General features: G+C 42.3%; 1 protein-coding gene across 1 annotated transcript; it reads left to right on the top strand.

The window, feature by feature from the left end:
• Positions 1–28,019: 28,019 nt before the first annotated feature.
• LOC120024492 (disks large-associated protein 2-like) lies at positions 28,020–116,357 on the top strand. The gene is made up of 10 exons (XM_038968750.1): positions 28,020–29,222; positions 73,327–73,553; positions 80,172–80,349; positions 81,488–81,707; positions 107,253–107,626; positions 110,257–110,342; positions 112,213–112,631; positions 113,986–114,077; positions 115,592–115,756; positions 116,142–116,357. The coding sequence occupies exons 1-10, from the start codon at positions 28,089–28,091 to the stop codon at positions 116,355–116,357; spliced, it is 3,111 nt and encodes a 1,036-aa protein (XP_038824678.1). The 5' UTR covers positions 28,020–28,088.
• The last annotated feature ends 27,822 nt before the right edge of the window (positions 116,358–144,179 follow it).

The following is a 144,179-nucleotide window of genomic DNA, read 5'->3' as shown; positions in this document are numbered from 1 at the left end:
TTCTGAGAATAATATTGACGTATTCACTGAGACGCTGACTTAGTTTATCAGGAAGTGTATAGGAGATGTTGTACCCACTGTGACTATTAAAACCTACCCTAACCATAAGCTGTGGATAGATGGCAGCATTCGTGCAAAACTGAAAGCACGAACGATCACATTTAATCATGGCAAGCTGACTGGGAATATGGCAGAATACAAACAGAGAAGTCATTCCCTCCGCAAGGCAATCAAACAGGCAAAACGTCAGTATAGAGACAAAGCGGAGTCACAATTCAACAGCTCAGACACTAGTTGTATGTGGCAGGGTCTACAGACAATCACAGACTACAAAAGGAAAATCAGCCATGTCGCGGACATCGATGTCTTGCTTCCCAGAAGTGCTTTGCGAGACTAGTCAAGGATAATATCACCTCCACCTTACCTGTCACCCTAGAACCACTTCAATTTGCTTACCACCCCAATAGGTCCATAGACGATGCAATCGCCGTCACACTGCCCACTGCCCTATCACATCTGGACAATGCTGTTCATTGATTATAGTTCAGCATTCAACACCATAGTACCCTCCAAGCTCATCATCACTCAAGACCCTGGGTCTGAACTCCGCCCTGTGCGATTGGTTCCTGGACTTCCTGATGGGCCGCCCCAAGGTGGTGAAGGTAGGAAGCAACAACTCCACTTCGCTGATCCTCAACACTAGGACCCCACAATGGTGCGTGCTCAGCCCCCTCCTGTACTCCCTGTTCACCCATGACTGCGTGGCCAAGCACGCCTCCAACTCAATCATCACGTTTGCAGAAAACACAACAGTAATAGGCTTGATTACCAACAACGACGACAGCCTACAGGGAGGAGGTGAAGGCTCTGGGAATGTGGTGCCAGGAAAATAACCTCTCACTCAACGTCAACAAAACGAAGGAGATGATCGTGGACTTCAAGAAACAGCAGAGGCAGCACCCCCCTATCAACATCGATGGGACAGCAGTGGAGAAGGTGGAAAGTTTTAAGTTCCTCGGCGTACACATCACGGACAAACTGAAATGGTCCACCCACACAGACAGTGTGGTGAAGAAGGAGCAACACAGCCTTATTCTAAAATGGATTCAATCGTTTTTTCCCCTCATCAATCTTCACACAATACCCAATAATGTCAAAGCAAAAACTGTTTTTTGTCTAGGCTCAGGAGAAGACTCTGTCTTCTCGACAGTTTCGAAGTGACAAAAGTGTATTACGAAAACTGGGGCAGGCAAACGACAGGTCAAGGGCAAGCAGAGGTCAGTAATCCAGAGCAGAGTCCGAAAGGTACAGAACGGGAGGCAGGCTCAGGGTCAGGGCAAGCAGAGGTCTGTAATCCAGGGTGGTGTGACAAGGTACAGAACGGCAGGCAGGCTCAGTCTCAGGGCAGGCAGAATGGTCAAAACCGGGAAAACTAGAAAACAGGAACTAGAGAAAGACAGGAGCACGGGAAAAACGCTGGTAGGCTTGACGAAACAAAACGAACTGGCAACAGACAAACAGAGAAGACAGGTTTAAATACACTGGGGATAATGGGGAAGATGGGCGACACCTGGAGGGGGGTGGAGACAATCACAAAGACAGGTGAAACAGATCAGGGTGTGACAGTTCTTAGAAACAGGATGCACTTGAGCTCAATTTCGAGTCTCATAGCAAAGGGTCCGAATAGTTATGCATAACAGTATCTGTTTTTTTATTTTCATAAATGTGCAAAATATTCTACAAACCTGTTTTCACTTTGTCATTATGGGGTATTGTGTGTAGATGAATTAAATATCATTTTTTCTAATCTATTTTAGAATAAGGCTGTAACCTAGCAAATTGTGGATAAAGGGGTCTGAATACTTTCCGAATGCACCGTATATTGTAAACACTATGTTTAACTCAACATTTCTGGCACGACTTCGAAATGTTAAATGACCCTTTTTGCCACATTATTCCCAGTGTTTGTTGCCATTGGTTTTTAATGTTTGTCTTGAGGACGTCGATTACGGAGTTATCAAAACAGCCTGAGATTTGAGGCAATCAGGACCATGGGGTGGCTATTGGTGGAAACTGCTAATCTCCTAGATAATGATGTCATTAGGATTTAAACTGACTTCAACCAACGACTGAACAGATTTCATGGCCCTGAAACTAGATAATGCAGATGCAATGTACAGTATGGTATATAAGATGAACAAAGGCTAGTGGTATTTTTACTGCAATTTTGCAATCAGGGGTTTTAGATAAGCAGACATTTTAGAATTGATCAGAAGATCTCAATCTCTATATTGTATTATTATTTCATGTTTTCCTGGCTTATCAAAACTCATGGATCTTTCCAATATCCACCACCATCCAAGGAGGGAGGCACTAATGGTATGGTGGTAATGGTGTTGCTGAGTGGTTCAGGGTGGCCGAGGCCATCTACTGTAGGTTGGGTTAGAGACCCTGCGTCTCTCGTACCATTTATCCAACCAGAGAAACTCTGTTTGTTTGTGTGTGTGTGTGTGTGTGTGTGTGTGTGTGTGTGTGTGTGTGTGTGTGTGTGTGTGTGTGTGTGTGTGTGTGTGTGTGTGTGTGTGTGTGTGTGTGTGTGTGTGTGTGTGTGTGTGTGTGTGTGTGTGCATGGTGGCCATTCTTCGCTCAGTTGCTGCTGATGCAGTACTGGGATACAAACACACATACATTGTTTGTGTAGCCTACTCATTTCCATTTAATTTAGTTGAGGTTTTGAATATGAACCGGTGTGAATTGGAAGCACATAACATATTGAGGTGAGATCAAGGTTTGATGAAAACTATTTCACTCTGACACCCTTGGGGAAGGAGTAGGCTCTACATATTACAGTTTCATGGTCAGACATCTCTACTGTGTTACTTACATGTAAAGTTCCCTGATTAAAGTCAGAGCCATCTCATGTGAAATATAATGATTAGTGGAAGAGAGACTTGCCTGTTCAGGATCTAGGCTAAAATATGATTTTAATTGAATTTTTAAAAAAACTTCACATTGGTATTGTAACATGTCCAACCAGATTCACTGGGATTCCCATTCAGATTTCAAAGAGGCCTACAGTAAGTGAATAGATAGAATGGACAGGTGCACGTGCACACACACGCACAAACTGTTCTCTCCGCTACCATCTGGCAGGCGGTACTGGAACATCAAGTCTCGGACGAACAGGTTCCAAAACAACTTCTATCTCTAAGCAATAAGACTGGGGGACAGCTAGTCAATGGCGGACCACCTTCACCCACGGACTATCTGCACTGACTATGCACACTCACAGGTCTCTCTACACACGCACGCGCGTACACACGCACACACATTCACTACATCACGCTGCTGCTACTAGTACTATTATTATTATTTTGGTTTTTTATTTATTTAAATAAATATATACAGTAACAGTCAAAAGTTTGGACATACCTACTTATTCAAGGATTTTTCTTTATTTTTACTATTTTCTACATCGTAGACATCAAAACTATGAAATAACACATGGAATCATGTAGTTAAACAAATCAAAATATATTTGATATTTTAGATTCTTCAAAGTAGCCACCCTTTGCCTTGATGACAGCTTGGCACACTCTTGGCATTCTCTCAACCAGCTTCATGAGGTAGTCACCTGGAATGGATTTCAATTAACAGGTCTGCCTTATTAAAAGTTAATTTGTGGAATTTCTTTCCTTAATGCATTTGAGCCAATCAGTTGTGTTGTGACAAGATAGGGGTGGTAAACAGAAGATAGCCCTATTTGGTAAAAGACCAAGTCCATATTGCAAGATTGCAAGATCCTGTGGTGGTCCTCATGAGAGCCAGATTCATCATAGCACTTGATGGTTATTTGCGACTGCACTTGAAAAAATAGAAATAGAAATTTTCCGTATTGACTGACCTTCATGTCTTGAAGTAATGATGGACTGTTGTTTCTCTTTGCTTATTTGAACTGTTCTTGCCAGTTCAGTTCAAATAAGCAAAGAGAAACAACAGTCCATCATTACTTCAAGACATGAAGGTCAGTCAATACGGAACATTTCTATTTTTATCAAGTGCAGTAGCAAATAACCATCAAGTGCTATGATGAATCTGGCTCTCATGAGGACCACCACAGGAAAGGAAGACCCAGAGTTACAACTGCTGCAGAGGATACGTTTAATAGATAAGTTCATAAATGCACCTCAGATAGCAGCTCAAATAAATGCTTCACAGAGTTCAAGTAGCAGACAGCTCAACTGTTCAGAGGAGACTGGGTGAATTTTTTATTTTTATTTTACTAGGCAAGTCAGTTAAGAACAAGTTCTTATTTTCAATGACGGCCTAGGAACAGTGGGTTAACTGCCTTGTTCAGGTGCAGAACGATAGATTTGTACCTTGTCAGCTCGGGGATTCGATCTTGCAACCTTTCGGTTACTAGTCCAATGCTCTAACCACTAGACTACGCTGCCGCCCATGAATCAGGCCATGGTCGAATTGCTGCAAATAAACTACTACTAAAGGACACCAATAAGAAGAAGAGACTTGCTTTGGCCAAGAAACACATTAGACAAGTGGAAATCTGTAATTTGGTCCAAATTTTAGATTTTTTTCCCAACCGCCGTGTCTTTGTGAGACGTACGGCTCCCACCGTGAAGCATGGAGGAGGAGGTCTGATGGTGTAGGGGTGCTTTGCTGGTGACACTGTCTGTGATTTATTTAGAATTCAAGGCACACTTAACCAGCATGGCTACCACAACATTTGGGACTATTATTTGTTTTTCAACAGGACAATGACCCAAAACACACCTCCAGGCTGTTTAAGGCTTATTTGACCAAGGAGAGTGATGGAGTGCTGCAGCAGATGACCTGGCCTCCACAATCACCCGACCTCAACCCAATTGAGATGGTTTGGGATGATTTGGACCATGGAGTGTAGGAATAGCAGCCAATAAGTGCTCAACATATGTGGGAACTCCTTCAAGACTGTTGGAAAAGCATTCCTCATGAAGTTGGTTGAGAGAATACCAAGAGTGTGCAAAGCTGTCATCAAGGCAAAGGGTGACTACTTTGAATAATCCAAAATATCAAATATATTTTGATATGTTTAACACGTTTGATATGTTTAACACGTTTGATTCCATATGTGTTATTTCATAGTTTTGATGTCTTCACTATTATTCTACAATGTAATAGCCAATCAATCAATAATTTAAGAATAGTCTTAACGAAACACTTTATCTGTAATTTACAATCTGTAGAAATTATGAAGATATTAAGGATCAGGATATTTGTGAAACATTACAGCACAGTTGAAAAATATATGGCTAATAGAAATCAAACATGGATGCTGTTCAGAGATAGATGGGACCATCGTTATGTTTGGAGGAAAAAGGGGGACGCTTACAAGCCGAAGAACACCATCTCAACCGTGAAGCACGGGGGTGGCAGCATCATGTTGTGGGGGTGCTTTGCTGCAGGAGGGACTGGTGCACTTAACAAAATAGATGGCATCATGAGGATGAAAATTATGTTGATATATTTAAGCAACATCTCAAGACATCAGTCAGGAAGTTAAATCTTGGTCGCAAATGGGTCTTCCAAATGGACAATGACCCCAAGCATACTTCCAAAGATCTGGCAAAATGGCTTAAGGACAACAAAGTCAAGGTATTGGAGTGGCCATCACAAAGCCCTGACCTCAATCCTATAGAAAATTTGTGGGCAGAACTGAAAAAGCGTGTGCGAGCAAGGAGGCCAACAAACCTGACTCGGTTACACCAGCTCTGTCAGGAGGAAGGGGCCAAAATTCAACCAACTTGTGGGAAGCTTGTGGAAGGCTACCCGAAACGTTTGACCCAAGTTAAACAATTTAAAGGCAATGCTACCAAATACTAATTGAGTGTATGTAAACTTCTGACCCACTGGGAATGTGATGAAAGAAATAAAAGCTTAAATAAATCATTCTCTCTACTATTATTCTGACATTTCACATTCTTAAAATAAAGTGGTGATCCGAACTGACCTAGACAGGGAATATTTACTAGGATTTTAAATGTCAGGAATTGTGAAAAACTGAGTATAAATGTATTAGGCTAAGGTGTATGTAAACTTCAAACTTCAACTGTACATATAAAGTAGGCAGTACCAAAACAAGTGATCAAATTATTCTGGCTCTTCGCAGCAAAATCTGCAGAGCTGGGATGGTTGTATGCCCCACATATATAATATAACATTGTATTGGTTACCATCATTTTATTTCATAATTTCAATTGAAAACGTTTTGAATACGCCACTGTTTTGTGTATCAGTCCATAAACCATGGGCAGTGGAATCAGTACATCAACAATCTCCTCCCAACATTTTTGTAACTTGTTTGGCAGAGCTGTCAATTCTTTGGTCCTTAAATTATACTGGTATACCTTTTTATTTATCACAATTTTCTTTACCCTATTTTGTTATTTAATGCAGAGCCGACAAACAAGTTCCTTACCTTCCCCCTTCCACTTGCCTCTTCCATTTTTGCAGAAATGCTGCAGTTAATTGGTTAACCTCTACGGGATCGGTGTCCCTATACTGGGATGGTTGTTTCTAACATGCGCTAATGTGACTAGAATGACGGTGTAAGTAACAGCAACATTTCCAGGACATAGACATGTCTTATATGGACAGAAATCTTACATTCTTGTCAATCTAGCTGCACTGTCCAATTTACAGTAGCTATTACAGTGAAAAAATACCATGCTATTGTTTGAGGAGAGTGCACAACGACAACAAAAAACGTTTATCACGTTAACTGGTTTGATACATTCACCTCTGAAGGTAAATAATGTACTTACATTCAGTATTCTTGCTCTGATTTGTCATCCTGAGGGTCCCAGAGATACAATGTAGCATAGTTTTGTTTGATAAAATCCATTTTCATATTCAAATGTAGGAACTGGGTTCTACAGTTTGAACCCCTGCAGTTTGAACCCCTGCTGTCTCTGTCTCTTTCCACAAATTTCAAAGTGTTTCCTTTCAAATGGTACCAATAATATGCATATCCTTGCTTCAGGTCCTGAGCTACAGGCAGTTAGATTTGGGTATGTCATTTTAGGCGAAAATTGAAAAAAAGTGTCCGATCCTTTAAACTGAAATGGCAACCAAGTTTCTATATCTTGTTTTAAAAATACCGATATTTTGGAGATTATTTAATTTTCAAATAACCGAAAGTCAGAGGTTGTAATCTGAATAAAGGGAAAAAAGCCATTCTTGAACACGGGGTGAATCATTCTTACTAATATGCTAGAGCAGTGGTTCCCAAACTTTTTATAGTCCCGTACCCCTTCAAACATTCAACCTCCATCTCCGTACCCCCTCTAGCACCAGGGTCAGCGCACTCTCAAATGTTGTATTTTGCCATCATTGTAACTATACACTATACGATACATTTATTAAACATAAGAATGAGTGTGGGTTTTTGTCACAACCTGGCTCGTGGGAAGTGACAAGGAGCTCTTATAGGACCAGGGCACAATATTAATAATAATCAATAGTTTTGCTCTTTATTTAACCATCTTACATATAAAACCTTATTTGTTCATTGAAAATTGTGAATAACTCAGCACAGGTTAATGAGAAGGTTACACATAACTCTGCAATGTTGGGTTGTATTGAAGAGTATCAGTCTTATATCATTTTCCAAACACAGTCTGTGCCTGTATTTAGTTTTCATGCAAGTGAGGGCCGAGAATTCACTCTCACATAGGTACGTGGTTACAAAGGCCATCAGTGTCAGCGCAATTTTCCAAGGCGGGATACTCTGAGTGCAGCCAATCCAGAAATCTGGCAGTGGCTTCTCATTAAATTCCCTTTTCACAGAACCGCTTGTTGCAATTCTTATGAGGCTCTCTTGTTCAGATATCGTTAAGTGGACTGGAGGCAGGGCATAACGAATCCAGTTGTTTGTGTCATCCGTTTCGGGAAAGTACCTGCGTAATTGCGCACCCAACTCAGGTGCTTCGCTATATCACATTTGACATAGTCCGTAAGCTTGATTTCATTTGCACACAGAAAATCATACAATGACGGAAAGACCTGTGTGCTGTCCTTGATAATGCAGACAGAGAAGAGCTCCAAGTTCTTAATCATAGCCTCAATTTTTTCCTGCACATTGAATATAGTTGCGGAGAGTCCCTGTAATCCTAGATTTAGATCAATAAAGCGAGAAAAAACATCACCCAGATAGGCCAGTCATGTGAGAAACTCGTCATCATGCAAGCGGTCAGATAAGTGAAAAGTATGGTCAGTAAAGAAAACTAAGCTCGTCTTTCAATTAAAAAAAAAAACGTGTCAATACTTTGCCCCTTGATAACCAGCCCGCTTCTGAATGTTGTAAAAGCGTTGCATGGTTGCTGCCCATATCATTGCATAGTGCAGAAAATACACAAGAGTTCAGGGGCCTTGCTTTTACAAAGTTAACCATTTTCACTGTAGTGTCCAAAACGTATTTCTAGCTGTCAGGCATTCCCTTGGCAGCAAGAGCCTCTGGGTGGATGCAGCAGTGTACCCAAGTGGCGTTGGGAGCAACTGCTTGCACACGCATTACCACTTCCATGTGTCTCCCTGTCATGGCTTTTGCGCCATCAGTACAGATACCAACATGAGCAGCAGCTACATTTGTCTACTTACAGATCGTTAGTGGAATTCCCACCAGAGAGTAACGGTTAATGTGTTTGGATGTTAACTATTTGACTAAGCTACCTGTATTTGACATTGTGTTGTTATTTCGCTAGATGTTGACATATTTTTTGGTAGTGTAACGAGGCTACTCAGGCGAGAGAAAAAAACTCACCCAAATGTATAGACCCGTTGGAAAATATATATATATTTTTTTATGTGAGTCACATTTTTATTTGGCGTACCCCCGACACCATTGCGTGTACCCCAGTTTGGGCATATCTGTCCTAGAGAACCATTTCAGATGTAAGTATAGTATTTGTATGACTGAAGCCTTTTGTAAGAGGTCTAATGCAATAATATTTAAGAATTTCTGCTTACTGAATTCATATTCATTATATACAGTGCCTTCCAAAAGTATTCATCCCCCTTAGCATTTTTCATATTTTGTTGCATTACAACCTGCAATTTAAATGTATTTTTATTTGGATTTCATGTAATTGGACATACACAAAATAGTCCAAATTGGTGAAGTGAAATTAAAAAAATTACTTGATTCAAAAACATTTGAAAAAATAAGTAAAATGGAAAAGTGTTGCGTGCATATGTATTCACCTCCTTTGCTATGAAGCCCCTAAATAAGATCTGGTGCAACCAAATACCTTCAGAAATCACATAATTAGTTAAATGTGTGTGTGCAATCTAAGTGTCACATGATCTGTCACATGATCTCAGTATATATACACCTGTTCTGAATTGCCCCAGAGTCTGCAACACCATTAAGCAAGGGGAACCACCAAGCAAGTGGCACCATGAAGACCAGGGAGCTCTCCAAACAGGTCAGGGACAAAGTTGTGCAGAAGTACAGATCAGGGTTGGGTTATAAAAAAATATACAAAACTTTGAACATCGCATGGAGCACCATTAAATACATTATTCAAAAGTGGAAAGAACAACAAACCTGCCAATTGAGGGCTGCCACCAAAATTAATGGACCAGGCAAGGAGGACATTAATCAGAGAGGCAACAAAGAGGCCAAAGATAACCCTGAAGAAGCTGCAAAGCTCCACAGCGGAGATTGGAGTATCTGTCCATAGGACCACTTTAAGCCGTACACTCCACAGAGCTGGTCTTTACGGAAGAGTGGCCAGAAAAAAATAAGCGAATACGTTTGGTGTTCGCCAAAAGGCATGTGGGAGATTCCCCAAACATAAGGAGAAGGAAGGTACTCTGGTCAGATGAGACTAAAATTGAGCTTTTTGGCCATCAAGGAAAACGTTATGTCTGGCGCAAACCCAACACTTCTCATCACCTCTCATCACCCCAAGAACAACATCCTGTGGGGATGTTTTTCATCGGCAGGGACTTGGAAACTGGTCAGAATTGAAGGAATGACGGATGGCGCTAAATACAGGGAAATTCTTGAAGGAAACCTGTTTCAGTCTTCCAGAGATTTGAGACTGGAACGGAGGTTCACCTTCCAGCAGGACAATGACCCTAAGGATACTGCTAAAGCAACACTTGAGGGGTTTAAGGGGAAAAATGTAAATGTCTTGGAATGGCCTAGTCAAATCCATTTGAGAATCTGTGGTATGACTTAAAGTTTGCTGTACACCAGCAGAACCCATCCAACTTGTAGGTGCTGGAGTAATTTTGCCTTGAAGAATGGGCAAAAATCCCAGTTGCTAGATGTGCCAAGCTTATAGAGACATACCCAAGAAAAAATATTTAGCATTTTCAAAGTGGTAGGCATGTTGTGTAAATCAAATTATACAAACCCTCCCAAAAATCTATTTTAATTCCAGGTTGTAAGGCAACAAAATAGGAAAAATGCCAAGGGGGTGAATACTTTCGCAAGCCACTGTAAATAGGCCAGTTTAATTTTGTCTTGCTTGCCATTCCAAATTAAATGGAATAATTTTTGCTCATATAATTTAAAAAACAAGTTGTTAGGTGTAGGAAGGGTCATGAGCAAATAGGTAAACTGGGATATGATTAAAGAGTTAATCAGGGTGATTTTTCCACAAATAGACATGTATTTTCCTTTCCATGGTAGCAAGATCTTATCTATTTTGCTAACTTTATATTAAAAGGTATTTTAGTGAGATAATTTCTTTATTTCAGGATATAAATACCTGTCACGCCCTGACCTTAAAGATTCCTATTATTCTCTATGTTTGGTTAGGTCAGGGTGTGACTCGGGTGGGAAAGTCTATGTTTTCTATTTCTTTGTTTTGGCCGAGTGTGGTTCCCAGTCAGAGGCAGCTGTCTATCGTTGTCTCTGATTGGGGATCATATATAAGTTGTCATTTTCCGTTTGGGTTTTGTGGGATCTTGTTTTCTGTTTAGTTTTTCTGCCTGACAGAACTGTGCACTTTCGTTTTCACGTTTGTTAATTTGTTTGAGTGTTTTTTTGAAATAAAAGAATCATGAACACTTTCCACTCTGCGCTTTGGTCCACTCTTCCTACCACCAACGAGAGCTGTAACAATACCTAGTATGTCCACTTCACCGTCAGACCATTTTATTGGTAAACTACACAGTGATTAAAAAGTTTAATTTTTTTGTGATCCAATACGTAATATAGCAGTACACTTATCATCATTCGATTGTAATCCAGAGAGGTAAAAAAATGATGTACACCCTCTGTGAGGCTCTGAAGGCGTCCAAATTGTGGATTTAAAAAAAAACATGAATCATCAGCGTACAATGACACCTTTGTTTTTAAGCCCTGTATTTCTAGCCCCTTGATATTACTGTTGGATCTGATTTTAATAGCTATGGCCTTAATAATACATATGCCGATAGTGGACAACCTTGTTTTACTCCACTTCACAGTTTAATACTGAGAAGTAGCCATTACTTACTATTTTACACCTATGATTATTATACATAACTTTAACCCATTGTATAGGAGATTATCCAACATTTTTATATTCGAGGAATTTATATTCCGAGACAGCTTCTATCCCCAAGCAATAAGTCTGCTGAACAGCTAATCATTAGCTGTGGGCAGCCCACAGCTAATGGGCTGCCCACCCTCACCCACAGACACTCTGCTCTGACTCTATGCACACTCACAAGTCTCCATCCTGACACACACACACTGTAACACAAACACACACACATTCAACACATATAGTGCATTTGGAAAGAAATCAGACCCCTTGACTTTTTCTACATTTTGTTACGTTACAGCCTATTCTAAAATGTATATAAAAAATATTCTCCCCCTCAATCTAAACACAATACCCCATAATGCCAAAGCAAAAACAGGTTTTTAGACATTTTTGCAAATGTTTTAAAAATAAAAAACTTAAATATCACATTTACATAAGTATTCAGACCCTTTACTCAGTACTTTGTTGAAGCACCTTTGGCAGCGATTACAGCCTCGAGTCTTCTTGGGTACGACGCTACAAGCTTGGAACACCTGTATATTTGGGGAGTTTCTCCCATTCTTCTCTGCAGATCCTCTCAAGTTCTGTCAGGTTAGGTGGGGAGCGTCGCTGCACAGCTATGTTCAGGTCTCTCCAGATATGTTCGATTGGGTTCAAGTCCGGGCTTTGGCTGGGCCACTCAAGGACATTGAGACTTGTCCCGAAGCCAGTCCTGCGTTGTCTTGGCTGTGTGCTTAGGGTCGTTATCCTGTTGGAAGGTGACTCTTTGCCCCAGTCTGAGGTCCTGAGGGCTCCTGAGCAGGTTTTCATCAAGGATCTCTCTGTACTTTGCTCCTTTCATCCTTCCCTCGATCCTGACTAGTCTCCCAGTCCCTGCCGTTGAAAAACATCTCCACAGCATGATGCTGCCACCACCGTGCTTCACCGTAGGGATGGTGCAATATTTCCTCCAGACGTGACGATTGGTATTCAGGCCAAAGAGTTCAATCTTGGTTTCATCAGACCAGTGAATCTTGTTTTTCATGGTCTGAGAGTCCTTTAGGTGCTTTTTGGCAAACTCCAAGTGGGCTGTCATGTGCCTTTTACTGAGGAGTGGCTTCTGTCTAGCCACTACCATAAAGGCCATATTTGGTGGAGTGCTGCAGAGATGGTTGTCCTTCTTGAAGGTTCTCCCATCTCCACAGAGGAACTCTAGAGCTCTTTCAGAGTGACCATTGGGTTCTTGGTCACCTCCCTGACTAAGGCCCTTCTCCCCCAATTATTCAGTTTGGCCGGGCGGCCAGCTCTAGGAAGAGTCTTGGTGGTTCCAAACTTCTTCCATTTAAGAATGGTGGAGGCCACTGTGTTCTTGGGGACTTTCAATGCTGCAGAAATTGCTTGGTACCCTTCCCCAGATCTGTGCCTCGACACAATCCTGTCTCGGAGGTCTACAGACAATTCCTTCGACCTCATTGTTTGGTTTTTGCTCTGACATGCACTGTCAACAGTGGGACCTTATATAGACAGGTGTGTGCCTTTCCAAATCATGTCCAATTAATTGAATTTACCACAGATGGACTCCAATCAAGTTGTTGAAACATCTCAAGGATGATCAATGAAAACAGGATACACCTGAGCTCAATTTCGAGTCTCATAGCAAAGGGTCTGAATACTTATGTAAGTAATGAATTTCTGTTTTTACATTTTTTATTCATTTCCAAAGATTTCTAAAAATCTGTTTTCATTTTGCCCAATCACTACTACTCTTGCTTACATAACAACTATCGCCGTGTCCCTGCACATTGATACTGCACTGGTACTGATCTTGTATACAGCATACATTCTCCTGTGTCTTTATTTTACCTGACCTAGTATTGAACATCTACTCTTTTTAAGATTCCTTCCTGGATTTCCTATGTATTTACCTTTGATATTGAATACTGCATTGTTGTGGAAGAGCTTGCAAGTAAGCATTTCAATGTATTGTTTATACCTGTTGTATCGGGTGCATGTGACAAATAAACTTCGATTTGATATCCAGAGAATGCAGAGAGTTTCCTGGAGAAAAAAACCATGATGTACGACTCAGGCCCTTATGTGTGGGTGGTGTATCTCATTCTCATTCCAGCCTGCAGAGCAGAAAGTGTTTCGATTACACTAGTTAATGACCCCTTGGTCCCTGCTCATGTGGAAATACTGTATACTAGACCTCTGTGGGTTAATTTTCTGTTGACATTCAATTGTGTTTGTGTTTGTCAATCTGAGTGTGCACGTGCATGTTTGCATGCGTTTGTGTGCGTGTCTGCGTGCTCGTGTGTCTGTGCATGTCTGTGTGTACCGTAAGTGTACACGTTGTACTGTATACGTGCAATGTGTGCAGCGCTCTGTACATGTATGACTACTGCTTGCTTGCCTCATTTTGACACATGTAGTTGCCTTGGCAACCACACAGTCCATCTCATCTGCTTTGCTGTGTGCTGCATTGTAGAGAGAGGGAGAGGGAGAGTGAACGAGGGAGAGAGAACGAGAGTGAGATGGCTACGGTTTTAATTGTTATACTGCCTCCTGATTCTCCCTCATATGTACAGAGAGCACAAGATGACCTGTCATATCGTCTGCATGTTAGGGGTTAGCGACTCGCTAGGGCTGATTTATTGCGCTGCCAAGCCTGTCTGATGAGTTTCACTGGGCTATTCCCTGCCTCTACTCTACTGAGCCAGTCGTTTTCTCGCTCTTCATTGATAACTATGGGGCTGTTGTAACATTATTCTGCTTTGGCAGGGGACTGGGACAGGACAGAAAGGGGCAGATCCAGGCGCCAGCAGGTGACAGGTGGAGGTGTCAGTAGGTTGGTCACATGTAGAGAAGTCACAGGGAAGCAGGTCTCCGGGTAGGGAAAGGTCAGAGACTGGACCGGGTGGTCAGAGAATGGACAGGCTGGGATCAAGCCAGGCAGGTAAGGGTCAGGCATGATTGCTATGATGGTCTGTCAGAGGACCTGTTGAGTTCTACAGGTGTGTGTGCGTGTGCCTGCATGTGTGTGTGAAGTTAGAAGAAGTCTATCCCTGTCACGATCGTTGTTAGGTGAAAGAGAGGACCAAGGCGCAGCGTGATAATGATACATCTTCTCTTTATAATGAAGACGAAACAAACACTTTTACAAACTAACAAAACAACAAACGACCGTGAAGCTATATAAACAAATAATGCTGACACTAAACACTACACATAGACAATTACCCACCACCTACCTAATGCCTATGGCTGCCTAAATATGGCTCTCAATCAGAGACAACTAATGACAGCTGTCTCTAATTGAGAACCAATCCAGGCAACCATAGACATACATAAACACCTACACTGAACACAACCCCATGAAATCTACAAAAAAAACCTATACAATACAAACACCCTATACGAGACAAAAACACACAAACATCCCCCATGTCACACCCTGACCTAAAATAATAAAGAAAACAAAGATAACTAAGGCCAGGGCGTGACAGTACCCCCCCCCCCCCAAAGGTGCGGACTCCGGCCGCAAAACCTGACACAGAAGGGGAGGGTCCGGGTGGGCCTTCTTACGGTGGTGGCTCGGGTGCGGGACGTGGCCCCCACTTCACCATAGTCATTACCCGCTTTGGTGGCGCCTCTGGAGCGGTGACCCTTTCAGCGAGTCCCGGACTGAAGACCATCCTAGAGGGCGCCACTGGACGGAGGGGCAGCTCCGGACTGAGGGGCAGCTCCGGACTGAGGGGCAGCTCCGGACTGAGGGGCAGCTCCGGACTGAAGGGCAGCTCATGACTGGCGGACGGCTCTGGCAGATCCTGGCTGACTGACGGCTCTGGCAGATCCTGGCTGACTGACGGCTCTGGCAGATCCTGGCTGACTGACGGCTCTGGCCGATCCTGGCTGACTGACGGCTCTGGCAGATCCTGGCTGGCGGGCGGCTCTGGCAGATCCTGGCTGGCGGGCGGCTCTGGCAGATCCTGGCTGGCGGGCGGCTCTGGCAGATCCTGGCTGGCGGGCGGCTCTGGCAGATCCTGACTGGCGGGCGGCTCTGGCTGCTCCTGACTGGCGGGCGGCTCTGGCTGCTCCTGACTGGCGGGCGGCTCTGGCTGCTCCTGACTGGCGGGCGGCTCTGGCTGCTCCTGACTGGCGGGCGGCTCTGGCTGCTCCTGACTGGCGGGCGGCTCTGGCTGCTCCTGACTGGCGGGCGGCTCTGGCTGCTCCTGACTGGCGGGCGGCTCTGGCTGCTCCTGACTGGCGGGCGTCTCTGGCTGCTCCTGACTGGCGGGCGTCTCTGGCTGCTCCTGACTGGCGGGCGTCTCTGGCTGCTCCTGACTGGCGGGCGGCTTTAGCGGCTCCTGACTGACGGACGGCTCTGAAGGCCCAGGACAGACGGGCGGCTCTGAAGGCTCAGGACAGACGGGCGGCTTTGAAGGCTCAGGACAGACGGGCAGCTCAGATGGTGCTGGGCAGACGGGCAGCGCAGGCGGCGCTTGGCAGACGGACAGCTCAGACGGCGTTGGGCAGACGGGCAGTGCAGGCGACGCTGGGCAGACGGGCAGCGCAGGCGGCGCTGGGCAGACGGCAGACTCTGGCCGGCTGAGGCGCACAGTAGGCCTGGTGCGTGGTGCCCGAACTGGTGGTACCGGGCTAAGGACACGCACCTCAAGGCTAGTGCGGGGAGCAGCAACAGGGCGCACAGGACTCTGGAGACGCACAGGAGGCTTGGTGCGTGGTGCCGGAACTGGTGGTACTGGGCTGGAGACACGCACCACAGGGCGAGTGCGTGGAGGAGGAACAGGGCTCTGGAGACACACTGGAAGCCTGGTGCGTGGTGTTGGCACTGGTGGTACTGGGCTGGGGCGGGGAGGTGGCGCTGGATATACCGGACCGTGCAGGCGTACTGGCTCCCTTGAGCACCGAGCCTGCCCAACCTTACCTGGTTGAATGCTCCCCATAGCCCGACCAGTGCGGGGAGGTGGAATAACCCGCACTGGGCTGTGTTGGCGAACCGGGGACACCATGCGTAAGGCTGGTGCCATGTATGCCGGCCCGAGGAGACGTACTGGAGACCAGACGCGTTGAGCCGGCTTCATGGCACCTGGCTCAATGCCCAATCTAGCCCGGCCGATACGAGGAGCTGGAATGTACCGCACCGGGCTATGCACACGTACAGGAGACACCGTGCGCTCTACCGCATAACACGGTGTCTGCCCGTACTCTCGCTTCCCACGGTAAGCACGGGGAGTTGGCGCAGGTCTCCTACCTGACTTTGCCACACTCCCTTGTAGCCCCCCCCCCCCCCCCCCCCCCCAAGAAATTTTTGGGTTTGACTCTCAGGCTTCCAGCCTGGCTTCCGTGCTGCCTCCTCATATCGCCTCCTCTCGGCTTTAGCTGCCTCCAGCTCTTCACGAGGGAGGCGATATTCTCCCTGTTGTGCCCAAGGTCCCTTACCGTCCAGTATTTCTTCCCAAGTCCATGAATCCTGTGTTCGCTGCTCCTGCTGCTGCTTATCACGCTGCTTGGTCCTTTTGTGGTGGGTAATTCTGTCACGATCGTTGTTAGGTGAAAGAGAGGACCAAGGCGCAGCGTGATAATGATACATCTTCTCTTTATAATGAAGACGAAACAAACACTTTTACAAACTAACAAAACAACAAACGACCGTGAAGCTATATAAACAAATAATGCTGACACTAAACACTACACATAGACATTTACCCACCACCTACCTAATGCCTATGGCTGCCTAAATATGGCTCTCAATCAGAGACAACTAATGACAGCTGTCTCTAATTGAGAACCAATCCAGGCAACCATAGACATACATAAACACCTACACTGAACACAACCCCATGAAATCTACAAAAAAATAACTATACAATACAAACACCCTATACGAGACAAAAACACACAAACATCCCCCATGTCACACCCTGACCTAAAATAATAAAGAAAACAAAGATAACTAAGGCCAGGGCGTGCCAATCCCTTAAGCCATGGGTTTTCAAATGTTTCTGTATGGGACCCAGGCAAACCTGCGACCCAGGGACCCCCATCATATGTTAGCAAAAAAAAAGTGTAAATTGTGTGTCTATTAGCTAGAAAGGTCTATTAGCTAGAAAGGTCTATTAGCTAGAAAGGTCTATTAGCTAGAAAGGTCTATTAGCTAGAAAGGTCTATTAGCTAGAAAGGTATCATGGCAGCGTAGAGAAAATTTTGCAATTTTGAAGCTCATTTCCAGCAGTTCTACAGTTTGGCATGGAGCTGAGAGTAAATTGTGCAGTGTTAAAGCAATTCTATGCAGTTTAACATGGCTAATGCTGTATTCCTCTGCTCAAACATAATACAATCAATGGACATGTGCCCTGAATGCCCAGTCTTTGGAATGTTCTATTCTCCCTGACTGCAGTGTTAAAATAGAAAGACTCAAATACACCATGATAGTGTAAAGAAACCATGACAAGTAGTGCATCTAACCTGAGATCTGGTGTTTGGAGGGTGTTTGAATGTATACCAAATGTAAGTGTTTTGATACACGGAAAGTGCTTTAAAAAAAATATAAATGTGCTCTGAAACACCCAAAGAGGTTCTTCAATCTGAATATTGGTGTTTTGAAAACTCTTTTGGGGGTTTCAGTGCATGTAAAAGGCTCTTATATGTCTCTTATATAATCAATTGGTTAAGAAATGCAAATGGTTTGTTGCCTAAATATTGATTGATGATAAGGGCCTATGAAGAATATGTTTTGTGGAATTCCACGTTAATTGTTTAATTGCTTTATTTAGACCAATTAGAAACAGGAAGAGACAGAGAAGGGGTGGATGTGGGACAGGTGGAAGTGGGAATTGGACCCCTGACTTCTGGGGAAGTAAGATGGTACATTTCATTGGAATTTTACACACTCGACCACACAAAAAAAATTGGATTCTCAGGTGAATTGCAATTGACTCAAAAAACAACCAACAAGGGCCACCCGAGTGGTGCAGTGGTCTAAGACACCACAACGCAGTGCTTGAGGCGACACTACAGACCCGGGTTTGATCCCGTGAGACCCATGAGGCGGTGCACAATTGGTCCGGGTGTTTGGCCAGCCGGGATGTCCTTGTCCATCGCACTCTCAAGACTCCTTGTGGCAGGCCAGGCGCCTGCAAGCTGACTCTGGTCGCCAGTTGTACAGTGTATCCTCTGACACAGAAGTGCGGCTGGCTTCCGGGTTAAGCGAGCAGTGTGTCAAAAAGCAACTGTGGTTTGGCACGGTCGTGTTTCAAAGGACACATGTTTCTCAACCTTCCCCTCTCCCTGGTCCATACCGGAGTTGCAGCGATGGGACAAGACTGTAACTACCAATTGGGGAGAAAAAGTGGTAAAAGTTTTTTTTAAACATGTACTTGATAAAAATGTAAGTCGTTTGAATGATTTGTTAATTTCATTTAAATAAATCCAATTTAAAATGTTTCTGAAAATGTTGGCCTAAGTATATTTTATAAGAGGATAAACAACGATAGAGACATTTCGAAATTTAACTAATTAGAAGTCTGGTTTTAATCACCTTGGACTTCCTATCTTTCCACTTGGCTCTATTTTTAGAGGATTGTGGGTAATTAAATTTTTGTCGACTTTATGATTATTTTACACAATGTTGTATTGCATGTTTGAAGAAAAAAGTATACTTCTATATTTGTATTAAGCAGCTTGTTGTGCCATGAGGTGTTGGCCTAATGGATCATGAAGAACGGTTATCAAAACTATCAGGCAAAATGGCGTTCAATGATAAGAAGACCCATTCCCATTTCCAACTTTAATGGTAGAGGGAGATATAGGATCCTGCTATGCTTGCTGTAAAACCTCTAGTTACTGTTGGTGGATTGAGCACTGATCAACAATGCCTGCCAATGATCAGATACATAAACCAATGAAAATACTCCAGAAGTGATTTAATTCTGCACTAAACAGACTTGAAACACCAAAATAGTGTTTTCAACCTCTTCCGGTAGTGTTCCCAGTCCCTGGCGAGGTGTTGCACAACGCTTGATTAAGTGATGTTACAACACATGATGTAATGTTTCATAACATCTCAGGATGATGTGTTTCAATACTCCAAAGTTAGAGTTTCATCTCCTACAAGTTGCTGGCAGTAAAGGTGCCACTGGTTTTGAGTTCGTTTAAGTTGAAGCTGTTTTCCCATCCTGAAAATTACCCCTTAGATGACCCACCTAAGAATTTTCTATACAGAAAAAAACCTGTAATTAGCTCCAATGACTGTAATTTCCTTCATATTAAAATCATAGTTTGAGATTTTGCAAATTAAGCCATTTATCTACTTCCCCAGACTCGGATGAACAGGAACAGCTAGCATGCTAACTGTCCATGTAGACTTACAGTCATTGCGCTAACGCTAGTTAGTCATTGCAGTCATTGCGCTAAAGCTAAAGCTCCTTTATACTGGACGTAGAGAAATACAAATGTTATCCACAGTGGTATTTTGTTTCAGCCTGCGAAATTAATTTAAAAAAATATTAAAAATAATAATTGTGGACCCCCTGCAATACTTCCACGAATCTTTGCAACATGCTGTACACATCCCTGACAATTCTGTATAAGTACATACACACTACCGTTGAAAGGTTTGGGGTCACTTAGTTAGGAGTTTTTGAAAGAAAAGCCTCCCACTCCTCTTTCTATTCTGGTTAGAGACAGTTTGCGCTGTTCTGTGAAGGGAGTAGTACACAGCGTTGTGCGAGATCTTCAGTTTCTTGGCAATTTCACGCATGGAATAGCCTTCCTTTCTCAGAACAAGAATAGACTAACGAGTTTCAGAAGAAAGGTCTTTGTTTCTGGCCATTTTGAGCCTGTAATCGAACCCACGAATGCTGATGCTCCAGATACTCAACTAGTCTAAAGAAGGCCAGTTTTATTGCTTCTTTAATCAGAACAACACTTTTCAGCTGTGCTAACATAATTGCAAAAGGCTTTTCTAATGATCAATTAGCCTTTTAAAATTATAAACTTGGATAAGCTAACACAACGTGCCATTGGAACACAGGAGTGATGGTTGCTGATAATGGGCCTCTGTACGCCTATGTAGATATTCCATAAACAAATCTGCCGTTTCCAGCTACAATAGTAATTTACAACATTACATGTTTACGCTGCATTTCTAATCAATTTGATGTTATTTTAATGGACCAATTATTTTTTTGCATTTCTTTCAAAAACAAGGTCATTTCTAAGTGACCCCAAACTTTTGAACGGTAGTGTACATGTATCACATTGCACAATTTTCTTTTAAGATAGGGTCCTCCTGAACAGATGTGAAAATCCTATTATGTTTTTCAGTTTTCAGCAGTGGTTGCCATGACAACTGTGCATTTTATTTCAGGCTCTTTTGATGCAGTGTGGAGGGATCAGAGTCCCTAAACAGTATGTAAGATTGTGGATGTATTAATGACAGGGGTTTCCTGCAGCAGGAGAAGGATTAATTAACAAGTTAATTCCGATGCTCCTAATCATCTGGTTTGGGGTTCTTGTTCAATATTGTGTGTAATTTTGCTCAACTGACATTCCAGAATGATCCTTGGTAATCTTTTTGTGCAACCATCTTGGCAATTTCCCAGCCAGTTTAACAATATTTGGTTAATGAAAATTCCCAAATATTTTTTGGGGGTGTGTGATAAGGGATTGTTGCAAACTGTTTGTATCAAAATGCAATGTTGCAAGTACTTACTCATGTTAGTGTATTGCTAGTGCAACTGCTTTTCACCTGTCAGAATGGAAGATGTCTTTAGTCCTAAGCTCCTAGGTATAGTACCAGAAGTGGAACAGGAACTGATGTAGAGTACAATGGTTTTGTTTATGGAGGACTCTTAAGGAGGCTTATGGAAGGGAGAGGAGATGAGAGGAGAAATAGAAGAGATAAAACATTCCTGTGGGCCTCTCCAGATCCCGAAAAGCCTAGAGAATGATTAGCCTGAGCCTGTCAGCCGGGCACAACCAGTCTTCACGGCGCTGTGCTGCACTGGTGGCAGAGACGGAACAGCCTGTCATCTGTTTTAAATAGACCTGACACAGGAGGGAGGGGCACTGCAGGTTCCTATACAGCTTCAATTACTTCTTGTCAGCCTCAGATATGAGTGGAACTATTGTCAATTTGATAGGTCATAACTTGCACTCACCATGTTCTCCTCATGAGATTTTAGACCAGGGGTGTCAAACTCATTCCATGGAGGGCAGGGTGTCTGCAGGTTTGAGTTTTTTCCTTTCAATTAAGCCCTAGACAACCAGGTGTGGGCAGTTCCTTACTAATTAGTGACCTTAATTCATCAATCAAGTACAAGGGAGGAGCGAAAACCCGCAGACACTCGGCCCTTCGTGGAATGAGTTTGACACCTGTTTAGACCCTCCTTCAGCGCACCGTGATTTAATGTGTGCTGCTGGATGTGGATTGTGGAAACATGTAGTGGAGAGTGCACGTTTGGTGAATATGTTCAGTAAAATAATGCATGCACGCACACAGGTACGCAATGTTAGGGGGATCCCTTAGATCAGAGGTTTTCAAACCTGTCCTCGGGGTCCCCCAACCACTCCATGTATTTGATACATTCCAGAGCTACCACACCTGATTAAAAACAAATGTTATTCATCACATGCTTTGTAAGCAACAGTTGTGGACTAACAGCGAAATGCTTACTGACGGCCCTTAGCAACAATGCAGAGAGAAAGAACATTTAGAAAAATTAGAAGTGTTAAACACGTAATAATAAAAGTAATAATAAATACACAATGAGTATTGATAACTATATATACAAGGGGTACCAGTATCGAGTTGATGTGCAGGGGTACGAGGTAATTGAGGTACAGTTGATGTCGGATGTTTACACTACATACACTCATTAAAACTTGTTTTCAACCACTCCACAAATTTCTTGTTAATAAACTATAGATTTGGAAAGTCGGTTAGGACATCTACTTTATGCATGACACAAGTAATTTTTCCAACAATTGTTGACAGACAGATTATTTCACTTATAATTCACTGTATCACAATTCCAGTGGGTCAGACGTTTACATACACTAAGTTGACTGTGTCTTTAAACAGCTTGAAAAATTCCAGAAAATGGTGTCATGGCTTTAGAAGCTTCTGAAAGGCTAATTGACATCAATTGAGTCAATTTCAGGTGTAACTGTGGATCTATTTCAAGGCCTACCTTCAAACTCAGTGCCTCTTCGCTTGACATCATGGGAAATCTACAGAAATCAGCCAAGACCTCAGAAAAAAAATTGTGGGCCTCCACAAGTCTTGTTCATTCATGGGAGCAATATCCAAATGGCTGAAGGTACCACGTTCATCTGTACAAACAATAGTACGCAAGTATAAACACCATGGGACCACGCAGCCGTCATACTGCTCAGGAAGGAGACGCGTTCTGTCTCCTAGAGATGAAAGTACTTTGGTGCAAATAGTGCAAATCAATCCCAGAACAACAGCAAAGGACCTTGTGAAGATGCTGGAGGAAACAGGTACAAAAGTATCTATATCCACAGTAAAACGAGTCCTATATCAACATAACCTGAAAGGCCGCTCAGCAAGGAAGAAGCCACTGCTCCAAAACCACCATAAAAAAGCCAGACTACAGGTTGTAACTGCACATGGGGCAAAGATCGTCCTTTTTGGATAAATGTCCTTTGGTCTGATGAAACAAAAATAGAACTGTTTGGCCATAATGACCATCATTATGTTTGGAGGAAAAAGGGAGACGCTTGCAAGCCGAAGAACACCATCCCAACCGTGAAGCACGGGGGTGGCAGAATCATGTTGTGGGGGTGCTTTGCTGCAGGAGGGACTGGTGCACTTCAAAAAAATAGATGGCATCAAGAGGCAGGAAAATTATGTGGATATATTGAAGCAACATCTCAAGACATCAGTCAGGAAGTTAAAGCTTTGGTCGCAAATGGGTCTTCCAAATGGACAATGACCCGAAGCATACTTCCAAAGTTGTGGCAAAATGGCTTAAGGACATCAAAGTCAAGGTATTGGAGTGGCCATCACAGAGCCCTGACCTCAATCCTATAGAAAATGTGTGGGCAGAACTGAAAAAGTGTGTGCGAGCAAGGAGGCCTACAAACCTGACGCAGTTACACCAGTTCTGTCAGGAGGAATGGGCCAAAATTCACCCAACTTATTGTGGGAAGCTTTTGGAAGGCTACCCGAAACGTTTGACCCAAGTTAAACAATTTAAAGGCAATGCTAACAAATACTAATTGAGTGTATGTAAACTTCTGACCCACTGGGAATGTGATGAACGAAATAAAATCTGAAGTAAATAATTCTCTCTACTATTATTCTGACATTTCACATTCTTAAAGTAGTGATCCTAACTGACCTGACACAGGGAATTTTTACTCGGATTAAATGTCAGGAATTGTGAAAAACTGATTTTAAATGTATTTGGCTAAGGTGTATGTAAACTTTCGACTTCAACTGTAGATACTATATGTACATATAACTAGGAATAATGTGACAGATAGTAAACAGTCAAAGTTTGTGCAAAATTGGTCAATGGTCAGATGGTCAAATCAAATCAACGTTTATTTGTCACATGCGCCGAATACAACAGTCTGAGTAGCCATTTGATTACCTGTTCAGGAGTCTTATGGCTTGCGGGTAAAAACTGTTGAGAATCCTTTTTGTCCTAGATTTGGCACTCCGGTACCGCTTGCCATGCGGTAGTAGAGAGAACAGTCTATGACTGGGGTGGATGGGGTCTTTGACAATTTTTAGGGCCTTCCTCTGACACCGCCTGGTGTAGAGGTCCTGGATGGCAGACAGCTTAGCCCCAGTGATGTACTGGGCCGTACGCACTACCCTCTGTAGTGCCTTGTGGTCAGAGGCCGACCAATTGCCGTACCAGGCAGTGATGCAACCAGTCAGGATGCTCTCAATGTTGCAGCTGTAGAACCTTTTGAGATTTTCAGGACCCATGCCAAATCTTTTTTTTTTTCCTGAGGGGGAATAGGCTTTGTCGTGCCCATTTCACGACTGTCTTGGTGTGTTTGGACCATTCTAGTTTGTTGTTGATGTGGACACCAAGGAACTTGAAGCTCTCAACCTGCTCCACTACAGCCCCGTCGATGAGAATGGGGGCGTGCTTGGTCCTCCCTTTCCTGTAGTCCACAATCATCTCCTTAGTCTTGGTTAAGTTGAGGGATAGGTTGTTATTCTGGCACCACACGGCCAGGTCTTTGACCTCCTCCCTATAGGCTGTCTCGTTGTTGTCGGTGATCAGGCCTACCACTGTTGTGTCGTCTGCAAACTTAATGATGGTGTTGGAGTCGTGCCTGGCCATGCAGTCGTGGGTGAACAGGGAGTACAGGAGGGGACTGAGCACGTACCCCTGTGGAGCTCCAGTGTTAAGGATCAGTGTGGCAGATGTGTTACTACCTACCCTCACCACCTGGGGGCGGCCCGTCAGGAAGTCCAGGAGCCAGTTGCAGAGGGAGGTGTTTAGTCCCAGGATCCTTAGCTTAGTGATGAGCTTTGAGGGTACTATGGTGTTGAACGCTGAGCTGTAGTCAATGAATAGCATTCTCACATAAGTGTTCCCTTTGTCCAGGTGGGAAAGGGCAGTGTGTTAAATGCAATAGAGATTGCATCATCTGTGGATCTGTTTGGGCGGTATGCAAATTGGAGTGGGTCTAGGGTTTCTGGGATAATGGTGTTGATGTGAGCCATTACCAACATTTCAAAGCACTTCATGGCTACGGACGTGAGTGCTACGGGTCTGTAGTCATTTAGCCAGGTTGCCTTTGTGTTCTTGGGTTGCCTTTGTGTCCGGGTAGCTTTTTGGTTAACTATTTAACTAACTATTAATCAGTCTTATGGCTTCGGGGAAGAAGTTGTTCAGGGTCCTGTTGGTTCCAGACTTGGTGCATCGGTACCACTTGCCGTGCGGTACCAGATTAAACATTCTATGACTTGGGTGGCTGGATGACTTGGGTGGCTGGAGACCATTTTTAAGGCCTTCCTCTGACACTGCCTGATATAGAGCAATGACAGCTGAATGACAGCTGTAGAACTTTTTGAGGATCTGAGGGCCCATGCCAAATCTTTTAAGCCTCTTGAGGGAAATAGGCGTCGTCGTGCCCTCTTCGCGACTGTGTTGGTGTATTTGGACCATGACAGATCCTTAGTGATGTGGACACAAGGAACTTGAAGCTCTCAACCCGCTCCACTACAGCCCTGTCAATGTGAATGGGGGCGTGCTCGGCCCTCCATTTCCTGTAGTGCACGATCAGCTCCTTTGTCTTGCTGATGAGGGAGAGGTTGTTGTCCTGACACCTCACTGCCAGGTCTCTGACCTCCTCCCTATAGGCTGTATCATCATCGTCGGTGATCAGGCCTACCATCGTCGTGTCGTCGGCAAGCTTAATGATGGTGTTGGAGTCGTGCACGGCCAAGCAGTTGTGGGTTAACAGGGAGTACAGGAGGAGACTAAGCACGCAGCCCTGAGGGGCCACCGTTTTGAGGGTGACCGTAGCGGAAGTGTTGTTGCTTACCCTCACCACCTGGGGGGCGTCCCATCAGGAAGTCCAGGATCCAGTTGCAGAGGGAGGTGTTCAGTCCCAGGGTCCTTAGCTTAGTGATGAGCTTGGAAGGCACTATGGTGTTGAATGCCGTAGTCAGTGAACAGCATTCTCACGTAGGTGTTATTTTTGTCTTAAGTCGGAAAGGGCAGCATGGAGTGCAATAGAGATTGCGACATCTGTGGATCTGTTGGGGTGGTATGCAAATTGGAGTGGGTCCAGGGTGTCAGGGATGATGGTGTTGATGTGAGTCATGACCAGCCTTTCAAAAATAATGCCACTTTAATAATGTTTACATATCTTACATTACTCATTTCATATGTATATACTGTATTTTATTGCATCTTGCCTATGCCGCTCGGCCATCGCTCATCCATATACTTATATGTACATATTCTTATTCCATCCCTTTACATTTGTGTGTATAATGTGGTTGTTGTGGAATTGTTAGATTACTTGGTAGACATTACTGCACTGTCGAAACTAGAAGCACAAGCATTTCGCTACACTTGTATTAACATCTGCTAACCATGTGCATGTGACCAATAAAATGTGATTTGATTTGAATGCATGTCATGGCTACAGATGCGAGTGCTACTGGGAAATAGTCATTTAGACTAGTTACCTTGGCGTTTTTGGTAGAGGGACTATGCTGGTCTGCTTGAAACATGTAGGTATTACAGACTGGGTCAGGGAGAAGTTGAAAATGTCAGTGAAGACAAACATGCCAGCTGGTCAGCGCATGCTGTTAGTGCGCGTCCTGGTAATCTGTCTGGCCTTGCAACGTTCTGAATTTTAACCTGTTTAAAATTCTTACTCACATTGGCTATGGAGAGCATGATCACACAGTCGTCCGGAACAACTGGTGCTCTCGTGCATCGTTCAGTGTTTTTTGCTTCAAAGCATCGATGGCATTTAGCTCATCTGGTAGGCTTGTCACTGGGAAGCTCGTGGCTGGGTTTCCGTTTGTAGTCTGTGATAGTTTGCAAGCCCTGCCACACCGACGAGCATCAGAGAGGGTGTAGTAGGATTTGATCTTAGTCCTGTATTGATACTTTGCCTGTTTGATGGTTTGTTGGAGGGCGTAGCAGGATTTCTTATAAGCGTCTGGTTTAGTGTCCCGCTCCTTGAAAGCAGCAATTCTAACCTTTAGCTCAGTGCAGATGTTGCCTGTAATCCATGGGTTCTGGTTGGGATATGTATGTACGATCACTATGGGGACGATGTCATCGAAACACTTATTTATGTAGCCGGTGACTGATGTAGTAAATTCCTCAATGCCATCAAAAGTCTTGTAGCTTAGCATCCACTTCATCGGACCACTTCTGTATTGATCACATCACTGGTACTTCCTGTTTGAGTTTTTGCTTGTAAGCAGGAATCAGGAGGATAGAGTTATGGACAGACGACATGCTGGTAGAAATAAAGTAAGACAGAATTCAGTTTTCCTGCATTAAATTCACTGGCCACTAGAAGTGCCGCTTCTGGATGAACATCTTCTTGTTTGCTTTATGGCCCTGTACAGCTCGTTGAGTGTGGTCTTAGTGCCAGCGTCGGTTTCTGGTGGTAAATAGACAGCAATGAAAAATATAGATAAAAACAATATTTCCTTACTAATTAGTGACCTTAATTAATCAATCAAATACATTGGTGGAGCTAAAAACCTGCATATCACAGCCCAAAGTAAATTATCAAAATCTTTATTCGATTTCATGAGAATTTAAAGGAACAATTTGCCAGCTGCCTTGCTGCTGTTTTTGAAAGCAGCTGAAACAGCAGCTCTTGTCATAATGGAGATTTCGAGCGATCACTTGCTGTACTTACGTAAGGTCACTGAATGCATTCACACCAGTCTGAGCATTAATCTTATTTCTCTCCCTCTGTGTATCTCTGACAGACCAGCAGTATTCCCCTTGGTCCCTGTCTTGACACTTCGATGAAGACAGACGCCTCCCTGTCCCCCCAGCCAGGAACATGAAGGGCTTATCGGGTGGCCGCTCCCAGCACCAGATCCCCTCGCCCCATGGGCTAGACCAGTTTGACCATCCTCAAGACTTCCATGGCATGGGCCACCATGGCGGAGCCTCTGAGTCGCGCCACTCCTCCTACCTGCTCAGCCCCACCGAGAGCTGCCCAATGGACTACCACCACCGCTACTCACCGCGCAGCTCCATCCACTCTGACTGCATGATGATGTCCCCCGTCATCATGGCACCCTCGTCGGGTGTTGGTGGCGGCGCCGCCATTGACCACATCTCCAGCAGCACCTTCCCCAGAATGCACTACAGCTCACAGTACTATGACTCGGCCACGCGGGACGACTGCGCCGCCATCACCGCCTCCGCCACCTCCCATGCTGCTGCTGCCCCCACCGCTCCAGCTTTGCAGTACCAGGGCAGCGGCAAGAGCAACCGCATCCCGGCAAACCTGCTTGACCAGTTTGAGAAGCAGCTGCCTCTGCACCGTGACGGCTTCCACACACTGCAGTACCAGAGGACGTCCACCACCACCACCACGGAGCAACGCAGCGAGAGCCCCGGACGCATCCGCCACCTTGTCCACTCCGTCCAGAAGCTCTTCACCAAGTCCCACTCCCTGGAGGGCTCGTCCAAGATGAACGGAACCAAAGGTGACGGTGGAGGAGGGGGACACCACGGCGGCTCCCAACACAGCCACCATGGAGGCTCCAAGCATGGCAGCAAGCGAAGTAAGAGCAAAGAGCGCAAGACGCACCGCTCGGGGGGAGCGGGCGGCTTCTGGAGTTCCGACGACAACCTGGACAGCGACAGCACCTATCGCACGCCCAGCGTCATGAGCCGTCACCATGGCGACCATGCCCATGCCGCCCACTGCTACCCGGACTCCATGCACCACAGTCACTTTGGGGACCTGTCCCTCAAGACCTCCAAGAGCAACAACGATGTTAAGTGCTCAGCATGTGAGAGCATGGCCATGACTCCCGAGGGGAAGTTTATGAAGAGGAGCTCCTGGTCCACGCTGACCGTCAGCCAGGCCAAGGAGGCCTACAGGAAGTCCTCCCTCAACCTCGAGAAACCCATGATGCACACAGACCTCAAGCCCTCGCTACGGGCCTGTCACTACCTACAGGTCAGTGGTGGTCTGTGTTCTGTGGTGTGTGTGTGTGTGCGCCACCATAATGTAGATGTTACTCTGAACATTGCACAAAGCTTACAGTAACTTTTGTGTTATGTGGAATACTGCTTAGCATTACATAGGTAGGCCTAATTTGATTCTCTCATATTGATGAGAAATGCTTCAATCTCACATACAGGGAGCTCTAAATGTATTGGGACAGTGACAATTTTATTGTTGTTTTGGCTCTGTACTCAAACTCTTTGGATTGGATTACTATTAGGTTAAAGTGCAGACTGCCAGCTTTAGTTTGAGGGTATTTGTGTTACGACCTCGCAGATCATCACACCAAATACAAGACTACGGCCTACGGCCTAGCCTAACCATAGTGTGAAAGCTAAACATGGATGAAACCATATTGGGTGAACCGTTTAGAAATTACAGAACTTTTTGTACATACTGTAGTCCATTTTAGGGGACCAAAAGTATTTAGACAAATTCACATGTGTATTAAAGTAGTAAAAAGTATTTGGTCCCTTATACGTCGCGAGCAATGACTACATCAAGCTTATTTCTTTTGGATGTGTTTCAGATTATTTTGTGCCCAATAGAAATTCATGGTAAATAATGCATTGTGTCATTTTGGAGACACCTTTATTGAATAATACGAATTGAATAGGTTTCTAAACACTTTTACATAAAATGTATGTGGATGCTACCAGGATTACAGATAATCCTGAATGAATCGTGAATAATGAATTGAGAAAGTTACGGATGCACAAATATCTATTGGATGGATGAGACACCCTTTTTCCATGAGAAATTCAATAATTTGGTGTTTTGTTGATAGTGGTGGAAAACGCTGTCTCAGGCACCGCTCCAGAATCTCCCATGTGTTCAATTGGGTTTAGATCTGGTGACTGACCCCCCCCCCCCCCCCCACCCCCATATTTGTGATCATTGTTGAGTGGTCCCTCTAGCGTATCATCATAAATATGTGATTGGAAAAGTAGCAACAGAACGTAAGACGACAAACGCGTTTAAACAGCATTGTTGACTGAAAAGCATCTAAACAACATTTGTGCTGATGGGAAATAAAGGTCTTCACAACTTTATTCCTCAATTTCACCTTTTATTGTAAAACATAAATGTGAACTTCATCATCCAAACATCCCACTGAACACATCCACAGCTAAACTCATTCCATAAACTAGTCTAAATAACAGGTTGCGCTGACAAAAAAACAAAACATAAGTTACCGACCAAACAGCTAGAAATGTACCACATCTCTGGTGAGCACAAGGGAGAAACGTAATATTGTTTAGAAAATAGTTGCGTGTCAGCTAAGCTAACAGCATCTAAATTCTTTATGATGTCAGCCATGTTTGTTTACGTTTGACAAGCGAAAACTCCTTAATCCCAGAATGCCATTCACTAAAAGACACAAATAAACAAAGTCAAAGATGGCTGCGCCCATTGCCTGAAAAAAAACGTAGTTTAGCCACTTTTCAGCATATTACAAATCTTCAATGTAATTGTTTTTTATTTAAATAGGCAAGTCAGTTAAGAACAAATTCTTATTTACAATGACGGCCTACACCGGCCAAAACCGGTTGACGCTGGGCCAATGGCCAATTGTGCACCGCCTGGATGGGACTCCCAATCACGGTCGGTTGCGATACAGCCTGGATTTGAACCAGGGTGTCTGTAGTGACACCTCTAGCACTGAGATGTCCACTCCGCTGCACTGAGATGGCCTTAGACCGCTGCACCACTCGGGAGTCCGAGTGTTACAGTGTATACAAGAACCGGAGCACATGACCTGACAAGTAATTTACAGTTTTTGACAAATCACAAAGCAAGTAAAATGTTACCACCTCACAGATCATCACACCAAATACAAGTCTACGGCCTAGCCTAACCATAGTGCGAAAGCTAAGCATGGATGAAACCATTTTAGGAGGGTTTGTGGGGGGGTTCATTTAATTTGTAGTGGGTTTTCAAGCACATCGGGGGTAGAAATGGGGGAAGGTATCGTGGGGGGTTATGATGCAGGAAATGTTACTATGATGGGGGATTTCTCAATAAATCTGTGGCAAACACAGGAAAAGTTTATACGCTAAATAAAAATAAAACCCCTGGAAAGGGGGGTCTGAGGTGGCAACCCTGAGGTACCAAAGTTACAATCTGATGTCGTGTTCAAAACAACTGGGAACTGGGAAATCGGAAATCTCTGACTTTCAACTTCAGTGCATTCAAGACAACTGGGAACTCAGAAGCACCACAAATAGCTTAGCATTAGCTCATCATAACCAGTACAACCTTCAAAAAAGTATTTTTACACACAGCATATGTGTCCATTACAATGTATGCAAGAATTGGAATGCATGATTTGTCACCCGTACTTGAAAACCTAAATGAAACAGTATTTTTTTCTTTTTTTTTGCTCCATACATACATACGGTATGCTACAGAAGAAATGACAAGACGATATACAGAAAATAAGGCACTAACTTTGAACGCACACATGTCCAAAGTTATTATTTGTAAGGAAAACAACAATGAAGGCAATACGAGTGCCACCAATACAATGTGTCGGGGGGACAAAGTTTGTGCAATGCTTGGTCTGGCTAGAGATGAGCAATGTCTTTATACTTGATCTGGGGGAAATACCGGGGAAGAGCTTGGGCTCTCCTCAAAGAGAGAAGTTTGTCCGGCTTAGTAAAGCATCAAACATAAATTGTCCGCAACAGTGAAATGGGCTACTTCTTATGTGAATTAATGAGAAAGAGGAACACACCTCAATTCAATCTGTTGTTAGAAAATAATTTGAAATTGACAAATTGAAACAGCGCGGGTTAACTGTCCTGTTGCGTAACAATCACATGTTGGAACAGTGAGTGCATTCTGACATCACCCGCATAAATAAACTCACGCTGGGGTGACCGTTAGAGATATTTGGAACTCATTCGGGAAAGGTCAAACTATACTCCTTTGAGACCCCTCTTTGAAAGTCACTGAGATCTCTTCTTCTAGCCATGGTAGCCAGAATAATCCACAACTGGGAATTGTTTTACATGACCCTAAGCATGACGGTACGTTAATTGCTTAATTCATTCAGGAACCACACCTGTGTGGAAGCACCTGCTTTCTATATACTCTGTATCTCTCACGTGTCCTTTATTTTAGCAGTTACCTGTATATTACAAACAATAACAACCATTGATTTAATTGATTCTTAGAAAGGCCTTCCTGAGAAAAACATAATGATGGATGCATCGATCAGGGAGCCCAGTCAGTAAAAACTCCTTAAACAAACCTGTCCTTTGCTATTCTCAAATGATAAATCCCAGCTCCTTTATGTGTGAGGCTATATCCTTTATCTGTGATTCCCTATTGTGTGCTACCTGGGAGAGCTATTGTGTATTTAGATGGAGCGATCAATTGAGGGAATCAATTTCATGATGGAGGAAGACACTGTAAATAATCAGGATGGAAGCTGACTTGGATAACCTGCCACAGGGTTTCTATCTTGTGGGCCACTCCTGCTGTTTTTCAGACACCATGCACCTTTTCAAACACACACACACACACATGTACATGCATGCACACACACACACACACACACACACACACACACACACACACACACACACACACACACACACACACACACACACACACACACACACACACACACACACGCATGCTCAAAATTCATCCCAAAGGTGTTCGATCAGGTTGAGGTCAGGGCACTGTGCAGGCCAGTCAAGTTCTTCCACACCAATCTCGACAAACCATTTCAGTATGGATCTCGCTTTGTGCGCGGGGCATTGTCATGCTGAAACAGGAAAGAGACTTCCCCAAACTGTTGCCACAAAGTTCGGAAGCACAGAATTGTCTATAATGTCATTGTATGCTGTATTGTTGAGATTTTCCTTCACTGGAACTAAGGGGCCTAGCCCAAACCATGAAAAACAGCCTCAGACCATTATTCCTCCTCACCAAACTTTACAGTTGGCACTATGCATTCGGGCAGGTAGTGTTCTCTTTGAATCCGCCAAACCCAGATTTGTCCGTTTAACTGCCAGATGGTGAAACGTGATTCATCACTCCAGAGAACGCATTTCCAGTGCTCCAGAGTCCAATGGCAGCAAGCTTTACACCACTCCAGCCGACACTTGGCATTGCGCATGGTGGTCTTAGACTTGTGTGCGGCAGTTCTTGTGCTGACATTGCTTCCAGAGGCAATTTGGAACTCGGTAGTGAGTGTTTCAACCGAGGACAAACAATTTTTACAAGCTACGCACTTCAGCAGTCGGCGGTCCTGTTCTGTGAGCTTGTGGGGCCACTTCGGGCCTGAGCCGTTGTTTTTTCTCCTTGACATTTCCACTTCACAATAACAGCACTTACAGTTGACCGGGGCAGCTCTAGCAGGGCAGATATTTTACTTGTTGGAAAGGTGTCATCCTATGACAGTGCCACGTTGAAAGTCACTGAGCTCTTCAGTAAGGCCATTTTACTGCCAATGTGTGTCTATGGAGATTGCATGGTCGTGTGCTCGATTTTATACACCTGTCAGCAATGGGTGTGGCTGAAATAGCCGAATCCACTAATTTGAAGGGGGTGTCCTTATACTTTTATGTATATATAGTGTATATAGAAAGTAAAATACAGTTACATGACATTACACACAGTGGCAATAAATTATGTAATTTCCATGTTTGACAGATTTGGGGTATCTGACTGTTATTAACCTACTGACACATTAAAGGTATGTGGCTTTCAACTGAATTGCAACAACACTGAATTGCAACAACACTGAATTGCAACAACACTGAATTGCAACAACACTGAATTGCAACAACACTGAATTGCAACAACACTGAATTGCAAAAATGTCTAACACTGCCTTGTCATAATATAGTGTCTGGGAGCTGTGTACAGTACACTTGAATGGAAGTCGAGATAGATGTTATTGTTCAATACAGCTATTTGCTTTGTTAAACACTAACAATCTTCTGAGCCATGTTACTGTATTCTAAGATAATCAGGAATATAGTGGAGGGTAAACACTATTAACAAAATAAAAAGATGCGCAAACGGTGTTTACTGTACTTGTCCTTTTATTTTGTGAAAAGCGCCTAGTCACATTTGTTTTACCACCACATCCCAAATTATAGTCTTGCAAAGTCAGCTAATTTAATTTCTAACACATAAATAAAGTCCTGTAGGATCGGAGGTGTTTACATGCAGGTTGCTTTATATGCGTTGAACTAAGCCTGGTAGATGTACACTACCGTTCAAATGTTTGGGGTCACTTATAAATGTCCTTGCAAAATTTAAACAGAGCTGTGTTTCAAGCATTGCTAAGAGCTGCTGGCAAACGCAGTAAAGTGCTGTTTGAATGAATGCTTACGAGCATGCTGCTGCCTACCACCGCTCAGTCAGACTGCTCTATCAAATATCAAATCATAGACTTAATTATAATAAACACACAGAAATACAAGCCTTTGGTCCTTAATATGGTCAAATTCGGAAACTGTCATTTCGAAAACAAAATGTTTATTCTTTCAGTGAAATACTGAACCGTTCTGTATTTTATCAAACGGGTGGCAACCCTAAGTCTAAATATTGCTGTTACATTGCACAACCTTCAATGTTATGTCATAATTATGTAAAATTCTGGCAAATTAATTACGGGCTTTGTTAGGAACACATGGTCTTCACACAGTTTGCAACGAGCCGGACGGCCCAAACTGCTGCATATATCCTGACTCTGCTTGCACTGAAGGCAAGAGAAGTGACCCAATTTCCCTAGTTAATATTGCCTGCTAACATGCATTTCTTTTAACTAAATATGCAGGTTTAAAAAAATATACTTCTGTGTATTGATTTTAAGAAAGGCATTGATGTTTATGGTTAGGTACATTTGTGCAACGATTGTGCTTTTTTCTGTGATTCGATGATAAATTAACAGGCACTGCTTTGATTATATGCAACGCAGGACAAGCTAGTTAACCGAGTAATATCATCAACCATGTGTAGTTAACTAGTGATTATGTGAAGATTGATTGTTTTTTATAAGATAAGTTTAATGCTAGCTAGCAACTTGCCTTGGCTCCTTGCAGCCACAAGGTCCTTTTGACGCTGCACTCGCGTAACAGGTGGTCAGCCTGCCACGCAGTCTCCTCGTGGATTGCAATGTAATTGGCCATAATCGGCGTCCAAAAAGGCCGATTACCGATTGTTATGAAGACTTGAAATCGTCCCTAATTAATTGGTCAAGCCGATTAATCGGTCAACCTCTAAAACAGATGCCTCACATGTCCTCAACTGGAAGCTTCATTAAATAGTACCCGCAAAACACCAGTGTCAACATCAACAGTGAAGAGGTGACTCCGGGATGCTGGCCTTCTAGGCAGAGATGCAAAGAAAAATACATATCTTAGACTGGACAATAAAAATTAAAGATTAAGATGGGCAAAAGAACACAGACACTGGATAGAGGAAGATTGGGAAAAGAAAGTGTTATAGACAGAGGAATCTAAGTTTGAGGTGTTCCGAACACAAAGAAGAACATTTGTGAGACGCAGAAAAACTTTAAAGATGCTGGAGGAATTCTTCATGCCATCTGTCAAGCATGGTGGAGGCAATGTGATGGTCTGGGGGTGCTTTGGTGGTGTTAAAGTGGGAGATTTGTTCCGGGTAAAAGGGATCTTAAAAAAGGAAGGCTATCACTCCATTTTGCAACGCCATGCCATACCATGTGGACGGCACTTAATTGTAGAAAATTTCTTCTACAACAGGACAATGACCCAAAGCACAGAACAATGCAAGAACTATGGCCAGCACAGTCACTGGATCTCAACCCTATTGAGCTGGTGTGGGAGCAGCTTGACCATATGGTACGTAAGAAGTGCCCATCAAGCCAATCCAACTTGTGGGAGGTGCTTCAGGAAGCATGAGGTGAAATATCTTCAGATTATCTCAACAAATTGAGAAATAAAATGCCAAAGGTCTGCCAGGCTGTAATTGCTGCAAATGGAGGATTCTTTGAAGGACACAATTATTATTTCAATTAAAAATCACTATTTACAATGTCCTGACTATATTTCCTATTCATTTTGCTACTCATTTCATGTATGTTTTCATGGAAAACAAGGACATTTCTAAGTGACCCAAACTTTTGAACAGTACTGTAGGTTGGTCTATATGAAGTGGCCTAAGCCTGGAAGATGTAGGTTGGTCTACTCTCCATGCAGTGACCTAGGCCCGGGAGATGTAGGATGGTCTATATGCAGTGACCTAGGCCCGGTAGATGTAGGATGGTCTATATGCAGTGACCTAGGCCCGGTAGATGTAGGATGGTCTACATGCAGTGACCTAGGCCTGGTAGATGTAGGATGGTCTATATGCAGTGACCTAGGCCCGGTAGATGTAGGATGGTCTATATGCAGTGACCTAGGCCTGGTAGATGTAGGTTGGTCTATATGAAGTTCCCAGTCTTTCAATCAACTCGTCTATTCTCGACATGGGATGAGCATCAAATTACGAAATAGCATGCAATTTACGGAAGTCATTACAGAATCGTACTGTACCATCTAGTTTCGACACCAGTAATATCTTCAATGATATCCAGCTCCAACGTCTTCCCCACTTCTTGCCTCTGGCACCCGGTAAGATTTTTAATGGACCCTTATCCCCAGAGGTGTGATGATGTCATGTTGGATGTGATGGGTGTGTCCTGGTAAGGAAGAAAATACATCTTTATGAACCACCATACTCGTCAGGATCTCTCAGGGTAAACCTACCCTGGAAAACATCTGTAGCAGCTCTCTGGCGATGATCTGGGTGTTGGCACTACACAGGGGCATAGCCTCAGTATACCTGGTGGCATAATCCATTACAACCAGTATATGTTGAAACCCTTTCGCCGACCATGGTAAGGGTCCAATTATATCCATAGCAATTCTATCGAATGGCGTGTCTATCACTGGAAACAAGATTAACTTCTACTTCATCACAATCCCGGATCCGGAAGCACCCCCATCAGTAAAAAAGCTGACTAGCATAGCCTATTTGATGAGCTCCCATCAGAATCTTGGGCAAGGTGTCCTTTGTCCAAAAGAATCGTTGCTCGGTTGTAGATTGTCGCCTTCAACGTTGGAATTAGCAGTAAACATTAGCCATGTGGCAAAGACGTGTCCAAGTCCCTAGAACGCAGCATAAATAAATATCCGAAAATCGCAATATAATGATATAAACTGATATAACTCGGTTTAATATAACAACATTATGATGTCTTTAACACCTATATCGAATAAAAACAGAGCCGGGTATATCTAAGGGCTATAAAGGGAGCTTTCTATCACGACAGCCAGAGGTCCTTTCTGCGTCAGAGCGAAGAGGACAAAGGACGGACCCCACGTTGCCAGCCCATTTATAAGCTCTCAGATCTGCCTAGAAACACCATTTCAATTCTCACTATTCGCTGACATCCAGGGGAAGGCGTATGCAGTGCATCTCAACCAATAGAAGACAGGCAGATTTATAAACGGATCTCAGAACAGCCAGCAGAATTCAGCATTCTCACATCCTCATAGGAAAATTGCTCTAACTCCAGTTCTGTTTTACTCAGAGATATAATTCAAACGGTTTTAGAAACTAGAGAGTGTTTTCTATACAATAGTAATAATAATATGCATATTGTACAAGCAAGAATTGAGTACGAGGCAGTTTAATTTGGGAACGAAATTATTACAAAGTGCCAACAGCACCCCCTATTGAGAAAAGGTTAAAGGATTTCATAAATCCGGGAGGGGTGAGGTTCTCTGACAGTCAGGACACCTCTGACAATACCTTACCACATCCACATACACCCCCAGCCAGAAGAAGCCTTGTATCAATCATTCTTGTGTTTTCCCTCTCCGTAAATGTCCTCCCAACAAGTGGCTATGGGCCAGGTTCAGCACTGTATGCCAAAATGGGGTAGGAACCAACAGCTGCTCCAATGTGACGTTATGGGACTTTGTGACCTGATATATGAAATTGTTTCTCATTGACAAATGGGGAAAGGTGAGTACATGAGCAGGATTTACAGGTACCCCATCAATTACCTTGACATTCTGTCTGGCGTTCTGTAGTGTGGGGTCTTCCAGGTGAGGAAAGTACCAAACCTTCCCCTATACTATGCTAACTCAGGAGGAAACATTTTATTGGCATCAGAATTTCCAGATCCCTCGGCCTGCGCTTCCTGTTCCTCTTCCACTATTTCTGGCCCATTTATCCCCACTGGGTTTCCTGCCTCTTCGTTGTTTCCTTCCCCTTCCTCTCCCAGGAGAACTCGAGTGTCGGCTATTGGAATCGGGCAGGTAAGTACCAACTTGTTAATTTTCCTTTCATAGGTCAGGGAGTTCTTTGGTAGCGTTTTCCTTTCCAAACCCAGGGAGTCTGCAGTTGAGATGTCTTCCTTCCTCCTTCTTTGATGCCTCCCTTTTCTGGGGGGGTTCTGTCCAGCCGACTGGGTTTGAGCAGTTCTTCAGTTGCTCGACATCTCTCAACAAGGTCCACCACTCCGTCCCCTGTGGTGGGACTGCCCAGGCTGACAATCTTCTTTAACTCGTAAGGTACAGTGGTTCCTCCTTTAAAAGTTGCAAGCTTACGCCGCTGGACTTAGTGGTACCCAGCGATACGGCTTCATTGCTCCAGACCACCACAGGGGGGTGTTAGAGCACTCATTATGCATTTAGGTCCCAATGTTTTTATATGACCAATCATATCGAGTGGTTTCAATGACGAATTTGATGTTGTCACACCCATCGTTGTCCCACTTTCTTCAGCAAAGATGTTTGACAAAAACATTACGGTGGAAGCAAACGTAAGTAATTATAACGTCATAACGAGTCAAGCAAAAAATGTACAATTGAGAAATATGTTAGTTAATGTGGAGACAAACGATTGTGCAAGTTTTTTTTCAGTCATATCCAATACTAGGTGTATCAAACTCCATTCTTTGAATGATGCGTGTCTGTATGTATGTATTACAATTATACACTTCAACAGTGTTTACCGCTCCTGGGACATCAATGATTACACATTGTAACTATGCAATAGACTAGAAACATGATTTAAGTAAAGGCTGATTTGTAATTCATATATACAGAAAAAAACAGTACAACAGTTCCTATGCATATCTAACTCCCTTCATCTGCATTCATCTGAGGAGGTTCTACCAGCCATGTGGACGATTGAAAACAGGGCAGCAAAGTTTGTTTGTCACCAGAGCAGTTTAGAGCATATTACTATTTGCCTGTGAATTATTACTATTTGCACTGTATCCTAATAAACAAATGCAGGTGGCTTATATCTTCAAAATGCTTTATTATCCAAATGTAAAAGGAAATACTCTACAGTACTGTATTCTTCATCAGCATCTTTATGCTTTTGTTAATAAAATGAAAAAAATACTCTTTCAAAATGCATATGTTGATTTAGTTATGGATCCATAATAAATTACTGTGGGAATAAATATCACTGATTTACAGTATTATTGGAACAAGGTTGTCTAATGAAGGCAAACAATTTAGAATCCTCCAATCCTCTTATGCTGTAGCCTACTCCCGACCATCATGTTGTACAGCGCCATATTTTCCATTCCATCCAAACGGAAACCCCGAGGGTTTAGTTTTTCTCAGAATAGCCTCACCATAATATTAATCTAATTAATTAATCCACATTTCTTAATCAATCCCATATACTATGTCATTACAAAAAAGGTTTTAAATTCTCTGGTAATGCCAATATGGAAGACTATCAAATGCTTCTCTAAGATGCCCTCTGGTGGTCAAACGGCTGTCAATTAAATAACGTGCCACAGAATGCTGCAGCAGCCAGCAAGGTGTGCTGCAGTATGACACAACTTTTAAAGAAGGAACCACTGTAAGGCCCAGATGTAGTGGTCAATCACTATTCTTTCCACGATGTCCCCAGTATTGAGGTTTCCGGGCTCTAGCCATTTTTTTGCCAGGTGGACCAGGTCAAACATCTGGGACCTGGGTGCCTTCTCGGGTTGATACGTCCACCTGTGGAATCGCTGTGCACTCAAAGAAACTGACTCCCAACCGTGCTAATATTTCCTTCTTTCAGAGTGTCATAGTCATAGGCTTCCGTTGCTTCCAGATCAGACCACGCCTGTTTTGCATCCCCACAAAGAAATGAGGCAAGTATTCCTGCCCATTTTACCTGTGGCCCTGCCTCTCGTTCTACCATGCGTTCAAATGTCTTTAGGAAAGCCTCAACGTCGTCATCCGGCATCATTTTCCGAGTGGCCACGATGGGTAGACCCGTGGTCTGTTGAGCAATTTTCACAGCAGTGATGTCAGCAGTTGACTTTTGCATGTCCATAGTCATCTGCAGTTGACACTTCCTTTGTTCCTCCAATAACAAGTGATTGGTTTCCGCTTGCTACCGATTGGCAGGTTATTGGAAGTGACTAATTGCTTTCACAGATCTTCCATGGTTGTCTGTCCTTAAAACAACCCCCCCAAAAAAAATATTGGTGTGGCTGTAGGTGTATCCTCACTGCCTTGCCCGCATTCTCCACCAATGTGGCGGTTTTGGCGCCATGATCCTGGTAAGGCAGGGTTTACACAAACAGTACAAACACACACCACCAGTCCACGGGAAGGGTTAACACGGTTTATTTTCATCAGGTACCGGCAGTGTTCCTTATATACACAACTCAAACAAACAAAGTAAATACGTTGTCGCCAGTGGACGGTCCTCCACTCTTGGTCTTTGGGGTTCACTCCGTGTTGTAATCTTCAGTTCCTTTATTCTGATAAACCTCCTTCTCCACCGTATGCTCAGTCTCTCCAATAGCCGCCTCTTCCTTCACCTGCCAGGGTCAAAGGAAAGCAAACCTAGGGCGTGGTTAAGTAAAGGCCCTGAGTGGTTTCACCTGTCTGCAGTTTAGTCTCTAATTACAACTGGAGACAGGTGTGGATGTTCTCCTGCAATCTTCAAGTTTCCCCTGAGCTGTCCATGGTCCGACCATTGGGGAATACTTCCCATTGCTGTCTTTGGTCCTGGTAGCCAGAAAACACAGAAACCTCGCAGGCACATACCGTCCATCCACCACACAACCCCTGAAACCGCTACTATACATATTCATATTATTATATACAGTTAAATAAGATCTTTAGAAAGAGGATAGGTGCTGTGATACAATATGTTTATTTATATATGTGTTTTAAAGCTGAACTTGCTTTCTGGTGGCAGAGCACTCCACGATGACATGGCTCTATATATAACTGAGAGACGCATTAAATCGGTTTGTGGTTTGGGCATAGGGAAGAAATCCATAATGGCGTGTCTGGTGTGGCTTGTATGTCTGTATGTATCGTAGGGTATGTACACTGTATGTATGGAGGACAGTGATTGAGCGACACTGGGCTCTAAATGAAATGTGAGTCTTGTCCGTCAGCCATCTTTGCAGATTGCTCTACACTTACAGGTTGCTCTATAGTAACCTAAGCCTGGTAGATGCAGGTTGGTCTATATGCAGTGACCTAGGCCTGGTAGATGTAGGTTGGTCTATATGCAGTGACCTAGGCCTGGTAGATGTAGGTTGGTCTATATGTAGTGACCTAGGCCTGGTAGATGCAGGTTGGTCTATATGCAGTGACCTAGGCCTGGTAGATGCAGGTTGGTCTATATGCAGTGACCTAGGCCTGGCTAGATGCAGGTTGGTCTATATGCAGTGACCTAGGCCTGGCTAGATGCAGGTTGGTCTATATGCAGTGACCTAGGCCTGGTAGATGCAGGTTGGTCTATATGCAGTGACCTAGGCCTGGCTAGATGCAGGTTGGTCTATATGCAGTGACCTAGGCCTGGCTAGATGCAGGTTGGTCTATATGCAGTGACCTAGGCCTGGTAGATGCAGGTAGTCTATATGCAGTGACCTAGGCCTGGCTAGATGCAGGTTGGTCTATATGCAGTGACCTAGGCCTGGCTAGATGCAGGTTGGTCTATATGCAGTGACCTAGGCCTGGCTAGATGCAGGTTGGTCTATATGCAGTGACCTCGGCCTGGTAGATGCAGGTTGGTCTATATGCAGTGACCTAGGCCTGGTAGATGCAGGTTGGTCTATATGCAGTGACCTAGGCCTGGTAGATGTAGGTTGGTCTATATGCAGTGACCTAGGCCTGGCTAGATGCAGGTTGGTCTATATGTAGTGACCTAGGCCTGGTAGATGCAGGTTGGTCTATATGCAGTGACCTAGGGCTGGTAGATGTAGGTTGGTCTATATGCAGTGACCTAGGCCTGGCTAGATGCAGGTTGGTCTATATGTAGTGACCTAGGCCTGGTAGATGTAGGTTGGTCTATATGCAGTGGCCTAGGCCTGGTAGATGCAGGTTGGTCTATATGCAGTGACCTAGGCCTGGTAGATGCAGGTTGGTCTATATGCAGTGACCTAGGCCTGGTAGATGCAGGTTGGTCTATATGCAGTGACCTAGGCCTGGCTAGATGCAGGTTGGTCTATATGTAGTGACCTAGGCCTGGTAGATGCAGGTTGGTCTATAAGCAGTGACCTAGGCCTGGCTAGATGCAGGTTGGTCTACTCCAGAGCCATGTATTTAGAGAGTTGGGCCTTTGAGGTATCTGCATTATGATGCATTTGTATGACAATACAACCTTCTATGGCAGCCATGTTAGCTCCCCATTTAGCATTACATGGGGAATATAATGTAGAGAATAAGCATTATAATGCATTTACATGACACTTCAAAATTATATGGCAGCCATGTTAGCACCCCATTAACATTACATAGGGAATATTTATATCAGGGCTGGGCAGCTGGCGGCCTACCTCCTTTTTGTAGGCCCACGATTCAATCCCCCCCACCCTACCACCCTACTTAGAATAGTAGAATATACAAGGTGCAATTTCTAAATTTTGTTGTTCATCAGCAGTTTTTCTCTTATGTCTGTCGCTGACAGTCACTCAGTTAGCCCATGTCACCTACAATGTTTTAGGTTGGTAAGTTAGTCTTGCGGACAGAAATCTAAACTTGTAGCAATCAGGGAGTCTAGCGGCCAGCTGTCTAAACTTGTAATAATCATGGTCAAATTACCGACCGGGGGATCCCCATTGATTCTGTTAGTCACGCTCACTCAGATATCATATTAAAAACAAACAACATTTTGCTTAGGGCCCGGCTCTCAGTGCAGGAATGGATTTTTATTTATTTATCTGTTATTTTACCAGGTATGTTGACTGAGAACACGTTCTAATTTACAGCAATGACCTGGGGAATAGTTACAGAGGAGAGGAGGGGGATGAATGAGCCAATCGTAAATTGGGGATTATTAGGTGACCGTGATGGTTTGAGGGCCAGATTGGGAATTTAGCCAGGACACCAGGGTTAACACCCCTACTCTTACCATAAGTGCCATGGGATCTTTAATGACCTCAGAGAGTCAGGACACCCATTTAACATCCCATCCAAGAGACTGCACCCTACACAGGGCAGTGTCCCCATATCACTGCCCTGGGGGATTGGGATATAATTATTATTTTTTTTGACCAGAGGAAAGAGTGCCTCCTACTGGCCCTCCAACACCACTTCCAGCAGCATCTGGTCTCCCATCCAGGGACTGACCAGGACAAACCCTGCTTAGCTTCAGAAGCAAGCCAGCAGTGGTATGCAGGGTGGTATGCTGCTGGCTGTGGGTTGCAAACCAGCGAGCCACTGAGGCCCCTCATGATGAGTTCAGATTTTTTTGTGGCCCCCACCCTCATCAAAATTGCCTAACCCTGATTTACATAATGCTATGTAACTGAATGTCTAGAATAAAATAACAATTATTCAAAATTTGAAAAGTTGGCTCAACTCTCTAAATACATGGCTCTGGTCTACTCTACATTCAGTGACCTAAGCCTGGTAAATGCATGGGACTTAGAGGGAGGACAGTGATTGAGCGATGCTGGGCTCTAAATGATATGTTATTAGTCTCACCTGCATCTTCCAGGCAAAGTCATTATGATAATGATATCCAATTAGTCTCTGCTGCACCTGCTGTAGAAACGGTGTGGCCACGTCAAGACTATGGTGAGGAAGTGTAATAAAGTGTTGCATTCAGGCCAAAGAAGCAGTGGTGGAAAAAGTACCCAATTGTCATACTTGATTAAAAGTCTAAAAGTATTTGGTTTTAAATATACTGAAGTATCAAAAGTAAATGTAATTGCTGAAATATACTTAAGTATCAAAAGTAAAAGTATAAATCATTTAAAATTCCTTATATTAAGCAAAGCAGATGGCACCATTTTTTTGTTTTTAAAATGTATGGATAGCCAAGGGGCACACTCCAAGTCAGACATTATTTAAAAAATATGTATTTGTGTTTAATGAGTCCGCCAGGCCAGAGACAGTAGGGATGACCACGTGTTCTCTTGATAAGTGCTTGAATATGACCCTTTCCTGTCCTGCTAAGCATTCAAAATGCAACAAGTACTTTTGGTTGTAAGGGAAAATGTTTGGAGTTAAAAGTACAATATTTTCTGTAGGAATGTGGTGAAGTAAAAGTTGTCAAAAATATAAATAGTAAAGTAATGTACAGACACCCCAAAAACCGACTTAAGTATTTTTACTTAAGTACTTTACACCACTGCGAAGGAGAGAGTTTAATTGCATTAATATCACTCCAGGCCTTACTGTCACTCCAGTTACCCATCCTACAGTATGTTCATTATTCTGGTCCTGCCCTTGCTTATGAGGACTGTTTACATACAGGTATATCCACTATAGGGCCAGATTAGATGATTACATTACACAGCAATGTTTGCATCTGTTCATTTCAAAAGGGAATAAAAATCAAAAAACAGAGGTGAAACATTCAACTGTTCTTTTATCACATGGCCAATCACTGAATCAGTATTGCACCGATATTGATACAACAAATGTGTTTTTCATGGGATAGTCTGGAGCCTAATGGAGAAGTAGACTGGGCTGAATCTGGCAGCCTTCTGTCCCTAGCAGACGTTATTTTCATATCCGTCCATTCACATGGCATTTGAAGTTAGATTTAGACAGTAACACATCTGAAGGTCAGAGCGGTCCCCCCCGGTGATTTGTACCAGTCATTGTAACAAATTATGTTCCCAGGACCGAAACACCCCGGCCTCCATATGTTTAGAGACTGTGACACACCTGTCCCCAGTCTGTGTGTGTGGGTGTTTTTGAGAGAGAAAAAGGTACATGCATGTGTGTGTGTGTGTGCGTGTGTGTGCGTGTGTGCCATGAAGCGTTATGGAGACGGATTAGGGTAATGGTCTACGTCCCTGTCTGAGGGGCGTGGTTCAACATCTGGCCGCCTCACATGCACCCAGTAATCACATGCATCCAGTAATTGTAATGAATAAGCTGTCAAGACTCAGGCCTCACATATATATTTTTTCCTGAGCACTCGCTGGCTGGGGCTATCTGCTCGCAACACTCAAACTATTCTCAGCATTTTGAATTGAGAGAGAGAGAGAGAAATACTGAGCAGATGGGCTCCTGCATTTTTCAGCATGTTTTTACAAAAAGATAGATTTAGAGTTAAGTAAACTTGGATTTTTCCGCAAGGATATTACCCTCCACAACATAACCTTCACTCCAAATCAAAACTCCAAACGTACAACCTGATTTTGGACAAAGTTACCTGGAAGGATTTCTACTACCAAAGGTTCTTATTTCTGGGGCGGCAGGGTAGCCTAGTGGTTAGAGTGTTGAACTAATAACCGTCAAGGTTGCAAGTTCAAATCCCTGAGCTGACAAGGTAAAAATCTGTCGTTCTGCCCCTGAACAGGCAGTTAATACACTGTTCCTAGGCTGTTGTTGAAAATAAGAATTTGTTCTTAACTGACTTGCCTAGTTAAATAAAGGTAAAATAAATACAAAATTCCAAGGTCTAAACAGAAAATTCTCTGCCAAAGAAGCACCAGAAATCTAAAAACACCATCCAACCTGGAACTGAGTGAGTAATATTTTGTCTGAAGCTACTTTTAAAGCCAAGAAGAAAAATAAATTACAATGATATATTTTACTTTATACAGGTTGAATGCTAAGTTAAGGCTACCAAGCATGCTTGTGTAACAGTATAACTTTAAACCGTCCCCTCGCCCCGACACGGGCGCGAACCAGGGACCCTCTGCACACATCAACAACGGTCGCCCACGAAGCATCGTTACCCATCGCTCCACAAAGGCCACGGCCCTTGCAGAGCAAGGGGCAACACTACTAATAGGTTTCAGAGCAAGTGACGTAACTGATTGAAACGCTACTAGCGCGTACCCGCTAACTAGCTAGCCATTTCACATCCGTTACACTTGGACAGAACAGATCAGATCAATTAGCACTGAGATGTGAAGTGAGAGGTGTCAAAGCCCTTGAGCCCAACAATGGCAGGATAGTTTTACAGCCTCCATCACCCAAATTCAGAGGGCTTTGAAGCCCCCTGGATCTGTGCAGAGGTCATTACAATACAGTACCCCCACTATTGTTATTTTACTGCTGCTCTTTAATTACTTGTCACTTTTATTTCTTATTCTTATCCATATTTTTTTTAACTGCATTGTTGGTTAGGGGCTCGTAAGTAAGCATTTCACTGTAAGGTCTACACCTGTTGTATTCGGCACATGTGACTAATAAAATTAGAATTTGATTTGATTCATCTCTATTTTGAACTGATCTGCAGCCAGGACACTTCAATTGTAAATTACAGCAATAAGAAACAATATTGTTGCTTTGATCACATCAGAAGATATTCTCCTCACAATCTCCAAAATATAACAGCCACAGGACAACTTTGTTTGGACGTCGTAAAGGACCATTTGCCGAAACTGAAGAGATATAGCTAGCTAACGACCTCCTTTTCCATGTGGAAAAAAACGATAGACAGAGACCTGCTTACTACGTTAGCTAGCTAGCTGGGATTTTCTATAAGGAATCTGCATCCCCAAAACAGCTTCTCCCAAGTGAGTGTGACACCTACTCACGTTGCCTGCTGCACTGCTGCTTGGATTCCACCTGGTGATCTGTTCACCGTCTGACCTGGCCTGTCTCCCCGTCTGGTATAGGTACCCCCGCCACACTCCCACCTCTCTTCCGAGCTTTTGCTCGCCTCCAGCACACACGCACTGTTGGGGCAAGTCACTCTGAACTTACAATGGCTAGCCCCAAGTCGTTGAATATTTTTTTCTTGGGTTTTATGCTATTTGCATCATGAAACCTGCTGGCTTTGTTGACTATGAACTTGCTTGTTTACCCGACCGTGGGAAAGACTATGTTTGTTCACACACTCGGGACTCTGACTCTATTGGTTACACAGACTCATGGCCCCCAATCCTATTCTAACCACCTCTCGCCGGCTTTGTATTCATGTTACCTGATGAAATTGCTGTACGATATGATCTTGTTGCCATCTAATGTACATTCAAATGTCATAAATCAACACTGCAGAGCTCTGCCTGTCCTCTACCATGCCCTGATTGTATTACTGCTGATGATATCTGGAAATGTGCATGCACCCTGGCCCATCTACTGTTGCTAGCCCCAATTCTGAATTGTGCTTTGATATCTGCTTCACTGATTTCTGCTCTCATTAACACTAGAAGCTTATTACCAAAAATGGATCAATTGAAAGTGTGGGTTCACAGCTCCAATCCAGATGTGTTGGTCATTACTGAGACGTGGTTAAGAAAGAGTGTTTTGAACACTGATGTTAACCTTTCTGATAATAACCTTTTTTGGCAAGACAGATCTTCCAAAGGTGGTGGTATGGCAATCTTAACCAAGGAACACCTTCAATGTTTGGTTGTCTCCACCAAGTCTGCCCCCAAACAATTTGATTTGCTGGTTTTAAGCATTACACTTTTAAATAGCTCTTTGTTGACTGTTGCTGGGTGTTATTGTCCACCATAAGCACCTGCCTGTACCCTAAATTCTCTAAGCTCTCTCCTGGCCCCTTACACAAAGTCTGAATTTGTCCTGCTAGCTGACCTAAACTGGGACATGCTTAAACCATCTTACCAAGTCCTAAAGCAATGGAACTCCCTAAATCTTTCTCAGATTATTACCAATCCCACAAGGTATGACTCCAAACACCCAGAAAAGGCTACTCTCCTTTATGTTATCCTCACAAATAATTCTGATAGGAATCAGTCTGGTGTTTGACCTTAGTGATCACTGTTTTACAGCCTGTGCTCGTAATGGCTGCTCAGTGAAACGACCTGTTCTGATTTGTCATAGACGCTTGCTAAAACACTTTAATGAGCAAGCCTTCCTTCATGACCTGGTCTCTGTAAATTGGTATAGAATCAGCTTGATCCCCTCTGTCTGTCTGTCACTCCTGCTCCCGCTCTCCCTCTCTGGCACTTGAGGGTGCCAGGCTTCCTTTCATTACGCACACCTGTCACCGTCATTACATGCATCAGCGCTCATTGGACTCACCTGGACTCCTTCATGTTTTTATTGCCTTCCCTACATCTGTCTGTTTCCTCTGTTTCATCCCTGTGTCAGCATTATTGTCATTTCCGTTTCCCCTGTCTAGACGCTGTCCGTATTCTGTTCCTGTCCGTGGTTATTAAATGTTCACTCCCTGTACCTGTTTCTTGTCTCCAGCTTCGATCCTTAAGCTGTCAAAGACGCTTGGACGTTCTTTTTTTATATTTTCACTGGTATTGTTAACAAACACGCCCTCAAAAAGAAAATGAGATTTTTAAACAGGTTCAGCCCCTGTTTCAATCGTGATCTGGTTGAGTTACTCCACCTCAAGAATTCCATTTGGCGAAAGGCACACGCATAGGATGACTGGCTCTCATTCAGAAATAAGTGCACTCAGGCTATCTGGAAGGCCAAAGTTAGTTACTTTAAGGAGCAGTTATCTCTCTGTGGGTCTAACACCAAGAAGTTCTGGGAAATGGTTAAAGACCTGGAGAATAAACCCTCCTCCTCACAGCTGCCCATGTCCCTTAATGTTGATGATGTGGTTGTCACAACAAAGTTTCTCCCTGCAGCCGGTCACTGAGTCCGAGGTGATAAAGGAACTCCTTAACTTCTTATGGCTGCAAGCCCGACGTCGGTACACTTATGACAACAGCCAGCTCAAGTGCAGGGCGCGAAATTCAAAATATATATTTTTTTAAATATTTAACTTTCACACATGAACAAGTCCAATACAGCATATGAAAGGTACACATCTTGTGAATCCAGCCAACATGTCCGATTTTTAAAATGTTTTACAGGGAAGACACAATATGTAAATCTATTAGCTAACCACGTTAGCAAAAGACACCACTTTTTTTACTCCACCAGTTTTTTACTCCATCAGTAGCTATCACAAATTCAACCAAATAAAGATATAAATACCCACTAACCAAGAAACAACTTCATCAGATGACAGTCTGATAACATATTTATTGTATAGCATATGTTTTGTTCGAAAAATTTGCATATTTCAGGTATAAATCATAGTTTACATTGCAGCTACAATCAGAAATTGCACCGAAAGCAGCCATAATATTTACAGACACCAACGTCAAATACCTAATTACTCATCATAAAACATTTCTGAAAAATACATAGTGTACAGCAAATGAAAGACAGGCATCTTGTGATTCCAGACAATATTTCCGATTTATTAAGTGTTTTACAGCGAAAACAAAATGTAGCGTTATATTAGCGTAGCCACAATAGCCAGAAACACTTGGGCGCCGACGACTAGTTCACATGCACGACAGATATATGAAATAGCATCATAAAATGTTTCTTACTTTTGCTGATCTTCCATCAGAATGTTGGACAAGGTGTCCTTTGTCCAGAACAGTCGTTGTTTGAATTTAGAACGGCAACTTTCCCTCTTCATTTAGCAAGCGCACTAGCCAAGTGACACGGATCTCTCCATGTCAACAAACGGAAGAGAACGGAACACGGCAAAACTCCCGAAAAATTTTCAATAATCTGATGAAACTATATTGAAAAAACATACTTTACGATGATATGGTGACATGTATCAAATAAAATCAAAGCCGGATAGTAGTCGCCTATAACGGCAGCTAAACAAAAGGCAATCCCACTGTCCTCCTCGCGCTCTTCAGAGTACCGAAAATGGGGGACACGTCATTCCAAGATGATGTGTTCCATCTCAGACCAAGATAATCACCTCATTTCTTCTCTCACAGCCTCTTGACATCCAGGGGAAGGTCTATGAAGTGCACGTAGACTCTTACGTATCATGCCCATGTATAGGCAGGAAGTAGAACAGAGCATCGATTTCAGACTTTCCACTTCCTGGTCAGGAAGTTTGTGCCAAATGAGTTCTGTTTGACTCACAGATATAATTCAAACGGTTTTAGAAACTAGAGAGTGTTTTCTATCCAATAGTAATAATAATATGCATATTGTACGAGCAAGAATTGAGTACGAGGCCGTTTGAAATGGGCACCTTTAATCAGAGCTACTCAATACTGCCCCTGCAGCCATAAAAAGTTAAACTAGACTCCAAAAAAACATCTGGATCAGATGGTTTAGAGTCTTTCTTATTTAAGGTTGATGCCCCTATCTCTGACCTTTTTAACCTCTCTCTCCTCTCTGGGGAGGTTCCTATTGCTTGGAAGGCAGCCACGATGCACCCTTTATTTAAAGGGGGAGGTCAAGCTGATCCTAGCTGTTACAGGCCAATTTCTATTTTGTCCTGTTTATCAAAAGTGTTGGAAAAACTTGTAATAATCAACTGACTGGCTTTCTTGATGTCTATAGTATTCTCTCTGGTATGCAATCTGGTTTCTGCTCAGGTTATGGATGTGTCCCTGCAACCTTAAAGGTCCTCAATGATGTCACCATTGCCCTTGATTCAAAGCAATGTTGTGCTGCTATTTTTATTGACTTGGACAAAGCTTTTGATACGGTACACCATTCTATTCTTGTGGGCCAGCTACTGTAAGTGGTATTGGTGTCTCTGAGGGGTCTTTGGCCTGGTGTGCTAACTACCTCTCTCAAAGAGTGCAGTGTATAAACTCAGAACATCTGCTGTGTCAGACACTAACCTGTCACCAAGGGAGTACACCAAGGCTCGATCCTAGGCCCCACACTCTTCTCAATATACATCAACAACATAGCTCAGGCAGTAGGAAGCTCTCTCATCCATTTATATGCAGATGATACAGTCTTATACTCAGGTGGCCCCTCTCTGGATTGTGTGTTAATCGCTCTACAAAAAAGGTTTCTTAGTGTCCAACAAGCTTTCTCTGCTCTTAACCTTGTTCTGAACACCTCCAAAACAAAGGTCATGTGGTTTGGTAAGAAGAATGCCTCTCTCCCTACAGGTTTGATTACTACCTTTGAGTGTTTAGAGCTTGAGGTAGTCACCTCATACAAGTACTTGTACTCGTAATCGCTTCTCTTTCACCCCAGCTGCCAAACTAACCCTGATTGAGATGAACATGCTACCCATGCTAGATTACGGAGACATAATTTATAGATCGGCAGGTAAGGATGCTCTCGAGCGGCTAGATGTTCTTTACCATTCCGCCATCAGATTTGCCACCAATGCTCCTTATAGGACACATCACTGCACTCTATACTCCTCTGTAAACTGGTCATCTCTGTATACCCGTCGCAAGACCCACTGGTTGATGCTTATTTATAAAACCCTCTTCGGCTTCACTCCCCCCTATCTGAGACACCTACTGCAGCCCTCATTCTCCACATACAACACCCGTTCTGCTGGTCACATTCTGGTAAAGGTCCCCAAAGCACAGACATCCCTGGGTCGCTCCTATTTTCAGTTCGATGCAGCAAGCGACTGGAACGAGCTGCAACAAACACTTAAACTGGACAGTTTTATCTCCTTCTCTTCAATCAAAGACTCAATCATGGACACTCTTACTGACAGTTGTGGCTGCTCACCTGATGTATTGTTGTTTCTACCTACTTGCCCTTTGTGCTGTTGTCTTTGCCCAATAATGTTTGTGCCATGTTTTGTGCTGCTACCATGTTGTTCTGCTGCCATGTTGTGTTGCTACCATGTAGTGATGCTACCATGTAGTGTTGCTACCACGTTGTTGTCATGTTGTGTTGCTACCATGCTGTGTTGTCATGTGCTGCTGCCATGCTATGTTGTTGTCTTAGGTCTCTTTTTATGTAGTGTTGTGGTGTCTCTTGTTGTGACGTGTGTTTTGTCCTATGTTTTATTTTTAATCCCAGCCCTCATCCCCACAGGAGGCCTTTTGTCTTTTGGTAAATAAGAATATGTTCTTGCCTTGTTAAATAAAGTTCAATAAATATAGTCCATTTTAGCCTCGTATTAACTTTTATCACTCTTGTTGATGGGCTGTTGATACAGCATAACTGAAGGTTATAACATCTCAGAACATCCTCATTGACGCACAATATATGATCAGTGGAGGCTGGTGTAAATAGAAATGGGGAGGACGGGCTCATTGTAATGGCTGAAATGTGAAGAAACTAATGATGCCAGAACTTTGCTAGCGTAGTTGGACCCAGTGGCACAGTGGTACCTCTTCTTTCAGGTATAATAACATCCGCTCAGAGAAGAGATAGGGGAATGCTAACGAGCTAGCGCTGGGCTCACATGAATGACGCCTGCCTTGTTAACCACTGCCCTAGCCAGCTGCTCAAAGATGACGCATTAGAAGGAAAATTATTTAAAATTATTCCTTTCCTTTATTGCTGTCTTTAGCCTGATTAATTTAGTTTCCATACAATCGCTGTGGTTTTTTTCAATGCTCTCATGTGGGAACAGAGAAATGCACAAACAGCAATTTAGTGTGCGTGATGGTTTTGCTGATAGAGCTTTGAAGCAAAGATATAAGCGAGCCAGCTAATTATCGTGTTGACTTGCCAAGTCAGGCATTGGTGAGGAGATTTGAGTGTTTTGGGAAGCTTAGCCTCTCTGCTCCGTTAAGCGGGATGACACACCTAACGGTGTCCTCTTAGGCCACAACAGCAGTCTGTCTGTCAATTGCATTGTGACCCAACCTGGCTTTGCATTGTTTCACGAACTGTTCATTCGTATTCACCTTGTAAGTAATTAGCTACAGTGATGTAGATTTTCCTCATGAATGTGTTTAGTCACATGTAATTCTGTATCCCTCTTCACCAATCAACAAGGCAACGCTGTAATTTAGAGATACAGGTATCTGAGGCAGATGGCATCCGTAGTGCCTTTCTGTAGCATAGTTAGGTAACACTTTATTTTAAGGGTCCGTAATAAACCATGTATAGGGCATTCATAAATGATGTGTCCACCATTAATGAATCGTTACTCCCACATTTATAAACAATTGACTAATCAACTAATCATTAGTAAAGTATTTTTGCAGTCCCTAATCTAAAGTGAGAGCTATTCATACTTTATAAATACTTATGAATAATGTTATGAGTGAAATTTCTCACGAAAAGATGGGCATGCCATTGGTAGACATTCCTGCAGTACCTAGTAAAAGAATAAGCACACAACTGTCACGCTGGTATAAAGGATTTGGAGACAGGCGCAGGAATGCGTCATAAGGTTTTTTATTACACCCAAATGACGGTGTGCCGTGTAAAGGCACGGGAACGAAGACCAAACAAACACTATACAAAACACAGGGTAGATACCCAAACAAAAGAGCGAGGAGTACCTCGATTAAATAACACAAGCGCACAATGATTAACACACGGGAAGAGACCCGTAATCATCTGTGCAATCCACAATAGCACGAAAGCCAAAACACACAGCACAGGTACTGACACGAACCAATGGACATTGTAACAATAATCGACAGGACACTGGTAAACCAAGGGCACACATATACAATTACTAATTACTGGGAATAGGGACCAGGTCTGCGTAATGAAAGTTCCGGAGGGATCCGTGACAACAACACAGGATGTTTAATTAAATACACTGAACAAAAATGATTATGAAATATATACGCAACATGTACCATGAGTGTTGGTCTCATGTTTCATGAGCTGAAAATGTTCCACAGGCACAAAAAGCTTATTTATCTCAAATGTTGTGTGCATATTTGTTTACATCCCTGTTAAGGCGTCCCGCATGCTTCCCAGCCGAAACAGATCGATAGAGTTTGTGCATATATTATGATGACATTTTGTGACGTTTTTGCTTGTTTTGGACTTTGGTGAGTTTTTTTCTTTCTGGTACACAAAATGTTTTTGGGCTTTTTGCTACACTCGCAATAACATCTGCTAAACATGTGTATGTGACAAATAGAGTTTGTCACGTTCCTGACCGGTTTTCTGTTATTTTGTATGTGTTTGACGGTCAGGGCGTGAGTTTGGGTGGGTAGTCTATGTTATGTGTTTCTATGTTGGTTAAAGGGTGACCTGATATGGCTCTCAATTAGAGGCAGGTGGTTTTCATTTCCTCTGATTGAGAGCCATATTAAGGTAGGTGTTTTCACATTGTTTGTTGTGGGTGGTTGTCTCCTGTGTCAGTGTCTGTGTATGTTACGCCACACGGGACTGTTTCGGTTTGTTTGTTCGTTCGTTCATGTATGTAGTCTGTTTCCTGTTTGTGCGTTCTTCACGTTATATGTAAGTTCGTTAGTTCAGGTCTGTCTACATCGTTTATTTGTTTTGTAGTTTATCAAGTGTATTTCGTTTCGTCTTCGTCTTGTTTAATAAATCATTATGAATTCACACCCCGCTGCACTTTGGTCCTCTCCTTCACCTATGGAAGAAAGCCGTTACAGAGTTAGATTTGATGTTTCAGCATCATAATGCACAGCCACATGTTGAACGGATCTTTAGAAAGTTCCTGGAAGCTGAAAATATCCAAGGTCTTCCTTGCCTTGAATCCTCACCATACTTGTCACCCATTGAGCAGATTTGGGATGTTCCAGTTCCCACAAATATCCAGCACCTTCGCACAGCAATTGAAGGGGAATTGGACAACATTCCACAGGCCACAATCAACAGCCTGATCAACTCTATGCAAGGTAGATGTGTCATGCTACATGAGGCTAATGGTGGTCACACTAGCTACTGACTGGTTTTCTGATCCATGCCCATACTTTTATTTAAGGTAATGTATCTGTGACCAACAGATGCATATCTGTGTTCCCAGATTAGGGCCTAATTAATGTATTTCAATTGACTGATTTCCTTATATGAACTGTTCTTTTTTTTCAGTGTATGCAAACGGAGTGTACAAAAATGTGAAACTCTTTCCATGACACACAGTGCATTCCAGAAGTATTCAAACCCCTTCCCTTTTTTCCACTTTTTGTTACGTTACAGCCTTATTCTAAAATGGATTAAATAAAAGTTTTTCCTCATTAATCTACACACAATACCCCATAATGACAAATAGAAGACAGGTTTTTAGAAATGTTTGCAAAAAATACAAATAATAGACTCGAAATTGAGCTCAGGTGCGTCCTGTTTCCATTGATAATCCTTGAGATGTTTCTACAACTTGATTGGAGTCCAACTGTGGTAAATTCAACTGATTGGACATGATTTGGAAAGGCACACACCTGTCTACATAAGGTCCCACATAGCAAGAACTAAGCCATGAGGTTGAAGTAATTGTCTGTAGAGCTCCGAGACTGGATTGTGTCGAGGCACAGATCTGGGGAAGAGTAACAAAACATTTCTGCTGCATTGAAGGTCCACAAGAACACAGTAGCCTCCATCATTCCTAAATGGGAGAAGTTTGGAACCACAAAGACTCTTCCTAGAGCTGGTCGCCCGGCCAAACTGAGCAATCGGGGGAGAAGGACCTTGGTCAGGGAGGTGACCAAAAACCCGATGGTCACTCTGACAGAGCTCCAGAGTTCCTCTGTGGAGATGGGAGAACCTTCCAGAAGGACAACCATCTCTGCAGCACTCCACCAATCAGGCCTTTATGGTAGAGTGGCCAGACCGAAGCCACTCCTCAGTAAAAGGCACATGACAGCCCACTTGGAGTTTGACAAAAGACCCCTTAAAATATTCTCTGGTCTGCATGCTGGCAGCATCATTCTGTGGGGATGTTTTTCAGCGGCAGGGACTGGTTGAATAGTCAGGATCGAGTGAAAGATGAACGGAGCAAAGTACACAGAGAACCTTGATGAAAACCTGCTCCAGAGCTCTCAGGACCTCAGACTGGGTTGCAGGTTTACCTTCCAACAGAACAACAACCCTAAGCACAGAGCCAAAATAATGCAGGAGTGGCATGGGACAATTCTCTGAATGTCATTGAGTGGCCCAGCCAGAGCCTGGACTTGAACCCAATCGAACATCTCTGGAGAGACCTGAAAATAGCTGTGCAGCGACGCTTCCCATCCAAGTTGACAGAGCTTGAGATGATCTGCAGAGAAGAATAGGAGAAACTCCCCAAATACAGGTTTGCCAAGCTTGTAGCATCATACTCAAGAACAATCAAGTGTAATGGCTGCCAAAGGTACTTCAACAAAGTACTGAGTAAAGGGTCTGAATACTTATGTAAATGTTATATTTCAGTTTTTTTCTTTTTTATACATTTGCCAAAATTTCGAACAACCTGTTTTTGCTTTGTCATTACGGGGTGAGAGCTAACGAGAGAATGAAAGGGAGAGAAGGAGACATAGATCTAATCATTCCTCCAGGAAAAGAAAATAACAATCATCCGCTATGCTCTTTCTGATAGCAGCCCAGGGAGTGGGACTGTTGAGAGGAAATAGCTGGGCAGGGCCCATGATTGGTTGGAGTGAGTAACTGGCAGAGGGAGCGAGAGACCACTAGTGCCCTGGGCTGTTGTTCTGAGAACCGCAGCTCCCCTTATCCACTCAGAGTACAGCATGAGCAGCGTAATGGAATGTTATGTCATACGTACAGTACATACACCTGATCAATATACTGAACACTACAACATGTGTGACATCACACAGCTTTAGATTGCCATCTCCACGGTCCAGGAAGAGGAAAGAAACAGATTACTGTGTCAGCTAATGTAGCAGGTGTAAAAGAAACTCTCGAGCGGAGTTCCCATATTCGGTTTTCAGCGGAAAAGGAAGCTAGGTTGAAGATAGCTCTATTCCTGAAAACCAGATGCATCCGGTTGTTGGCAACTCTGCCAAGGTTGCTCACGGTGACTGGAGCATTTATTTGATTGGCCATTGATGGTTCATTTCATGTAGATCTCAATAACAATGAATCTGCAGTGAAATAAGGATGTATAAGATAAATATGATTCAAGCATCTGAGATCAAAATAAATTGCCTTGAATATGATCATCATTCTTAGAGTGATAGAATATATGTTTTATTGGCATGTACAGTCTACTAATGTTGATTGACTAGAACATGCCTTATTAAAGGCCGAATGCAGCTGTTTTTATATTAATATCAAATAATTTCTGGATAAAAATGAAGTACCTTAGTGTAATAGATTTATTAAAATTAGTAAAAATAGCTTTTTAGCAAAAAACAATTTCTCAATTAAGAATTTTTGCTAGGACTCGTGGTCAATGGTCTGAGTGTCACGTTCGTCGTAATGATGAGAACAAGGCGCAGCGTGATTAGAATACATCTTCCTTTTAATAAAGAAAGAACACGAAGAACACTAAACAAACTAACAAAATGAACGTGACGCTAATAATAACGAGTGCAGACATGCAACATCACATAGACAATAACCCACAAAACCTAAATGGAAAATGGCAACCTAAATAGGATCCCCGATCAGAGACAATGATAAACGCTGCCTCTGATTGGGAACCAATTCAGGCCACCATAGACCCATAATATGCCTAGACTAACCAAAACCCCTAGACATACAAAAAAAACTAGACAATACAAAAACTAAACAAACCACCCTTGTCACACCCTGACCTAACCAAAATATAAAGAATACAAAGATAACTAAGGTCAGGGCGTGACACTGGGTGAGGAGGGGGAATCTAGCTGTTATTGACAAAGAGGTTTGGAACTCTTTTTGTTATTGGTCTATTGATGCACCTGTGTGTCAATCTAATTAACATAATAAAAAAATCCCCACACATAATCCGTCAGTTTAAACTAATGTTTTTTTGCATGGGCATAGTCTAAATCCACTGCGTCCGCCTATGTTGGTGGAAAGTGGCAGAGCTACAGCACTGTTTGTCAGACCAGGACACACCCTGAAAAAAGTCTGTAGTGTACGAACAGTTTGGCCTACTAATTAATAAAACTCTATGGAAAGATAAGAATCTCAGAAGTACGATGGCGTTCTCCATTTAGCTCTACGACCTCCATAAGTGTCACGGGACTTGTCTGAAGGTAAAAATGAATGGAAGTATGGAGGTAGTTTTGTGCCAACAAAAAAAGGGGTTAAATATGTGTCCAAAAAACTAAAATATTTCCTGATATAGGACACACACTTCAAAAACGTTTTCCTTATGATTTATTTTTTAACTGTGTTTTGCCATTCATGAATGTGTTATTCAATGCGTTTCTATGGGCTATAGTATTAATGGCCAAATTCATTATTTTATCTTTTATATATATATATATATTTGTTTTTTTTACCTACAAGGGTCTACACTGATGACGCTGTAACTTTTCACACTTTTACAGTTTTTTTACAAAAATATACACAGTATCAGTCAAAAGTTTGGAAACACCTACTCATTCAACGGTTTTCTTAATTTTTTTACTATTTTCTACATTGTAGAATAATAGTGAAGACATCAAACTATGAAATAACACGTATGGAATCATGTAGTAACCAAAAAGGTGTTAAACAAATCTCAATATATTTTATATTTGAGATTCCCTTTGCCTTGATGACAGCTTTGCACACTCTTGGCATTCTCTCTATCAGCTTCATGAGGAATGCGTTTCCAACAGTTTTGAAGGAGTTCCCACATATGCTGAGCACTTCTTGGCTGCTTTTCCTTCACTCTGCGGTCCAACTCATCCCAACCCATCTCAATTAGGTTGAGGTCAGGTGATTGTGGAGGCCAGGTCATCTGATGTAGCACCATCACTCTCCTTGGTCAAATAGCCCTTACACTGCTTCACAGAGTTCAAGATTTGTCTCTTCATAGCAAAATCTACAGAGCTGAGAATGTTGTATTCACCATGTATTTGGAATTCAATTGGTGGCAATCATTTTGTATAATAATTTAAATTGAAAAACTTGAAGGGTAGAATCAAGTGTTGTTTTTTGTGAGTTCATATACCATGTGCCATGGAATCAGTACATCGAACATCTCTTCCCGTTTATTTTTGCAACCTGTATGTCACGTTCTGACCATAGTTCTTGTGTGTTTTACTTGTTTTAGTGTTGGTCAGAACGTGAGCTGGGTGGGCATTCTATGTTGTGTGTCTAGTTTGTCCATTTCTATGTATGCCTGATATGGTTCTCAATCAGAGACAATGACAAACACCTGCCTCTGATTGAGAACCATATCAGGCATACATAGAAATGGACAAACTAGACACACAACATAGAATGCCCACCCAGCTCACGTCCTGACCAACACTAAAACAAGTAAAACACACAAGAACTATGGTCAGAACGTGACACTGTAAGGCGCAGCTGTCAAAAAAAATCTAAAATTAAACTGGTATATTTTTATATTTATTCCAATCCTTTTCAGATCATTTATCTTTAATATATAGCAGACAAACAAGTTCTCTACCTTCTCCCTCTTCCACGACCTCCTCCATTGTTTCTGAAATGAATTGGTTGTATCTTTGGATTGAGGAAACATTCCCATATATTTCCGATAACTGCATATGTAACACAACTCCTCCATTTCTATTCATAATATCATGAATAAATATAATACCATTTTTAAAACAATTTTCCATAAAGATGTTTTATTTTGATCAATCGGTGTATTTGAGTTCAACCATAATATTTGTTGTTATATTTGATCTATCTTTTTGAAGGAGAAAATTGAAATTGTAACCAGCTTTGTATGGCTTTTTTAAGAAAGGGCGATACTTTAAACAAAGTTTAATTTTCAATTAGTTGGAAATGAGAAGTTCTAATCTGTCCAAAGGCAAAAAGGAAATGTTTCTAACAAAGCATGATCCTTTCTTAATAATCTACAGGACAACCAGTTCAGGTTGAAGTCTAACTTATTTATGAGTGAAGCTTTTAGTGAGAAGTTTAATGCTTTAATATTTAATAATTTTAGCCACCCAAACTCATTTTCATTATATAAATAGGAATGTTTAATTTTGTCTGGCTTAGCGTTCCAAATAAGGTTAAATGTTTTTTGCTCATATGATTTAAAAAATGAGGCCTGGAGTAGGCAGTGCCATTAGTATGTAAGTAAACTATGATAGGACCAAAGAGTTAATGTCACGCTCGTTGAAATGAGGAGACCAAGGCGCAGCGTGATATGAATACATTCTATTTTAATTAACGAATAAACACTAAACAAACTAACAAAACAACAAAACGAACGTGAAGCTATTTAACAAGTGCTGACATGCAACTACATATAGACAACTATCCACAAATACAGATGGGAAAAGGAAACCTAAGTATGGTTCTCAATCAGAGACAACGGTAGACAGCTGCCTCTGATTGAGAACCACACCCGGCCAAACACACAGAAATACAAATCATAGAAAAAGGAACATAGAATGCCCACCCAAATCACACCCTGACCAAACCAAAATAGAGACATAAAACGCTCTCTACGGTCAGGGCGTGACAGTACCCCCCCCCCCCCCCCCCCCCCCCCCCCAAGGTGCGGACTCCGGCCGCAAAACCTGAACCTATAGGGTCTGGGTGGGCATTTCACCGTGGTGGCGGCTCTGGTGCGGGACGTAGACCCCGCTCCACCTCTGGCTTGGCCCACTTAGGTGGCGCCTCTAGAGCGGGGACCCTTGCCACCGACCCCGGACTGGGGACCCTCGTAGTGGGCCCCGGACTGAGGACCCTCGTTGGGAGCTCCGGACTGGAGGGCGTCTCTGGAAGCTCCGGACTGAAGGGCGCCTCTGGAAGCTCCGGACTGAAGGTCGCCTCTGGAAGCTCCGGACTGAAGGGCGCCTCTGGAAGCTCCGGACTGAAGGGCGCCTCTGGAAGCTCCGGACTGGAGGGCGACACTGGAAGCTCCGGACTGGAGGGCGACACTGGAGGCTCCGGGCATACATTGACACTTTTGTTTTTAACCCCTAGATGTTCTTGTTGGATTAGATTTTAATAGCTAGCATTTCGATGGCCATAATAAATAGATATGGAGACAATGGACAGCCTTGATTAACTCCTCTTAACAGCTCGATACTTTCTGAGAAGTAACCATTATTTACTTTTTTACACCTGTGGTTGCTGTACATAACTTTAACCCATTGTAAAAGAGATTCACCGAAATGAAAGTAGTCCAGGCATTTATATATAAATTCTAGTCGTACTTTATCAAACGCCTTTTCGAAATCTGCTATGAAGACCAGGCCTGGTGTCTTGGATGTTTCATAATCTTCAACTGTTTCAAATAATTATTGTATATTATCTCAAATATATTGTCCATGTAAAAACCCTGTCTGATCAGTATGAATAATATCTGGTAAAACCTTTTTTTTCTATGTGCTATGCATTTTGCCAGTATTCTCCCGTCACAACATCGAAGGCCTCCAGTTTTTTAAATGGATTAGATCTTTTTAGTTACCACCTGGGATCTGTTTCAGTAATGAAATCAGACCTTCTTGTTGAGTACCTGAAAGTAGTTAAAACATTCTGATAATGGATCTTTGAGTACATTAAAAAGATATGCCATCAAGCCCTGGTGGTTTTTCAGACTGAAATGATTTAATTGCCTCAAGAAGTTCCTTCTCTGCAAGTTGGCCTTTATACGGGTCTTTCTGTACATTTGTTCACTTTACATTCATTATTATTAAGAAAGAATTCCTTACAGTTAACACCATTCAGTCGAAATGGAGGAGACGGAAAATAAAACATATGCTTGAAATATTTTGCTTCCTCTTTCAAAACATAATTTGGTAAAATCATGGATGACTCCGTCATTTGTATTACGTTTCTGTAAATAATTTGTTGTAGCATTTCTATGTTGAAGATTCAATAATTTTGTTGGTCATTTTTCACAATTTTCCATTCAATTCGCACTATTTTTTGTAATAAAATATACTTAATCGTTCTTGAATAAGTTCTTTCAATTCTTTTTATTTTTCCTCTAACTTATTCAATACAATACTCATCATTAAAACAAAAAAAGTTTAGGTCAAAAGAGATTAGACTAATAATGAAAATAGAGGAAATAACAGCGCGGATGGCAATAATAGTATAATAATAATAGTATAATAATAATAGTATAATAATAATAATGTAGAATAATAATAGTATAATAATAATAGTATAATAATAATAATGTATAATAATAATAGTATAATAATAATAGTATAATAATAATAATGTAGAATAATAATAATGTAGAATAATAATAGTATAATAATAATCATGTATAATAATAATAATGTAGAATAATAATAATAGTATAATAATAATCATGTATAATAATAATAATGTAGAATAATAATAATAGTATAATAATAATAATGTATAATAATAATAGTATAATAATAATAATGTATAATAATAATAGTATAATAATAATAGTATAATAATAATAATGTATAATAATAATAGTATAATAATAGTATAATAATAATCATGTATAATAATAATAATAGTATAATAATAATAATAATGTATAATAATAATAGTATAATAATAATAATAATGTATAATAATAATAGTATAATAATAATAGTATAATGATAATAATGTAGAATAATAATAATGTAGAATAATAATAATGTATAATAATAATAGTATAACAATAATAATAATAATAATAATGTAGAATAATAATAATGTATAATAATAATAGTATAATAATAATGTAGAATAATGATAATGTATAATAATAATAATGTATAATAATAATAATGTATAATAATAATAGTATAACAATAATAATAATAATAATAATGTAGAATAATAATAATGTATAATAATAATAATAGTATAATAATGTAGAATAATAATGTATAATAATAATAGTAGAATAATAATAATGTAGAATAATAATAGTATAATAATAATAATAGTATAATAATAATAATGTAGAATAATAATAATAGTAGAATAATAATAATGTAGAATAATAATGGGCCTCTATAGTAGAGGTTTTTTATTGCCAACTGTGCTGTTACTTCCTATATTTCCTCTTAGTCTAATCTCTTTTGACATAAACTGATTTTGTTTTAATGCTTAGTATTGAATTGAATGGCCTATACAAGTACATTTGAAAGTGTTCCATACAATAAGGGGATCGACTGTGCCTAAGTTATGCGGACAAAAGTCAATTATTAACTATTTTGCCCTAATATTCCACCCACTAAAACCTCCCCCTATATCTGGGAGGTCTGTTGTCACGAAGACCATCAGACCATCTCCCTGACCCATGACACACCGTTGCATCCGATGGCAAACCTTTGGCCACCAATTGGCGTAGGCCAAACGGAAATATGGGCAGTCCCATGACAACATAATTCAATACTGCCACCCTTCACTCACAAATTCAATTCCCCATAGGTCTATTGCATGTGTATAAGGGTGCTTTTTATAAGAGAAATAACCAATTAACATGGAAAACAGTCAGAAAAATTCTATAATAGCAATAATAATAGATAATATTAATAGAAATAATAACAGCACAATATTATAGATTTCTGCTGATATGAAGAAAGTACTAGCAAAGGCTATATGCATGTCAGCCCAGCCTGCTCAGTTCAATGGATACTATTGTTCGAAAAAATGAGGAGAAAAATACCTTCTATAAATTTCGCAAGACCAGTTCTTTATGTCCATTACATGCACGCTGCCTATCGGCAGAAAGACACATTCCACGTGGTCCTTATTATATCCTGTTATAATCCTGTCGGCAGAGAGACACATTCCACGTGGTCCTTATTATATCCTGTTATAATCCTGTCGGCAGAGAGACACATTCCACGTAGTCCTTATTATATCCTGTTATAATCCTGTCGTCAGAGAGACACATTCCACGTAGTCCTTATTATGTCTGTTATAATCCTGTCGGCAGAGAGACACATTCCACGTAGTCCTTATTATATCCTGTTATAATCCTGTCGGCAGAGAGACACTGTAACGGTCGTCTTGTGGTGAATGAGCGGACCAAGGCGCAGCGGGTGATGAAGACATAATGAATATTTATTAACAGAACGACGAAACACGAAAACTCTTAAACAAACTACAAAACAAATAAACGACGTAGACTGACCTAAAACATGAGAACTTACAAATACACGAAGAACGCACGAACAGGTACAGACTACAAACAAACGCTACAGTCCCGTGTGGTACGAACATACATACAGACACGGAAGACATATCACCCACAAACAAACAGTGAGAACAGCCTACCTTAATATGGTTCTCAATCAGAGGAAACGTCAAACACCTGCCTCTAATTGAGAACCATATCAGGCAACACATTAAACCCAACATAGAAACACAATACATAGAATGCCCACCCCAACTCACGCCCTGACCAACTAAACACATACAAAAACAAGAGAAAACAGGTCAGAAACGTGACAGACACATTCCACGTAGTCCTTATTATATCCTGTTATAATCCTGTCGGCAGAGAGACACATTCCACGTAGTCCTTATTATATCCTGTTATAATCCTGTCGGCAGAGACACATTCCACGTAGTCCTTATTATATCCTGTTATAATCCTGTCGGCAGAGAGACACATTTCACGTAGTCCTTATTATATCCTGTTATAATCCTGTCGGCAGAGAGAAACATTCCACGTAGTCCTTATTATATCCTGTTATAATCCTGTCGGCAGAGAGACACATTCCACGTAGTCCTTATTATATCCGGTTACATTCCTATCAGCAGAGAAACACATTCCATGTAGTCATTTGTCACGTTCCTGACCTTGTTTTCCTTTTGTATAGCTTTGTTTTGTTGGTCAGGACGTGAGCTGGGTGGGCATTCTCTGTGTTTGTTCCTTGTTAAGTGTCAGGGTTAATTGACCTTGTATGGCTCTCAATCAGAGGCAGGTGTTTTCGTTTTCCTCTGATTGAGAGACATACATAGGGAGGTTGTTTCACATTGTTTGTCGTGGGTGGTTGTCTCCTGTGTCCGTATATGTTACCACACGGGACTGTATCGTTTGTTTGTAGTCGTGTACCTGTTCGTGCGTTCTTCGTTATATGTAAGTTCACATGTTTTAGGTCAGTCTACGTTCGTTTGTTGTTTTGTAATTTTCCAAGTGTTTTTCGTGTTCGTCTTTGACTTCAGTTAATAAATCATTATGTCATCATACCTCACTGCACATTGGTCTTCCGATCCCTCTCTCCTCTCCTCGTCCGAGGAGGAGGAAGAACTAGAGTTCCGTTACAGAACCACCCACCAAATTACCAGGATCAAGCAGCGGGGAAAAGGGCAGCGACAGCAACCGCAGAAATCCCAGGATTCATGGACATGGGAGGAGATCCTGGACGGCAAAGGACCCTGGGCTCAGCCAGGGGAATATCGCCGTCCCAAGGCGGAGCTGGAGGCAGCGAAGGCAGAGAGGCGCTGGTATGAGGAGGCAGCGCGGCGACGCGGTTGGGAGCCCGAGAGTCAGACCCAAACATTTCTTGGGGGGGGGCACACGAGGAGTGTGGCAAAGCCGGGTAGGATACCTGAGCCAACTCCCCGTGCTTACCGTGGAGTGAGAGGGCGTCGTACTGGTCAGACACCGTGTTATGCGGTAAAGCGCACGGTGTCCCCAGTACGCGTGCTTAGCCCAGTGCGGGCTATTCCACCTCGCCGCACTGGTAGGGCTAAGTTGGGCATCGAGCCGGATGTCATGAAGCCGGCCCAACGCATCTGGCCACCAGTGCGTCTCCTCGGGCCGGCATACATGGCACCAGCCTTACAGATGGTGTCCCCGGTTCGACAGCATAGCCCAGTGCGGGCTATTCCACCTCGCCGCACTGGCAGGGCTACGGGCACCATTCAACCTGGTAGGGTTGGGCAGGCTCGGTGCTCAAGAGCACGTGTCCTCCTTCACGGTCCGGTATACCCGGTGCCACCTCCAAGTACCAGTCCACCGGTGGCAGCCCCCCGCACCAGGCTGTCTCTCCGGGTTCTCTCTCCAGCTGCTCCCACCTGTCCAGCGCTGTCAGAGCTTTCCTCCTCTCCAGCGCAGCCAGTGCCTATACCACGCACCAGGCTGTCTCTCCGTCTCCTCCCTACAGAACTGCCCGTCTGTCCCGAGCTGTCAGAGCTGGCCGTCTGCCCAGCGGCGCCTGAACTGCCCGTCTGCCCAACGCCGCATGAACTGCCCGTCTGGACTGAGCCTGCAAAGCCGCCCGTCTGCCATGAGCCTTCAGAGCCGTCCGCCAGACAGGAGCCGCTAGAGCCTTCCGCCAGACAGGACCAGCCAGAGCCGTCCAGCCAGGACCAGCCAGAGCCGTCCAGCCAGGACCAGCCAGAGCCGTCCAGCCAGGACCTGCCAGAGCCGTCCAGCCAGGACCTGCCAGAGCCGTCCAGCCAGGACCTGCCAGAGCCGTCCAGCCAGGACCTGCCAGAGCCGTCCAGCCAGGACCTGCCAGAGTCCCTCAGCCAGGACCTGCCAGAGTCCCTCAGCCAGGACCTGCCAGAGTCCCTCAGCCAGGACCTGCCAGAGTCCCTCAGCCAGGACCTGCCAGAGTCCCTCAGCCCGGAGCTGCCGTCCCTCAGCCCGGAGCTGCCGTCCCTTAGCCCGGAGCTGCCGTCCCTCAGCCCGGTGCTGCCCCTTATCCCGGTGCTGCCCCTTATCCCGGTGCTGCCCCTTATCCCGATGCTGCCCCTTCATTTAGGTGGGTTTAGTTGGAGGGTGGTCATTGGGAGGGGGATACGGAAGCGGGGAGTGACTATGGTGGTGTGGGGACAGCGTCCAGAGCCGGAGCCGCCACCGTGGACAGATGCCCACCCAAACCCTCCCCTTGAGGTTGAGTTTTGCGGCCGGAGTCCGCATCTTGGGGGGGGGGTAATGTCACGTTCCTGACCTTGTTTTCCTTTTGTATAGCTTTGTTTTGTTGGTCAGGACGTGAGCTGGGTGGGCATTCTCTGTGTTTGTTCCTTGTTAAGTGTCAGGGTTAATTGACCTTGTATGGCTCTCAATCAGAGGCAGGTGTTTTCGTTTTCCTCTGATTGAGAGACATACATAGGGAGGTTGTTTCACATTGTTTGTCGTGGGTGGTTGTCTCCTGTGTCCGTATATGTTACCACACGGGACTGTATCGTTTGTTTGTAGTCGTGTACCTGTTCGTGCGTTCTTCGTTATATGTAAGTTCACATGTTTTAGGTCAGTCTACGTTCGTTTGTTGTTTTGTAATTTTCCAAGTGTTTTTCGTGTTCGTCTTTGACTTCAGTTAATAAATCATTATGTCATCATACCTCGCTGCACATTGGTCTTCCGATCCCTCTCTCCTCTCCTCGTCCGAGGAGGAGGAAGAACTAGAGTTCCGTTACATCATTATATCCTGTTATATTCCGACAGAAAGAAAGAGAGAGAAAGGATCATGCATTTTAACAGCCACTAATGACTTCCAGTGAAAATGTGTCTTACGCATCACACTACCCCTAAAGGAATACATAGGTCTAACTGACACATTTTTACAGTGTTAGTTTCATCCGCTGTTGTACAATGTGATATAAAACACAGGAAAAAATCATTTAGACTGTTACTGGGCCTTCTTTGACTTCACCAATTAGAGCCACTCGTACAGTAAAACACAAGCCACTTTGATTTGGTGTATGTTTACGGCAAAGCGTTCGTTTACACCATACACCACTATGTAATTAACCGTAATCCCTTAATCGCTATTAATTGTGGTGCTGTTCGTCGAAGCAGACCCCTTTTTTTCCCTTTACAGTCGAGGCTACGCTGTTGCATATGCATGATGTGTTAATGTCGCTTGTTCATCTCCAGTTGCTATGGCTGCAACCTACACACTTGCCTACAGTACATTCCCCTTCAAATGAATCTGGAGGAGTAAAAGGACATACTGTAGGATTCAGGAGGAAGACATCGTATTATCCATTACTTTATTACTCCCCTGACTCACTACGCTGTGTAACACTCTTCTCCCTAGGGCAGACCCTGAGACTTCTGCATTGACAGTATAAGTTTCATATTTACTACAACAGAACATTCATTTACTGAGACGCACCGCTTGTCTAGGCTTGTTAACTGCTGTTGTGGCCCATGGAAAAGACAATCGCTGGACAAGTCCTCGTTGTCTTAGATACTGCAGAGCAATAGTTCCTATAATCAGTGCAATTTCATTTTTTTGTTGATATACACTGCGGTACCTAAAACCATATGCTTTAGTATGTATGCGTGTAAAAAAAATATGTAAATACTGTATGTAAAAAAAAGAGGGTACTTTAAATCACATTGTCCAGAACAATTACTGGCATTGAAACGTAATAATAGTACCAAGATTATTTGCCACTTAACTTGTCTGCTGCTTGAATTAATAATTTGTTATTAACTACACTGTGTCACCGTAAAAGTAATGAGCACAGCCTCAGGTGAATGAATGGCAGCCACTGTAGGTAGGGTTCAATCAAACCCACACTGTGCTTAAACCGGCATTGTGTGAGAAATCACATTGGTCCTGTGTCACAAGAATGTAAGAATTGATTGTCTGTCTGTCACCCAACATTTTAACAGGGCACAGTGGAGCTAGGCCACAGAGCCTCCCTGTAGATGAAACAAGCCATTTGGTGACAGATTGCAGTGCCTTTATTTCTCACTCCCTTCACACCCCTCCTTTCCTCACACTGAGCCCATCTCACCGGGACTCGCCACTCCGACAGGCGCTGGTGGTGTCATTCCCTGTTTGGAATCTGGAATGGGCTGGAATTCTGCAACCTACAGATCCATTCCCGAGGAAGTTTGACTCCACTCAGTGCTCAGACATCAGAGCCATGCTATACACAAGTGGGCCTCAATGGGGGGTCGTATTCATAACCCTTCTGTACAAGATGGGAGTACAAGTGGAAAGGGAATTGGTGTACCCTGCGGTACAACATCTCAACAAAAAGTATATTTTGCTACATTTCTTGTGTATTTTAGTACTTAAGTACTCTGGACATTTTTATCATATAATGTTTTTGGAGATACTTTTCGCTTATCATACAGAGAATATTATCTTGCCACCAGGATAATTTCTCTTGAGTTGTTTCTGTAAAATATGTAATGCTGTTATTCAGCTGCCTATACACACCTACTGTCCATTGTTCTGGTTCAAAGATCTTTGGCTAAAATACAAAATGTTTCATGTCAGAGAAAGATGAATATTACAAAAAGGGCTTTGGAGTAGGAAAGAGGAGTGAGACTGGGTATTTAGAGTAGCTCGACCCTTGGGGAGTGAGGGGGGATCTGAGGGGAGAACAGAGCCTGGGGATGGGGATCATTCTGCTTCAGTGAGTCCCTGTGTGTGTTTGGGGAAAACTCTTTCTGGCCTGAGTCAGCTCTCCCAATCCTTTGGCTAATTGGTTCCCATTGTCCCTGCAAATAAAGGAACTGTGTGTGTGTGTGTGTGTGTGTGTGTGTGTGTGTGTGTGTGTGTGTGTGTGTGTGTGTGTGTGTGTGTGTGTGTGTGTGTGTGTGTGTGTGTGTGTGTGTGTGTGTGTGCGCGTTTGTGTGTGATACAAAGACATACAGTACAGTACATCCTACATGTTCACCTGTGCAGACACGTTGGATCTATGTGACTGACAGAGGTGGGCTCTCTGCTAGGGTTGAATACCAGAAAATGGGTTACTGAGGTACACCAAAATTTCCCGCCCAAACCGACTCCCTTTTCCTGGGATAAATAATTACGAGAAAACTGTAAATTATGAGGTGAAATGGAACTGTTCAATTAAATGGAACAAAAATATAAACGTAACGTGGAACAATTTCAATGATTTTACTGAGTTACAGTTCATATAAGGAAATCAGTCAATTGAAATAAATACATTTGGCCCTAATCAATGGATTTCACACGACTTGGCAGGGGCGCAGCAATAGGCTTGGGAACCAGGCCTACCCACTGCGGTGCCAGCCAACCAGAATGAGTTTTTCCCCACAAAACAGATTTATTACAGACAGAAATACTCCTGTTTCATCAGTTATCTGGGAGGCTGGTGTCAGACGAACCCGCAGGTGAAGAAGCCAGATGTGGAGGTCCTGGGCTGGCGTGGTTACACGTGGTCTACGTTTGTGAGGCCGGTTGAACGTACTGACAAATTCTCTAAAACGACATTGGAGTCGGCTTATGGTAGAGAAATAAACATGACATTTTAGAGAAATAAAGCTCTGGGGGACATTCCTGAAGTCAGCATTCCAATTGCACGCTCCCTCAAAACTTGAGACATCTGTGGCATTGTGTTGTGTGACAAAACTGCACATTTTAGAGTGACCTTTTATTGTCCCCAGCACAAGGTGCAGCTGTGTAATGATCATGCTGTTTAATCAGCTTCTTGATATGCCACACCTGTCAGGTGGGTGGATTGTCTTGGCAAAGGATAAATGTTCACTAACAGGGATGTAAACAAATTGGTGCACAAAATATGAGAGAAATAAGCTTTTTGTGCATATGGACAATTTCTGGGATCTTTTATTTCAGCTCATGAAACACTTTCAAACATGTTGCGTTTTTATTTTTGTTCAGTATATGCAAGATGTCTAAATCTGGCTTCTCTATGGCCTTCTCTCTGCTATCTGCATGATCTATCATCAACGCTCAGGGTGGGGCCAGACACCGCATCTCAGGAGGACAGTTCACAATGCATGTATGATCTCATCACGGTCACTTTTTTCTTGTGACAGGTAGGCCTACATTTGCTGCAGCATGGCCTATGTTACAGTAATATAAGGACTGAATGCGCGTCTAATTTAGACATCTCCATCTGGCTTTCGGGGGTCCCCTTATTTATTAATTGTAAATTAGATCTAAACATTTTTTGCAGCCTATTACTTGAATATGGTTGCTTTAAATCAGTGCATACGCGAGCACGCTCTCACCGTCTTTCTCTCTCTGCATCAATTCCCTTCAAATTGCATCCAAAATAGATCATCCCTTTCAGGTTATAAATTCAATGCGGTGTAAGCCATATATCTAATGAATGATGGGTTATGCATAAGTGTATAGCCTCTGTCTCTTGTGCATTACGCACCTGTGCACCGCTGGCCATTAAAAAAACGCTCCTTCGCTCTTCGAGTCCCACGAAAAACCAGACTAGAATAGTTTACTGGATATTGTTTGTTTGCATTTCTTATAGCTTAACTAACAGACTATTGGAAGAGGGATACAAGCTCTTATTTGCTGAATGTTATATACAGCAGCCAATAGAACTGACGGGGAGAAGAGAGAATGCGTGATGGCGGTAGGCTAATCAGTTAACGTTATTTATTTTTACCCCTCACCCATACCCATTCAATCATCGTGAAGAGAAGTGAAAGCCGTCTGCGTTTTATTCTAGTCCTAAATTATTCAAGCATGTCATTACTATGAAGAAGACGAGGACAACGAAACTTAACTGTTGAAAATGAGGAAGGAATGAAGCAACATTAGAGACAGAAAGACGAAGTAGGCCAATGCTCACGTTACAAATTACTAGGGGAAATATTATGAAAGGTAGGCGACATATGCGTCTGCCTACTAATTATACGACTGTAAAATAGGCCCTATTATATTTCCAAATTCAATCAATTTGCTAGACTGTAATCGTAACTTTGTAGGCCGCATGTCCTGCACCATCTTTGCATATTCTCTCCCAGTTTGATGGTTTGAATGAGGTGTGTAATAAAGTCATATAATACAATGGAGAACTGCAGTGGTCGCCAACCGGTCGATCGCAATCTTCAAGGCATTCCTAGTCGATCACCAAACATTTCTGCAGAAAAGCCAACGATAAAGGCTTGCTCTCCTTTTCTATTATTATTCGTGTTGGACTGCTGGCGGTAGGTGCGCTTGATTCAGAAGCTCTGCACACCGGGTTAACAAAGTGTTCCGTTTTGAACTTTTTCATTTGTCCTAACCGGCGGACCAGTAGATCTGTGGCTAAAATCGAGTATGCCCATTGTACCGATCACAGCAATGTTTGATACTACCCTACGTGGGACTTCACAACTTTTAAAACCATGACCACAGAGAGACCGTCAAAGAATACAGCAAAGAGCTGCTGTTTTTATGATGAGTTCATGTTTATTCAGCACTGTCAACACTGTTTTTAACACTATTACAAAACATAAAACGAGCTACTCAGTATGCTACTTTCACTTGCGCGGCAGCTGCAATGAATGCGTAGCCACGTGTATCAATAGCCCTGCGTTTTTATTAGGCTATTATTAGCAGCTTGTCGTGTCTATTTTAATATCTAGGAATATTTCACTTTTTCTATTCATAGGAACAACATGAATTTGTGTATGAGGCAGATGCGGTACGACTCGAATTTCGCCATCAGTTAGAAGACAGAGTCTCACCAAAGGAAAGGAAGGAGGGAGCAGGGACTCTGAGAGGCAGACCCTATGCTGCTCTTTCCCTCCGCTGAGACTAATGCTGCGTTCAAAACAACTGGGAACTTCGGTGTGCTCAATGCTGCGTCTAAACAACTTGAAAATTACGAGGTCAAATCATGACGTCAGTGATCTTCAGGTCGAAAAGTCGGAGCTCTAGAAGGAATTCCGAGTTGGATTACCGTTTAAATCGTTTTTTCAGAGTTCCCAGTTTTGAATACGCTGAAGTTGGAGATTTGAGTTCCGAGCTCAGTCCAATAAAATAAAAAATCGAATTATTTAAATTTAAGCTCCGCAGTGCCTCGCAAGTGTTACACCAACTGATCTATTTTGTTGAAATATAATATGGTCTGATTAGAACAATATTGGCAGGCCAAGCGTATAGCCAATATGCTGTGATAATGTATTAGGCCTAATTCCCAAACCTCATTCCTACAGAACTGTTTTTGTTGAATGTTGAATTATTTAAGCCATGTAAAAAATAAAAAATAAAACGTTTGTAAAATACCAGGAAAATATTGAACCCTACTCTCTGCCACAGGTGCCTCAGGATGAGTGGAGTGGATACCCAGAGGATGGGGACCAGGACGAGGAGATCCCATGTCGGCGGATGCGCAGCAGCAGCTACGTCAAAGCCATGGGAGAAGAAGACAACGACTCTGGTGGCGAATCTGATGGCAGCCCCAAGACCTCACCCCAGAAGGCCATCCGACCCGACGCCCTCGTCCTCAAATCAGCTATGCAGAGACCCCACATAGAACCCCAAAGGTAGGCCCGTTAATGTCTCGACTAGAGCTGCTGTACTGTACTGGTTTTCAATAATGCATTGTCACTACATCCTGGTTACTGTGTCTGTTTCAGGACACCCTCAGCCTCATACATCACTCCTGCTTGAGGCTGAGGATGATCTAAAATGGACACTGTACTGGTTATCATTACCAGGGTACGTTTAAACCAAACTAGTGCAAGTGTGGAGTGTGAGAGATGAATATACAGTTATATATTTTGGGATTGTTACAGACAAGGCAACAAAGCCTCGTTACAGGAATGACAGTCGGTTGTGAATTATATATTACACAGCATTACTGACATGGCTTTGGGTAAACATTTGGCTGCATTACTGAATAATTACTGAATACTTTAAATAACTGTGCTCATAATCTTGGTTTGGACATTAGATTGGATGGCAGGATTTAAAATGATACTTTCGCTCCGATAGCCAATGTGGCTCATGGATTACCGTAAATAATGTAGAAGCTCTGACCTTTATCTTGGCTGGATCTTGACCCCCTTTCAAAACCCTGAACACGGCTTCCGCCTTTTTGACACGCCATTTAAAAACGTTAACCCTAGCTCCAGGCTTTTTGCAAGCTGTTTTCAACCCTATCCCCCGGCTTTCATCGTTGAATTTCATCAAAGTCACACACTGCCATCAGTGTTTTTGTCATTTTCTGTCCCGCCTGTTTGTTTTACAGTAGCTCTCCTACAGTAGTTATACGGTATACACCTCTAGCTTGCTAAAGCAAAGACATTATTTGACCTGGCTGTTATATCCGTTTCATGTCTCTGTGACCTCTGTCTGCAGTGGGACATTCTGGGGGAGCATGCATGATTTACACATGTCATCCGATGTTGCTGGGCAACAGAGTAAGAATAACTCCTTGGTTACGATTGGCTGTGACATGTTCCTATTCTACCCCAGTGCATCACCAACTTATGTTAGTGCATGACTAAGAGCTTTGCTACATTTGTTTGGTCAATTGGTTTGCAGCCGCTTCACTGCCTTGTGACCCTGTCCTTACACTATGAGCTTTGACTGTTCTTTGATTAGTAATTGGAACCCAGTTCTGTTCATCAGCTCAGATATTTAAAAAAATATTCTAGCTGGTGAGTGTCACAGACCAATGCAGGTATATCTGACGTTTATCAACTGCTATTTCAATATTTGCCCATCATCTTACAGAGGAAATGTGCATTATGTTATCACAGCACTGTTGACAAGGCTATGGCAACCCTGTCACTTCTCTCCAATGTCATGGTCAAAGGTTTTAAACATGAAAATAAATTGTCTGACAATAAAATGTCATTTCATTATTTGAATGTCTTCATAAAGGAGAAATTGTCTGTCTGTCCCCACTTGATATGTCTCACTCAGCACATATAGTCAGATCCATAGTTATTGGCACCCTTGATAAAGATGAGCAAAAAGACTGTATAAAATAAATAATAAATACAAATTGTATGCAAAAAAAATGCTGATCTTTCTTTTGATGCAAAACCCACCAGTGGTGTGTGTTACCAAAGAGCTCTATTTTCATGTCATAGAACAAATGTAAACGTCTGGAGTTTGTTAAACGCCATTGGCACTTGGATTAGAACCGGTGTTGTGGTCAGATGACTTGAAAATAGAGGCACGCACACCGATGGTGGGTTTTGCGTACAAAGAAAGATGGATATGCAGAACAGAACCCCTACTGTAAAATATGGGGGTGGATCTTTGATATTATGGGGCTATTTTGATTCCACTGGTCCTGGTTAAGGTCACCGGCATCATGAACTTTACACAAGTACCAGGACATTTTAGCCAAAATCCTGATTGCCTCTCCCAGGAGGCTGAAACTTGGTCGCAAGTTTCCAGCAAGACAATATCCCTAAGCACTTATCAAAATCCACCAAGAAATGGTTAATTGACCACAAAATCAAAATTTTGCAATGGCCATCTCAGTCTCCGGACATGAACCCCATTGAAAACCTGTGGTTTGGTTTGAAGAGGACAGTCCATAAGTGCAGATGAAGGATATCAAGGATCTGGAAAGATTCTGTAGGGAGGAATGGTCCAAGATCCCTCCCACTCTCATGAAACATTTTAGAAAAAGGTTCAGTGTTGTTATCCTTGCAAGGTGAGCCATTGAAAGGTATTGCAAATAGGGGTGGCAATCATTTAGACCTCTTATCTTTTTTGGGGGAAAAGTATTATTTGTTAAACAAAATCTCTGCATCTGAGCAATTGTATTAGCATAAAATATTATAAATGTACAATATAGCTCAGTATTTGTATTATTTATTTTATACAGTCTCTTTTGCTCATGTTTATCAAAGGTGCCAATAATTTTGGACCTGACTGTACAGTGCCTGTTTGCACTCATTCCCTTCTTGACAGGCAACACTCCATAGATTCATAGATAAATACGCTTTAGGTAAGCTATAGGAAGAAGGATAGTGGTACAGAGTGATATTGTAATACAAATAATAGAATGATTGGACAGAAAAAGAAATGGACACCAGCAAAAGAATGTACAGCTACATAAGTAGCATGGCTTGGCAGGGGATCAGGGAAGCAGTAACGATGGTTACGATAACATTTTCATTACCTTATTGTACTGTTGAATGCGTCAGAGCAGAATATCTTCCCGTCCTGATTGTGACCCAGAGGATGCATCGGCTCTCCCTCTGAGATGTGTCTTAGTTTATTGTTATTCTAAGCTGGCTTTGAAAATCACCCTTCCAGAACAGGACGGTTGCTTGTGTTCTGGAGGTCTGCACACATGCACTCATGCACTCATGCACGCGTGCGCGCACACACACACACACACACACACACACACACACACACACACACACACACACACACACACACACACACACACACACACACACCTAACGTTATGGGGACACACACACACAGAGACAGACAGACAGACAGACAGACAGACAGACAGACAGACAGACAGACAGACAGACAGACAGACAGAGACAGACAGACAGACAGACAGACAGACAGACAGACAGACAGACAGACAGACAGACAGACAGACAGACAGACAGACAGACAGACAGACAGACAGACAGACAGAACCTGGTGAGGTGCCCTGCATGCATCAGTCCTGTGTGACACTCAGACTCCCTATCCTTTTGTCACCCACAGCTTAATCATCATATCACTGGGAATCTACTCACTTCCTGCTTTTGTCTCACTTCCTGCTTTTGTCCCACCCCCACACTAACAGACACACATTAGGCCTCGTTTCCACGCTCTAAAAAGCTTATATTGTTGTACTAATGGGAGGTGTAGGTGGGATGTGCAAACTGTAATTGTGGGGCTAGCAAGTCACCTGTGTTTTGGGGGCTTGCGATGACTGCACGTGTCATCATAGTTTAGAGTTGATTGCAATAATGCTGCTAATGTTGTAGGGGGATGAGTCACTTTTGTCGCAAGCACAGTGTTATATTCAGTGAGCGATATAAGCTGAGCACACCAGATACCCTGCTGGTCACACCACAACACAACATAACCTGGATACAGCTGTACTACATGTAAGCCAGGTTACCTGTTTAACAGTATGTGACATTGTTGGGTCTTTAGCCCTGAGCATTTTCCAGGGATGTCTGACTAGGACATCCCTGGCCATATTACCGCCACACCGGCGGTCATGAGTTATGACCACAGTAAAATTCCACGTGACCTTTGAGTCACGGTAATCTCCTCTTATGCACTCTGGACATGCATTGGTGGTACCCAACTCACTAACGAGCATCAGGTCCTAATGGCTTGGTACTCAGGGCTCTATTGTCCCTCTAACCACTCTGACATCAATGCAAATGCAAATCGAAAATCACATCAAACACTTCTCTTCAAAACAGTATCATGCTTTTAAAACTCACCTCACTGTGATGATCAATGTGAAGAAAGAAGTTCAACAACAGGTTGAAACTGAGTTTAAAACATGGTAGTTGTGGATGTTGTTTCAAAGTCTAACACAATGAAATGGACAGCACTTTCTAAGGGGATGATTCATTCAAAACACACATACGCATATTAGGTCTTATGCATACACTTGTGCATACAAAACCCCCATAATTAAAATAATGACTGTGCTATTATACAATACATAACCTACCGCATATAAGGCATGGCAGAAAAACAATAAAACACTTTTTATTTAAGTCTTTGGTACATAATTGGTCTAGCCTCTACTCCAAAATTAAACTAATTCCAGTAGTAGCTTTTGAGTGTGGCCTGTATTATTCAAGCAGCTCTTAGTCTCACGACAAAATTAGACTTGTTCCAAATATAACATTTGTATGTGTTTAAGGTTACGTTAAGGTTACGCATTAACTCTGAATTTTTAAGGTTAGGCATTACCGCCGAATGGTTAAGGTAAGTGTTAAGGTTTGGGATAGACTTAAAATAAATATAACCGAAACAACATTCTATCGCTGGATTTGAACTTGCAACCTTTGGAATCAGAGGCAGATGCTACTTGAAGGCAACAGCGCTCACTGTTGCCCCTAGTGGACATGGATGGATGTCGAAAACTGTCTTGTATCCCGGGTGACCTGGCTGGTATTATTATACATACTGGATGGAATGGTTACCTTTGCTATGCTCCAAACTCCAAAGAAGTGTTCTTATAAGCCCAGACATTTCTTTAAAAAGAGAAGGAGCTCAGCTGCTACTATATTTATTTCTCAGCTGCTCATATGAATCACATGTTCTGCTATGAAACGGGAGCAGCTTATCTATGATTGAAAAGTGAACCGGCGGGAAAGCAGCCTCCATTCGCTATTTGAGTGCATACGGATGACATGTATTTTTACCCCTGCCCCTGTTCCTGCCCATTTGATAATGGGCAATTCTAATCTAAACTAATTTTACATAAGTGAAGACCAGATTAAATTGAGAATAGTCTGACAGATGAAAATATGATCACTTGATGAGAGAACAGCGTGTGCAGCCTGAGGCAAGGATTACAGCGCAACATTTTTTGCGACTTTCTCAAATCCTCAACAGCCCAAGTATGTTTTGATTTCTAAGACATTCTAAGGTGTGTATCATTAACAACCACATTTGACAAAAACCTCTAAATCTAGTGTATAGGACGTGTTTCAAAGGATCACTTTTAAACTCCACATAGCCATTTCATATGCATATTCGCTCTGGAATTGGAAAAATATCCTTTCTATTTTATTCAGCTAAGTTAAATTACATTATTCTTACTATAAAAGGTCATTGTCCTTCCAAAAGTATTCAGACCCTTTGACTTTTTCCACATTTTGTTATGTTACAGCCTTATTCTAAAATTGATTAAATTTATTTTTTCCTCATCAATCTACACACAATACCCCATAATAATAAAGCAAAAACCTTTTTTTTTTTGTGTCAGCGGCAGAGACTGGGAGACTAGTCAGGATCGAGGGAAAGATGAATGGAGCAATGTACAGAGAGATCCTTGATGAAAACCTGCTCTATAGCGCTCAGGACCTCAGACTGGGTCGAAGGTTCACCTTCCAACAGGACAGTGACCCTAAGCCCACAGCCAAGACAAGACATGAGTGGTTGCGGGACAAGTCTCTGAATGTCCTTGAGTGGCCCAGCCAGAGCCTGGACTTGAACCCGATCGAACATCTCTGGAGAGACCTGAAAATAGCTGTGCAGCAATGCTCCCCATCCAACCTGACAGAGCTTGAGAGGATCTGAAGCGAAGAATGGGAGAAACTCCCCAAATACAGGTGTGCCAAGCTTGTAGTGTCATACCCAAGAAGACTCGAGGCTGTAATCGCTGCCAAAGGTGCTTCAACAAGTACTGAGTAAAGGGTCTGAATACTTATGTAAATGTGAAATTAATTTAATATATTCTTAATAAATATACAAAAGTTTATAAAAAACAGTTTTTGCTTTGCCATTATGGGGTATTGTGTGTAGATTGATGAGGGAAAAATACAATTTGATCAATTTTAGAATAAGGCTGTTACGTAACAATGTGGAAAAAGTCAAGGGGTCTGAATACTTTACGAATGCACTGTATGTAAATAAGTTATTTCTGTTTTTGATTTTAATTAATTTGCAAAAAATTCTAAAAACCAGTTTTCGCTTTGTCATTATGGGGTATTGTGTGTAGATTGCTGAGTAAATGTTTTTATTTAATCCATTTAAGAATAAGGTTGTTACGTAACAAAATGTCGAAACATCCACTGTAAAATAGTGGCACGGGACTTGTATCTTGTCTGCTAAATGAACAAGCCTACAACCAATGTATGGTGCATAGCCAGATAAGAAACAGTAGGCCCACTCATATTATGAAATACATTTTCTTAATATCATAATGTCTAAAATAAATAAGAGATTTATTGTGATGATATATATTGCATTTATTCATGATACTTTTTTTACTGTAGATGTTCCAACGGCGCACATCAGCGGCCTGTACAATATGTGTGGAGGCCTGGAGATGCTAAACGTGTTCGTTAATTAACAGTCAATTATCGTGAGACCGGCAGTCTTTTGCATGACTATAACCGGTTGACAAAATTTCATGACCACCACAGCCCTGTGTCTGACTCACAATGCCTCTCATATTTGTCTATCCACTCTCTCTCTCTGTACAGCCAGAGCTACCACTTGCAAACCACCCGAGACATGATGCGGCCCCATCCCAGTGTCACCCTGGACCCAGCCACCAACTACCCCCAACACCATATACCCCTCGGCCCTCAGTTCCGATCCCGGAACCAGAGCTACATGCGCGCGGTTAGCACCCTCAGTCAGGCAAGCTGCGTCAGCCAGGTGAGTCCCACACAGGCCCCTCACAGGGGGAACACCAGGAGCCCTGGAGGAGTAGGAGGATTGAGAGATACTGTAGATGCCACCATGTTGGCTGAGGGGGTGGAACCTTCTGTTGTTTGCTAAAGGGGTTGCAAAAATAATATAGTTATTTACAGAAATACATTAGTCACAACCTGACCCCCCCCCCCCACCACTCCATGAGATGTTTAGCCGTTATTGTCTGCAGGATTAGGTTTTATTGATAGGTCGTGTTGACATTGGTAATGCTTATTTACAATGAATCCTATTTTGACTATGTTCAGTGCACATCTTCAGAACTACGTGTGTGAAGTCCATAGATTTGTTATTGGTGACGTTGCATAAACGAGCAGTACCAGACTGTACATATCTGTTCACTTTAATATTTATTACATTACAAGTTCAAGTTACCCGTTAAGTAAGTTCATGCACACTACTAGAAGTTGTGTTGAACTGCTCAGTCAGTCTAGACAATTTTTTATGTTTGAACAGCAGGAGTTATACTATAAAGCGTGCTTTTTATCCGTTGTGGCTGAATATTAGGTACAAGATACAATGATTTAATACATCCTTTGCAGTCATTTTTATTACATAGTAGCAGGCTTTTATGCACTGCATAATATAGACTAGATGGATTTTAATACACGTTTGGCACAATATCTCAACCAACCTTGGTGCTATTCAAAAAAAAATCCCCTCACACAGATGACGTTAGTATGGCCTCCTGCGTGCCGTTCTATTGGGTGCATTGCGCTGGAAATAGATATATATATATTCACAGCGTTGAAATTCCGTTAACCGCATGTAGTTTGTACTGTGTTGCACCGTAATTTCTGCTTTTGAATAGGTTCTTGAAAGGACACCTGCTTTCCCCTTTGTCACAGTAGTAACATATGTACGTCTGTGACGATGACCTGCGATGGGATAGTACATCGTGAAACGGTATACCAGATGATGCATTGTTTTTTGTTGTTTTCATTTGTTTGTTTTATCTGCTTGTTTATTTTTTCCCCCATGCTAACACTCCTTCATATTTACTGTACTAAGGGGAAGAGTCAAAGTGACAAAGAGAAAGGAAGAGGAAAAATTAAGGACTGCTATTCCTGTTTTTGTCTCTCAGGTGAGTGAGACTGAGGTCAATGGCCAGTTTGAGTCAGTTTGCGAGTCCGTTTTTAGCGAAGTAGAATCCCAGGCCGTGGAGGCCTTGGACCTGCCTGGCTCGTTCCGCACTCGAAGCCACAGTTACCTGCGTGCGATTCAGGCTGGGTATTCCCAAGACGACGACTGCTTGCCTTCAATGACATCCTCCACTGTCACTTCAACTCTCAGATCCACAACAGGTAACAGTACGACCTCCCCCCAAAAATGAGAGAAGGCTGAGAAAACATACTCCTCCTACATTCTATAACATGCGTGCATACCTACATATGTACAGTGGGGGTACCCTTGAGCTTTAAGAGATGCTGGGTTGAATGATTCCGGTCATTTCTTTTTGGCTACTGTCACTGTTGTGTGTCTCTTGTTTGTCTTGCCTCTGCATATCCTGAGTGTTCTGAGGGATTTGCTTGCAAGCGTGTTACTTTGCACAGTCCATATACATCATTACCCTTAGCTTTAGCTTTCTGATTCGTCACGTGTGGTGGTGGCAAAGCTGGACCCGGAGTAGAGGATGGGAGGGGACTCGTTCAAACCAGCCCAATGAGAAGTTAAACCCACGACACACTACAGTCACACTCACAGCACTTGGCATGTGTAAGAGAAACAGGCCTTGTCCTGAGCATGATAACCTCATTGATATATGTGTCGTGTGTAGAGCGTGTGAGTCATGTAGGGAAGGGTTAAGTGTGAAACAGAACAGTGGTTGGAGGAGGGCTGTAGACCTCTAGAGAGTGTTAGGAAGGCTCATAGTCTGCTCCAGAGAGGTCTTCAGTTTCCCCCATCCATGCTTTGTTTGACCAGTTCATTACACTAGCGTCTCTAACTGATCTTGGCTTATAAGCTCACAGAACACAAGACAGCAAAAACTTGTTACCGACATACGGTAAGTCAACAAACTCAGATAGGGTACTGGTTGCACAAAGGAACTTACTAGTAAAGTCAATTCAGAGTGCATAAAATATATTACGTTATTCTATATTGTTGTATTGTGTTGCATAAAACCACATTTGGAGATATGATATAAATGAAGCTTTCATTTGGAATATTAACTGATTTATCACTTTTGATGTAGCCAGATCAGAAGATAATATTAAATGGTCTTTCATCAGGTAGTCTGGCAATCATGTGTTTCAGGGAGATTGATCAGTTGACCTGAACTTTGACAGGGTTCGACAACAGTAGCGCTCTCACAAAAAAATGTCATAAGCTACTACTGTAGGGCCAACGTATTAGACACTTTCTCATTGAACTTAAATCTCACGTTTAGATGACCTCTTTGGTGAAAACATCTGCCGGTGTGCCGTGGAGCAAGGCACTTAACCCCAATTGCTCCTGTAAGTGTGTCTGCTAAATGACAAAAATGTAGAATAATGTAAAAAATCGTCTTAATAATTGTGAGGATACCAAGTCAATTTGTTGCAATAATTGCTGTTTTGATATTAAACATTCGGGAATTTGAAGGTTTTGTGCAACATTTTACACACAATATCATCGTCAAAACATCAACATATCTGGTTCCTTGTGCAAACAGAACCACCGCTGCCTCTAACCTAATTGATCTAGTGCGTTTGGTGTATGCCTGGAGGAGTAAAGCTATGAACCCTATTGAAATACTATCATTTCATATGACGTTTTTCATTTGACAATATTATGACCGGGATTAACATTTTTCAACACATTTTGTAAAATCAATTGTGTTAGACCTCTGTATTTGTTTGTTTTCTGTTGGTTTACCTGTTTCCTTGTACAATCTGGAGTTTTTTTTTTCTTTATCTTGTCATGCTCAATTGGGTTGCACAGTCAGAATCCCTCAGCCTCCGATGTGACTGAAGTACTGAGGATCAAGGAAGTCCTCCAATCCCACCGTCTTACCTGCTGAATTCCTTTCACCCAATAAGCTCTCTGTTCAAATTGTCTGCTTCACAATTGGCTCACTAAATTGGCTCTCAAATGGGTGTCAGTTACTCCCAGCATTTTCTGTATATATTTGTATTTTTTAATGAGCAGTTCTCTAGGACTTTTTCCTCTCCAAATACAGTCACATCCGACTGGGCTATGGAACAGGATATGCTAGTGAGCCTCAGGGAAATAATTGGCTGTGACCTGATGCCTCCATCTCAAGCCATATTGCAAATCTTTTTTACATGGTATCAACCATTTGGTGTCATTTTTGAGGGAATAGTGGCCTTGAAATGAAGTGAATGATCCACAGTATTTGACTGGCCATGCCACTGACTAATAAAATTCGGAAATGAGATCTGAATTCTAAATCGCTTACCAACCAAAACGCAAGAATGTCGAGGCTAGCGGGGCCCTTGAGTGGGGAAGGGATCCTATGATGCCCCATTGGGCAGAAGAGCAGCACCCCCTCCCAATCTGACCAGCCATGCATCTCTGGAAGGATAACCAGGGGGACAGAACAGCTGGATGCCTGTCACAGGTATTTTAATGACAACATGCATACATATATCTATATATATATGTGTGTTTTTTTGCACTGCCTTCTCAGCAATAGATTTAAAAAATGACCACTTTGATATAACAGCAGGATAGACAAATCTGATTTAAACACAATGAGAAACAAACAGGGGCCCGAACAACTCACAAAACTCAGAGGCCTTGAATTCCTTGTTCGTATGCATTAAAGTTCCAGAATTATACTGTATATGTGATGATGGTGCCTCACTGGCTTTTGCGAGTTGTTTGAAGTGTCTCTATTTTCAAGTGCGCTAAAAGCGACTCATTGGTGGAACTATATGATAAAGCTGTACTTTCCAGTCTAACACATAATGTGTTCGTACCTCCGCCATGAAAAATAGCACTGAATGTTATCACATTGTCACTGGCAACAGTCAAAATGTGAGAGCATTTGTTATAGTAGTTTTGTGTTTTTTTTTCTTCCTATGAAAGTCAACCTCTGTAAAGGCCATATGTGGCTGGGTTGACCCTTGGCGTGGAAGTTATCAGCCGTCTTTGACTGTGGGATTGCAGCCCCTCCCTGGTGCAGCCCTGTAGCGGGACTTACCCGCCACTGGGAACTCCACATGGTCCAATCAACCTCATGGTGAGGGACCTGATATGTTCAATAGGGTTCATAACTGCTTCCCGGCCCAATGACTTGAGTTGTGATTTTTCATTGCCTTTTCATCTTTTCTGTTGCACAAAAAAAAAGGAAAAGGAAACAATCGGAAAACACTTAAGATTTTTGGGGGGAGAACCATGCTTTGATTTAATTCAGAGAATGGTATTTTCATTTGAAACTGATTGGTAATGATGGCTTATGCTAGGAACCAACGGGGTTCCGCTTCCCATGGTGCAGTGCAGTGAAAAGATGGAAAGACTGTGGAGGGTTGATGTTCATTCAGATGAGTGAGAAGGCAGTGTAAAAACACCATGAAAAGCCTGCAGTATGTGAGTCAAAATGCATCGCTCAAGTGGCTCAGTGTACCTGGCTGAATAATTCCTCTCCGTATTTTAGTACGCCAGATAGAGCTGTGTTACAGAGCATTCTATTTCTAGAGACCGCTTCAGTGTCTGAAGAGCACCTCTTCATTAAGTTTTACATTGTCTCTTTTTCGAGTTTGAACAATCACAAATGCATCTGATAAAGGGATCACAAATGCATAATTTGATAAAAGGGTAATCATATTCGCAGGGGATTGACGATCAACAAATCATCTAGCTGTTCACCATTTCTCTATATTCTCGATGCAACCAGTCAAAATCCTTGTCCCATCAATATTTTATTTGATCTGATATATCCATTGGAATGATAGGGTAGTTGTGGTATTTTACTCACATACTGTATTCATATTGTAGGTATATGTATGCCCACTCTAGGTTGGAACATTTGGGCGTCACAGTTACATAACACTCCAGCTGTTCCCTCCCTTTGAATCTCCCTCTATTTGCATATTCAAATTTGTCTTCCAGAGGGATATGATGTGCTGGAAGGCACTTCTTTGCTAAACGAGGACATGATAGAAGACGACGACGGGGCCAGCTCCTCGGCCTATGAGGAGTTGGAACGTCTGGAGAGGGAGAACGCTGTAGCTCGCAGCCAGCACAGCACCAGCTCCACTGTAACCGCCATCTCTGTCCCCCCGACTTCACCGCCTGCCTACCAGATCCCTGCTGCCCCCTCCATTGCCGCCCCCGATCCCCCCATACCTCAGGCCATCCACGCCTTTAAAGAGTCTGCCAACATGGTGGCCGCCTTCAACATGCAGTGGAAAGACGAGATCTCGGCCATGCGCTACGAACTGGCTGAGCTGCGCAGGGACGTGTGCGGCGAGCTCAAGACGTTCAACAGCAACTTCTTCAGTTTCACTCAGTGCTACAACATGTGGACGCTGTGCCGTGAGAGTGCAAGTGACGGCTCAACACAGACCGGGGACCGGGTGTCTGTGGGCATCCAGGCTGGCACCAGCGGGCTCGTCAGGCAGAACACAGAGGATAAGTCTGTCATGTGCCAGCCGGAACCAGCTGCTTTTAGCATCATAGACCTGATGGACCCTCCCCGCATTGAGATAGCTGGGGACTCAACGCCAGAGGACGAAGCGAGCAGCCCTGCTAGCTCCCAGCCGTCGGAACATTCCGCAACGTGGGACAACAAGATGAAGAAGACCCGCAAGCTCTCTTTGGGCGGTGGCCGCAGGAGTGCCAGTCTGGAACTGTGGAGCAGGAAGTACACCAGTGGGCCCATGTCATACCTGTCAATGTCATTCTAATCATTCCCATACAACCCAGAAGAAACAAAACACATGTGTTTCCCCTTGATAACAACCCCTAGAGAACCAGAGCAGGAGCCAAGGGGAAAAACCCCATTTACTTATGTAGAGATCTACAGTGCCTTCAAAAAGTATTCATAACCCTTGACTTATTCCACATTTTGTTGTGTTACAGCCTGAATTCAAAATGGATTAAACAGACTTTTAATACAGAAATATCTAATTTACATAAGTAATCAAACCCCTAAGTCAATACTTTGTAGAAGCACCTTTGGCGGCTTCAACTTTTAGTTGAACTTGACTATGTCTGTATCAGCTTTGGTGATTCTTCCTTTCAGATTTTCTCAAGCTCTGTTTTAGTTAGATGGGGAGCAGAGGTGAACAGCAATCTTCAAGAATTTCCACAGATTTTCAATGGGATTCAAGTCTGGGCTTTGGCTGGGCAGCTCACGAACTTTCACATTCTTGTTCTGAAGCCATTCCAGCGTTGCTTTGGCTGCATGCTTGGGGACATTAAGGTCAATTGCACTCTGAAGCAGGTTCTCATTGAGGATTTGCTTGTATTTCACTCCATGAATTGTTCCTTCTATCCTTAGCGGTCTCCCAGTCCCTGCCTCTGAAAAGCATCCCCATAGTTCTTTGCATTCAGGCCATAAAGTTCCATCTTTGTCTCATCAGACCACAGAATCGTTTGCCTTATGATCTCAGAGTCTTTCACGTGCCTTTTTGCAAACTTCAGCCGTGCTGTCATGTGCCTTTTTCTCAGGAGTGGCTTCCGTCTGGCCACTCCCATAAAGCCCAGATTGGTGAAGTACTGTAGAGACTGTTATCCTTCTGGCAGGTTCTCCCATCTCAGCCAAGGAACTCTGTAGTTCTGTCAGAGTGGTCATTGGGTTCTTGGTCGCCTCTCTGATCAAGGTCCTTCTTGCCCGGTTGCTCAGTTTGGTCGGACGGGCAGCTCTAGGCAGAGTTTGACTAGTTCCATATTTTTTCAGTTTCCCAATGATGGAGACCACTGTGCTCTTGAAAACTTTCAACAAATTGTTTTAAACCCTTCCCCAGATATATGCCTCATCACAAATCTCGGAGATCTACGGTCCGTTCCTTGGACTTCATGGTATAGTTTCTGCTCTGACATGTCAACTGTGGGACCTTAAATAGACAGGTGTGTTTCTTTCTAAATATGTCCAAATGATTTCATTGGCCACAGGTTGACTCCAATCAAGTTGTAGTGACATCTCAAGGATGATCAAAGGAAATTGGATGCACCTGAGCTCAATTTAGTGTTATATATCATTTTCAATACATTTGCAAAAATGTCTAAAAACATGTGTTCACTTTGTAATTATGGGGTATTGTGTGTAGATGGGTGAGAACAACTATCTATTTAATCCATTTTGAATTCAGTCTGTAACACAACAAAATGTGGAATGTCAAGGGGTATGAATACTTTCTGAAGACACTGTAGATTTTGACCTATTGAACATTAAACTAATCAATAATAAGGGACCAGTACAGCAATTATAAAGGGATGTGTTGAATACTTTGGAATGTCTTGTTCCCTAAGCACCACAGGGTGACTTTCAGCCCCCCCCCCCCCCCCCCCCCCCCCCCACCCCCCCTTCCATCCCTAACTAGGCTACTGTGTATCAAATATAAAAAAGTATCTTACTGTATGTAATCTCTGGTGGACAGACTACGTAAACTTAAATGGTACCGTAGATATGTCATGATACAATGTGATGCATGACGAGCCGCATTAGTTCTGGTGCTTTGGACAAATCACAATTTTGCAGGTGTTAGCATCTTTGGAATTTCGGGAAAGGGGAGGGGACATTTGTCCCATAGACTTGCCCATAACTTGCAAAGACAGAGGGTTGAGCTCTTTGTTCTGGTTCCAATCTCTTCTCTTCACACTATAGAACCAGAACTTAATTGAGAATCTGACCAATCAAGCAAGACTTTAGTTCTGTGTTAACTGAGTTTATACTTTTTGTAACACTTAGTCACCAATTTGACTGTTTGCGATCAATAGGTGAGGAAGATGTTGCTCAAGCCACCTTAAATAGGGTTGACAGTGAATGTGCGCTCTCAACTGTCTTATCTTGTAGGTAAGGTAGCCTATAGAATGTTCCCACTCCATGAGGTGTGGTATAAAATCATTGATACCATTAAGACTAATTGAATGCACAAAATGACAATTTTGGGGGGAAATGTAATATATGAATTGAATATAACGGCCCTGTTTCTTTCCAGTCTCCAGCCTCTAATCCTAGGTCCTATCCCATCCCTTTGCTTAGACCAATCATATCCTTTCAGATCTGAGAAAAACTAAGAAATAGGAGCTGGGTAAAGGGTCTAGGAACCTTTATGAAACCGGGCAACAGATTACAGAGATAAAAGATACTGCAAATGTGCATACATCTAAATTTGAGAAAGAAAACTGTCATGAAACTTAAATCCTAGAATTGTTTGCATTAATTGTTTGCAGTGATTTAGTGGCTTGTTTCCCAACCTTATTCATTCCAGTTTCTTCTCATGTAGAAACCTAAAACACCATTTTATATTGAAATTATACTGTGAACAACTTTTTAAATCCCAATTTTTTGTATAATTAAATCAAAAAGAAAAATAGAATATTTATGAATAGGTAGATTAAATGTAAAGTAAATTGAATCAATAACCATTCCCTAATCATTCCCTGTGTCATCGTACAAATGCATATTTTTCTGTTCATCTTTGGGTAGTTAATGAAAATGAAAGCCGTAAATCGGATTGTGTTTGGAGTTAAATGGAACAATAGAACATGCCAAAGCTGTATACAACTTTAGTTTTAGTGGAGAATAATATAAATAATCATATTTAAATGATTATCAGACTTTGCAACAAAATAAGAGATAATGATAATTTAAGTCAGTTATATTACTGTATAATATCTAACATAGATTAAACAATTACACTTAAAAAGTGTAGTTTTCATTAAAAAATATTTCCTGATTTGACTTAACATTTTAAGTTGCAAGGTAACTCCTAAATTGTAGTTACCCAGCTGCCTTAAAATGCTTTAAAGTTATGTTAACTCAATATTAGTTGGATTGTAATATACATAAGTCATACATCTAATAATTTAAAGTTAGAGGGGAAACTAATATTTTTAAGTTGAATAAGCTAATATTTTTAAGTGTGGTTTACCCCATATTTATCTAAAATTAACTCCAGTGTCCAACAAAGAGAAACTATAAATAGTCAGGGTTTGGCATTATCTGAGTGCCAAAGTATAAACTTAAGTTCATTCAAGCACAATCAATGTTACATGTTTCAACTCTATATGTTTTTAGAAATGTAATATTTTTGTATAGACTTAAAATGATGGCATATATTCCAAGTTGATCTAATTCATTGTGACCATTCTGTTTTCTTACATTATCCCTATATGAGGGGTTAACACAAGCTAACACATAAGCTCGAAACTCTCCTACGTGGTTCTAAATCAAACCAATTACCCTCATGTTGTTTCATTCATTACTCAAATGCAATCACTGTCCTGTGTGTTATATGTCACAAACATCTCATAGATAGTTCTCGTCTATAAGACAATCAGAGGGCATAGTCCCTTACCGCTGCCTCAATGTTTCCAGAGCTACATGGTAGTATTGTACCCCTGAATGTACTAACATCGCCTTTACTAGCTCTATGGAAACCTTAAAAGGTTGAGTCCTCAATTGTCTTCGTTTGAGTGTTCCTAAAAAGAAGCATTAAACAAGTCAAATGGTACCCCTAACTGCTCATCTCCTTCATCGTCACATCACACCAACATGGCATACCAAAGTCACGGCTGGGACCCATGGAAATGGGGCCCACCTGAAACAGCTCCAAGTTCCACAGTGCACCTGTCTGTGGGCATACCCTCCAGAACAGGATGTTAGACCATAATGTTACAGAGGCATGTACGAATCACAACTCTAACTTAAATCCCTCAAATACTTTCTACGGATGAGATGGTTCAACATAAAGACATCTTACTTTTATGGGGGGGGGGCAGGACCAAAATACATTACTTGAGAAACAAGTGACACTTTGGAAAGATGACATTGACACGAAGTGTACCAAAAAAAAGAAAGATGAAAAGAAAACAGACACAAAAATTCGGACCTGGCAGTTAAATTATTTCACCACCTGGTTGCTGTAACTCAATGGGCCCAAGTTCTTTCGCCTTGCAGTGGATTGGTTTTTGCTCTTGACGTGTTACAGTACAACATTACCAAAAGGACATATATAGGACAGTTTGGCTGAAGGAGTTCTACTGTAACTATAAAAAAAACATTTGCAATACAGGAATACCACTTTTGTTGTTATAGATCCAGATTTCCAAAACAAAAAGGATATTGAATGTTCCCTGAATGTGTCGCCCATACTTAAACAGTTACTGTACCAGTTGGCTGACATTTCCAGTCGTTTCAGAGAGAAAAAAATAAGAATGTGAGAGCATCACACAAATCAACCGTTTGAATTTAAATATATTAATTTATTTCAACAAAAAAATATATAATATAATGGTCTAAGAAACCCTAACATTCACATGTTCCTCTTTTCACTTGGAATGACAAAGAGGAGAGAATGCATCCTTCCTAGCCTGGGGAGAATGAACTCATATAAAGGTGCTTAGTCTATGATGGGGCAGGTGAATTATTGATGTCTCAGAACTACATTCATTCATTCTATGCAAGTCCTTTGTCATTTTCCGTTGTATTGTTTCAGGTTATGTTCCGTTTTTGTCGTTGTTATTAGGTCTTTAGGTTTGTTCCTCTCATACAAGTCTTTTAACACTGGAAAGTATGTATCGTGAACAAATGGATTGTGCAGAGACATTAGTAGTAGAGAATATGTTGCATGAAACTCAGGCAATGCTATTCATTTTGGTGCTTTTTTAAGATCTTGTCACACAAATGGTTTTTTATTATTATTGTCAACTATTGATATAGAGTCATATCAGTTAGCTAGAAAGATGTGAAACATGTTTCCCAATTATTGCATTATGTAGTCAGAAATTACAACATTACCCCCAGAACAACTTGAAATGTAGCAATGTGCTGAGAATAATAATTATATTTGGTCAGAAGAACATTGGGAAAATAAATGTACGTCGATTACAAAAAAGAAAAGTAAAAATAGGTTGGTAGAGGCATGGCTTACAAATGCTGTTTGTATCATGAAATCTTCCCGTTAACTCTTTTGAGTAATGGGACCATATTAATTATACTGTATGTCAAATCTGGTCTATGTATTTCCAGTTTCATGTTGATAATTATTTAATGGACCCCTGAGATATTTAAATTTTATTTTGACGTCTTATTGCTATACGGAGATCTGACACAAATACTGTGCTGCCCTTCTGATGTACAGTCCTAGAGTCCACGGGTTTGGATTGGAATCTGATCGTAGTTCAATTTAAAAAAGATAAAATAGACTGTAACACTGCTTGAATACAAATTCATGTTCTACCCATCAAGAGATTTCCTCTCCTATATTTACGATTTCTTAAAGAAAACAAACACATTGCTTTAAGTATAATATAACGAGCAAAAGTTTTAATGGCACTTTCAAAGGTCCTCTTTGTGTTTTATTTTTTATTACAGTCTAGTACATTTGGCAGGCAACCAACCTGGTCAGAGCATTTCATATTATTCTGTGCGTAAATCCGAGACAGTCCTTTTCGTACGATATGTTACATTTCGTATGGTATGTATTAATTACAATTCGTATTATATGTTACAAATTCTAGTTAGGTGGTTAACGCTAGCTAGCTGGCTAACATTAGCTAGGCTAGGGGTTAGGAGTTAGATTTAATGTTAGGTTTACGTTAAGGTTAGAGTTAAGGGAAGGTTTAGCTAACATGCTAAGTAGTTGAAAAGTAGATTAAAAAAAGTAGTAACTAGTTGAAAAGTTGCTAAAGTTGTCCATGATGAGATTCGAACTCGTAACGTTTGGGTTGCTAGACGTTCGCCTTATACGCCCGACACAACCACCATACTTTATTTTTGCCTTAAGTAACGATCTATCTTATGTAACCATACCAAACGTAACATATCATACTAATTTAAGTGTCCCAGATTTATGTTTTCTATGAAACCAGGCTGAGTCAACAGGTTCATTATGTTTTCTTTAAATGTTTAAAGGGGTTTGAGGTATCATAAATATACTAGTCCAAGTTTCATTCCTATTTGCTTTGGGTTGACCACTGGTAATTAAAGATATTGCTTTTTATAATTATATATGATTGGTTGTATTTAATTTGAGATAATACTTACAGTATACAGTGCATTCAGAAAGTATTCAGACCACTTCCCTTTTTCCAGATTTTCGAACGTTACAGACTTATTCTAAAATGGATTAAATACTTTTTTTCTCTCTTCAATCTACACACAATACCCCATAATGACAAAGTGAAAACAGGTTTTTAGACATTTTTGCAAATGTATTAAAAGTAAAAAACAGAAATACCTTATTTACCTATCTATTCAGATCCTTTGCTATGAGACTTGAAATTGAGCTCAGGTGCATTCTGTTTCCGTTGATCATCCTTGAGATGTTTCTACGACTTGATTTGAGTCCACCTGTGGTAAATTCAATTGATTGGACATGATTTGGAAAGGCACACACCTGTCTAAATAAGGTCACACAGTTGACAGTTCATGTCAGATCAAAAACTAAGCCATGAGGTCGAAATAATTGTCTGTAGAGCTCCAAGACAGAATTGTTTCGAGGCACAGATCTGGGGAAGGGTACCAAAAATGTCTGCAGCATTGAAGGTCCCCAATATCACAGTGGCCTCCATCATTTTAAAATGGAAGAGGTTTGGAACCACCAAGACTCTTCCTAGAGCTGGCTGCCCAGCCAAATGGAGCAATCAGGGGAGAAGGGCCTTGGTCAGGGAGGTAAACCAGAACCCGATGGTCACTCTGACAGAGCTCAAGAGTTCTTCTGTGGAGATGGGAGAAACTTCCAGAAGGACAACCATCTCTGCAGCACTCCACCAATCAGGCCTTTATGGTAGGGTGACCAGACGGAAGCCTCTCCTCAGTGAAAGGCACATGACAGCCCACTTGGAGTTTGCCAAAAGGTACCGAAAAGACTCGCAGACCATGATAAACAAGATTCTCTGGTCTGATGAAACCAAGATTGAACTCTTTGGCCTGAATGCAAAGTGTCACATCTGGAGGAAACCTGGCACCATACCTACGGTGAAGCATGGTGGTGGCAGCATCATGCAGTGGGGATGTTTTTCAGCAGCAGGGACTGAGAGAGTTCAAGGGAAAGGGAAAGATAAACGGATCAAAGTACAGAGAGATCCTCGATCTGCTCCAGAGCGCTCAGGACCTCAGACTTGGGCGAAGGTTCACCTTCCAACAGGACAACGGCCCTAAGCACACAGCCAATACAATGCTGAAGTGATTCAGGACAAGTCTCTGAATGTCCTTGAGTGGCCCAGCCAGAGCCTGGACTTGAATCCGATCGAACTTCTCTGGAGAGACCTGAAAATAGCTGTGATGCGACACTCCCCATCCAACCTGACAGAGCTTGAGAGGATCTGCAGAAAAGAATGGGAGAAACTCCCCAAATACAGGTGTGCCAAGCTTGTAGCGTCATCCCCAAGAAGACTCGAGGCTGTAATCACTGCCAAAGGTGCTTCAACAAAGTACTGAGTAAAGGGTCTGAATACTTATGTAAATGTATTATTTCATTAAAAAATGTTTTATACTTTTGCAAAAATAGAAAATATATATTTTATGCTTTCTCATTATGGGGTTGATGAGGGGGAAAAACTATGTAATACATTTTTGAATAAGGCTGTAATGTAACAAAATGTGGAGGGGTCTGAATACTTCCCGAATGCACTGTATATTATTATTTCTAATTCTGATGTTTAATTGTGAATTTTCTGTTATATTTGCCTTAAGTATTTTTTCAGAAATCAATATAAAAAATGATGAAACAAGATTTTTGATGATCTTGAAGATGCTTTAAATGGTTGTGTAGTATATTCACAATTTCTATGGGGATCATAGCTTTACAATGGCAATCAAAAAATCTAATTTGTTTTTACTGAAGAGTCAAAAGTCATTGCAAATGTTAAGTTCATTTCTTTGTGTATAGGTCCAACTAAGTATGAGATGAATTCATAAATCTCATAAAATGTCAATGATCCAGGAAACAGCACACAACAGTTACCATAATCCACACACAGCATGGGCCAGGCAAAGTATCTATTTCTTTGATCCTCTCAATATGTTTTATTTTTGTACTAAGCTATCACCTTTTTTTTTATTATAGGAACCCGTAGCTTAGCTGGGGGGCGTAGAGCGTACGGTAGGTCTGGTAGGGCACCATTTTCTTATACTTTTTTTCTATGTTAATATATTCATTTACACCATTTTTGTCCCACCTTTTAATGTAAAAATCATTACTCTCCAGCTCTGTCAGTAATGTCATCATATTGCTTTTCACAAATTTGATTACATTTCAATAAAAAAAATAAACAATATATTTTTCTGCTTTTCCAAAGTTACAAATTGATTTACTAATGTCACTACTAATCAAATCAAGTCAAATTGTATTTGTCACATGCGCCGAATACAACAGGTGTAGAACTTACCGTGAAATGCTTACTTACAAGCCATTAACCAACAATGCAGTTCAAGAAATAGAGTTAAGAAAATATTTACTAAATATTTATAAACTACAGTAAAATATAAAATAAAAAAGTTACACAATAAAATAACAATAACGACGATATATACAGGGGGTACCGGTACCGAGTCAATGTGCGAGGGTACATGTTAGTCGAGGTCATTTGTACATGTAGGTAGGGGTAAAGTGACTATGCATAGATAATAAACAGCGAGTAGCTGAGGGGGGGTGTCAATGTAAATAGTCCAGGTGGCCATTTGATTAATTGTTCAGCAGTGTTATGGCTTGGGGGTAGAAGCTGTTAAGCAGCCTTTTGGACCAAGACTTGGCGCTCCGGTACCGCTTGCAGTGCGATAGCAGAGAGAACAGTCTATGACTTAGGTGACTGAAGTCTTTGACAATTGTTTTGGGCCTTCCTATTAAACCGCCTAGTATATGGGTCATGGATGGCAGGAAGCTTGGCCTCAGTGATGTACTGGGCTGTACTCACTACCCTCTGTAGTGCCTTACGGTCAGATGTTGAGTAGTTGCATACCAGGTGGTGATGCAACCGGTCAAGACGGTGGTGCAGCTGTAGAACTTTTTGACGATCTGCGGACCCATGCCAAATCTTTTCAGTCTCCTGAGGGGGAAAAGGCGTTGTCGTGCCCCTCTTCACAACTTTCTTGGTGTGTTTGGACCATGATAGTTTGTTGGTGATGTGGATACCAAGGAACTTAACTCTCAACCCGCTCCACTACAGCCCCTTAGATGTGAATGGGGGCGTGTTCGGCCCTCCTTTTCCTGTAGTCCATGATCATCTCCTTTGTCTTGCTCATGTTGAGCTGTAGTCAATGAACAGCAGACTCACGTAGATGTTCCTTTTATCCAGGTGCGAAAAGGCAGTGTGGAGTGCGATTGAGATTGTGTCATCTTTGGATCTGTTGTGGAGGTATGTGAATTGGAGTGGGTCTAGGTTTTCCGAGATGATGGTGTTGATGTGAGCCATGATCAGCCTTTCAAAGCACTTCATGGCTACCGACGTGAGTGCTACGGGGCGGTAGTTATTTAGGCAGGTTATCTTCGCTTTCATTGGCACAGGGACTATGGTGATCTGCTTGAAACATGTACGTTTTACAGACTCGGTCAGGGAGTGGTTTAAAATGTCAGTGAAGACACTTGCTAGTTGGTCCGCGCATGCTCTGAGTACACATCTTGGTAATCTGTCTAGCCCCGGCCTTGTGAATGTTGACCTGTTTAAAGGTCTTGCTCACATCAGCTCCGGAGAGAGTGATCCCACAGTCGTCCCGAACAGCTGGTGCTCTCATGCATGCTTCTGTGTTGCTTGCCTCAAAGTGAGCATTAAAGGCATTTAGCCAGTCTGTTAGGCTCGCGTCACTGGGCATTTCACGGCTGGGTTTCCCTTTGTAGTTCGTAATAGTTTGCAAGCCCTGACACATCCCACGAGCTTCAGAGCCGGTATAGTAGGATTCAATCTTAGTCCTGCATTGACGCTTTGTCTGTTTGATGGTTCGTCTTAAGGCATAGCAGGATTTCTAATAAGCATCCGGATTTGTGTCCCGATCCTTGGAAGCGGCAGCTCTAGCCTTTAGCTCGGTGCAGATGTTGCCTGTAATCCATGGCTTCTGGTTGGGATATGCACGTACGGTCACTGTGGGGACGACATCGTTGATGCATTTATTGATGAAGCTGGTGACTGAGGTGGTATACTCCCCAATGCCATTGGATGAATCCCAGGAACCTATTCCAGTCTGTGCTAGCAAAACAGTCCTGTAGTGTATAATCCACGTCATCTGACCACTTCCCTATTGAGCGAGTCACTGGTACTTCCTGCTTTAGTTTTTGCTTGTAAGCAGGAATCAGGAGGATAGAATTATCGCCATTAGCGTGAAGATAGAATTATTAATTATTTGCCAAATGGAGGGCGAGGGAGAGCTTTGTATGCGTCTCTGTGTGTGGAGTAAAGGTGGTCTAGAGTTGTTTACCTCTGGTTGCACATGTGACATGCTGGTAGAAATTAGGTCAAATCAGATTTAAGTTTGCCTGCATTAAAGTCCCCGGCCACTAGGAGCCCCGCTTCTGGATGAGAATTTTCTTGTTTGCTTATGGCCTTATACAGCTCGTTGATTGAGGTTTTGGTGCCAGCATCGGTTTGTGGTGGTAAATAGACGGCTTCGAAAAATATTGATAACTTTATTGGTAGATAGTGTGGTCAACAGCTTATCATGAGGTACCTCAGGAGAGCAATACCTCAAGACTTTGTTAATATTAGACATCGCGCACCAGCTGTTATTGAAAAATGGACACACATCACCACCCCTCGTCTTACCGGACATAGCAGTTCTGTCCTGCTGATGCACGGAAAACCCAGCCAACTGTATATTATCTGTGTTGTCGTTCAGCCACGACTCGGTGGAACAAAAGATATTACAGTTTTGATAGTCTCGAACGGAGCTTATCTTTTTTATTCTCCAGTTATTGCACATTGGCCAATTTAATTATAGGGTTACCCACCGCCGACGAATTCTCACAAGGCTCCCCGATCTCCACCCACTGTACCTCCGTCTTTTCTTCACGCGAATGATGGGGATTTGGGCCTTGTCTCGGAGAAACAGTATATCCTTCGTGTCGAACTCATTAAAGAAAAAATCTTTGTTCAGTTCAAGGTAGGTAATCGCTTTTCTGATATCCAGAAGCTTTTTTCGGTCACAAGAGACGGAAGCAGCAACATTATGTACAAAATAAGTTCCAAAATGCGGAAAAACACACAAAATAGCACAGTTGGTTAGTGTTGACACAAATACTATTTTCTTTTACTTAAATATTTGTTCTATTACATGGTGCCTGCATGGTACCTTTTATAAGATACAAACATAAACTATCATTCCATTTGAGATGTCTTACACACATTTTTTCACATTTTTTCCCCAAATTTTTTCACAAAACATACTTGATATGTGCATGTAACCCAGATAAAGTCCCTACATTTTTTATTATAGTTTTCATACAATAGCCATACATTTTGCTTTCATTTGTTTGTTATTTAAGCATGTCCTTAACTGTTTATTGTACCTTTTAACATTATTATTATTATTATTACTGCTACTACTACCACTATTAGTACCATTCGAGTTTGACTTTGCATTAGAATTAACATTAGCATTGTTAGCATTCTTATTAACGTTATAGTATTGGCATTTGTGTTTTACCTGAAACTCTTCTTGATTCAATCAAAATGTATTTCAGTTTGCCTAAATGTTTTTATTTTATTGAATGAAAAGTGTCTTTGTAAGTAAGTAGCCTTGAGAGCCGGAACGACTCGTAGGCGCAAGAGCCTATATCCTGTTTCTTTAGCATGAGGCAGCTTATGTACAAGTACACTCCCTGGACAGGGCGCTAGTCTATCGCAAGGCCATTTTATGAAAAGCAAGTAATCAAATCCTCATGAGATGCTGATCCGCAGCAAGGCAAACAAGTGACAAATCTTTGTTGCCATCAGATAGGATTAAATCCAGTACTACATATCCCTTACAAGTATGTCTACACCCTTCCTGGTCTTTTTTAGGTGTACACCAAGGCCATTATAGTCATCTAAAACTGAAACTAAAACAAAAAAGAATCATAATAAATAAATAATTAAGAAACCCGTTTGAAAAATGAAAACTATAATGAAACTATTATCTTTGTTTCAAAAACTAAATCAAATTAAGACCATCATAAATTATGTTCAGTTTGAGTTTTCTCAAAAGTAGTTTGAAAAAGCAGTTTTGAAGCTTCTTTCAAAAGTATTTTCAAGCTGCCAGGAGATTGTGATGTTTCAAATAGGCCTAGCTTGTGCATCACTGTCACTAGCTACAGTATCTAGTCTCTAGTCTAGACAGACGGGTTGCCTCACACAATGTAACAATGTTCCAGCCAATGAGATATGTGTGTGTATATGTATGTGTATATGTATGTGTATATATATATATATCGTTTTTTTAACCTTTATTTAACTAGGCAATAGAGACTGCAACATTGTATCTGTCCCAGTATGGCGTCTATAACCTTGTCGCCATACTCAAATTGCTGGCGCATAGAGCCTGTTAACAGTGTGGGACTGTTAGGGACTAGGGCTGTTATGGTGACCATATCACCGCCACACCGGCGGTCACGAGTCATGAAAGCAGTCAAATTCCAAGTGCATAGATAAGATGTATTTTTTCCCCCTGCCCCTGTTTTGAGACAGGTGCGTGATAATGGTCCATAATAAATCAAAACTAATTTCACACATATATTACTTAGTATATGTAAAGACAAGATGAAATCAAGAACAGTCTGATGGGTGACAATATTCTCCTATCACTTGTGAATGTTATATTATCCCTTGTGAATGATGCACAGCTTTTTCAAATCATAGTCACACACCTCATGTAGCCTAGCCCATAGGCCTATATGTTTGTATAAGGTTTGTATCACAACTAAAGTGGCCAAATAACTTCTTAAAATGAATCACATGAATCTGCTTTACAATGGGTGTAGAGCCTAACTGGCAAACAGTGCATTCGGAAAGTTTTCAGACCCCTTGACATTTTCCACATTTTGTTATACTACAGCCTTATTCTAAAACGAATTAAATAAATGTTTTTCCTCATCAATTTACACACAATACCTCATAATGAAAAAGCAAAAACAGATTTCTATATAAGGTCCCACAGTTGACAGTGCATGTCAGAGCAAAAAACAAACCATAAGATCGAAAGGAATTGTCCGTAGAGCTCCGAGACAGGATTGTGTCGAGGTGCAGATCTTGGGAAGGGTACCAAAAAATGTCTGCAGTATTGAAGGTCCCCAAGAACACAGTGGCCTCCATCATTCTTAAATGGAAGCCACTAAGACTCTTCCTAGAGCTGGCCGCCCGGCCAAACTGGGCAATCAGGGGAGAAGGGCCTTGGGTAGGGAGGTGACCAAGAACCCGATGGTCACTCTGACAGAGCTCCAGAGTTCCTCTGTGGAGATGGGAGAACCTTCCAGAAGGATAACCATCTCTGCAGCACTCCACCAATCAGGCCTTTATGGTAGAGTGGCCAGATGGAAACCACTCGTCAGTAAAAGGCACATGACAGCCTGCTTGGAGTTTGCTAAAAGGCACGTAAAGGACTCTCAGACCATGAGAAACAAGATTCTCTGGTTTGATGAAACCAAGATTGAACTCTTTGGCCTGAATGCAAAGCATCACGCCTGGAGGAAACCTGGCACCATCCCTACAGTGAAGCATGGAGGTGGCATAATCATGCTGTGTGGATGTTTTTCAGCGGCAGGGACTGGGAGACTAGTCAGGATCGAGGGAAATATGAATGGAGCAAAGTACAGAGAGATCCTTGATGATAACCTTCTCATAGGACCTCACGCTGGATGTCCTCGAGTGGCCCAGCCAGAGCCTAGACTTGAACCCGATCGAACATCTCTGGAGAGACCTGAAAATAGCTGTGCAGCGACGCTCCGCACCCAACTTGACAGAGCTTGAGAGGATCTGCAGAGAAGAATGGAAGAAACTACCCAAATACAGGGGTGCCAAGCTTGTAGCGTCATATCCAAGAAGACTCAAGGCTGTAATCTCTGCCAAAGGTGCTTCAACAAAGTACTGATTAAAGGGTCTGAATACTTATGTAAATGTGATATTTCAGTTTTTATATTTAATACATGTGCAAACATTTCAAAAAAACTGTTTTTGCTTTGTCATTATGGGGTATTGTGTGTAAATGTATTAACATTTTATTTATTTATTATTATTTTAGAATAAGGCTGTAATGTTACAAAATGTGGAAAAAGTCCATCCAGTGGTCTGAATACTTTCCCGAATCCACTATACACATCTTTATTGAACACCTTATCCGGTGACGTCACAACCTTTTATGCTTGTTGCCCTAGCGTCAACATCCCAGCCGGAAAACAAAAAAGTAGCTAGCTAGTGAGATGGAGAACACAGAGGTTATTTTTAATAAGTACATTTTGCAAGTGGCTAGTTCTATCTATCTTCACTAAAAGCACTGCAAAGGTTTTGCTTGTAAACTTTGGTTTCAAATCGTAAGGTTCTGAGAAAGAGTTTGATATTTCAGGATTGGCCCGCATACCGAAACTCGTGATGTGTTGGGAGAGTTGCCTGTCTGAATTTTCCAAAATGTCCAAGAGAATCCAACATCCTCCCCAGAACTATTGCTGTTGCTCTACTGTAGGTCTGGAATTTCCAAGACTACTAGCTATCACTAGCTAACGGGAAAAATAGAATCTACAACACATACATGGCTACTAGCCTCCCATGCATAAGCTACTTTCTCGTCCTAACACTAAAACTGAAACTAAATAATATATATCAAACTAAAACCGAATAAAAACAAATAAATCAAGTTGGAAAACTAACTAAAACTTAACTGAATAAAAAATAATAGAAATAAAAACTAATATAGAAACAAAACTATAATAACCTTGGTGTACATTCATTACAGATTGGAAAATGTGTTTTCATTTCAACACTTTATTACGTCTGCAAAGCGAACTAGCTACTGTGTGAACATTGTTGTAAACCTGAAGCTTTGTTGGTGATGCAAAGCAAATGATCACTTTTGCCTGCACCTTATACTGTTCTCAAACCATTGTTTTTGAATTTGCATGAACTTTACACTGCTACTGACTGCTACTAAGGACTTGACAGAACAGAAGATAGCAATCTACAAGTGACACAGAGAAGTGGATAATCTGAAGAGTATCCACAGCGCACTACTACAGTGCAGAAGCAAAGATTAGGGATGTTTTCTCAAGTACATTGTACATTGTGGAAACACTTATCCAGCCCATTGATTTGTTAAGGTTTGTTGTTATATTCCACACATGAAAGGTTAGTCCACTTTGCATCCATGGGGGCATCACCACTGTATGTATATATGTATGTGACTATGGAAAACATGGTTGTCTTTCTTCTTTCAACTGAAAGAGGATCCAAATCACCAGATCTTTAGCTCAGAGAACCCGTAGTAGTGGAGTCAGCTGGACCATAACGGACTGTTGTCATCCTCGAACCTGTCCCCTATCGAGTTTGTCCTCTATCCAACCATCTATCCATCTTTCCCTCCGTCCATTCATTAATCCACTCCATTCACTTTGGCAAAGCACCTATCATACGCAGTACAATTAGCATACAGTCTAATATACACTCTTAGAAAAAAGGGTTCCAAATGTTTTTTTTCCGGCTGTCCCCATAGGAAAACCCTTTTTGGTTCCAGGTAGCTCTTTTGGGTTCCATGTAGAACCCTATGTGGAAAGGATTCTAACTGGAACCAAAAAGGGTTCTTCAAAGGGTTTTCCTATGGTGACCCTTTAGGTTCTAGAAAGCACCCTTTTTTTCTGCGTGTACCATTAGTTGAATTTCTGTAGTATTAATTTGACACTTTCTGTAAGAAAAGCAATACTTTCCTGCTCTTTTGGCCTTTTTTTGTGAAGGTTAGGAACAAATTACATGTATTGTGTATGTAGGTCTGTGCAGGGTTTTATTGTTCACCATTTCTCTCATCTGAATTGGTCCCATTAATTCAGCATGATGAATACCCATAACCCACTGCTCGTGCTCAAGCTGCTGCCCCCATGCTCATGTTGCTTGTCAGTCATCCCCTAACATTACACCAGTACCATCCTGACCTTAGAAAGGTAACCTTCCCTCCAGCCTCACCGCCAGTCATAGTCCACGGCTATGGCAGGGGACCGCACATGGCTCGAATGGAGGGAGGTGAATGGACCACCAGGAAACAAACGAAAAGGTCTGAGAGTTCCTCTGGACAGAGAAAAGGAGTCAAAGGCAGACTGACCAGTCAGAATATGCTAGACAGAACAAATACAAGATATTGTATAAGAAATACTTTTCATTAAGTTGCCTTTTTACCATGTAGCTACTCTGTAACTATTTACTAGAGTGTAATTTTACTTTGCACTGGTACACTAACTATAGACACGCCTGTAGACAATGATTTAATTGAATCTCTAATTAACTGCAACTGTGTAGGTGAAGCTAGCTACTGTAATTACACATGGAGATAGAAATCAATCAACATTTTATCCTTGCTACTTGATGTTATGTAATAAGGAATCAAAGGTCATGGGAAATGAAGAACACAATTTCCCCCACATGAAAATGGTAGATTTACTGTAAATGTTTCATTACCTTTTGGTTAAAGGAATTAGATACTTGTTTTACGAATTCACACCCTCATACGAAGATTAAAATGATGAACATTTCCCCCAAAATGTAAACCTTTCAGCTAAGTTAATACGAGTCACTGTTCAGTAGTGTTGTGTTAGCTGTCCCTAGGAGTATGAGACTGACTGACCGACCGACGGATAGATTAATAGACAGATAGAGAAATTAGATCCTTTGTTGCGACTACCTTTCGGTGGTGTAAATGAGCTACTCTGTCTCTGTCCTCGCAGGCCCGCTTGGTCTAATTTGCTCTATCGCCTTGCTGTCCGGACCTCATGGCCCTCTCTAGATCTAAACACGACTGCAACTTCCTGACAGATCTTGTTCCAATTCAACTTCATGTTAATGTGGTGTTTGCCTGGTAGACTAGTTCATTGAATATTTGATTTATATGTCTGTCTTCTTTTTCTTTCTTTCTCCTCCCTCTAACATATTTTTCTGTTGTTCAGTCAACCCCATTTGTAATCTTTATTATAAGTTGTTGTTTTTGTACACATCCATTTAGACCCTCTCTTCTTTTATATTTTTTTTATACTCTGCGTCAAAGGCAGACTGACCAGTTATTTGTATATTTACTCATGTATTTATTTGTATCTGATTTTATTTATTTCATTTTTTTATTTAAACAGGCAAGTCGGCTAAGAACCAATTCTTATTTACAATGACGGCCTACCAGGGAACAGTGGGTTAGCTGCCTTGTTCAGGGGCAGAACAACATATTTTTAACTTGTCAGCTCGGGGATTCGATCCAGCAACCTTTCGGCGACTGGCCCAATGCTCAAACCACTAGGCTACCTGCCGCCCCTGATTATGTTAATTAGCCTGCCTCATCTCTTGTGTTTACTCTCTCATGTTTGCCTATTTGTCTATGTGGTGCGCATCAGGGCATTTGTCTCTGTACAACAAGATTATTAGATCATACCGCATGTTTTCTCTCCGCTGTGTAATCATGACTGTTCAGCACAGTCTAATACCTGTGGTTCCACCAGTCATAACTGAAAACAATCTCTGACACTGCTGTGTGAATGTTCTTGTTGTGGATGGGAACACAGCAAACGTTGAAAACTGTGGACCATCCCAGCACTGTAATGTCCACGTCTTTGTTTGTTGTTGATTGACCAAATATCATGATCAATTAGAAGAAATGTATGTGTATATCATGTGAAATGTGTCTGCGACTCTCGCTTGACTGTGATCCTGATACGACTGTTGGCCTGAGGCATGGTAGGTACTGTTATAGTCAGATGAACTATATGTGAAGGAGTCTCTCCTGTCCCTCCATTTCCCTTACTAACTTGTGTTGCCTACTATTTTCAGGTATCCAGTTTCGCCTTCCTTCTTCCTGCAGTGTGGACCGAGCCAATCCACCTCCAGGTAAAAAAAAGTCCTCATCACCTTTACCAACATTGCGAAACCGTCAGTCTTTGAATTAAGGGTGACCCGAGGAACCCTGGAGTTCCTCAAGGAACCATTGCAGTCAATAGGTTCATATTGACACCTTTGGTTAATTGAGAGTTCTTGGAGGAACCTTTAATGATTCAGTGTAGCAAAGAGTTCCTGGAGGGACCTTTTTGCTGGTGTGTGTGGAGCACTTTGAATTTATGGTAAATCTGTAGATAGTCTGCTCTACAGACTATCAGTGACATTTATCTATCTACTAACCCTAGCTCTAACGCTAACCTTAAGCCTTATACTAGCACAAAACTTAACCCTAACCCTCATTCTTAACCTAACCCTAACTGTAACCTTAGTAATCAGTTGTTTATAGTATGATAGTATGACCATCTGTAGAGCATCTCACGGGTGACAAAATAAATCTTCACGCCACGCCAATAAGCAGCCCCTCCAATCTTCTGAGGCCCTTCCCATCACTAAAAAGGTTCCAATTTGAACCTTTACACTTGGGTTCCTCGATTAACCTTTTTAGAGAGGTTCCTCAAGGAACCTTTTTGAACCAACAGTGGCAATCTTTTGAACCCCAAAAGCTTCTTCAAGGCTCCGTTACTTCTTAGAGTGCAGTGTAAGGAGAGACAGACACATCATCTCCTTTCAAGGAGCTCTCTAACCCAGACTCTTTGACTGACCTCAGCAACTCCATCTACAGCTTTTCCCACCGGCTGTTGGCTATAACACACCTCCCGAATACAGAGAGAGACTCACACAGCTCCTGCCTGTCAAGCTGCAGTGCAAGGTCGCCAGGCACACAGGGTTTGTCTGTCTGCTTTCTGTAGGGAGGCAAGGAGGCAATATGGCATCTCTTGCTGGATACAATTGTTGTGCTTTTTCAAAGAGGCTGTTGCCTACAGAGTATTCAAATCCACTCAGTTTGAATAGGAGGCTGTTTTTCACACTTGTTGAATGGCTTTGAAGCAGCACACCATTAAAGCTCCGGGATAGAAATGTAAAGTTGAATGCTGTCTATGACTGCGTCACCCATCCTACTCAATTTGGTATCCACCGACAACAACAAAAAAATACAACCCTTTCAAGATGGAATAAATCCATCTAAAGTGAGAGTGTATGCAGAGTTGTATCACATCTAATGACTAATTAGATCCATCAAATGATGTGCTTGTTAAAATTGTAAATGGATTAAGGTCAAGTTATCCCTGATTTTATACGAGGAGTATAATTATGTCAAAGATCTGTCAATCAGCTGCCGGCAATGTGTGTGTGTGTGACCTTAAAAGGACTAGGGAGGTTTTTCTCAATATTATGATTCTTTTAAATGCATGAATGGGTGAATGTTTCAGTGGGTGGATGAACACATGAACAAATGAATGCCTGAATAAATATACCTGAGGTCTATTGAGTTCCCCAGTTACACAACCTATTTGTGATGAAGTCTATTTTTGACACGGCAATGAATCACAGCCTTTTTTTCTCCCTCAGTGACTCATCCCACAGTTTCATAAAATAGTGGTTTAGAAATTCTGCCCGTCAATGTCACAGTCCACAGGGCCATCAGCATGCGGCAGTCTTTTTGAAACTGGTGTGTTTACTGATGAATGCAGTATCTGGGACTCCAGTACAAGAACTCCCATGAGCTGTTCCTTTTATCCTGTTAACTGTCATTATTTGTTGTACTGTACTCTGGATGTGCTGAAAAATGTGCTGTTATTAACAGAGAGGTTTGGAACTCTCTTTCCTATTGGTCTATTAACTAATTTACTGCATGGTGATGTCACCATGGAAGGCCAAAACTCCCTCCCACCAAAACAGGCAGAAATGTCAGGCAGGCTGTTCAAACAGCTCTTACACTAAAAGAGTATTATCATCATTTTCACAATTTCATAGTATTATTCCAACCGCATCGTGTGGAAATATATATAAAACACTGGATTTCTTTTTCTTTTTTACTGCATTGGGCTTTTAATATATTTCCTCACTGCCTACAGGACTAAATTAGCCTGGTTATAATTCATAAGGAATCTGGTAGAAACATCTTCTCACCTTTGTCTAACATAGCTTGTTAGATATAACTATGTTTTTTTTAAGCAATTATATGAGGCTATCAGAATTAGAAGTTCATATCAAGCAACTGCATTTAATATCATTGAAGCAATGGTACTCTACCTGTATGAGCCCAGCCTGAAGTAGGCATACTGTAGCTCCTTGCTGCTAGCCCTTTTCTGCTGTGAGGTCCATCTGGATTAAGATCACATTCTCATTTGCACTTGAAAGAAGGGTTGCTACCCATAATCCTCCACTGCACAGAAGGAGCAATAGCCTGTAAACACTGGGCTTATTAACCAGAAAGAAGCATCAGTGTCAAGTGTTCATCTCTGTGGCAGTAACAAAAAAAAACAAAAAAAAATCCTCTCAAAGAGTTTCCCCTTTCTTCTGTTCTGTGTCCCCGGTGTCCTTGTGATGCATTTAACATAATCCCCTCATCACTTCGCCATTCGCTTTCATCACTCACTGTAGTAGCATATGTACTCAGGTGAACTGGGTCGCCTTGTTGTGAGATCTCTCGCCCCATCTTTCAGTATTATATTATCATCCTCCATTCTCTCCCCTTCAGAACCTCTGTTTTACAATAACTCCTCTTCCTCTCGCTCCTCTCCCTGTTTGCTCTCCAGCGGTGACGCACACGCCTAGCTATAAGGCAAAGACGCCCCCGCCGGTGCCACCTCGCGCCACCTCCAAGCCCCTCATCTCGGTGACGGCCCAGAGCAGCACAGATTCCACCCAGGATGCCTACCACGAGGGAAGGCACCCGCGGGGGAGTATCCTGTGGGCGCCGGACGGTCTGGGCGGCTCGGGTCGAACCCTCTACAACTCCACCGACAGCCTGAACAGTGCCAAGGCGGTGACGTTGGCCATGGAGACGGCGGCGGGCAAGCGGCACGCCTCCACGGGCAGCCACAGCTCCGTGCAGACGTGTGACAAGGCAGTGCTCGTGTCCAAGGCTGAGGAATACCTCAAAACACCACGCTCTTCCATAGGGATTCAGGTAAGACAAGTTCATACATACACACATATGCTCACACACACACACACATTATGCTTAGATACACACACGTTGATGGTCTGGTCCCATATGGCCGACCCAGGACGTGAATCCTTTCTCACAACAGCACATTGTGCCTGCAGTGAAGTGCACTAACACACTGCTAGACTGTGTCTCCACTCCCCATGACAGCTGATGTTAGACCAAGACACACACAAACATACGCGCACAAATGCACATTCATTAAAAACCGTTCACACCGCGAAGTATATCATATATTATAACAACGATGTCGCTCTTGCTGCGGGTGATTCCCTGATCCACCTCTACGCAGACGACACCATTCTGTATACATCTGGCCCTTCTTTGGACACTGTGTTAACTAACCTCCAAACGAGCTTCAATGCCATACAACACTCCTTCCGTGGCCTCCAACTGCTCTTAAACGCTAGTAAAAACCAAATGCCAGCTTTTCAACCGTTCGCTGGCCGCACCCGCCCGACCGACTAGCATCACTACTCTGACTTAGAATGTGTGGACAACTACAAATACCTATGTGTCTGGCTAGACTGTAAACTCTCCTTCCAGACTCATATTAAACATATCCAATCCAAAATTAAATCTAGAATCGGCTTCCTATTTTGCAACAAAGCCTCCTTCACTCACGCCGCCAGACATACCCTCGTAAAACTGAATATAGCTGGCGATGTCATTTACAAAATAGCTTCCAATACTCTACTCAGCAAACTGGATGCAGTCTATCACAGTGCCATCCGTTTTGTCACCAAAGCCCATTATACCACCCACCACTGCGACCTGTATGTTCAGGTCGGCTGGCCCTCGCTACATATTCGTCGCCAGACCCACTGGCTCCAGGTCATCTATAAGTCTATGTTAGGTAAAGCTCCGCCTTATCTCAGCTCACTGGTCACGATAACAACACCCACCCGTAGCACGCGCTCCAGTAGGAATATCTCACTGGTCGTCCCCAAAGCCAACACCTTCTTTGCCTTTCCTTCGCCTTTCCTTCCAGTTCTCTGCTGCCAATGACTGGAACGAATTGCAAAAATCGCTGAAGCTGGAGACTTATATTTCCCTCACTAACTTTAAACATCAGATATCTAAGCAGCTAACCAATCGCTGCAGCTGTACATAGCCCACCCAATCTACCTACCTCATCCCCATATTGTTTTTATTTACTTTTCTGCTCTGCTCTTTTGCACACAAGTATTTCTACTTGCACATCATCATCTGCTCATCTATCACTCCAGTGTTAATTTGCTAAACTGTAATTACTTCGCTACTATGGCCTATTTCTTGCCTTACCTCCTCATGCCATTTGAACACACTGTATATAGACTTTCTTCTTTTCTATTGTGTTATTGACTGTACGCTCGTTTATTCCATGTGTAACTCTGTGTTGTTGTTTGTGTCGCACTGCTTTGCTTTATCTTGGCCAGGTCGCAATTGTAAATGAGAACTTGTTCTCAACTAGCTTACCTGGTTAAATAAAGGTGAAATAAAACTAATTAAAAGTAGCTATCTCACACTGACCCAATGGGACCCTGACCAATAAGGATTAATGACCACACAGCTCTACAGCCACTGGCCAGCCCGGAGAGCCCAGGCAGCACTCAGCTCGATATAACACACACACACACACACACACACACACACACACACACACACACACACACACACACACACACACACACACACACACACACACACACACACACACACACACACACACACACACACACACACACACACATATATCACCTCATGATGACTAATAGAGTAGAATAACATTAGACGGAAAATGTTGATGATGATTGTTTATCGGTGTAATTCAATTTGATCACGTTATCTATTTTACACGGGCAACAAATCAAACTAATGAAAGAAATAGAATTACATTTACTAATGACTCAAAGTATTTTCTGGACGCCGGCTGCGGCGGCTTGTGAACATGTTTTACACATTCTCATGGCCTCTGAATTGATATGAAACACATCATATAACATTAATGTGACCGTTTAAACCGCTCATTTCCCTTTCATGCCAAGATTCTGTCTCTTTTGCGATGCAGTTTCTCAAGGGGAAGATAGAAACCGATGTATCGTCACCATCGTCTTCATCAACCTCATCATCAATATCAGCAGAATAACCTTAGTTGTGTACTATGAAGTACTCATTGACATTTTATTCCATACTCAACTTTTTCAACGTCATTATTTTTAAGCACTGGGACTGTACTGTTGAGATGACTGTGTGTGTGTGTGCACGTGCGCGTGTCTGTGTGTGTGTGTGTCTGTGTGTGTCTGTGTCTGTGTGTAAAGTGAACCATGCGTTGGGGATACAGAGAGATACCGGCCCATAAACGCCATCACTCTCAGGGAGACAATCCTTTGCTCAGGATATAGGGGTCTCAGGACAAACACCGGCCTCTCTCAGTCTCCCTTGTCTCTCTCAGTCTCTCTGTATATATAGTATAGATCACTATGGTTTACTAAGCAGCCTCATTGATGTTCACTTAGTGTACTAGTAAAGTAGTCACCCATTATACTGTAATAAAGATGTTACTGACATTGACGTGTGTTATTGTTTATGATCAAATTGGTATTTACCAGGTGGAGACGGCGACAGACTCCGAGTCGGAGAGCAAAGGGCTTCCTCAGTACCATTCTGTGGGCACCCAGGTGGAGGATGACAAACGGTACGCACACAGGAAATGGAAACAGACAATACAACCGTTGCAGTTTGCCCTCTGACCTTTTACAGCAGCAGTTGATAATCTCCCTCTGGGTCCTGATTGCACTAAATCAATATTTATCGATGTTGTGAAACTTATATTGCTCATGTTCTGTTGAATTAATAGTTTTTTGTATACAACGCCTTTGGAAAGTATTCAGACCCCTTGACTTTTTCCAAATTTTGTTACGTTACAGCCTTATTCTAAAATTGATTACTTCGTTTTTTCCCCTCATCAAATTACACACAATATCCCATAATGACAAAGCAAAAACACGTTTTTAGAAATTTTTGCTCATTTATAATTAAAAAACAAAACTGAAATATCACATTTACATAAGTATTCAGACCCTTTAGTCAGTACTTTGTTGAAGCACCTTTGGCAGCAACTACAGCCTCGAGTCTTCTTGGGTATGACACTACAAGCTTGTATTTCAGGAGTTTCTCCCATTCTTCTCTGCAGATCCTCTCAAGCTCTGTCAGGTTGGATGGGGAGCATTGCTGCACAGCTATTTTCAAGTATCTCCAGAGATGTTCGATCGGGTTCAAGTCTGGGCTCTGGCTCAAGGACATTCAGCGACTTGTCTTGGCTGTGTGCTTAGGGTCATTGTCCTGTTGGAAGGTGAACCTTCACCCCAGTCTGAGGTCCTGAGTGCTCTGGAGCAGGTTTTCATCAAGGATCTCCCTGTACTTTGCTCCGTTCATCTTTGCCTCGATACTGACTAGTCTCCGAGTCCCTACCGCTGAAAAACATCCCCACAGCATGATGCTGTCACCACCATGCTTCGCTGTAGGGATGGTGCCAGGTTTCTTCCAGACGTGACCCTTGGCATTCAGGCCGAAGAGTCTTTACTTTCATCAGACCAGAGAATCTTGTTTCTCGTGGTCTGAGAGTCTTTAGGTGCCTTTTGGCAAACTCCAAGCGGGTTGTCATGTGCCTTTTACTGAGGAGTGGCTTCCACTCTACCATAAAGGCCTGATTGGTGGAGTGCTGCACAGATAGTTGTACTTCTGGAAGGTTCTCCCATCTCCACAGAGGAACTCTAGAGCTCTGTCAGAGTGACCATAGGGTTCTTGGTCACCTCCCTGACCAAGGCCTTTCTCCCCCCATTTGCTCATTTGGGCTGAGCCGCCAGCTCTAGGAAGAGTCTTGTTGGCTCCAAAATCCATTTAAGAATGATGGAGGGCACTGTGTTATTGGGGACTTCCAATGCTGCAGAAATGTTTTGATACCATTTCCCAGATCTGCAGCACAATTCTTTGTCTGAGCTCTACCGAGAATTCCTTCGACCTCATGGCTTGGTTTTTGCTCTGACATGCACTGTCAACTGTGGGACCTTTTATAGACAGGTGTGCCTTTCCAAATCATGTCCAATCAATTGAATTTACCACAGGTGGCTTACAATCAAGTTGTAGAAACATCTCAAGGATGATCAATGGAAACAGGATGCACCTGAGCTCAATTTTGAGTCTCATAGCAAAGTGTCTGAATACTTAAGTAAATAAGGTATTTCTGTTATTTATTTTTGATAGATTTGCAAAAAAATCTAAAAACCTGTTTTCGCTTTGTCAGTATGTGGTATTGTGTGTAGATGTCTGAGGATGTTTTTACATTTAATCAATTTTAGAAAGAGGCTGTAACGTTAAACAATTTGGAAAAAGTCAAGGGGTCTGTATACTTTCCAAAGGCGCTGTATACTGTTTCTCTGAATGTGTTCATCAATATATTTGTTTTCTCTCTCTTTGGACCCATATATTATTCTTCTAATCTATTTATTTGTCTCTGTATACATATATTTGTATGTGTGTGTCTGCATGTGTGTATGCTCCCTCAGACATGGCAGGTTCAAGCGCTCCAACAGCGTGACGACGGCCGTACAAGCTGACATGGAACTAGAGGGCTTCCCCACCATGGAGGACAAGGGCCTGCAGTTCGGAGGGGGCTTGGGCTTCCGCGGGGGCCACTCGGAGCCTAGCACGCCCACCCAGTACGGGGCTGTCCGCACCGTCCGCACCCAGGGGCTCTTCAGCTACCGGGAGGACTACCAGCGCTCCTCCAGCGGACCGCCCAGCCCGCAGCCCGAGTCGTGGCTGACAGAGCCCTCTCTGGAGGGGGTAGAGACGGGTAGGGTGTCCCCCCTCCGCAGGGACGGCAGCTGGTTCATGCAGCTCCTCCATAATGAAACTAAGAGGATGGAGGGATGGTGTAAAGACATGGAGAGGGAGGCGGAAGAGCATGACCTGTCGGAGGAGAGTGAGTTTCTGACGCTGCAGCATAGAGGCATGTACTGGCTCTATAGTCCCTAAGGCAGGGGCTGTTCATATTCTAATGCATTCGTTTCCCAATGCATTCACTGATAACCCTTTAGAATTGAATGGGCAAAGTTATGTTTGTGGATGGAAATGTAATGCAACCAACAAGCGTTGTTATTCACACATTTGCTAATGAATACCTGTCCAGTATTTTGATTCTTGATGCAGTGGACAGATTTGAGTGAGATAACACTGGTGCGTAGCCAAAGAGCTCTATTGTCATGTCATCCAACAAATGTAAACGTCTGGCGTTTGCTAAACGCCGTTGGCACTTGGATTAGAACCGGTGTTGTGGTCAGATGACTTGAAAATAGAGCTCTTTGGCTACGCACACCAGTGATGGGTTTTGCATCGAAATAAGTATGCATAAGCAGGAGAGAACCCCATACATACTGTATAATATGGTGGTGAATCTTTGATGTTATGGAGCTATTTTGCTTCCACTGGTCCTGGGGCCCTTGTTAAGGTCAACGGCATCATGAACTTTACCCAGTACCAGGACATTTTAGCCAAAAACTTGGTCGTGCGTGAATCTACCAGCAAGACAATAACCCCAAGCACACATCAAAATGGCCATCTCAGTCTCCTGACCCCATTGAAAACCTGTGGTTTGAATGGAAGATGGCAGGCCATAAGCACAGGCAAAATATATCGAGGATCTGGAAGGATTCTGTATGGAGGAATGGTCCAAGTTCCCTCCCAATGTGTTCTCCAATCTCATAAAACATTTTAGAAAAAGCCCCAGTGCTGTTTTCCTTGCAAGGTGGGGTATTGAAAACGTTGATGGTGCCAATTATTTCACCCCTATCGTTTTGAGAGAAAAAAAGATGACTTGTTAAACAAAATCTCTTTCTCTGAGAAATGGTAGAAAAAAATATATCATTTTCAAATGTTTTGGAGCATATGATTTATTTTATAGTATTTTTTGCCTGACTATATTTACAGAATTAAGTCTCTAATCTCACTCCATACGCGCATGTCTCTCTCTCTCTCTCTCTCTCTCTCTCTCTCTCTCTCTCTCTCTCTCTCTCTCTCTCTCTCTCTCTCTCTCTCTCTCTCTCTCTCTCTCTCTCTCTCTCTCTCTCTCTCTCTCTCTCTCTCTCTCTCTCTCTCTCTCTCTCTCTCTCTCTCTCTCTCTCTCTCTCTCTCTCTCTCTCTCTCTCTCTCTCTCTCTCTCTCTCTCTCTCTCTCTCTCTCTCTCTCTGTCTGTCTGTCTGTCTGTCTGTCTGTCTGTCTGTCTGTCTGTCTGTCTGTCTGTCTGTCTGTCTGTCTGTCTGTGTGTGTGTGTCCTCCAGTCCTAGGGAAAATCCGAAGTGCCGTGGGCAGCGCACAGCTCCTCATGTCTCAAAAATTCCAGCAGTTCTACTGGCTGTGTCAGCAGAACCTGGTAAGTGCCCTATAATACTATAATAGACCATGGCGGGTGTACCATGATGGGTGTACCATGACGTGTGTGTGTGTGAGAACATACGCATGCATACATCATTGTTGTGTATTAAATGAAACCTTATATCTCACATTCTCACTGTTGAGGACTTACTGACAGCACACAGGGCTTGATAAGTGCTGTGCCTGTGGGAGGACTGGCTGCTTCCAGTAATAGCTGTCCCAATTGACATCGAAACAGGCCTTCTGCTTGTACTGACCCCCCACAGTAAGTGGAAGAAGAATAACAATAGGAAACTGAGGTGTCTACGTTCACGCCATTCATTAACACAGAGAGACAGACTTTCAATGGGTTTTGAATAACGAACCTTCTACCCTCTCTCGTTACTCACCCCAAACGTAGTCGAGAAGTTTTCACATTTTCGTAAGACCTCATTTTAATTACCCACCAACCTGTCAACCTGCGTTAGTTACTGTAGGGCTAGTCTCAGAAGACACACAAATACAGTTTCCAGAGCTATACTCTTTGTTAAGTTCCTTTTTGAGAGAGACTGTGCTCAAATGATCCTTCACTTGCCATTTCTTCACACAATGCAGACATTTCTTAAATGAAAAAAACAAAGAGTTTGTGAGAGGAGGGGCTTTAATGACCCTTCTCTCTTGCTGTAGCGTGATTGTTTTTTTGTGTCTGATGACTATGATACCTTAAAGCCAGTGTTTTGCTCTCTTTCTGAGGGGCCGTGGGCTCTCTATCTGCGTTCCCCCGGAGATAATGGGATGATGGATGAAGTCCCACATTTACTGTGACAGGGCTTAGATTGCCCTGAGCCTCTCTAACGTGTCCCACTGACTAGTACCCCTACCAGAGTGAGAGAGAGCACTACCCCTAGCATAACCCCATATCACAACCGTAATGACTGTGTGGGGGGCGGTGGAGGAGGTGGGGTCGAGTGTGTGTTTGGGGGTGGTGTGTGTGTGCGCGCACGTGTTTGTGTCATCTTGACAGCGCAAGTGGTCAGTAACACAAATCTCAATGTCGAACCTGTTCAGGCATACAGCACACCGTGTTGCGTTTGTGTGCTGAGTCATTGCCAACCTTTATGTGTAATTATGTGTTGAACGTTTACAGAAACAGATAAGTGGGCGTGATGAATGCTCTTTTATAGTGTAGAACGCCACATGGATGTAGCCTTGATTTGCTCCATGAAATGGAGCTCACGGCTGGCAAAAGGACGTGAAATACATCTGTTATTTAAAGAGTTAAGGAGGACATCTAGTGGTTGGACAGTTTTCAGGTGTTGGAAGATGCAATTGCTGGTGATGTAACACAAGCATTTAAAAATCCCAATTATAGTCTATAACAGTTATGACTATACCAGATATACTTTTCATGAAATGTAAGCAGACACACGTTCTCATGGTCACTGAGGTGTTGATAACTATATAAAATGTTCTCCCTCCCCCACCTTTCACTTTTCCGGTCACCCCCCTTCCCTGCCACCCTTCACCCCTCAGGACCCCAGCGCCATGCCCCGCCCCACCTCTCAGGACCTGGCCGGATTCTGGGACCTGCTGCAGCTCTCCATCGACGACGTCACTGCCAAGTTTGACGAGCTGCAGGAAATCAAGAGCAACGAGTGGAGGCCCGTGGAGAGCCCCGAGAAGAAGACGCCATTACAGGTATGTTAATGGAGTTGTTACCCTTGCTTAGCTGTATAGCTTTTCACAGCTAGCAAACTGGACTGTGGAGGTGTATTGTCTAATGTTATTGGCCAATGCTTACTTATTTTTATTGTTTTATCCTGCCCTTGTTCAGAAAATTACATGGCTCAAATTTCTCTCTCTCTCTCTCTCTCTCTCTCTCTCTCTCTCTCTCTCTCTCTCTCTCTCTCTCTCTCTCTCTCTCTCTCTCTCTCTCTCTCTCTCTCTCTCTCTCTCTCTCTCTCTCTCTCTCTCTCTCTCTCTCTCTCTCTCTCTCTCTCTCTCTCTCTCTCTCTCTCTCTCTCTCTCTCTCTCTCTCTCTCTCTCTCTCTCTCTCTCTCTCTCTCTCTCTCTCTCTAAAAAGGAGAGGAAGTGGCCTCCCCCGCTGCCAAAGAGGCCTCCGAAGGGGCGTGGCGGCGTGATGCGGGAGCGCTCTCTGGACCTGCAGGACCGCCAGCGTCAGGAGGCCCGGCGCCGCCTCATGGCAGCTAAGCGGGCGGCTTCTTTCAGACAGAACTCAGCCACAGAGCGGGCGGACAGCATCGAGATCTACATCCCCGAGGCCCAGACCCGCCTTTGAGGTCCAAGCATTTACCCCTCTAGCCTGACCCCGACCCCAGCTCTGACCCCTTCCGGCCCCCATACCCCAGACCCAGCTAGTGGGTGTCACCCAGACTCCTTCCTCCCTCTTTCTTGTCGTCTGTGTCTCTCACTTTCACTTCTCACTGTTTCTCTCCATCTATTGCCCTTCTTCTGATGTCCTCTCCCCTTTAAGACGGAGGTAATGTTCACCACCCCTCCACCCCATTATAATGAGCTGCTACTACACCCTCCCCTTTAACCGAACTGATCCACCATCACAATTATATTTGGCTAATTACAGGCAAAATGATTATTTTCTATACTGTAACAAATTCTCTTGTTGGAAATGTATTCATCCCCCCAAGAGCTTTCGCATTGCCATCATGTATTATGAGCCTCTGGGTAAAGTAAGGGTAATATCAGTATTTTCCCACCGTGTTCAAAAGGAATCACAAAGTGCAACTTTTCTATGGAGAATCTCACCAGCATCAGTGGTCTTGGGCTAAATCACCCTGTGCGGAGAGTACTACTCCCCAGTGGTAGCACAGAGGTGGTGATGACTCACTGTCAAGATAGAAGTCTGGAAATCTCTCCCCCATGGTTGTGGGTTGTCAGTCAAAGTGGGGGGAATATGTAATGTGATTGATCAACACCTGCTATTGAAATACCTCAGTCTTGCAGTGGGCACTCTAGGGTAAAAACCATAGACATAGAATTCAAATCTATTTCTATGGGGTCTATTCTATTTCTATGGTAGAGACCAAGGAGTAGTCATCACATCTGATATGGTCGCACAGCATCCTGGAAATAGTAGTTCCGTTGTTATTCTCGGGACGTACTCACACCACTTTTTACCAGGCTTGCTGCTGCAGCCACTGCCTAACATTGCTGAGACATGGGATGCGAAAAAGACATGCAGTAGTACCCCAGCTAGCACATTTAGTTCCTTGGAAGTTGTGGGACAGAAGTTTTTGGTTTCCAATTGATTCTGGGAACAAAGCCATAAGTTTCCTGATCGGTAAAACTGAACGTTTTTAAAACGTTCTGGGAATGTACATTTTTAGGTTGCACGGAGGTTCTGAGAACCTTTTACTATGGTTGCCTGAAAGTTTTCCTGGGAGGTTTTATTAACGTTCTGAGAACTGAAATTATAGGTTATTTGAAGGTGATCAAATAACGTTCTGAGAACATTCTCTAAATGTTGTGAATGTTTTGAACTAAATATAAAGGTTATTTTGAGGTTTTTGAATCATATAAAACTTTCACTGAACGTTTCAATAAGACTGCTAGCTTAGGTTAACTGTTTTGAACTCCAAGCAGAGATAGGACACATGGAAATTAATAATGCAAACACATTTGTCTTTTATTTTGGCACAGCGTCAGTGAGATTCAAACCTATGATCTTCTGTTCTCTCTCCATGGAATTGGTTCACTGCGACAGCAGGATGGAGCTACAGTAGCATGCCATGTTTTTTAAACTCATACAAAGATGTTAATTTTATTATATTCCAACAGACCCCATTTCAAAGGAAACTCGTTAAGACCAGGGCGCCCAATTATTGGGCACAGCCAATACACCTGAACACACTTAAGAAGAAAGAGGATAGAGAGAGTTTTGTTGACACAGAATGGATGTATATGATTTTAAATAACATTATTAGAATGTTCTTTGAACGCTACAATTTTTTTCTTGTGGTTCTTATGTAACATTGTCTTAATGTTCTTAAAACAATGACTTTAAATAGAACCAAGAGGAAACCTGCAGAAAACTTTACACTAAAGTACTGAAATTCCCACAGAATAACGTTGTTTCTTAACGTTCTCAGAACTATTTCAGAATATTCCCAATGTCAAACCAGTTGAAGAACATTCCTATAACATTACACATTTTTTTGTTGAATGTAACCATGTTTGAACTTTTAGGAAACATTCTGTTAAAGTAATGAAATAACAAGAAAATAAAGTGTTTTTGTCAAGTTCTTTAAAAGTGTTGAGAATGTTCCAAAGGCAAGCAACTATCCTGCATTATTCCCAGAAAGTTGGGGGAAGGTTGTATGCAAAATAACCATGGGACAACCACCCGCTCACCAAGCTCTAAGAAACTTATGGTTCTCAGAACGTTATGTGCTAGCTGGGACAGTACCTTAGGGCTGCATTTATGCATTTTCAGTTACAATAACGGCTTTGTTGTAAGGTTGAAACATGGTTATGATATGGGTTGTACAGTGCATTTATTCGTCTGATCCATGTTTCCATTGCAACACTATTGTAAAACACTTAAAGGGAAAAAATGTTTCAAATTTTGTGAAAAAAAAGTTGACTATGATATAATGCATTTTTGCACCTTATATATACTATTCATGTTTGTATTTCCAAGGGAAATGTAGTAAATGACACTCACATGATATTGTTGCAGTTGAATTGCAAGGACAAAAATGGAACATTCGCTATTGAATATGTCTATGATGCTGTTCTATACACCACATCAATCTGCACCTTGAATTTTGTGTTTAGCCCCTGATGTCCAGTACTATTGTAATGATAATAATGCTGATAAATAATGTAATCTATCACATATATACCCAATGACCAACATCACAAACTACATTGAACCTGATTTGTCTCATAGTGGACGCTGTGAAAGAATGACTATCTATGGGGTGGAAAGAGCAGTGCCCCAACAGACAGATAACTTATACCTATTAGAGACCACATCACACACATTCTATTCCATCCGGCACACAACAATCAAGTATTTTTCTCCACACTACGAAAGTAGTGTGGGACAGACAGGTGCAAATGTCACTTTAACACGATCCAGTTACTAGTAAACGGTGTTGCTTTTTACCTGAAACGGTTGTCCTTTACCCAGTCCTATGTGCACGCGCACGCACACACACACACACACACACTCAAGGACTTTTTAATAACAGAGATTTACTAAAATGGTGCCCATAGCATCTGTAATTAAAGATGGTGGCTATTGACTTGCTGGGGGGAAAAAAACCTATTTGCAAAGCGTCTATTTGCATTGTTCATGTTTGCTTCAAAGTTGTTTATTGAAGAGGCAGAGAAAATACGTACGATGAGGTATTTCTACTCCCTATCTTGCCATGAGCTAAGAGGGTTGCTGTAATAGTAGCCGTAGTCAAAGGTCTAGGGAGTTCTAGTGAGAGAGAGAGAGCAAGGCATTTACATTTTTATGACGTTACTCCATTGCTTTTGGCGGTGCTTGGAGCTTATTGCACCACACTTGGAGCTTATTGTTTCAATATACTGTATATTTCCTTCAAAAAATGAAACTGTACTTATACTAGATGACATGATATACTAGCATTTGTGTTGTACTGCGTGTCATTGGTATAGTATATCCATTTACCCATATGAACAATAGATTGGATTTTTTAGTGTAATTCATTTATTCCCATATACTTGTTATGTTAGGGTTGTAAGCTTCTAGCACCAGTGGTCGACTAGGAATTTTCAATAGAATGTGATGCAAAAACAGGGTGAGCTGTTATCTGTCCACATAGCATAGATTAAGACAACAATTTGAATTGCGACCTTTTGAAAGGGCAACACACAGTAAGCCACAGTTCAGTTGGTCAGATACGCTGCCAGATATTTTGCTAAAAAGGGTGGAAAGTAGTTGAATAAACTGGGACTTTCCTCATTCCTCTATAGCTTCTGGTAAACCACTCAACGTCTCCAATTTCATTTCCTGACGTCAGTCTCTCTCTGCTGTGAACCTCAACGTACCAGACGGCCTTAAACACATCGAAAGCAAAATCATTTATGAATGTAGAGTCACTAACGATGCAACAAAAAAAAGGTCATAGGAGATGTGTAGGTGCTGTGTAAAAGCAAACAGTACAGTATTGTGATTCTATGTGGACATAAAGTCCATGTCTGGTCTTAGTGAGGTAACAGCAGAAAGTGAGAGACATTGATAGCTTGATGAAGAGATTTAAAACAAAAAATATATATATATAACCAGTCAGAGGTTCCCATTAGATTAAAGTATGATCATTGGACAATAGAAATGACATCACTTTCACACCCGTGGTAGTCTCATCTGAAAGATGCCTAACCACAGGGTCAACAACTGCTGCCATAGTGACGTACTAGTAACTATTCACTACAGTTACCAATTTGCACACTGATACATAACACCAAATTCAGATTATATTAAACATGATAGATTGGCCAAGGCAAATAGTTCATGGATCTTCATGCTCTTCTGTCCTCTTTATCATTTCCTAGTCTTTAGTTATTCATATTGTGTGATATTATAATGTATAGCCCTCTAAATTAGGTGCATAAATTGAGACAGCAATTTTTTTGTCTTCGTAGAAAGTGAATTGCCCTTTCTCAATCTCAAACATACTCTATTATCATGTTTGTCCCGTACCGTGTACTTTTCCATGATCTAAGGAGGGGTTTGCAAGTTTGGCAACTACGTACGATGGGAAAAAAATCCTTTTGTGCCTTAAAATCAGACTTACAAGAATCTATGAATGACTGTCTTAGTTTGAGGTCTTTGGTTGGAATACGATGCCATGCAGAGTGCTTGGCCATCTCTGGTTGTGTTGATTGAGTTGCAATGTCACCTCAAAGGGCTGTTCGGGAGAAAGCTAGCTTGGTTTTTTCATCCAAATGCCTTGATATTAGTAGTTTGGATTAGCATTTGATCATTTTGAATGTTATACTGTTGTATGACTGCAGCACAAGTTGATAATTGACGAGGATGAGATGTGAAAATTGAATTGATACATTTTGTGTGATTGTTTAAACTATGCTTTTGGTAAGATCTGTCATTGTTGGCATCCATTCATTCTCACAGGTAGAGATTGTTCCCGTTAATCAGGGGGGGAAACATGTTACCTTTGGTGTAGTCCGCAGGTTTGGTGATTCATATTTATTGGTACATGCCCCAAGTTTACGTGATGTCACCGGTATGCAAGTGTCTTCGTGATTGGTACACGCTGTATATCATTTATCATCATGAAATCGTGTATGTTGATGGTCTTTGATTTATTTTGAGCAACAGAAAAAGCAGCGTAGACATTTTTATCAGAATCAAACTGAACCTATGTAACAGGAGCGAACATAGGTTTTGTGTGTGCGTGTGTTTGCATTTGTGTGTGCCCTGCGTGTGTGTGTGTGAGTGTGTGGCTCGGAGGGGGATGGCAGAGAAAAATAACATCCCAGGGAGTATTTTCCTCACTATGATATCGTAACCTTGTCCCAGTTCTCAATGCTTTATGGCTCATTATCGTTACCACCAACTAGAGACTGACTAAACTTGACCTGCTAAAAAGTGCAATAGTGTTTCATACAACAGGCAGGCACACATACAGCTATTTACCTCATGGTTTGAGAGTCAGTTACAGTGACAACACACAGCCACCAGAGCACTTTGTCATGCCTGTGTCCTATGCAGTAGTCCTGCCAGCCTGCACCATGTCCCCATTTCTACAGACATTCCCTCTAACGCATGATGGCCCCAGTGGAAATGCATCTTTGTTTACTGATCTTTATGGAAGTGGACATTGTCTTAAGAAGGTTGGAGAATTGAATTGTTGTGCACAGTTCACATCTCAGTACGTTTTCAGTTATCTTTATCTGTCTTCAGAAATGTTGGTGTTGACACATCTGCTGGCCATCTTGACTGGTCCTTCTGAAAGCAGCTTGATATTCTATTAAACACACAGTACATCACCCTCATCTAATATGCAGTGTGTCCATGATGAATTGCTTTCCTGATTGCATTTTATTGATTGGAAATATCCTCCTTTTTAACGCTCGTCAAGACTTAAACGCTAAACACGTATGAACAGACATTTAGAATAACAAATTGCGTCATATCAAAGTTCTTTGGTGTGATATTTTGCTCTGCAGCCCTTTACGTATGGAACTCTTTTAGGGGCTAAAACGTACAATGTTCCATGAGTGACATCTTTGCTACATCATCTTGGGCTAATGTGTTTGGTGGGCTGTTGTGCTATAAACCTCAAAGGAGTCAGTAAAGGTGCTGAAATGAATTGAACTTGTTTTTTCTTGTTTTCTTTTTCAAGATTTACAGAGATTGGTTTTATTCTGACAATCAGCGCACAAACACATGTACGCGCACACACACTGCACAGCAGTGAGACAAAATGTCCTCAAGATGGCACCCTAAATTCTTTATTTTGAACAATCCATCTTGAGGGATTTTGACACCAACATGATTTTCTATGGCCCTGTAAACTTTGCTTGAGTTTTTCTTTCAATCTTATATTTTTTCCTTTTTTTTCCAGTGCGGTTGCACTCTAAGACTGTCTCTCTCTCTCTCCTCATAAAATATTTGATTCAATAAGGAGCACAGTGTTGTTCTTATCATTATCACTGATTTTGGCCACTGACCTTCCACAAAATACCATGGGCTCTTTCTTAATTTCCTTGAGGCAATGTTATTGGCTCATATTTTATTTTAAAAGGTTTGAGCGAATCAGGGCTTACATCGAAAACCACATGGACTGAATGTGCCCACTGCCCGTTTAGCAATAAGCTTCATTCAATGCATTGTAGCCTTTACATCACAACATCTACAGTATGGCCTTCTAATTTGACCTGTCACCCAATCTCTTACACTTTATTCCTTAGTCAATGCCAATGGAGGATTCTGCCTACAAGGTCTCCCATTCCCCTGCTATTACCTAGGCCTACATGTACAGTGCCTTTGGAAAGTATTCAGACCCCTTGACTTTTTCCACATTTTGTTACGTTACAGCCTTATTCTAAAATTGATTAAATAGTTTTTTCACCTCAATCTACCCACAATACCCCATAATGACAAAGCAAAAACAGGTTTTCCATTTATTTTTTAGACTTGTCCCGAAGCCACTCCTGCTTTGTCTTGGCTGTGTGCTTAGGGTCTTTGTCCTGTTGGAAGGTGAACCTTTGCCCCAGTCTGAGGTCCTGAGCGCTCTGGAGCAGGTCCTGAGCGCTCTGTACTTTGCTCCGTTCATCTTTGCCTCGATTCTGACTAGTCTCCCAGTCCCTGCCGCTGAAAAACATCCCCACAGCATGATGCTGCCACCACCATGCTTCAACGTAGGGATGTTGCCAGGTTTCCTCCAGACGTGACGCTTGGCATTCAGGCCAAAGAGTTCAATCTTGGTTTCATCAAACCAGAGAATCTTGTTTCTCATGGTCTGAGACTCCTTTAGGTGCCTTTTGGCAAACTCCCAAGCGTGCTGTCATTTGCCTTTTACTGAGGAATGGCTTCCGTCTGGTAACTCTACCATAAAGGCCATATTTGGTGGAGTGCTGCAGCGATTGTTGTACTTTTGGAAGGTCTCCCATCTCCGCAGAGGAACTCTGGAGCTCTGTCAGAGTGACCATCGGGTTCTTGGTCACCTCCCTGACCAAAATCCTTCTCCCCCAATTTCTCAGTTTGGCCGAGTGGCCAGCTCTAGGAAGAGTCTTGGTGGTTCCAAACTTCTTCCATTTAAGAGTGATTGAGGCCACTGTGTTCTTGGGAACCTTCAATGCTGCAGAAATGTTTTGGTACCCTTCCCCAGATCTGTGCCTCGACAAAATCCTGTCTCGGAGCTCTTCCGACAATTCCTTCGACCTCATGGCCTGGTTTTTTGCTCTGACATTCACTGTCAACTGTGGGACCTTACATAGACAGGTATGTGCCTTTCCAAATCATGTCCTATCAATTGAATTTACCACAGGTGGACTCCAATCAGTTGTAGAAACATCTCAAGGATGATACATGGAAACAGGATGCAACTGAGCTCAATTTCGAATCTCATAGCAAAGGGTCTGAATACTTATGTTAAGGTATTTCAGTTTTTTTATATATATATACATTTTCCAAAATGTATAAAAGTCTGTTTTCGCTTTGTAATTATGGGGTATTATGTTTAGATTACCAAGGCTTGTTTTTATTTAAACCATTTTAGAATAAGGCTGTAACGTAACAAAATGTGGAAAAAGTGAAGGGGTCTGAATACTTTCTGAAGGCACTGTAACTCAACTATATGGACATTCGGGGCAGATGTGCATTCATTGTTCACATTGACAGTCATTGTGTTTTTAGCCTTTTAAAGCCAATACAACTTTCCCAGGGAAAAGAAAGGGCACCATTTACCTGTGCAATTTTTTATTTTTGCTAAATGTTTTGCGAGGGGAGACAGCTTTCACTGTATGTTTACCTATGGTGAAGAAATGATTAATGTTTTGTGGGTATATTTAATAAATGGCCTCTCATGGGTTTTGGAATGTAACATGGAAGAAAAAATCTGATTGGATAAAGGTTGATGTTTAGCTTAAACTATTTTTAATTGTTAGATATCACATCAATAATAAGGATGAATATAATGCCAAATATTCATTATTTGTACAGAAATATACATATATAAATTCATGCCTAATTTAAACTATTTTCCGCTCTTGAGTCGACCATGTTTTTGTTGTTTGAACTTTCCTTTGTCTAGATTTTTTACAAGGACTTAAGATAGCATGCATGATAGTGAAATGTATGTATGAATGTATTATCTGATGCTTCATTGCTGTTCAGTATTGCAGCATTCTACAGATTGTTTTGTATTTGACTAATTTGCTGTTTAAGTTACTATTTCAATTTCAATATATTTCAATATTTCAATTTCAACCTTTCTTTTCTAAATAAGAGTTTTTGAACAATTTATTTCATGTTATTATTTTCCTGCTTTATCAATGTGCTTCAGTATTTTTGCCATAACTTATCAATCTGACTCTTTGAATTAAGTATTGCTAATGACCATCTTTTGTAAATAGTTCTGCAAATAAACATTTTTGGAAGAAAAATGCTTCTGTTTTTTTGGGAGAGAAAGTATTTTCATATTTCCATCCATGCTGTATATATCATTTTAGAGAGAAAAGCAACATGTCTGTGTTATGATGAGAAGAAGCAATGCATATTAAGGTGGATAGTCCCTTTACTTAATTTAAGTTATTATTCTATCCACCATTTTTTTAAGCCACCATAACCTGTTCTTTCAGCCAATGTTAAATCCAATTGTGTTGACCGGAGGGTGTAGCTCTGAGACTAAAAACATCTCAGCTTGGTATTTGATCAGGTTCATTTTCAACCTTACAGACCATCAAAACACTAAACATTCCATTGACCTAATTTTAGACAGCATACCTTTCAGGGTAAAACTTTTCTTGAATAGGGTATACATTCATAACGTTTATAACATCGCTATGAGTGTTGTCCCTAAGCATTGAATTTGTTGAAATGTAACATAAATGTGACCATATTGTTCATCTTTCAGTCCCGTACAAGTATTTCATATTTGTGTCTGGTGTAGCCTATTTATCGGTGATTCCTAATCTTTCTAACATGCCTCTTGGCAACATGAGCAAATCAATGTAGAGCATTTTGCAAGGTAACATTGTAGCAGCAGACTCATTTGTATCAACATGCCTACAAGATCAGACAACGTTTCAATGGCAAAAGGAGGCTCAGGGAAATAAATGTAAATATAAAAATATATATCTGGAGTTATTTTCATGAAATTAACACACAGTGCTTTATTAGACATACAGTGATGATTTAAAAAATAAAATTAAAAAAGATTGCATTTCTTTAAGGAGGAAAATGTTATGAAAATAACCATGCTGATAGGCATTCCACAGAGACCCGACTGTCTGCTTGTTTTTGCTCCTTCCAATAAACAGAGTTCTGATTTAAAAACAGACCTCTCTTTCACACCCTTTCATTGTCTTTCATATGGACACTTGCCACGGCCACCGCTCACGACGCGTTTGTTAAAACAAAGAGTAAGTTCACTGATTAGTAAGGAACTCTCCTCACCTGGTTGTCTAGGTCTTAATTGAAAGGAAAAACCAAAAGACCAGCAGACACTAGGCCCTCCACGGAATGAGTTTGACAACCCTGCCTACAAGAGCAGGTTAGCGTCTTTCGTCATGAATCTTTTTCTGCAGGCAGCTCTGCAGGGTGGTCACTAGCTGCCAAAGTCACAATAGCCCCCAGAGGTCTCTATGGTAACGGTTAAAGGGCATACTCCTGCCTTCCTGCATCTGAAAGACCATTGTGAAACTGTGAATAAAGAGAGTCTACCCCACTTAAAGCAGTTAGCAAAATCCTAGAACAACATGTTTCAAATACCCAACTGGCTACTCCTATGCAACCACATACAACACTTAATGGTAGACATCTTTTGTGAGTTATAGCATGTTTTGGGGTATTTTGATATTTGCTTTCGAAGTTAAGTTTACACAAATAAAGTCATTTGATTAAGTGATACTGCCTCTAATGCCATGATAGACTTACGCAATACCACACATGGCATCTACTACCATCTGCTCTGAGTTGCTAACTTCTAAATCATATCAAATAAAACGTTATTAGTCACATACGCCGAATACAACAGGTGTAGACCTTACAGTGAAATGCTTACTTACAAGCCCCTAACCAACAGTGCAGTTTCAAAAAAATACGGATAAGAATAAGAGATGAAAGTATCAAGTAATTAAAGAGCAACAGTAAAAAATAACAATATATACAGGGGGTTGCCGGTACAGAGTCAATGTGCGGGGGCACCGGTTAGCGGGGTACATGTAGGTAGAGGTAATCTCATAGAGAGAGAGAGAGAATTGAGTAGTGTCACGTTTGTGGGTTTCCTTATCTGTCCGGGAGTAAAAGGGACCACAGCTGTTTCTATAGATAAAAGCTCAATAGGTTTCTGTCTGTAGTGTTCAAAGCAGCGGATTTGGTTGTGTTGCCAGCTCGGTATCAGTAGGACTGAAATGGGACCGGCTTAGCCCCTTACAGAGATGAATCCACAACACCGCACAGTCACACACTTTGAACATGTTGTAGCATAGCTTACCGGTATATATCTAGAGCCGCACAATGACAATATTTTGCTATTCCCGCCACTTATGTTCTACTATACAGGATATATTGAATATTTGATATTGATATTTGAATGGGCTACTATAGACGACCAGCAGGGCAGCCCCCAGTGCATACTGTCTGTCTCCCTTGTCAGAGGGTAGAGGCCTGTGTGGGGATTGGAGAGGAGCATTGGTCATGCTACTTCGGTTTCCGCTGTGGAGACTTGCATTTGGATATTTGGCTCAGAGTATTGGTGCATATAATGAAAATCCACCACCGTGTCCCACAAGCCAGCTGTCTAAATTGCAAAAATCCAAATTCTTAAAATAATTATACATGGTTTGCCTATCTCCTGAGACTGTTCAATGACATGGATGGTTTCTTAAAAAATCTCAATAAGATGCTTCGAGACAGCGGCACGAACCCTATGCTTCTACTGCAACAAATGTGTCAACGTCGGGAGTTCAACTCTTTTATTTGCGGTTTGAGGCATTCAGTTATCTCACCCGTAAAAAAGCACCCCTCTATCCACATCGACGGGACATTAGTGGAGAAGGTGGAAAGTTTTAAGATCCTCGGCGTACACATCACGGACAAACTGAAATGGTTCACCCACACAGATAGTGTGGTGAAGATGGCGCAACAGCGCCTCTTCAACCTCAGGAGGCTGAAGAAATTTGGCTTGTCACCTAAAACCCTCACAAACTTTTACAGACGCACAATTGAGAGCATCGGGCTGTATAACTGCCTGGTATGGCAACTGCACCACCCTCAACTGCAAGGCTCTTCGGGGGGTGGTGCGGTCTGCACAACACATCACCGGGGGCAAACTACCTGCCCTCCAGGACACCTACAGCACCCGATCTCACAGGAAGGCCAAAAAGATCAACAAGGACAACAACCACCCGAGCCACTGCATGATCCCACCGCTACCATCCAGAAGGCGAGGTCAGTACAGGTGCATCAAAGCTGGGACCGAGAGACTGAAAAACAGCTTCTATCTCAAAGCCATCAGAATGTTAAACAGCCATCACTAACACAGTGAGGCTGATGCCTACATACAAACTCAAATCATTGGCCACTTTAATAAATGGATCACTAGTCACCTTAAATAATGCCATTTTAATAATGTTTACACGTCTTACATTACTCATCTCATATGTATATACTGTATTTTATACCATCTATTGCATCTTACCTATGGCGCTCGGCCATATATTTATATGTACATATTCTTATTCCATCCCTTTACATTTGTGTTTATAAGGTAGTTGTTGTGGAACTGTTAGATTACTTGTTAGATATTACTGCACTGTCGGAACTAGAAGCACAAGCATTTTGTAACACTCGCAGTAACATCTGCTAACCATGTGTATGTGACCAATAACATTTGACGCAGCCCATGAAAAAAAACGGATATCTCTAGACCAAACTGACAGGTGGGGATTGTTTTATTATTTAGATTGACCCACGGGTGTGTCAATAGACCCTTAAGGATTTTTAATTGTTGGCTGTGGTTGCAGCTTTCAGCAACAAAAGAATCTCGATAAAGATATTTATGACAAATGATTTAACAAAGAACAATGTGAAGTGAAGGAAAAGCTGGGGGATTGAATACAGACTGTAAACTGATCTGGGGCTCACTTGATAGGATTACATCTCCATCTTGTGTTAGAGTGGAGGTCGGAACTCTAGCTTCTCAGTCACATCTTTGGTTGCCTGGGAGATAATATCAACAGAGCCCTGGCCTATTTGTGAACTATTCTGTTCAGGTGTCTAACCGAGACTCAAGAATGCAGTAAATGTGCTGAACGGATGTGTCTTTTGTCAGCACGAGGAGGGTGTGGCGGGTCAGTGCCAACCCAGGAGGAGCGAAAGTTGGGGTGTCTTTTATTGTTGATATTCCATAGTTGTTCAATACAAATAGTTTCTGTAGTAGGTGAATAGTTTGTTACACTCCTGAGAGTGATCATATAACAGACAGTAGGAAAAGAAAAGTAGGAGAGAAAACAGTTGGAAAGTGGGGGAGCGAGAGAGAGAGAGAGAGAGAGAGGAGGAAATGAGAGCTGTTCCGTTTCTGACTAGATATGGTCCCAGAACAACAGATGCAGCAGTAGGTCTGCTTTCTATTCATGCTCTGAGGTGTGTAGGCAAAATCTGTGCAGAGGTAAATATTGGCAAAATCTGTCCAGAGGTAAATAGCCTATACATCTTCCTGCTGAGGTACATGTAGAATTATCAAAATTATATGACCTCATTCGACATGAGCCACTGATTGTCTGACCTGATGTCTGCGGTCATGACTCCTCCAAATAAATGATCGATGCCCTCAGGCATTTCATCAAAATAGGTTTACCTCAGTCGGTTCTCAGGGAAATTCTGCACTCTATAACTCCAATAAAATACTATATCACTCGATCAGTCCAAACCCACCTCCATTTTCTACCTCAGGCAGTATGTGGGGAATGTACTGGCCTTGATTCACAGAGCAGCTGAGCAACCTTTGCAAGAGGAAATCTCCCTATGCTGATGGAATGTAAATGTGCTAGTCCTGTCTGAATGCTTTACCTCACTGGAGAGAGACTCTTCCTGATTGGCGTATTGTTGTCATAAATCTCTGTGTCTTTCTGTTATGGAGCCATCTCCACCAAAGGAAAACAAAGCACTGTGTCACTTCTGTCACCTCAGTACATAGAGATGTGACCTGTCGACATACAGTGCAGGGACATCATGACCTCAAGTGACAGGGTGACAGGGGGATTTCAGTGACAGAATGACATGAATACTAGCTGTTCCCTTTTGAGCAAAATAAACACACATCTGTACAAGACGACCCTCTGGGTCTTTTTCAGGGTGACAGTGGGATATGTGGTTTTACTAATGAGCGGTCTATTTTGACTCATGCTGTTATGAACACTTAAGGATGGGGGGTATACAAATATGCCAACAGCAAAACTATATTCAAAACACTCAACCATTTTGGGGGGAATGATTTAATGAAATGTGCCAGTGACATGGGATCACCTGGAGAGACCAGTCAGAGTGTGCACACTGCCTTACACAAGCACACTCATGCGTGCACACACACACACACACACACACACACACACACACACACACACACACACACACACACACACACACACACACACACACACACACACACACACACACACACACACACACACACACACACACACACACACACACAGATGCTGTTTCGGTACCTTGACTCAGATTCTACGGGAGCCACAGCACATACTACATATCTGCATTGATGCTCACAAAGAGGGCTGTGTGGTGAGCTCTCCTGGACCTCCCAACACCAATTGCCCTCCGTGTCCCCTGGTCTATACCCTCACTGAGGGCTTACACTGAACATCTCTGTGATCTGTCACTCAAGGGTGCCCTGTGAAGCCTAGTTTCCCATCAACCACACACACACACACACACACACACACACACACACACACACACACACACACACACACACACACACACACACAAGCTAGAGAGAGCTAGAGAGAGCTCATTCAGCTATGATTTGCATAATCTTAAGAACTTTGTTCCACTGACAAGCCACACAATTCTGCCAAGAATGCATTATGAAGGACCTCCTCTGTTAACTACATGTCCAAACTAGCATTTAACTGGTTCTCAAGACATTGACATCAAGAGATTTGATTGGCCTTGTGTATAAACATCCTTCCCTCAACCAGTCCGCAAATTCAATTCCCATCCATCATCTACAGTGCTGCTGCTGCTGACTCAAAATCCATCAATTAGCCAATTAGGCTATTTTCAGGATAGGCACAGTCATTAGTATCTGGCTGCTGTCTGTGAACATTGATCAGCACATACTTTGAAATGATGAAGAGTGACAATATAGGCTTTTTTTTAGAGTGTTCTCATGTTTTATAAGTTTGGGTAACTGTTGTCTTATTGATCTGGGAAAAGATTCACAGAATAATGAAAAATGAGGGCTCCCAACTAGTACAGAAATGTTCCCGTAACATTCCCTTAAAGTTCTCCTTTGGTTATTTGTAAAATAACTTTCCCACAGAGTTCTGGGAATGTTGCTCTGTCACTTGCGGTTCTGGGAATGTTTTCTAGGAAGAATCACTTAAGCTTTACAGAATGGTGATGTTGTTCATCATGAAGAGAAACAAAAGTCAAAATGTTCTTAAGTCCAGCGTACCCTTCTACTTTCAGCCCGACACAAAAAACAAAAGGCCAGACAATAGAATTTAACTCAATAAAGGGTTTCTTCGTATAAGCAGAATTACAGTTAGGCGTATCAGAGTGTATAAACATTACAAAGTCTTCCAACAGGACATCTGTAATTTCCTATACGTAACATTTGACTAAGACTACTTTAAATCCGTTGAGGTTATTACACTGTATCCTGTCTTCTTCTTTGATGCTCTTTTGGTTGTCATCGTTTTATTTAGTGCCAAAACATGGGAGTGTTTAGCTTCTTTGGCCCTCAAAGGACATTTGCAGAAATAATTATCTGTGAAAAGCATATTTACAATCATCTGTATAGTAAAATCCGTCAGTGACAATTTTTTTCTACCACCTGAATCTAACGGGAGGCTTAGGGTTAACACGATTCACAAATCCTAGCAAAAATGTCTGGGCACCCATTATCAACCGAGATCACTTTGTTTGTGTTTTACTGTTGGAAAAAATACTTGCAAGCAGCACTATATCCTTACAGTAAATCAAGGTTTGGTTGGAATGTTTCTCTTACAGTAGATCATTATTATACAAGGTCAGAGCTCTCAGAAGCTGTAGTGAGGTGGCTTGGGTTTTCCTTTTTCCACCAGCCTGGCCTCTGACATATTAAATGTTAACCTGTGACAATAACTCAAATTAGTATGATATGTTACATAAGACAGATTGCTAGTTAAGCCAAAAACCGAAAGGAGGGAGTTTGGTCAGGGAGGATTGGTGGACGTACTATGCGACTGTCACTAACAACTTGAGCATTTAAGCTAATTAGCAACTTTGCAACTACTTACTACTTTTCCACTACTTTGCAACTACTTAGCATGTTAGTTAACCCTTCCTCTAACCCTAACCTTAACCCCTAACCCTAACTCCTAACCTTAAACTTAACCCTAAACCTAACCTTAACCCTAACCACTAGCCTTGCTAACACTAGCCACAGCAAAGTGGAATGCATAACATATCATACGTATAGCAAATTCGTAACATATTGTACAAATTGCAATTTGTAACATATCGTACAAAATGGATGCTGAACATCTACAAATGAATACCTACCATACGAAACATAACATAACATACTAAATGATTTACATCTATCCCTGAGTCTAGGTTGCAGCAGATCAGACCACCATGTACCTGCTGATGCCCAGTAATGGCAGCTCTCTTCAGTGACCTTGGGCATTCCTTATTAACTTCCCTCCTACTGCCTCTGAACAAACATCTAATGTAGTCTATTTAAGTTTTCCTCTGTCCATTTTGACTGTGATTTAAATGAATGAACTCTTTTATTTATTTGTGCAGGGTTAACAAGCCCCTCTGCCTGTGTGTGTGTACACACTACAGTACCGGTCAAAAGTTTGGACACACCTACTCATTGAAGGGTTTTTCTTTGTTTTTTACTATTTTCTACATTGTAGAATAATAGTGAAGACATGAAATAGCACATATGGTATCAAGTAATAACCCAAAAAGTGTTAAACAAATCAAAATAGATGTTCTATTTGAGATTCTTCAAAGTAGCCACCATTTGCCTTGATGACAGCGTTGCACACTATTGGGATTCTCTCAACAAGCTTCATGAGGTAATCAAACAATTTCAAGAACTTTGAAAGTCTCTTCAAGCGCAGTCGCAAAAACAATCAAACGCTATGATGAAACTGGCTCTCATGAGGACCGCCACAGGAAAGGAAGAGGATAAGTTCATTAGAGTTAACTGCACCTCAGATTGCAGCCCAAATAAATGCTTCACAGAGTTTAAGTAACAGACACATCTCAACATCAACTGTTCAGAGGAGACTGCATGAATCAGGCCTTCATGGTCGAATTGCTGCAAAGAAACCACTACTAAAGGACACCAATAAGAAAAAGAGACTTGCTTGGGCCAAGAAACACGAGCAATGAACATTAGACCGGTGGAAATCTGACTTTTGGTCTGATGAGTCCAAATTTTAGATTTTTGGTTCCAACCGCAGTGTTTTTGTGAGACGCAAATAAGGTGAACGGATGATCTCCGCATGTGTGGTTCCCACCATGAAGCATGGAGGAGGATGTGTGATGGTGTGGGGGTGCTTTGCTGTTGACACTGTCTGTGATTTATTTAGAATTCAAGGCACACTTAACCAGCATGGCTACCACAGCATTCTGCAGCGATACGCCATCCCATCTGGTTTGCGCTTAGTGGGACTATCATTTGTTTTTCAACTGGACAATGACCCAAAACACACCTCCAGGCTGTGTAAGGGCTATTTGACCAAGACGTAGAGGGATGAAGTGCTGCATCATATGACCTGGCCTCCGCAATCATCCAACCTCAACCCAATTGAGATGGTTTGGGATGAGTTGGAACGCAGAGCAAAGGAAAAGCAGTCAACAAGTGCTCAGCATATGTGGGAACTCCTTCAAGACTGTTGGAAAAGCATTCCAGGTGAAGCTGTTTGAGAGAATGCCAAGAGTGAGCAAGGCTGTCATCAAAGCAAAGGGTGGCTACATTGAAGAATCTCAAACATAAAATATATTTGATTTGTTTAACACTTTTTTGGTTACTACATTTACATTTACATTACATTTTAGTCATTTAGCAGACGCTCTTATCCAGAGCGACTTACAGTAGAGTGCATACATTTTACATTTTACATTTTTATTACATTTACATACATGATACCATATGTGTTATTTCATAGTGTTGATGTTTTCACTATTATTCTACAATGTAGAAAATAGTCAAAATAAAGAAAAACCCTTCAATGAGTAGGTGTGTCCAAACTTTTGACTGGTACTGTATGTCACCGCGGAGCAGTGGCGGTCAGTGCCGTTTAAGATGAAGGAGGATGATTTTTTTCTATTACAGCATATTGGATGACTCTTATTCGTGTTCCATTCACCCAGTTCAATGTAACAGCGATAGGTTAAGGCTACTACATGATACTCAAATTTTCCCTATACCTATCATGAGGTTGCTTCAAGCTAGCCTATGAACGAAAGTTTACAACGTAGGTGCACACAGGTTGAGAGACAAATTTGAGGCTACAGACAGCGACACATGGACAGACAATGACATTCAATACTGCCTTGACTCTTGCCAGGTATGTTTATCCCCGTTTTGTTCCATTTGCTTCTGTTTTTCAACAGAATCTGCTAAATTAATACACGCGTAAAAATAGTTCACTTTCATAGCAGCCACGTTGTATTCCTTCTATGCGCTCTCCTCCTCTCACCTTTCGCTTGTGGACTTCAATGCACAACACATCAGCTGTATATGACCAGGCGAAAAAACCTTTCCAAGCCAAACCATATCATATCAACCATACACACAGCCTACGTCGTTGTCACCATATTAGCTAAAGTAATGTCATAGTCAGCATACCTATAGAACTAATATGTTTGTAAACCCGCTGCAATCATGCAATAACGTTAGTGTACAGTCAATAAGCAGTTACAGCGGCTGGCCCAGGTGGCAATACATTTGTAAAACCAAAAGCTTACCTTGACTTGGAAGAGTTCCAGTGTTGTGTTGGATAGACATAGCCAGCTAGCTAACATAGCATCCCTCTGTTTGAGCTGGGTGTTTCAGTAGGCTAAACTAGCTACCTGAATTTGCTAGCTAAGTAAGTGAAACTGAAAGTGAAAAGAAATGACAAAATCTCTCTCTCTATTTCTCTCTTGCTTCTCCTTCATTTTGGAGGAAATTAATTTGTTCAAAACTGTTCAACTATTGTCTTTCTCTCTCTTTGCGTCAACTACTCACCGCATTCTATACACTGCAGTGCTAGCTAGCTGTAGCTTTTGCTTTCAGTACTAGATTAATACTCTGATCCTTTGATTGGGTGGACAACATGTCAGTTCATGCTGCAAGAGCTCTGATAGGCTGGAGGATGTCCTCCGGGAAGTTGTCATAATAACTGTGTAAGTCTATGGAAGGGGGTGAGAACCATGAGCCTCCTAGGTTTTGTATTGAAGTCAATGTACCCAGAGGAGGACGGAAGCTAGCTGTCCTCCGGCTACACCATTGTGCTACCCTACAGAGTGCTGTTGAGGCTACAGTAGACCTTCTTTGCAAAATAGTGTGTTTTAATCAATTGTTTGGTGACGTTATTTTATTTAGTATAGTTTTTTTCTAAAAAGGATAACTTTTTTAATGTTTTACTATTCACATTTTTATGAAATTCACTGAGGAGGATGGTCCTTCCTCCTCTGAGGATCCTCCACTGCTGTGAAGAGATGGACACTAGTTTCCCTCAAATAACTCCTGCATCTCTCAGTTTGTTTTGGTGCAATGTCATTTCATAATCCACAACCACCAAATTATACTTGGTAGGTCACCATCAAAATATTTCAGTTAACAAAAAATGTCATCCGGTTGTTGTCATACAGTAGTCTACCTTATGCACTTGGAAAGACTTTCCATTGTGTAAACTGTGGCATATGTGCTGTCTTCTAGCTTGTTTCCAGTGGATTCATTCCTTTGTTGATAACACTTTGTGACAATAGATAATAACTGCAAGCTGCTATCCCCATACTATGTTGCACAACCATGTGGTTCAGTTACAATTAAAGGAAGTAAGCAGAGAGGCAGGGTTGGCATCATGCAGTATACTCTCTGTTTGTTTTGAATGGTTTCCAGGGCTATAAGAGCAGAGTAAATGGCCTACTGGAATGAGGAGGCCTGTGCACACAAAGATGTACAAACTGTCCAATGCTTGCGACTGAGTGACATCAGTGGGTACAGCACAACAACAGGCCATGTTACAATATGAGAAAGTTCTTCCAGAACGTTCCAAAAAGTTCAAGAATGTCTCATTGACCGTTGCCCAAACAAAACACCACGTGAGTGCTACAAAAGCTAGAATGTCTGTTGATTATTTTAACTGTTGAGTAGGTCGTGTGTTACCTATAATGTAATTCTATTAGTGGGTGATTGAGATGAGCTGTCTTTCCACGTGGCCCCCGGAACCAATGATTCTGGTGGCCTGAGACACCACAAGGCTACAGAGCAAGGATGCATCAGCTAAACACAGGAAGTCAGCTGGCCAGAAAGACAGCTGCAGAGGAAGTGAGTGTGCTTTAAAAGTAAAGTCTTCCCCTTCCCATTACCTGTTACTGTATGAGCCGTGTAGCAACAGCTGAGGACAACAAACACTGTTGATGTCACTGACTGTAACGACCTGGGTGTCGGGGGGTGTGAAATCAGACGCAGGAACAGCAGAGCTTCAAAGCGGTGATTTTTAATTCCCAACCGGCAAACCAAAATGTCCAACACGGACTTACTGGGTGTCATAAACACCTGTCTACTAATACGGGAGACAAACCCAGTCTACAATACAATACACCACTCCCGAAATCCACAGCTACAGACGAACAATCCCGCACAAAGAAGCATACAGGCTGGCTGACTAATAAAGCCACACTAATTACCAATTAACTCAAACCAGGTGATACAAATAAACCCATAAGGAGGGGGAGGAAAAAGAGTCAGTGGCAGCTAGTAGGCCGGTGACGACGACCGCCGAGCACCACCCGAACGGGAAGGAGAGCCTGCCTCGGTTGAAGTCGTGACACTGACACAGTCAATGACCTATCACTAATATACAGTACCATCTTTGTTTCTGTCTAGACTTTTCCCTGCTTTGATCCACGGCAGGTTAATAATTATGTTTGGCCGTGGAATTGTACTCTATGTTGAAAGTAGCTCAGATGCTATTTGTTGTCTTTCCCCTCAAAAGTGTAGGGCCATTAAGCCACAATCTGTCTTTCTCAAATCCTGCTATTTTATCATCAGAGCGGTCCTCTTGTATGATGCATAGACAGGTTTTGGAACCAAATTGCATCAAAGCATTACCCAAGAGGATATTAGTGGGTGACGGTATAGTTACTTCACTGTAACATTTCAGATTGTCTCAGTATGACTCAACATCAGCTCAGATTAACGTGTCTTTAAGATACACATTCTCAAAAGATATTGTGACACAAATGACAGAGAAGCAGCATACACACAATTTGCTGCCCTAATGTTGGTTGTCTCGTTCTGTGTGGTTGGTCACTGAGCCAGCTCAGGTGTAGGGAATGCATCAGGCCTATTAAGTCCTGCTAGTTGGCAAGGGTTTCCTGCAATCACCCACCAAGACCAGTTGGTAAGTGTTTTCTGTAATTACACATCTGCTCATCCACCCCTGAGATTTATGGAATCACTGTGACAAGAGCGACACATAGAAGGAAAGAGAGTCTAGCTAGCGCAGCTTGTAACAGTCATTTCAGAGTGTAAGGGTCATGGAGTTAAGGCTCAGCCATGCATAGGCAGCTGTGTTGATTGTGAGTAGGAGTAGGAGTGTGTACATCCCAAATGGCACCCCATTCCCTACCTAGTGCACTACATTGGACCAAAGCCCTATTTTGGGCATGGTCAAAAGTAGTGCACTACATAAGGAAGAGGGTGCCATTTGTGACGCACACATTGATTCACAGCAACTTTGTATTCTTCAGAGTTCTTTTTTTACTGGACACAAAGCGAATTCCTTCTTGGTTCTGCAGGCAACGAGTGAGTGGCGTGGGCATCTATTAAAGCCTCCAGCGCTGTAGATATGATTCTACCAGGATACTGTATTTCTGGATTTGGGGTGATAGTACTTCAAGTGTCAGGAAGGCAGTAGCAAATAATAGCGATGCTAACTTAGCCATTCGCTATGCTAGCTGTGATTCTACTGGGACTCAGCTGGGAGCACATATTCCCCTGCAGGTGGCTGTGGCTGAGGCAGGGTAATGGTGATCTAATTAGGGTGGAAATATGAGGGAGAGAGGAACAACAGGAACAAACCCTGGCCAATAGAGCTTCCTTCCTTTCTTTCAGTCTTCCACTCTGTTCTCTTCTCTCTTCTTCCCCTCCTCCGGGATCTGCTAGGGGGTCCCCAGCCCTGGGGAAAGGAACATGGAGAAATATTTCCAGATGAGATGTAATCGTTTCACTCATATTTACCCATGTGGAATGAGATACGGCAGCAGATTTCTGCACCGCACAATATGTCTTTGGAACACTTGGAATTCCTGGAAGGGCCTCCTTTAGAAAGCCCTTGAAGAAGTATCTGCCACAATGAATGTCATGGTTGTTTTAACTTCTGGTTAAAAATCAGTGTGAATCTAGTAAAAAAAGCACCAACACATTCAATAGATCTCATCCTTTACCAGAGTGGGACTGCTGTACAAACACCCTCAAACATCCATTTAAGTATTGAACGTTCCTGTGACAAATATTTGTCTTGATGAGTAATGAACGTGGTTGCAGGGCCAGGGAGAGGCACTTAAACATACACACACTGACTTATCCAAGCATCCCCTTTCTTCACATTGGTAATAGACCCACGCAAAGTCAATACACATTAGGATTAGTCTTGTTCTGGCACTAGTGGGAAGAAGTTTGCTTATTAAAGAGGCAAATGTAAGCAGTCTGGTTTTAATGCGTAGCAGCGGAAGATATTGTAAGCAGGCGTGTGTGTGTGTTTTCAGTGTGTCCTGCCTTGGGCTGGGAAAGAGGGTGGCTGATGAGGCCGAAAGCTATGTACTGGAGAAGCCTGCCTTCAATTCAGCAAATTACTGTAAGTTTGCTCGACTTCAACTTCCAGTTAACTGTTAGAGTCACTGTCATGTTTGTTGAGGCTTTGCGTCCATCTTTTCACTTGTGAATATGACATTTCATCCGTTTTACTCTCTGAACATTTCTTATCTTCCATTTCTTGGTAGTCACATTACTTCACATAAGAACCACTTGAGGGGATTCTGCTAGCTAGATAGACTAGCAATTCTGCCTGCATTAGCAAGAAAGGAAATTCACTTGCAAATTCTTCAAATGGATAGTGTCATGGAGAAGAGAATTGGGATTCATATTCATATTTCCAGCACAGTGTTTCTCTTTCAGGAGAGGTATATTTTAAATTAAAGCTCTCCTCTCCTCTGCTGCTATCTGTCAAACTTTTATATGATAGTCATGAGCATGCATATCATAACAGTTCCTGCAACCATGTCTGCTTTGAAGCAGAGTCTTGAGGAACTCTTGCAGACAAGTAATGAGTACATTTTGAGTTTTCTTTCCATTGGGAGGGTTATGACACTTGCCCTATGTAGTTCAAATCAAATCAAATCAAATGTATTTCTATAGCCCTTCTTACATCAGCTGATATCTCAAAGTGCTGTACAGAAACCCAGCCTAAAACCCCAAACAGCAAGCAATGCAGGTGTAGAAGCACAGTGGCTAGGAAAAACTCCCTAGATAGGCCAAAACCTAGGAAGAAACCTAGAGAGGAACCAGGCTATGAGGCCAAGATGTTCAAATGTTCATAAATGACCAGCATGGTCAAATAATAATAATCACAGTAGTTGTCGAGGGTGCAACAGGTCAGCACCTCAGGAGTAAATGTCAGTTGGCTTTTCATAGCCGATCATTGAGAGTATCTCTACCGCTCCTGCTGTCTCTAGAGAGTTGAAAACAGCAGGTCTGGGACAGGTAGCACGTCCGGTGAACAGGTCAGGGTTCCATAGCCGCAGGCAGAACAGTTGAAACTGGAGCAGCAGCACGGCCAGGTGGACTGGGGACAGCAAGGAGTCATCATGCCAGGTAGTCCTAAGGCTCAGGTCCTCCGAGAGAGAGAAAGAAAGAAAGAGAGAATTAGAGAGAGCATACTTAAATTCACACAGGACACCGGATAAGACAGGAGAAATACTCCAGATATAACAGACTAACCCTAGCCCCCTGACACATAAACTACTGCAGCATAAATACTGGAGGTTGAGACAGGAGGGGTCAGGAGACACTGTGGCCCCATCCGATGATACCCCCGGACAGGGCCAAACAGGCAGGATATAACCCCACCCACTTTGCCAAAGCACAGCCCCCACACCACTAGAGGGATACCTTCAACCACCAACTTACCATCCTGAGACAAGGCCGAGTATAGCCCACAAAGATCTCCGCCACGGCACAACCCAAGGGGGTGTGCCAACCCAGACAGGAAGACCACGTCAGTGACTCAACCCACTCAAGTGACGCACCCCTCCTAGGGACGACATGGAAGAGCACCAGTAGGCCAGTGACTCAGCCCCTGTAATAGGGTTAGAGGCAGAGAATCCCAGTGGAGAGAGGGGAACCGGCCAGGTTGTAGTTGGCAACTATACAGTACATACTCTGCTTACATCTACAGTACAGCATACTGTTGTTTTGCATGGTGTAGATATAAACTGCTGTTATGTCTAACTTCCTGTGTCACTCAGTGAAATTGCCTACGGCTTCATCGTCAGTACCATGGGCTGTCCCTTGGGACCGGACAGTGAGTTCAGTCACATCACTGTCTGCTGCTTGCTCTGGAAGATTCATTAGCGCTGATTAAAGCCTAATTAGGAAAAGATGCCTGCTGTTTATTTGTCCACAAGACTGGGAATCATACAGTGATGTAACGCAGTTTCCACTTGATGATTGATTACCATTCATAATGTTACGCTCACTTCAAACTTCTGATGTATCTTTCTTGATGTGATTTTCTCAGCGTTCCATCTCAGATGTCCAAAGCAATGAGACATGCTGGTAGAGTTGCCACGGGGATTCATTAAAATACCTCTCTTTTCAGTGGGTTGCGTGCATGATGACTACGCCTTATTCTTCCTCCTGACCAACCTTAAAGGGATAGTTCACCCATATTCTAAAATGACATATTGGTTTTCTTACTGTGTAAGCAGTCTATGGACAAGGTATAAGCAATCCATGCTTTGGTTTAGCTTCCCTGGCACTGTTTCCAAATGCATTTGTGGCACAAATCCCATTCAAGTCATGGGACAGATATTAGCATTTTCCGTGCATCATGTTCACATCATCTATAAGTGACTTTGTTGAGCTTCACAATCAATTTTAGATACTTTCGGATGATTTGGACATGATGTGCGAAAATTGCTAAGAACTCGAATAGGATGTGTACGACAAATGAAACGGTTAGGGAAGTAAATCCAAAGTATGGATTGTTGTCATACCTTGTCCACGGACTGCTTACAGAATAAGGAAACTAATGTGCCATTTTGTAATTTGAGTGAACTATCCTTTTAAGAGATATCCGCAGTAATGATCTTCTTTGATCTTGCATGCCAGGTAAGAACAATCCAGGTAAGCCTACAGACAAACTGACTGAATATACTAAGGGACTTATAGCTAAAACTACCCTCGGGATCTCACTCAAAGTTATTTCTCATGTACAAAATCCAGTGAAGCAAATAACCTACAGCCTGGGACTAATCACATCCCTTGCATCTTCATTCTTATTCTCATTCCATCTTCTGCTTCGCTATTATTACCTTCCGTCTACTGCAGTAGCCTATATATAGTCTGCTCTGGAGTGGTCTCCTCCACGGAGAAGTATATACTGTATGTCCCTGGTAATGAGTCCTACTCCTCCTGGTCTGTGTACTGGATACTGAAATACACTAATGGAGCTGCGGAAAGCGGTCATCTTCATCCTGCCCACTCATAAACAAAGAGAATTCATAAATTGGGAATAAATGCCCCATAACAACAACTTATACTAGAATGCCTGTAGACTTATTAAGTATGCGTTTGTGACCTTTAGCTTGCTGCCCACTCTCCATCAGTGTGGCATCATAAAGCATGACAGAGGGTTTATAATATCTAATATCCCTTTTTCACCAGCTCATCTCTGCTGTCAGAGTGAGATCAGGCATCAGTGAACTACTGCAGGACTTTGTGTGTGTGTGTGTGTGTGTGTGTGTGTGTGTGTGTGTGTGTGCGTGTGTGTGTGTGTGTGTGTGTGTGCGTGCGTGTGTGTGTGTGTGTGTGTGTGCGTGCGTGCGTGCGTGCGTGCGTGCGTGCGTGCGTGCATGCGTACGTTGACCTCCATTGCTCCCCATCTGCATGCTCCTTTATCTATCCCAGTGGTTCCCAACCTTTTTTGATTGCTGTGCCACCAATTTAATTTTGCTCTGACCGGAGTACCCCTGAAGTACCCACTCATGTGCATTTTACCAGTAGGCCTATGGTCTCATGGGTCTTCTCAAGTACCCCCTTTGGATTGGCAAAGTATCCCCAGGGGTCCTAGTACCCCTGGTTGGGAACCATTGATCTATCCTACCAGAGACTGTGGCCCGGCGAAACTGAGGTTTGATCTTTCCTGTGGCCCTCCTTTCCCTCCTTTTTCTCACCATTGTTTCTGAGCCGTTTAAAATGACCTTCTGCTTTCCTGTGCCAACAGCTATTTCTGATTAACCGTGCAGAGGGGAGGCTTTTCCCATGTGGTTATCTGGTCATGAGCCATGCACTCTCTCCTGAAGATAAGGCAGGGTCTATTAAAATAGACTCTCATTAAAGGGCCTGGGTGCTGGTTGGCGGTTGCTGGTTGTTCTACTTGCTATCAACATGGGGATCATTCAATACCCACTTCTGGGTTTGAGATGAAACAAGACATTTGACAGAAGGAGAGTAGGAAAATGTAATAGCCCTTACCCCTTTATATTGTAGGCCTACTTCCTCTGGGATTGCAATGCCACGGATCCATTTTATGTGCCTTCAATATTGAGTTGGATAATCTGGATATACAGCGCGTTCAGAAAGTATTCAGACCTCTTGTCTTTTTCCACATCTTGTTACGTTACAGCCTTACTCTAAAACTGATTAAATAGTTTTTTCCCCTCATCAATCTACACACAATACCCCATAATGACAAAGCAAAAACAGGTTTTAATAAATGTTTGCAAATTTATTCAAAACAAAAAACTGAAATATCACATTTACTTAAGTAAATCCAGGCTGCGTCACATCCGGCCGTGATTGGGAGTCCCATTGGGCAGCGCACAATTGGCCCAGCGTCGTCCAGGTTTGGCCGGGGTAGGCCGTCATTGTAAATAAGAATTTGTTTTTAACTGACTTGCCTAGTTAAATAAAGGTTAAATACAAAAATATATTTTTTTTTTTTAAGTATTCAGACCCTTTACTCAGTACTTTGTTGAATCAACTTTGGCAGCGATTAAATCCTTGAATCTTCTTGGGTATGACGCTACAAGCTTGGCACACCTGTATTTGGAGAGTTTCTCCCATTCTTCTCTGCAGATCCTCTCAAGCTCTGTCAGGTTGGATGGGGAGCGTTGCTACACAGCTATTTTCAGGTCTCTCCAGAGATGCTTGACCGGGTTCAAATCCGGGCTCTGGCTGGGCCACTCAAGGACATTCAGAGACTTGTCCTGAAGCCACTCCTGCTTTGTCTTGGCTGTGTGCTTACGGTCGTTGTCCTGTTGGAAAGTGAACCTTTGACCCAGTCTAAGGTCCTGAGCGCTCTGGAGCAGATTTTCATCAAGGATCTCTCTGTACTTTGCTCCGTTCATCTTTCCCTCGATCGTGACTAGTCTCCCAGTCTCTGCTGCTGAAAAACATCCCCACAGCATGATGCTGCCACCTCCATGCTTCACCGTAGGGATGGTGCCAGGTTTCCTTCAGATGTGACGCTTGGCATTCAGGCCAAAGAGTTCAATCTTGGTTTCATGAGACCAGAGAATCTTGTTTCTCATGGTCTGAGAGTCTTTAGGTGCCTTTTGGCAAACTCGGGCTGTCATGTGCCTTTTACTGAGGAGTGGCTTACATCTGGCCACTCTACCATAATGGCCTGATTGATTGACTGCTGCAGAGATGGTTGTCCTTCTGGAAGGTTCTCCCAT

Source organism: Salvelinus namaycush, chromosome 29 (genome assembly GCF_016432855.1).
Source record: "Salvelinus namaycush isolate Seneca chromosome 29, SaNama_1.0, whole genome shotgun sequence".
In the NCBI taxonomy this organism is placed as follows: domain Eukaryota; kingdom Metazoa; phylum Chordata; class Actinopteri; order Salmoniformes; family Salmonidae; genus Salvelinus; species Salvelinus namaycush.
Note: the sequence above shows the minus strand (reverse complement) of the source record. Positions and strands in the feature narration are given on the sequence as shown.

Coding starts and splice junctions, on each gene's coding strand:
- LOC120024492 (XM_038968750.1), top strand. CDS start 28,089: ATGAAGGGCTTATCGGGTGGCCGCTCCCAGCACCAGATCCCCTCGCCC. Junction 73,554..80,171: donor CCCCACATAGAACCCCAAAG/GTAGGCCCGTTA, acceptor CTCTCTGTACAG/CCAGAGCTACCACTTGCAAA. Junction 114,078..115,591: donor GGCTGTGTCAGCAGAACCTG/GTAAGTGCCCTA, acceptor TTCACCCCTCAG/GACCCCAGCGCCATGCCCCG.